General features: G+C 39.0%; 11 protein-coding genes and 1 non-coding gene across 20 annotated transcripts; 3 read left to right on the plus strand and 9 right to left on the minus strand.

Moving 5' to 3' along the window:
• Positions 1–244: 244 nt before the first annotated feature.
• On the minus strand, positions 245–10148 carry si:ch211-157b11.8 (fibrinogen-like protein 1). Of its 2 annotated transcripts, XM_067504645.1 has the most exons (7): positions 10031–10148; positions 5433–5670; positions 4561–4756; positions 4132–4209; positions 3934–4046; positions 3554–3816; positions 245–3082 (listed from the first exon to the last, which is right to left on the minus strand). In XM_067504645.1, the coding sequence occupies exons 1-7, from the start codon at positions 10051–10053 to the stop codon at positions 2740–2742; spliced, it is 1254 nt and encodes a 417-aa protein (XP_067360746.1). In that variant the 5' UTR covers positions 10054–10148; the 3' UTR covers positions 245–2739. The 2 variants fall into 2 exon arrangements, with proteins under 2 accessions (XP_067360746.1, XP_067360745.1); XM_067504644.1 differs by lacking the exon at positions 10031–10148 and having other exon boundaries at positions 5433–8249.
• LOC137127541 (ras-related protein rab7-like) lies at positions 8883–18881 on the plus strand. 2 transcript variants are annotated; one of them, XM_067504646.1, is made up of 6 exons: positions 8883–9253; positions 12875–12938; positions 15539–15665; positions 15785–16003; positions 17269–17397; positions 17540–18881. In XM_067504646.1, exons 2-6 carry the CDS (start codon positions 12886–12888, stop codon positions 17633–17635), a joined length of 624 nt encoding a protein of 207 aa, XP_067360747.1. In that variant the 5' UTR covers positions 8883–9253; positions 12875–12885; the 3' UTR covers positions 17636–18881. The 2 variants fall into 2 exon arrangements, with proteins under 2 accessions (XP_067360747.1, XP_067360748.1); XM_067504647.1 differs by lacking the exon at positions 8883–9253 and adding an exon at positions 12771–12789.
• A 1256-nt stretch (positions 18882–20137) lies between these two features.
• Positions 20138–24327, plus strand: arpc4 (actin related protein 2/3 complex, subunit 4). The gene is made up of 6 exons (XM_067503414.1): positions 20138–20289; positions 21954–22072; positions 22171–22282; positions 22382–22477; positions 23061–23231; positions 23453–24327. The coding sequence occupies exons 1-6, from the start codon at positions 20287–20289 to the stop codon at positions 23456–23458; spliced, it is 507 nt and encodes a 168-aa protein (XP_067359515.1). The 5' UTR covers positions 20138–20286; the 3' UTR covers positions 23459–24327.
• A 59-nt stretch (positions 24328–24386) lies between these two features.
• pfkfb4b (6-phosphofructo-2-kinase/fructose-2,6-biphosphatase 4b) lies at positions 24387–37057 on the minus strand. Of its 3 annotated transcripts, none has more exons than XM_067503408.1 (14): positions 36900–37057; positions 29871–29987; positions 29683–29779; positions 28925–28991; positions 28746–28820; positions 28600–28656; positions 27938–28059; positions 27632–27857; positions 27143–27289; positions 26947–27051; positions 26725–26854; positions 26093–26155; positions 25872–25936; positions 24387–25247 (listed from the first exon to the last, which is right to left on the minus strand). In XM_067503408.1, exons 1-14 carry the CDS (start codon positions 36940–36942, stop codon positions 25188–25190), a joined length of 1374 nt encoding a protein of 457 aa, XP_067359509.1. In that variant the 5' UTR covers positions 36943–37057; the 3' UTR covers positions 24387–25187. The 3 variants fall into 3 exon arrangements, with proteins under 3 accessions (XP_067359509.1, XP_067359507.1, XP_067359508.1); XM_067503406.1 differs by lacking the exon at positions 36900–37057 and adding an exon at positions 30797–31576; XM_067503407.1 differs by lacking the exon at positions 36900–37057 and adding an exon at positions 30797–31557 and having other exon boundaries at positions 27650–27857.
• Positions 37058–38872: 1815 nt separating this feature from the next.
• Positions 38873–46897, minus strand: LOC137127054 (MAP kinase-activated protein kinase 2-like). 3 transcript variants are annotated; one of them, XM_067503410.1, is made up of 12 exons: positions 46173–46897; positions 45087–45226; positions 44054–44118; positions 43903–43979; positions 43681–43807; positions 43412–43487; positions 43157–43281; positions 42313–42398; positions 42157–42237; positions 41858–42056; positions 39269–39415; positions 38873–38964 (listed from the first exon to the last, which is right to left on the minus strand). In XM_067503410.1, the coding sequence occupies exons 1-11, from the start codon at positions 46488–46490 to the stop codon at positions 39315–39317; spliced, it is 1395 nt and encodes a 464-aa protein (XP_067359511.1). In that variant the 5' UTR covers positions 46491–46897; the 3' UTR covers positions 38873–38964; positions 39269–39314. The 3 variants fall into 3 exon arrangements, with proteins under 3 accessions (XP_067359511.1, XP_067359510.1, XP_067359514.1); XM_067503409.1 differs by having other exon boundaries at positions 43903–43982; positions 46173–46896; XM_067503413.1 differs by having other exon boundaries at positions 43903–43982; positions 46227–46894.
• Positions 46898–47506: 609 nt separating this feature from the next.
• uroc1 (urocanate hydratase 1) lies at positions 47507–54327 on the minus strand. Of its 2 annotated transcripts, XM_067503404.1 has the most exons (19): positions 54091–54327; positions 53334–53464; positions 52897–52990; positions 52747–52806; positions 52498–52626; positions 52341–52402; positions 52168–52234; positions 51660–51803; positions 51484–51572; positions 51112–51174; positions 49888–50067; positions 49715–49812; positions 49558–49630; positions 49057–49246; positions 48874–48972; positions 48674–48773; positions 48094–48175; positions 47912–48011; positions 47507–47805 (listed from the first exon to the last, which is right to left on the minus strand). In XM_067503404.1, the coding sequence occupies exons 1-19, from the start codon at positions 54214–54216 to the stop codon at positions 47665–47667; spliced, it is 2028 nt and encodes a 675-aa protein (XP_067359505.1). In that variant the 5' UTR covers positions 54217–54327; the 3' UTR covers positions 47507–47664. The 2 variants fall into 2 exon arrangements, with proteins under 2 accessions (XP_067359505.1, XP_067359506.1); XM_067503405.1 differs by lacking the exon at positions 53334–53464 and having other exon boundaries at positions 54091–54308.
• Positions 54328–55209: 882 nt separating this feature from the next.
• chchd4b (coiled-coil-helix-coiled-coil-helix domain containing 4b) lies at positions 55210–58342 on the minus strand. The gene is made up of 3 exons (XM_067505074.1): positions 57528–58342; positions 56918–57016; positions 55210–56203 (listed from the first exon to the last, which is right to left on the minus strand). The coding sequence occupies exons 1-3, from the start codon at positions 57547–57549 to the stop codon at positions 55848–55850; spliced, it is 477 nt and encodes a 158-aa protein (XP_067361175.1). The 5' UTR covers positions 57550–58342; the 3' UTR covers positions 55210–55847.
• Positions 58343–58811: 469 nt separating this feature from the next.
• On the minus strand, positions 58812–64251 carry sec61a1a (SEC61 translocon subunit alpha 1a). The gene is made up of 12 exons (XM_067505073.1): positions 64116–64251; positions 63401–63468; positions 63236–63301; positions 62496–62574; positions 62280–62411; positions 62075–62184; positions 61373–61526; positions 61087–61247; positions 60755–60952; positions 60374–60565; positions 60208–60284; positions 58812–59914 (listed from the first exon to the last, which is right to left on the minus strand). The coding sequence occupies exons 1-12, from the start codon at positions 64120–64122 to the stop codon at positions 59728–59730; spliced, it is 1431 nt and encodes a 476-aa protein (XP_067361174.1). The 5' UTR covers positions 64123–64251; the 3' UTR covers positions 58812–59727.
• Positions 64252–68979: 4728 nt separating this feature from the next.
• Positions 68980–75096, plus strand: LOC137128098 (uncharacterized). Of its 2 annotated transcripts, none has more exons than XM_067505799.1 (4): positions 68980–69782; positions 70542–70695; positions 73931–74233; positions 74711–75096. In XM_067505799.1, exons 1-4 carry the CDS (start codon positions 69354–69356, stop codon positions 74752–74754), a joined length of 930 nt encoding a protein of 309 aa, XP_067361900.1. In that variant the 5' UTR covers positions 68980–69353; the 3' UTR covers positions 74755–75096. The 2 variants fall into 2 exon arrangements, with proteins under 2 accessions (XP_067361900.1, XP_067361899.1); XM_067505798.1 differs by having other exon boundaries at positions 68984–69782; positions 74659–75096.
• A 7828-nt stretch (positions 75097–82924) lies between these two features.
• LOC137127627 (inositol hexakisphosphate kinase 2-like) lies at positions 82925–88347 on the minus strand. Its single transcript, XM_067504868.1, has 5 exons — positions 87756–88347; positions 85263–85494; positions 84994–85169; positions 84685–84860; positions 82925–84599 (listed from the first exon to the last, which is right to left on the minus strand). The coding sequence occupies exons 1-5, from the start codon at positions 87967–87969 to the stop codon at positions 83976–83978; spliced, it is 1422 nt and encodes a 473-aa protein (XP_067360969.1). The 5' UTR covers positions 87970–88347; the 3' UTR covers positions 82925–83975.
• Positions 88348–111279: 22932 nt separating this feature from the next.
• Positions 111280–111352, minus strand: trnaf-gaa (transfer RNA phenylalanine (anticodon GAA)). Its single transcript has one exon. It is a non-coding gene; the product is annotated as a tRNA-Phe (tRNA).
• A 1773-nt stretch (positions 111353–113125) lies between these two features.
• LOC137128146 (G-protein coupled receptor 22-like) lies at positions 113126–129579 on the minus strand. Its single transcript, XM_067505936.1, has 2 exons — positions 129155–129579; positions 113126–117119 (listed from the first exon to the last, which is right to left on the minus strand). Exon 2 carries the CDS (start codon positions 116992–116994, stop codon positions 115303–115305), a length of 1692 nt encoding a protein of 563 aa, XP_067362037.1. The 5' UTR covers positions 116995–117119; positions 129155–129579; the 3' UTR covers positions 113126–115302.
• Positions 129580–141581: the final 12002 nt, after the last annotated feature.

Below are 141581 nucleotides of genomic sequence, written 5' to 3' on the forward strand. Positions count from 1 at the left end.
CAGGATACTGTGGTGACACAACCCTGGGCCACTGTTCCTCCCTTGTCAACAAGACTGATGGATCAAGAGAGGAGGAGAGGAGAGAAGAAGAGGCCAGGAGAACTGATTGATTTTTAAAGTAACCGTGGCGTGAATTATGTGCAAAATTTGAAAAAGATTTCAAAATTTTTTAAATGAGAATGTATATATAGGAAAGACAATGAAGATGAATAGAACGTGGCAATACAAATTACATTCTTTTTTAATCAGTGGTAACATCGAGTATGTGTTTTTAGTTATTAAGCTTCGTCTAAGGTTTTATTAAAGAGCACATTTTAAAAATCTTTGTAAAACTATATAAACCAGGATATAACAGGATATATGCCTAAATTGTCTAAATTAATACAGTGCTTATATTAGCAGTTACAGCTAAAATAAAGCTTTTCTCAGTTACTCTGATATGAAAGGGTCCCACCAGGGGGCAGAACCTGGAGTTTTTCACCAACAGTTTTCTGTGGTAGCACAACAAAACACACATGCAAGTGCACACACGCAAAATCAGAGTGAAAGCTGATATGTTAATGTCCTATATGGGTGATTGATTTTGATTACTTATTATCTACCTGCTGTGTGTGTCTGTGTGTGTGTGTGTGGGAGGGGGGGGGGGGGGGGGGTGTAAGACAGAGAAAATGACAGAAGGGGCTTGTGATGGTTGCATAACAATAATTACAGCGGCATGATCAAAATGTCTTTAGTAGAAGCCATTTTATGTCTAATGTGCACTTATTTTAATGAAGTCAAGCACATCACACATCTCCCAATCTCCTGAAAGTCTCTTGTGCGTGTGCACATTAATAAAGGTACTATATTATTGTGTATATAGGTGGTTTATGCGTATGTGGTCAGGAAATTGCCCATATTTTCTCTGTTTACAGATCAGAGTTTCTTGAGCCCCCTCAGGCTGTCGGCCTCTTAACTGGTTAATTTTTAGACACTCAGCTTTGTTGGAAAGCCTGACAGCTCATCGTGAACACTGCTAAAATAAGTGCAGCCATTTACACAAACACACACACACTCACACACACATGCACACACATACAAACACATATGCTCTTGCTTGCTCACACACCAATTCTAAACTCCCAAAAAGCCTTTGTGCGTATAACCAGAGACAGAGCCGTCTGTCTGACGCCAACTAGAAAAAGCAGGTGAAGCTGAGGGTATGTTTCTGTGTGTGTGTGTGTGTGTGTGTGTGTGTGTGTGTGTGTGTGTGTGTACGTGTGTTTGTGTGTGTATTTGACCTCATAGTATTGGCCAGAGGTCGGTTTTGGAGTTGGAGTATGACGATAGGATAAACCTCCCAATGCTCAGCAATCAGTGTGTCAGGCTTGCATGAGCAAGACGAGGGGAGAAGAATGACTTCTCGAAAACAGGGTTTCTCTCTGTTTACTGACAAGCCATTAGCTTTGGGTTAGACTCTATAATAACAACAGAATTGGAGACAGAATTTGTATTTTTAAAAACCTATGAGCTCTATGCCACATGACATGACATAGCAAGGCAGTTTGAACTTGAGAAACTGTGTAACACCCAATTGTTAGCACCTCTCTGTGCAAGGACTTGATGACTTTTGACTTTCCTAGACGTTTTCTCTCAAGACATCACCTGACTTCAAATAAATGTGAGTTGTTGCAGTCAGTTCGAGTTTTAATGGGTCACAATGCTTAAGCAGGTAGCAGCGCAGAATTACTTTCAGAGAGTTAACCCATGCATGATGACTGATACTAAAAGTTAGATTTAAATTTCATCTTTCTCATGTTGTATTGGCATGTTTCATTCCATGGTAAACCCTCCTACAGGAAATGTGTGGAACTAATAACCATTCTCTAGGTAACTTAATCTAAATATGCAAAATATTGTTAATTTTAGGTCAGATCAACTTGAAATGATAAATTGAATGAGTTTACTCAACTCAGTAAATGAAGTTTTACTGAACAAAACTAGCAGACTTCCCATCATGCATTGTTTGAGTTTAGAAATTCTTCATGATAACCATGTTGAGCTTATCATCATGATTAAGGTTAGTGTTCAATTTTATCCCCACCCACAGACACAGTTGTCTTTCTACTGATTTCTGCACAAAATGAAATTCTTCTTGTCAGCAAGGAGATCTGACTTTCTATAAAATGTAAAATAATAAGTGAATAATATATGAATATATGTTTTTGACTGACCATTTGACCATATGACTGACTAGCTGAGTTGAGTTTTTTCCCCATGTACAAAACTCAAACTGGCATTGAACTAATTATTAAACGTTTACAAGGAACCATATGAACTTTTGTTTCCAAGTCTAAAAAACTTTAAATGACTTTCAGTGTACACTAAAATCATCCTTCATATGTAAACAATTATGATATATAATCCTTGGCATACATCCTAGTATTTACCTAAATACCACATGCTTCGATGTGTAAATTTGTCAGTCACTTATGTAACTAGTATTTTCTGTATAAATGTTTATGATTCACTGTTATGGAGTCACAGTATAAAAACAAGAAGGCTCATGAAGAAGAAAAGCATAATGTACTATTGATTTTAGCTACCAGCTGCCATGTCTATGTAACTGTGATCTGTGATGAATAGAGTGGTGTCTATACAGTTACTTAAAAAGCAAACTTGTTTTTCATCTATGACTGAAATGATTAATACAGTTAGTTGCAATGCAGAATATTTTCCATTGAGAAATTCCATGATAATCTAGGATGTCCCAACAAAGTCCCTTGGTCTTGTCTTCATCTCCACTCTCTTGAATGAATAGCGTTCTCCAGTCCGTCCATCTGTCAGGATGTACCATGTCCCCCAGTATATACCGTTAGTCACTCCACTATAGCGCCCTCTGTAGTATCGTCCATTCAGGTTAGCTGCCAGGCAGGCATCAAACCACCAGCCTGCACCGTAGTACTGACCACAGTTTCCAGTTGCATAGCGGTCATGATCTCGGTCCGCAGTGGTGAATGGTCTGCCATCGTGGTTGTAACGTTTGCTGTAACTCAAGGCATTACCTGCATCACCAGAGTACTCCCGTGCCATCAGGCGATACCTGGAGAATGATAGAAACCACATATGACACATTTGTAAATGTTGTTTGTGACTCTTTATGTGTCCACGGGGAAACCAAGTGGCTACACATACCAATAAATCCTCTGACCTCTCTAGTATAAAACCAAGATTGAACAGAACAATGTGTCTGTGTAATGTTTTAAAAAAATTATTTTTCTCCTTTAGGTTCCTAGATGCAGTTGTTATTTACTAAATTGATGTTAAAATCTTCAAAAGTCAGTATCTGTCCACTTCATGGCACTTCTGTTTTTAAATTTGATAGCATACAGTCAGAAATATGTGATTTCACACATTCCTGTGAACCTATCTAAGTTTAGGAACATTACATTTGCTTGTGTTGCCATCACTTTCTTCAAGAAATTTGATTGTTGCATTTTAGTCATTTAGTGAATGTTTCAGGGGCCTAAACTTAATTCCACCCACCTAGCTACTGCAGAAAATGTGTCTTTACCTCTGAGCCTCTGAGGCTACTTTGAAGTTGTTGTAGATAGCGTAGCGTCTCTGTTGGTGCCAGTCTTCCAGTTCGATACGAAGTTGGTGTTGGCCAGTGAAGGTAAGAGCATACAGCGCTGCATTCCCCAGCCAGTGCTCTCCCTGTGGACTGCCAAACCCTTCCCGGTATTCCTGCCATGTTCTGTTGAAGTCCAGTGAACCATCCTGTCGATTCTGAATCACCGTCCACCCACCACCGGCTGTCTCCATGTCACATTTAGCCTGAATAAAAACAAATACTATGACATCATAATGCCTAGATAGCATAAACATCTCTAAAAGAATGAATAATATGGGGGTCTGTCTGTGTGTTTTATGTATTTGGTGAATCTGAGATACCTCCAGTGCTGGTCTCTGCATGTCAGGCTGGATAGTGTAGATGCCATTCTCTTTGATTCCAAGTCTGAAAATCTCTGCACAGTCCTGAGGATGGAACCTCTCCAAAGGGGCAACTGACAACCACACACATTACCTTTTTTTTTTTTCAACTTCTTATTTAAAAACACTGCATCATTTGATCCCTCCTAATACCCTTACCTGTGGGTGGGTATTGCGTGATGCTCTTCAGGAAAAGCAGCAGGTCTTTTTCCCCTTCTCGTCCCACTGCTGCAAGCTCTGTCAGTCCAGAAAAAAAGATTAAGTTATCATTGACAGATCACACTGTTGTCAGGGTCTGAAAATAGAAGCTTTGTTTTTTACTGCACAGAGAGGTTCCAGATTATGTGATAAGCTTTTAAAGCTTCTACACATCATGGGTTATATAGTATGTGTGTCTGTGTGTGCATATACAAAGTTTTTCTCATCCTATGGAGCTCACAGTTAAATTCCTATGCACTCACCTATGACCGACGCTTAGCAGGCTCCATTGAGGTTCTGTTTACTATGTGTGGGGGAGTGACTATGCTGGCATTTGTGTGTGTGTGTCTGAGTGTTGCAGAGCAGAGGATATAAATGTGTACTACTCACCCAGTCGTTTGGCCATCGCCCCAAGGGCCTGGCTGTGACAGTGGAGGTCACACTCTGTCAGCACAGCTGCCATCAGTGACAGAATGGCCCCTAGAGGGTTGCTCTCCTGACCCCCTTGACTCCAGGAGCCCCCTGTTTCCTGGAGAGAGCGCATACAGTGCTGCAGCCGAACAAGACGTTCTCTGACACCGCCAGTCTGCAAAGACAATGCACATAGGTTCTTTTTGACAAGATATTGTGTTAGACGGAAAGTAAGCAATCAATCACTGTCTAAACAACAACAGCAAGAAACACACATTTCACAAACATTTCTCACAACATTCTCATAACATTTTAAATTCATCTAGTAAAATGTTACTGATGTGACCGAGTGAAACTGTGCCATTTTTTAAGCAATGACAGTGTTTATGTTGCTCTCCATAATCATGCATTATTTATTTCGGACGTCTGACGTCTCATCAATAAACAAGGCAAATGAAAACCTTACAGCTCTGTGGCATATTTTGTGTCACTCTCAACCTGTCTCTTACACTTACATCAGCCATATTAGTCAACACCTGTTGCTGCATGAGCTCAGCACAACCATATGATGAGAACATTTTTAAAGTAGACCTAATTTTATCCCTTGTTTGATTGCTGACTGTTATGCTGTATTGGCTGTTATGTTGTGCCAAGTTTAGTGTGCCAACTGTCCCTGTGTTGGATAGGAGACTGGACAGTTTTATTGTGTATGTGAATGGTTAGCTCTGCTTCAACTTGTCAAACAGTGTTTTAGAACTGCTCCCTTTTTATGTGTCGGAAAAATAACTTGTTTAAAGTTGTATTATCCTCATGAATAGTATTGCATGCGAGCTGTGAGTCATGTCACTTACCTTATCATTCCTGTGCTCCATCCTCAGAGGAGTGTCTGAGATGGCAGGAAGTGAAACCCCCATTCTGCATACTGTTGTCCCACTGTGACCTTCACAGGCCCCAGAACCAACTCCAGCTCCCGTCCCAAGCGGGATGGGTGCAGCCACCAGACTGTCCCTGCACGGTGGGTGAGGGCAGGCAAGGGATACATCTGCGAACAGTACCACTCCCAGATACAGAGACAGCAAAGGAAGCATACTGAGAGAACCAAAATTGTAAATCATAGGAAAATACAAGCTTGTCCTTAACTTTGTTTAAACTCTTAAGTAGTGGTCCAGCCTCCTTTCTCTGAGCTGTAAGTCGTTTGTCCTTATCTACAAAGTTTGACTTCACTTATCTTTAAAACTCAATAAATGCTTCTACAGGTAGAATTGCTTGCTGAGCTGTCCTGTTTGTTTGGATTTTTTTTCATCTGTCTTGTTTGCTACTGTGTGTTCTTCTTTCAATTTCTTCTTCTTTTTTCCTTGTTCACCTCATGCCGCGTCCTGCTCTTTCTCCTGCTCCCTATAGCAGTGAGATTGCCCTCACACAGACCCACCCCCTTAAACACACACACACTCACACACATGCTCACATAGTCTGCGCAACCTGTCCATCTGCTAATCTCATATCATTCTCTGTCTTACACCCACACACAACCAAACACAGACACATGCATAGTAGCAGAAAATAACTAAGTACATTTACGTAAGTACTGTATTTAAGTAGCTTCCAATTTTAAGGTATTCCTACTTTGTAATTAAATGTTTTGCTTTACTGGTACTTGAATGATTGATTGATTATCACATTAAAGTAATGCTTCAATAATTTCTATCCAATTATAACAGATTTATAAAAGCTTTTTGAGTTAATGCTGTTCTACTCTTTCTTTTGAATACGGTGCTGTTTGTAACATAGTATTTCTAACCTGTGGTAAAGCTACTCTTACTTAAGTTAATACTTAAGCTGTGAAGCGTTTGCCTGCCCCAGTGACTATACCTCCTGTGTTTTAATAATAGGGAAGGGTTTTCTATGTCTCTGTACACGTTCTGCACACACTTTCAATATCCACATTGATCTGCAGATTGTATAGTATGTAACAACATTTATAGAGGTGAAAATGCAGCAGATTCTTTGTGTATATGTAGCTCCTTCGCTTCTGTGTACCATTTTCTCATTCACATCCTTTTGTACCGCAGTGTTTGTTTATAAACTGAGTTCCAAAGAAGCCATAAAGACTCTACAATCAATAGGTGCAGGAATTCCTCCTTAAACACCAGAGTCATCTCAGTCATCAGGGCTCTGCAGAGGCATACTCCCACTAATTAGGGAACACATATAGATCCACATACACATGACCACAGAGTAGAACTAAATGAATCTGAGATCAATGTTAACCATAAAACCTTAAAATATAAAACCATAACATTTAATCATGTTTCATATGTAATCATACAATGAAGATATAAAACACAATCAATATCATGCACACCATGATAAAACAACAAGATATAAAATATGTGATAATTATAAGCAATTGGTACAATTCCGTACATTTCTGGAATAGTGTGCCAAATTAAGATATTGTTACCTGACGAACTTGGATCAGCAGTAACAGGCAGAAACTAATTAACTTTCTGTGTCTTACCAGAACTATCTTTAAAAGAATAAGATGTCATATCAGATCTCATATTAGTCTATTTATATATTTCTTTCTTTTCAATGTCATTCTAGGATGTTTCAGGAACAGCCAGCAGTCCTTCAAGTTTCACAGAAGCAGATAATCCACCTATTGGATCTTTTCACCTTCTATCAACATCACAGAATGCTATGTCGCTCTATGAATGTCGAGCATAACGTAAAGAGTTGTGTCTGGGAAGGCCAGAGCAGGTGGTACATAATTTGTAAGCTTATATAATTATAAGCGGACACTGTCCTCTAGTGGTGGATCATCAGCCTTTTTGTCAGCAGTTCAGTCACGATGGACCTTCACTAAAATGTTTAATGTCCTTTGGTGACAAGGTTTTAAAAGGGTAAACGTTAAGGCAAAGGTCCAAAGGTCACATGACCAACCAACTAGTACTTCTTGCCGAACATACTGATTGATGGCTACTGTGGAACTTTGTTTATTTCCAGTATGTGCTGTTTTATCATTTTAATCCACAGTAAAATGTTATACTTTTTACTCCATTATATTTACTTAACAAGTTTCAACCAGTGTACTAGTTTCAGATAAAGATCAGACATCAGGTTTAGCTGTCTTTGCAGGTTCAGCTGTCGTGTCACAGTGTCACAGTAATTTCCTGCCCCAGAATCAAAATATGTTTGACAGCACAGAATCATCCAGCAGAACCCGATGCCTGATCTTTATCTAAAACGTAACTAGTAGCTACACTTGTTCAATCAATGTAGAGAAATAAAAAGTCAAGTTTTTCCTAAAAAAGTATTTTAAAAAAACATACTGAAAATAATGAATGCACAAAGTTCCACAGTTTTACGCCCTTCCTGTCGCAACCCTCCCATTTTATCCGGGTTTTTTATTTATTTATTTATTTTATGCAGAACAATTTACAAACATGAAGCCATAACAGCATTACATCTAGGGCACAATGGAAGGATTAATATGTGATAACTCAATTCAGATAAGGTGGAGAAAAGGCAGTATATATAACTTATGGTAAATGTAAACCAACATAGAAAACAAATATAAGTTAATACTGGATAAAAGAATATAATGATAAATAAATACAATAAAAAAAAGAAAAAAGAAAAAAAATGTAAGTTTTATGTGCAAATAGGGCTTTGCAAGTCGCTAAAAACTCATCATAAATTAACCAGCCCACCCCCCCTCGGTCGGATCATTGTCCGCATGATCCACAAGGCCCCCCTAATCATCAATATTATCAACATTTACAGCTAACTATGCACAGCAGAAACAGATGACCAATACAGATACTGGTTGGTCATGTGACATGACATCGTGACTTCTGTACTTTCAATTCTTAGAAACTAGAAACAATTTCAAAAGTCCTTAAACGTCTTTCAGCCAGAAGCTCGCAAGGGTCATGACAACGCAAGAAGCGAGAGTAAGACACATCAGACAAGGGCCCAACATGAAACCAATATGAAAACTATTCCAGTAGCACTACTATTACTACTCTATTAACGGACCAAACACTTATATGCTGATAAGGATCGTGATAAATGATTCAAAGCGTCCCAAAGAACAAGAAAAAGAAAAGAGGATATATGCCTTGGATTAGATTAGACATCAGATTTTCTTTGTAATAGAATGTCTTTGTTACAATCTGTAAAGTTCTCCAAAAGCAAAGCTGATTGTGTCTCAAATCTGTGGCAAATCTGAAATAAACACGTCACAAATGGGCTGGTGTTATTAGTTGGCTGCGTCTGACGTATGGACGCAGTCGTTGGTTTGTGGGAGGAAGTGAAAGGGGGAAAAGAGAAGCTGAGGGTAGTACACTGCAGATAGCTCACTGGCAGGCAATCCTTCAAGCAAAGTACCAAATTTACACACCAGTTATAGTTAATCTGGCTCATCAATTTAGACACCGTTTTGTTAATATTTACGCAAAGGTTAACATATTTTTCTAAGAAGTTTCAATTGAAACGAGACACTGCCAAATTAACGCTATCTAACCAGTTGTGTGCCAGCGAGCTAGGTAGCTAACGTAACGCCTAGTTAACCACTAACGCTAGCTGTCCTGGACAATAACAGCTAGTTAGCTCGCAGCCAGATCTGACACGTCAAGAAGACTCCGCTCCTCTGTGCTTCAAGTTCAAAGTAAGTCTGAGAAGATAACAGTCTGTTAATATATATACGATAATGCTGTTTGAGCTCATCTTGGGCTCACTGTCCTATTAACGCTTACGCTGTAACAGCAAATGGTGGAGCAATGTTTTTCGAGAAGCTGGTTGGCAATAACAAGGCCGGCCTGTGGCTCATCTGGATCGCCTCCAACGAGGAAGGAGAACCGGGCAAACGAAGAAAGCGTCAATAAAACATACCCCCGTCGCACTATCAAATGTGTTGATATCGAGTTCTCTTTTGCTTTAATTTTCGTTTTGTATTGATGCACATAGCGAGGAGGGGTGTGGGGTATACGTATTTTACCTAAAACTAGCTGAATATTCCCAGGTGTTTAATTCAATGATGTGTCTTGGTGATTTGTTTTATTCATGCTCACAAACTTTTACACGTCTCCTCTCTCCTGTCAGCAGCGTTTGCTGTGTCGCAGTGTTGCTAGGCACACTGGCTTATCCTGTGCTCTACTTTGCGAAAATGTTTTTGTTTCGGTTGTGACTCACATGCCACGCGCATACACGTCGTTGTGTTTACTGGCATTCAGACATAAATGCCTTGTGTTTCTTAATATTTAAATTCATATGTTGTCAGACGTTGGCATCTTTTTCCCATGTTCATTTGCTTCTTCGTTTTTAAAAGTCACACTTTTTAAATAGTATTCAGAGACAGATCTCTTCCTGTTCTGTGATTTAGTTTTGAATGATTAATATTTGCAACAATGATAGTGGTAAAAGTCGCTAAAAATGTATGGCTCACCTTAAAGACCTGCCTGGTAGCATCCCAGGCTGTGCAGTGCTGGTCCGAGCCCGGTAGAAATTGCGTCAGGAAGGGCATCCGGTGTAAAAACTGTGCCAAATCAACATGCGAACAATGATCCGCTGTGGCGACCCTGTACTCACGGGAAAAGCCGAAAGGACAAAAAATAAATAAAAGTCTGGATCAGTTCTACTTGGAGATTTACTTCTGTACCATGAGTTTGCATAAATTGATAGATTCTTGGGAGATAGATTTAAAGTACAGTTTATGTCTGTGCCAGCTTGTCCTGATTAATATGCCTGAAAATGTTTACACAGTCTGTAAAATACACTGCTCAGTCTCATTTTACATACAGAGTGTACTTTCCTGTTTCTACTGCTGAAATCACATATTTGGAAAGCACATGGAAAGCAACCTTTTTTGTCCAAAAAACGTGTCTTCTCATTTTACAGAGTTGTTAAATACAATAACAAGCTTACAGCAGCACAAATACTACTAGATGTGTAACTGTAAAAGGAAATAATCTTTGTTTTACAATATTAGTAAAAGTATTATTTTCAACTTACTGGTGTACTTACTTGACTTTTTTTTTTTTTTTTTGATACACTTGGTCCTAGGGAGTATCAGTTTATCAGATGAGAAGTTGTTATTTGGGAAACACAAAAAGTCTGGATGTGGATCAAGCATTGAGAAACCTCTGAACTCAACCTCCAAATCTATATATAGTTTTGTTTGTTTGTTTGTTTCTCTCAGTACATATCATAGATGATCTGTGAAATCCAAATGCAATGGTGGGAAACATTTCCCAATATAACTTAATGAAGAGTTAGAGTCACATTCCTTATATTGGCATAATACAAATTTTTTCCAGTTTTCATTACTTCATGATGTAAATAATGTTCATAGATATATAGTATACTGATCAGTGGAATAATAAAAAAAACATGTAAGCTGGTGTGGGTTAAGATGACTTTAAATTTTTATCATTGTCATTTATTTTATTTATAAACTTCACTAAATAATTTGAAGCGACTTTTCATGATAGTTGTTTCCTTTGTATGAAAATATATTTTTAAGCCACAATTTTACATAAAACTATTAGAACTATGATAATCAATAAATTATTGCTTCTCAGCAGCTGAAAAGCATTTTAATGCTGGTACTCTGCAGTAGTATGTGGGAAGTGAATATTCTAAAGGTAAGTGATGCAATAAACATTTTCACAATTATATAAGCTGTTGCAAACAGCAAGAAATTGACCAAACCACCAGCACTTTTTGTTAACACAAAGCAGCGGTTAACATATCAGCCAAAACACACCAAATTAATCTATGCTGATACCAGTAGTAGTTACACTGCTATATAGTTTTATTGCTGCATAAGATCAGGCTGTCAAATTGGTGAGGGACTTCTACAAAATTTCATATCAAACATCCTCACAGAGACCATTGTTGGTATTTAGGGATCAATGTCTAAACCACTGCTGCTTGTCAAAGTTAAATATGTGAGCTGTGTCTTCTATATTCATGTGACTGCAGTCTGATCATACCTAGACAGCAGTGATGTGCAGTTGCTCATCGTTCTGTCAGCTAAACTATGCTTCACATGCAGTCACTGAGTGCTGTGCTCTTTCCTTTTAGGAGGAATGCAGGTGTACTTTCCAGTAATTGTGTTTTATCACCTTAGTCATGGAATTTTGTTTATTTGTTATTCAGTTTAAATATACACTACATATCAAACAACTGAATGCAACAGGAATTCTGTTGTATTATGACATTTTATCAAAAAGCTTTTTGGGGTGGCAGACTGAAATGTCTAGTACTTTGTACATGATCTAAGCTGTCATTCATGATGAGCTGATGGTAAGTGGTTATGATTTCTTTTAAGCTGTCTAACAGGTTATTGTGCTTCACTGTTAAAAATTTAATGCACAGTAATTATTTGTGCCTTGCCTTAAGTCTTCAAATCTTCAAAATAGTCAGTATTGAGAGGACTCTGCACAAAAGGCTACAAGTTTTTCTTCTTGTCAGTAGCTCAGGTTGTGCCTTGGCACAGATAATTGTGTGAACAAAGATAAAGTAGCCTCTTGTAAAATCAAGGTTTATATTAGTCTTCTTGGCCTATTTGTACATTGATATCATTTGACAGATAACAGATACATAGGTGCTTTTTTTTACTTGCCTAGGAATGATCTGATTTAGTGCAGTATTTTTATGATGTCATATTATATCTTGGGAAAACTGCATTTTTAATGGTGTCCAAATGTATCACTTTAGCTACATGTGGACAGTATATTTTTTCGCCTACCTGTTTGATGGTAAATAACTTTTTTTTTTTTTTTCTCATGCAGCGTCCCCTGGCCCATGTTGAAAATACTAATGAAAATGCAGATGATGTTTGTTGTCCTGTGTTATGTTTAGTAATAGTGTTAAGAGATCCGCCCAAGGTGGTGTTTGCATGTGGGTTCAGTGACACTCTCAGCTGAAAATGTGTCACTTGGTTTGCACCAGTAGTAAGGAGGAGTAGTCATTCCTCTGAGGTAACTTCCTGTGGTGTGAGAGAGAAGGAATGATGTGTTCCTCGTGATTTGCCCAACAGCTTAGAAAGCACATGACTGAAACAAATGTTAGTTAAATCTGGTTGGTCCAGGGACGCAAGACTATATACAAATCTTTAGACGTATGTTTTTTGAGTGACTTGTCAGGATAAAAAAGGTTTACTGTTATGTTGGTTTTATGTCCCTGAGCAATAGAAAACTGGTAATTGGACTGTGGCTTGCAATGACAAATTTCGAAGTTGCCTGTATTTACTGAACTTTTAAAAATTGTTGCCCTCTTTCTGCAGCTAAGGAGAAAATGACATCCAGGAAGAAAGTGCTTCTGAAAGTAATCATCCTGGGAGATTCTGGGTGAGTCACAGTATTTGTATTTCACATCAAACTCTGCAACTAATAGGAATGTAATTAGTCACATGTTTTAAGAATACTTTGTTAGAAAAAACTAAATGCCAACGTGTGACTTTCGTTTTTAGCAGACTGCAGAATAATATTTTTTAATCAGTTAGCGTTAGTGCTGGTTTCTTTTTGGAAGGACTAACACCATTTGCTGTCTCCAGGCAGAGTTGGTGCTCTATAGAGCAGTCTCCAGCTGCTCTATACAACTGCAGCTCTGCTGTTTTTCATTACGTATTATACAATATTCAGTGCATCACTGGGGTATTTTTATACTTTTACACTTAGGTAAAGACTATTTAAAGAAATCTAATCAAAGGGAAGTTGACAAAAACAAATAAAGCTAGTCATATTACCTTTAGTTATATGGAAATTTCATCTTCCTCTCATTTGTCTTTGTACATGAGCTCAAGTAACGGTGTGTCTGCACTGAAATCAAGCGATTAGACAGTTATTGTTTTATGTACAATTTTTATTTCATCTAGGACGGATGGTGGTTTCCTAAATTTGCTATTCTATCAAACTAGGGTAACGTGGTCACTTTACTTTCTTTAGATTATCAGATTTGAAAGTAAAGGTTTCAGTTAACAACTGGTGCCACATTGTCCAATCCATTCATATTTTATATCAGTTTCATTTATGTATATTTTTTGCACATTGCAGACAGTTATAGATTGCAAAAATTTAAACAATGTGAAACTCTGCCTGCACTGCAGTAAACGTGTAAAACAAAGGAGTTATTGGGAAAAGGTAGATTGCCTGGGCTCAAAGGTAATGAAATAGGTGCATTGGTGCTTAGAGACATTTTTCTTACAGAAGAGGAAAACGAGACAATCGTCAAAATCAGGCTGAAGAGCAGAATCGATATTGGCCTTAGTATTAGTATAATCCTATCAATTCTAATCTATATGGGGAAGCATTGTAGGTTCGAAATCTGTCTGTTTTAAGCAATAGTCCGGTGCACAGATGACACTAAAACAGGACCTACTAGTTGTAATCATTCTTCTGGTCATACTTGCCCAGAGGTGATGGGGGCATTGGCAGTGTGAGTTTATTAAATCAAGTGGATATCTTCTAAAGTGACAGTATTTGTAGGGAAAGATTTACTTATTGTGTTTCCCTGGATACTTTTTTATCTGTTGAGTTGTACTGGAAGGAAAGTAGCAAAAAGATGCATATTTGCAAACTTTTTGCACTGAGGTGGGGCTGCTAATGTCAGCCACAATCACTAATGTAGGAAGCATATCGTGAAGTCTGTATTACCTGGAGGAACAAACACAGCCCACTGCCTGTTCCAGTGTTTATATATGCACATCACTTGGATAGTTGTGAATCCATTCTATAAGGTAATTTTGGTTTTAAGCTGCTGATTTCTACTTGTTATAGCAATGATTTGTGTCGATGAGTTAGTCTGTGCTGTGGAGGCAACCAAAATGTTTGTCTCATTAAAACATCATGCAGGTTATATGTATGTTTGTGTTGCTTTATGGATAACAGTTTACTACCTAGCTAAACCAGGTACTTATACTACTATAATACCTAAGTAGTTGTTGTTTTGACACTTCTGAAAGTTAAAGAACAAATCCAGGTGTATTTCCACTACACACTGACCCCATTTCAAGTAGTAAACCAAGACCAATGCAAACAAATGTATTAACATTAACATTAGGTCTAGGTAGCAAAACTAATGTAGAGTTTAGGTACCTAGTTTACACAGGTAGCTAACTGTTATCTATAAAACAAACACATAGATAACCTGCATAAACTATTTATAAGACAAACCTTTTGTCTCCACAGCACAGACTAACCCATGGAAGCAAATAGTTGCTCTTAAAAATCTTATCACCCACTTAATTCCAAATTTTGAAATGTAATACACGTGCTGAAATGAAAACACAGCAGAATTTAACATTTGAATTTATATTGAGAAATATAATTTCTGCATTTTGGCCCACACAGCATGTGTAATTAACTCTTTCTCTAGCCGAGCTAGGTGAGAGCATCTGATCCTTTAGAAGACTGAGCCAACGGACTTCCTGTTGGCTTCTATACATGTGGGATCAAATATAACCATGCAGCTCTTCTAGATTTTCCAAGTTTTACTACACAGAAGGGCTCAAATCCTGACAATAAAAAAAATTATTTAATGTTTGATTTTTTTTTTTTATACTTGTGTATGTATGCAGTTTTACAGCTATACAACCCCGTTTTTTTCCAGTGATTTTTGTGTGGTTGGTTCCTCTGGGCTTTTAGACTGGACTCTTATTTTTTGGACCTGCATTGAGCTTACCGAAGTAAATCAACTTGAATATAAACTTTAGCTTAAATCAATCAGATTTTCATTGATCTTTAATGTTTCTTGGTTGAATTTACGTTTGGCCCTTTGGATATCATATTGCTGTCCGATCGATTCAAAATGCTTTAAGTGGAACAAAGTGTAAATGGGGTCCTGATTACATTACGGCTCTGTATGGATATAGGTAATTTAACCACTTTATACTCCATACTAGCTCCCAGCTTTACAGTATGTGTTTTTCTGTTTATTTTTTCTTCCTCAGTGTTGGAAAGACCTCCCTCATGAACCAGTATGTAAACAAGAAGTTTAGTAACCAGTACAAAGCTACAATAGGAGCAGACTTTCTGACCAAGGAGGTGATGGTGGACGACCGACTGGTTACAATGCAGGTGTGAAAGTACAATGTTGTTTAGAGCTTCTTTTTTCTAGATCTTTGCGGGGGTGTTAATGGTTTGCTTTTTTTCTAAGGCTGGTTTACCAAACATTTTTTTTTCTTTTGGTTGCCTAGATCTGGGACACAGCTGGTCAGGAGAGGTTCCAGTCATTGGGTGTTGCATTCTACCGTGGAGCTGACTGCTGTGTGCTGGTGTTTGATGTGACTGCACCCAATACCTTTAAGACGCTCGACAGCTGGAGGGATGAGTTCCTGATCCAGGCCAGTCCTCGAGATCCAGAGAATTTCCCCTTTGTGGTGCTAGGGAACAAGATTGACTTGGAGAACAGACAGGTTGGTGTGACTGGGAAATTCATGTTAAACTCATTTTAAATCCCATTTTCACATCCTGCATTCCAAAGCGTCCAGATGTCAGCCTTCAAAAACGTACATTTTTATCACCTTCTTGGCTAGCACAAGACTCATATTTCATATTAAAGCTAATAAAAGGTAATGTTGCTCACACTCTGTGCTAAAAACAAATTAGTTACAATGTTTGGTGTGGCCACAGCCAACAAATCTTCAGGATGACTTCCTAGAAGAATGAAGCAAAGTACAATACATTTGTCCTTGGTTTACATTACAACATTACAAAGCTGTCAGTAGTGGGTTGTTTCTCTCACCTAATGTGTACAAACTTAGCAGCCATACAGCACACGTTTTACGTTGGAACATCATTGAACCTTTGTGGACATGCATTTCAGTGCTTCAAGCCCTTAAGGGCATGACACACCTAAAGATTTATTTATGGTCCCTTTATTTTATATTAAATCTATGCAGAGGTTATTGTTTTACAAATTTATACTGTTATGTTTGTGTGTCTCTGTTAGACTTCACCAATCACACTTGTTTTGGTGTGCAACGCTGCAACATGTAGTTGATTTCTGAAGAGGTGCTTGTCTGTGAAATGTCATAGGGGTTGGCATGGGGGTCTGAAGCTACGCAGTTCTATGCCTGAAATAGCCTTTCAGCTTTCTACAAATTGGCATCGACCATTGAGAATCCAATGTTGGTCAACCACTGGTGTATAATTCAAGCTTAAGCCAATTTGAAAAATGAGTAAAAGCAAGACCAACTGCTGCATCGGCTTACCTAACAATTGGCACCTCAGCACACTCCTAAGACCACAGCCTGTGGACATGGCATATAAGCACATTCTGTGCTTGCGTGAAATAAGAGGAAGACCTTGGACTATTTCTAACTACGTCTAAGTTAAGATATGTCTGAAAATAAGTTGCAAATTTGCAGGTGTTATTAATATGCTGTGCTGAATCAGCTAAAAAGCCACCAACAGGGGTCAGTCTAGTGCAGACTGTGTGGGACACACAGCTAAAATCTGGGTTCTCACAGATTAGAACATTAGAACTAGGCTCTCTTACTATCATGCATTATTATACGCTGTGTTGACCTTATGTTTACGACTTATAATGATGCTACAAAAATATGAAAATTAATGTTTAGTTTTAAATTGCTGTTATTATAAAAATATTATTTTATTGAGCACACATTACAAAGTATACTCACCATATTGATCAATTTCTTTCTTTTTATACCCGCAGGTAACTACCAAAAGGGCGCAGGCTTGGTGTCAGAGTAAGAACAACATACCCTACTTTGAGACCAGTGCCAAAGAAGCCATTAATGTAGAGCAGGCGTTCCAGACTATTGCACGTAATGCCCTGAAACAAGTGAGTTGGAGTTGCTTGAAATGAAAGATGCACAGCTTTGCACCAAGCATGTTTTGGTGCAATAAAGTATTAGTTAAATGTCCAATTTTTTGTTTCACTTGTTCCTTCATTGGTTATTTGTTGTTTCTTGGATGTGTCACAGGAGACAGAGGTGGAGTTGTATAATGAATTCCCAGAGCCCATAAAACTGGATAGGAATGACAGAGCTAAACCGTCAGCTGAAAGCTGCAGCTGCTAAAGGACAACTTGGACCATCTTCTCTCCTGGCTTTCTGAAACGCCTTGTCACTCGTTACATCACCTGCACCTCACTCCCAGGGAAAAGACTTCCCTACTGGTCTTCCACCTTCACGCCATATTTCATTCCATTGACACAACCTTATAAAGTACATTGCACATGGATGTATTCTCCCCCCACTGATTACACAAATTAATACACTAGTGTACTTTCATAAAATACGCTGACAAATCCAGTGCCCAAAGATCACATGAAAGAAGACTGATACCCCTTCTGGCTTTCACAGTTCCTGACTTAATAGTGAATGATCTTCTGTCCTGCCCACCTTTTAGTCTGACTGTGTCACAGACGGGGAAGATGGAGCCATGTTCAAAAAGAGAATAAGGAGCTCTTGATGGACTGGCTGATGCTCTGTAATGTGAGACAACATTGATTTACATCAGCATCCCAAGTATCTTATTCTCTCTTTTTGTTTCAGTTGCTTTTTGTTGCCTACAGGTCAAGAGGTAATTTTTTTTTAATTTGTTGATGTTATTTCTCAAGCCATTCTGGAAAAAAACATTTTTTTTTGGTGCACTTTTTTGTTAATGCCTTGTAATGCTATAGAGGGATTAATGGTTTTGGGACAGTGTCCGCTACTACATGTCTTTTGGTATTCTTAAAATTATACCAATTGGCTCAAAATCAGATATGCCCTGAGAATTAGTTGAACACTTCAGTGATTATATTGCCTTTTCCCCTCAAGGTTGTGTGTGTTTAAACCCCCACACTGCAAATGAAATGTTCATAAGTAGGCATTAACTAAAAGCTGATGACGTGTAAAACATGGATTAATTCTTTGATATATTAATATTTGCCTTTAATGTAACATTACTTGTACTGATTGATACTATTACTGCTGTATGTGTTATGTACTTCATCAAACATCTGTCAAAGCTATAGAATTACAGTATGCGTCATTACACAGCACACACCTGTCTTCTGTCATGTCTTTGTTATTGCTGTCCTCCCTATCTGCTTTGTAGCTCAGGTTGGCTAGTACTTAATATTTTTAACAGATTGTGTATTATGGTGTATAGATGGCAAAAGGTCGAAGGATTGAACTGAAATGGATATTCTGTCTTTCCATGTAAAGAAAAGATCCAACTTTTGCCCTGGTATTACTCCTTCTCCCAGAAAAATTACTGCAATGCCAATGATGTTATCAAAGAAAATTGAGACATCAAACAATAAAAATCTTGAATATATCAGTCGTCTAGAGTTATGTCTCTGAATCAGTTTTATTTTATTGCATTCAGATGGCTTTCGTGTAAGATCTAATTATTTTAATGCCATTTGTACTTTTTGTTTTAAGTACTTTTTTTTTTTTTAAGTCTGAGTTTCAATGTTTAAAAACACGGACAGGTTTAATTTGGCTGATTTACCTTCCTCACTGTATAACTGTACAGAGTGCATAATCGACAAATCCTTACATCTGCTGTTAGGAAAGCATTGCTTACACATTTGACTCAAATTTGGTGACCTCAGCAAAGACTGTTCAAACTCTGTAAGACACAAATTGATAATATGGATACTGCAATAGTATTGCTCCACCTACCTGGAATTTTAAATGTCAGATCAGCTAGAACAATTTAAACAGCTGTGTTGTCATAAAAAAGTGTTACCAATAACAATGGCTACATGTTTTGTGAGCCAATATTAATGCTAGAGTACCTTGAAACCAAAGTAGCTGAAATGGTAGCAGCTATCGTTCACAAATCATTTACATCTGTGCATTGGCATCACAGTGTCTCCTGACCAATACACTGAGCTTCTACAGCCTCAACCATTAAAACAGCTACAGAATATTTTGAAGGTTGCTATAAAGATGAACAGTTTTCACACACTTGGACTTGTGTTGTGAATACCAAATCAATGGACAGACCTAGAGAGAAACTGAAAAGAACAGAGCCATCTTTCTTTTTCTATGATATAATTACACCTTTGGTGTAAATAACAATTGAATACAATTGTGTACACAGCCATGACCATAGCAAGAATGTTATGTATGACCAGAGATTTTTTTTTTCTGACAATTCAGTCAAACACACCTGTAGATTTTGTCTCTGTTTTATTTCCCAGGACTGGCACTCTTGAAAGTTGTAATTTGGTTCATGGTGGAGCATATTAAATCTCTTTAAATTTTAGTTATTTTACAATATCTGCAAAGATAAATTAAAATTTATTTTTTTTTGAAAAGGCAAAAAGACTTTTTTCATCAACATAATACATATGCACACTGAGCTGCTACAAATGTTAGTTCATCAGAATTTAAAGTTACTTAAAAAAAAAAAAAATTTCTCGATCATTTCTGTGACCTCTAATGATAAAAAAGACTTTGTACTAGCTGAGTGTGCATTGTTTTTAGCATTAGCATTAAGCTTGCATCCCCTTACATTCAGTTTCAGTGTAAAGGGATGCAAATCCTAAACCAGCATAATAACAATAAGAGGATGGAGACTTTTGCACCCATCTTTATGTGTAAGTTCATCTACTACGGCGGTTGCTTTACATTAGCCACAGCTTGGAGGCAGAGCCGAGTTCTGGTACGTTCACGGAAAAGCTCTGACATATCGAGCTACTTCCGCCTATAGCCTCTGCTGACACTGAGAAATGGTAAGAGAATTCAAACATATTTCCTTAAAACAAGACAGAGTTTGACAGTTACACACATCACTCCACTTCGATTTGAAATTGTTGCTCCTGGTATAACACTGCTTCCATTCGTTATGGTGGAGCTCGCGTTTTCCTTTGGTTTTACTTGATCTTGCCAAGGAGGTAGTGAGCTAACAGGCTAATGTTAGCTGGTCGGGTTTCTAGCTAAAAAAGAACATAAACCAAGTGATAAAATCTTGCGTGATTCCTTCGTCATAGCACATAGAACCCAAGATATAATGTTAAAGTAATGACGTGTGATGAAGGACGTTAAATACGATGATACTGGTGAGTGTAATAATGAGAAACTCAGTGATGGGGTGTTGTTGCTCCCCTTTGGGTTGTGTTGTCCTTCAGTTCTAAAATGTGCGCTAAAGTATTATTTGTTTGTTGCTGGGTTTCATGACACAGTTGCAAATAGGTTCACCTCTTAATGGTGTGGGCTGCATCATGTACTAAAATGCCCCTTCATTGTATTTACACGGCACAGAGTAAAAGAAATATTTGGATCCCATAAATCTGGTTATTCTGGAGATGTGATCTCTACAGAGTATGTTTTTCAGGAATGGACTTGCAAGGTTCTCCCTGCTTAACTGTAATGGGATTAGTTTCTCTGAATCAACTCACACATCATGTTGTATGTGGCACTTCTGGAATGTATAGTTTTAACCGGAACTCACTGCATTCCAGTTCTTACCCAAAAGAGACTGCAAGCATCGTCATGGCAATGCTTTAATCGTTTATTGGTAAATATTAAACCCAACACACACACAGCGAAGTTCCTGTGCAGCTGACCGGACCATCAGAACAGTTGTATTGGTTGTTTTGTTTGGGATCAATCAAATTCCTAACTGCGAGCTAAACTGGCAAATGTAGTAGGACAAATATAATTTCTAATGTTCTTTGATGTTATCTTTTTGCATCTGTCTAAGTAAGCTTATTTATACCTTATTTCAAAATCTTAGAAAAGATCCAAGATTACAAATGCACAAGACTGTAGACATAAGTATATCACCCTGGACCTACTCAATAGTGATCGCACATCCAGCCATTTATCCTCATCCTATTTAAAATTAATTAGGTGGCCAAAATATTAGAACCAAGTCTTCTTATAATGTACTCCAGTACAACCCCACTACCCAGTTTGACTTCAGTTATAAATGTAAATACTCAGTTAAATATAATTGAATATAAATATAAATTTCTATTATTTTATTCCCTTTACTCTATTATACTTAAAATTTATATATATATATATATATATATATATTTTTTTTTTTTTTTTTTTTTTCTTTGCTATTTTAATTATTAAGCACTTTGGTCAGTCTTTTTTTTTTTTTAGAGCTCTATAAATGAAGTTGGCTTGATTTGGCATGTTTATAAACACATAGTAGAATTAACATCTTTCTGACAAGTTTCAACCTAAAAACTGAGAAATTATATCCTTGTAAAAGTAGAAAATTATGGCAGAGTGAATTGGATTGCATGAAATTGCACAGTTGGCCATAGTGTTTTGCTGATCGGTGCATATGTTGTCATAATGTTGTTAAGTAAAGTAAACCTGTAGATTCAGATTCACTCTTCTTCAGGAATAATTCTCACCTAACCCCATTTCTCCTTCTCAGACGGCAACTTTGCGTCCATATCTGAATGCAGTGCGTGCCACTTTGCAGGCCGCCCTCTGTCTAGAGAATTTCTCCTCACAAGTGGTGGAGAGACATAACAAGCCAGAGGTGGAAGTACGGTGAGTGTGTCACTACATGTTCGAGTTCCACTTGGGAGCAAATGAAACCATGAAATTGGAGTTAAATCCAAATTATGTGTATTTCTGCCCTCTCTCAGGAGTAGTAAAGAGTTGCTTCTCCAGCCTGTAATCATCAGCCGTAATGAAAAGGAGAAGGTTCTGATCGAAGGCTCCATCAACTCTGTCAGAATTAGCATAGCTGTGAAGCAGGTCAGGTCATGTCCACAATATATGAATAAATAAATAGTATCAGTTGGTTAATGTAATGGATGTAAGAACTGTTACTGTTACTTTCTGTTGCTGCTGCAGGCAGATGAGATTGAGAAGATTCTGTGCCATAAGTTTATGCGATTCATGATGATGAGAGCAGAGAACTTCTTCATCCTGAGGAGGAAACCAGTAGAGGTGAGTTCCTATTAAAAATGGTTTAGTCACATTTACTTAGTACACAAAACGTGGTCAGATAAACAATTTCGTGTCCTGTAAAAGCTGAAAAAGAACAAAAATGACATTTTGTTACATGCCCTTTGATAAAAAACAAACAAAAGAATTATAACAAATAATTTGAGCTCTCGAATGACCCATGATGTTCCAGTTGGTGGAGAGAATTGAAATAAAATAGTGGGCTATTAACTAAGAGTCATTGATGATAATGCCATTTTGTCTGCGATCCATGGAATGCTTTAGATTAGTTGTTCTCAACCCTGGACCTTAAAAACCCCTGCTCCAACTAACCTTCTGCTTATTTTCCAAATAACCCTTCACTGCCCCACTGCTGATCACCTTGATTAGGTTTAGGGTCAGCAGTGGGTAGTGCAAGTTTTTTTGGAAAATAAGCAGAGCAGGGGTCCTTGAGGACCAGGATTGAGAACCACTGTTCTAGAAAATGATTTGTTGCAAATAATAGCAGCTTTTGTTATTATTGAAAGTTTAGAATAAAGAGCTTAAACTGTACAGCATTGTTATCACTCTTGTCATCCATTTTCAGGGCTATGACATCAGTTTTCTCATCACCAACTTCCACACAGAGCAGATGTACAAACATAAGCTGGTTGACTTTGTCATTCATTTCATGGAAGAAATAGACAAGGAGATCAGTGAAATGAAGCTGTCTGTCAATGCCAGAGCTCGTATTGTTGCCGAAGAGTTTCTCAAAAATGTGAGTTACAGTATTTCAATATATTTTAATTATTTCTTGTTTTTGTTATTAGTCATTATTTTGTTTGTAATTTTGTTATTTGTAATGTAGTTTTGTAATTACTAAAATCGGTTTTAATGCTAGTTATGAGTTACTATGGTTTTATTGTTAAGATAAAAATGTACAGTGCATTTTACTTTCACTGTCTTAGCTTTTTTGTTTGTTTTTTTTTACTTTTGCAGTTTTGAGACAAAAAACAAAGGGAAACATTCTTTTTCACAACCTTTGCCACCACTGTGGAGCACTGAAACACCGTCAATCAGTCAAGAGAAGAGGAAAAATAGAAGATGTACCATAACGTTTTTAGGCAATGTGGTTTTGCCCTTTAACCTTAAACTGCCCTTGTGCTCAAAAATATTGAGTTTTGTAAATCATAAATATTTATGAGAGATACATTTCTGTCTTTAGAAAATTAGATGTTAAGCAGGCCCTTAAAATATATATTTGTAACCAATATTAATGAGCACAGGGCAATATGGATTTTTTTTTGTTGAGAATTTTAGTGTTTTTTTATATATCTATATAGACACCCACTGGCCACTTTATTAGGTACACCTGTACAAGTTAATGCAATCCAATACAGCAGCTCTGCCATGAATTTTACTTTTCCAATGTATAATTTCTCAGTTTTGAGTTGAAATAGTCATAAAGGTGATAATTCTACTGAGGTCATAGTGGGTGGTGAAGTTGTACTGGAGGTGGTTCTAAGGTTTTGGCCACGCAATTTACAATTAATGACAATTAACTCCAGTACGACTCCACCACCCACTATGATCTCAATAGAGAGCATTATCACCTGACAGTTTTAACTTAAAAAATGAGAAATGACATTGTAAAATATGAATTCAGGACAGAGCTGCTGTATTGGATTGCATGAGATTGTATAGGTTGACCTAATAAAGTTGCCAGCAAATGTGTATATAGATATACATTTTACATACACAAACTTCTTTTTGCTAGATAAACTATGAGGCAATCAATTTGTGCATATTGTTACCCTATTATCGATGGAATTATTGATATATACTTTCTGTAAGTAAAGATAATTAAAACATTATCCTTTGTATTTTAGTGTTTTTCTTAAAATCATTTGTAATTCAACACACAAACATCAGCTCTTTGTATTCCCCCAAACTTTGAAGGTTTATTAAGATTTTGACAGCCCAAAGTTAAACAAGGCATTTAGATCATTTTCTATATATATATATATATATATATATATATATATCTATATATATAACACAAATTGTACAGTATCCAAAAAAATACATAATATATTACATGTTCATTCACACAAAAAACTGACAAACACAAATCTTTACTTTATACCCCCATTTGTTTAAGCCATTCAGTGCCTTTAGGTGTCATTGACTGAAGGGCTCTCATAGAATTTCACTATATCTTTGGAATACTTTGGAGTAATGCTGAATATAATGATTGAAAAAAAATATATAACAAAGAAAGAAAATAAACTAAAAAAATATTAATTTTTGTCCTTTAAAAGATTCACTGAATAGTAAGGGATTGAAGAATTTACTGTAACTGACATCTGTTTTTGAGTTGTGTTACGATACGTTTTTCATATGAAGTAGACAATGTATACATTTATGGTTACAGTAGACAACCATAAACTGATCTTAGGGCACATTATCAATGTAACAATAACAGTAGACCCGTATATAAGAACTATTGCCATTTGCTTTAGGTTTCTGTCATAGTACAGCAACTTTCATACCACAGAACAGATGTATAAAATGAAATGCATTTAGTAAAAGTGCTTTTACAATTGGAGTTGAGTCTTATTTCTCCATATCAGTGAAAAAGCTGCCATGGTGGGTAGCTTAACAGTGCCTTTCCTATAATGTTGTTCAGAGGTCCTAAGAGAAAGGTGGATGAGGTACAGAAAGTGCTGAAGATTTAAAAGTGAGCTGGAACTGTCTGCAGTGCATCTTCTGTGCTGCGCTGCACATTCACATTCTGTAATAAGAGGAGAAGAAAGGCTGGAGTTATAGTTTAATCCTACATTACTTATGACATTTACCCATTTAGAACCTGAGGGTGTGATTAAGATCTTTAACTAATACAAGGATATGTAAAAAACATTTTTTAAAAAAGGCTACTGAAGACATTACAGCACCAAACAACTTTCTAATTGATAAATCATAATGGCAATTTTTTATATTAGAAGGCAAGATATGTATAGTTTTATAGTTAAAAAAACAATTTACACACATGCGCGCACACACACACGCACACACACACACGCGAAAGTCAGTCATTGCTGAGAGCAGGGGAGGTAGGAGTGCCAGTCATAAGTCACAGCTGTCTTGGTTGCTGTCAAGCATCACTCGTACGATCTCTGTGCAATAAGCACAAAAAGGACTGATCAGCACTGACTGCTAGGCCTGTTTCAGGAGGAGCATGCAGACAGACACAGATGGCATGATACAAATTTACACATCCATGAATCCAATATTATCTGGGTTGTTTATTGAGTTGTAGAGTCACATCCAACTGGCCAAGAGAATAATCTCTGAACTGGAATGAAGTTTTAAATTATGCTGAAAGATGTTTCTGTGTTCTCTCACATGCAGTACCTACCTCAGGTTTGTCTCTGTGTGTGTTTACGGCATCCACACCTAAATAGACAGACTCCACTTTACATCCTGAAGCAAACAAGACAAAGACCACTTGCAGTTACTAAGTGAAGGTTTTAACGGGATACTACATAAAAATAGGAATACATTTCTGGGGAACCTAATGTAATATATTAATGGTGATAGTTAACATACTGGGAATATTTGAAGACTGACATAACTCACCATAAGCAACGGGGGTCAGCTTCAACATTGTGTGCAAAGGGCACTTAAGATAAGGCAACTCATCTGTGGTGGCAGAACAGAAGATGTTTTATGACTTTTTGGAAGTTTCGGGGTAAGACCTTAAAACATATTTTCATTTAATGCTGCACATGAAGCCCCACATTCTTGATTAAATTTACTGTATCAAGTTAATCAATGAATTTAAATATGCACTGATGTATCAGCAAAACATCAGAAAGATGTTGATTCACTTAAAGGTTTTCCTATATTGCCTACAGTAACGGTTCAGTCAAACTTTCTCTATGTGTTTGCACTTTCTGCACGTGTTTGTATCCATGATGTAAATTTTGTCATCTCCGCAGTCCCAGAAGGTCAGGATGAACTCTGCACGCAGGGCTAAAATGTGTCTGCACGGACTGTATGCAGCCCTTGTGCACCCACCGAGTGCACAAGTGAAACACTTACAACTAAAAAGGGGCACTTCTTCTCACTGTTGTAGTCTATAGAGCCTTTGCACTGAGCATGAATACAATAAGATTGTATTATGAACAGAAACGTGCATGTCTTTAGTGTGGGCACGGATCCTTCAGAGAGCAAGCAGCTATTAGGAACCAAACATAAGTCCTTCATACATGCACTCTTGTCCAGGAAATATGCCAGAAGACAGCGCATGACAGCCTGGTGACAAATGACCAGAATGTTCTCCTGTCTCTCCAGCTCCATTATCACAGGCTCCAGTCGCTGCACCAAGTCTTCATATGACTAAGAAACAATAATAAACACACTTTTAAAGACAGACCCTATTAACCCCTAAAAACATAATAATAATACATTTAAAAGAGTCATGTTCTCACCTCTCCTTTAGGATAGCGGTAGCGATACTTGTCCTGGTCTCTCAGTGCAAACTCCAGAGGGTAATGCTCTTGGATTTCCTCATACATCATTTCCTCACACACACCCTTTGTAAAGAGGGAAGAGAATGTGTTTAGTTTGAGTAGACAAGTGCTCAAATATTGCCATATTACTACTGATAAACAAAAATCCACATACAGCGTCAATTTCATTAAGAGCCTTCCACTGTTCGTATGGCACTCCTAGGCACTCTGCTGTCTGGATTGTTCTTTTCATCTGGCTGGTCCACACCTTCAGATCTTTTATTTTCTGATCCTGGATAAATTTCCTCAGATGTTTGGCAAACTACAAGGTAAGAGAAATAAGTGATAATAATAATTGTTAATTTAGTGATCCCTCTGGGGAAACTGTTGTTGCATAGCTGCACACAGATGAGCATGCTACTAAAGGGGTTTCAGTGTTTGTCCAAATAAACTTAAGCACCAGCAGGACCTTGCAACTGAAACACTAACCCAGGGATTTATCGGCTTTTGCTCGACCAACTGAACTACATGAGCTCAGTCTAGAAAAAAAACTGGATATTTACTACACTAACAAATTCACCCCAAAAGAAAACTAAAAAAATAACCAAAGTGAATTCTCTTTAAACATATTCACACAACTTGTTTTGTCATTGTACCGACTCACCACATACACAAAACACACCTCTTTGCCTCTGCCAGATAGGCCAGAGTCTCCTCCAATGCGTCCCTTTATGTTTAGATCACTCTCACCGTGGCGACACAGGTAGATCGAGCGTGGTGTAATATGGATGTTCATCAGGTAGTAGACGATTCGGCTCTGGATGTGGTCGAGAACACGGTTCACCAGGTAGCGACGGCCCACGTCTATAATCTTGATGTAGGACAGATCCCTAGAGCAAGGCGGTCAGTTAGCAATGTGTGATTTGAACATGTTGATTTAATCTATCCTGTAATTTGTGTTTATTCTCACCTGTCCAGAACCTCATCCAAAGACTGGTAGGAGGACTCGTAACACTTGATTCTCTTCATGAAGTCTTCCATGGCCTCCTCTGTGTTGCAGTGAATGTAGTCCGGGCTGCCCAACTTAACTTGCTACAAGAGCGGAAACCGAGAGAGGATGTGAGCAGTGAAAAAAGGAAGTTACCCTGTCTGAGACTGGGGTGGCCCTTTTCACATTACATCTGTCTGAAGTAGAGCTGCACACGAAATGCTCTCCCAAAACAGCCGAGCCCCAGATTTTTGTTTTACACCAGTTTACCTGGTTCAAAGGTATACTGCTTCTGGATTTGAAAACAAACCAGTGTGGAAGCACCTAAATGCTAAGACTTTACACTTTAACAAATTTCAATAAAATGTTGCAGGAACAATTCTGTAATGTTTTTGTTAACGAATAACATCAACTACGCAACTCAGTGCAAAGACTGGTGGCAGCTAGCCTGACTATGCCCAATATTAAATAATCCACTCTGCAGCTGGTACTCTCAAGAAAAGAACTAGAAGAGACTATTCCCATACTGATTGAAATATCCCTTAAACATACAGTATGTTAGGATAAGTGAATTTGTTTTACATGTGTTACTTGTGGGAACAAATATGGATATTAAAAAATAAAATACAAAACACATAGCTCACCACTATATTTTGTGCTATCACTTCAGCATCATCACACACAGATTCCACAAAAAATACCTGCATTGACAAGACAAAATAGTAAACTTTAAGACAGCAAGGGAAAAAGGCTGGCTGAAATTGATAAAACTCAGCATTAGACAACATGCCTTAAAACCATTCTGTTCGGCAAACTTGACAATGGTTCCTCTTCTTTCTCTTGTTGTATTTGTCGCATCAAAGACCTTAAAAAGCCAAATAAAAAACACTTCTTATGCAGCCCTCACATGTTCTTATTTACTGTGTAATTATTTGTTAGCAGATCTCAAATACACGTTCAAGGACTCACCGCCACCTGCCCTCCTTCGACTCTCAGGTACTGCCGGACATCATTAAGTGCTGCCATTGCACAATGGCTGTATAAAGACAGCAGGCAAAGTTAGTTTATAACAGTACAGGACATGCTTGATATAATGATTTAGAAAACTGACAATGATCAAACACTTGGGCTACAGGTTCTATAAGGCTGCACAACAGGCTCACTGCAAAAAGCAGAGATTCACTGATGACAGGACATAAAGCAAAACATAAAAATAACTAAAATTTAACTAGTCTCATGAGACCAATGAACTTCCAGGCAAAAGTTGGATAATCCAATTTATTTGATGGCATTTTAAACATTTTCTCAAAATCTAAAAGCATATTTCCTATTCACGAAGCCTACAGGTCAGGTTGGATCGTGTTGCCCCTCGAGTTTTGGATCATTCCACTTTTGTGAAAGTAAACATGTAAGCGAGTGTCTAAAATTCCACTTATTGCATTAAAGATAACATGTACGCAGTACTTTGGATAGTATTTTAATACATAACCTGAAAGAAACTCTTAAATCTTAAAATGGTGGACAAAAGTACACATATTTCTTTTAGCTAATTAGCACCTATAAATACACTTTATTCATTTCTTAATTAGTGCTAGAATTTGTCTGATTTTGTCATCTGATTAAATTTAGTCTGTACGGAATTTAGTCATGTACCTACAACCCTGCACAATAAGTGGACCTTCTGCATATTTTGGGCTGACACCTCAAAAAAATAAGTGCCGACTCACCGTCGGATTTTCAAGCCTTCTTCATTATCTGGACGGAAAAACTCAAAGGACTTGTAGATCTTTAGACATTCCCTCCGATACTGGCCCACGTTAAACTCTGTTACAAAGAAATATTGTATGTTTACTGCATAGCTGGTTTTTACCATGAAGTAAATATCTCTGTATGTTTTAGGAAGTGCAGCTGCTACCTTTAGTTGGCACACCTATCCAGTTTAAATAGCGAGTGAGCTTCTTTGAAATGTAAGTCTTCCCTCGGGCTGGAAGTCCTACTGTTACAATGAGGGTCGGGCAGTTGGTCATACAAACTGAAAAACAAGGGAGAGACAGAGAAGCACAAGTTTTATTAATCTAAATCGCTTCACTCGCAGCTCATTTGCTAAGCATGACTTGTCAACATTGTTCCATCCAGAGAGAATATAATTCAACATATTTGGTTTTTAGCAACTTTATTCCAGCCTTCCTTTTCTCAACAGCGTTGTTGCACCTCAGCTGACCACTACGTTAAAGAATGTGGCACACAAAAGCATTAACAGCATTTTTAGATTCTGCAACCATAAATAACTTCTCCTATTTTCTGTTAATGTTTATTGATAAACTTTTCATGTCTTTTCTAAAAATGTTTCAAACTCCTGCCTATACAACAAGAAATAAATTTAACTCTAAGCACAGGTGTCCCTACTGTTCTCCCTCTATTCTCTGAAACACTCCTCATGTCACTTCTATGATGAAAAATTTTGGACCTGGTCTAAAGTGACCCTTGCAAATACACAACTCGATTCGATATAAGTCTGAAGAAGACAGTGTGGTGGCTCACTGAATTCAATAAAATGTGGGTACAAAGATCCCCCCCACACACACACCAGAAAAAAAAGAAAAGAAAAAAATGTACCTCTATGCGGCTGATAGGCTGCTGGGGTAAAAAAGTAAGCCAGACAAGCTGAGCATGATGCAACACTAAGAAGCATTAAACACTAGACTATTTATTAACGTGCACCATATCAAAAGACACACCTTAAAATAAAAAACGCATTAATAGGGTATTTAAATACATAGAATATACGCAGATGTCCACAGCACTTCCCAGTCACATCCTTTGCGGCCAGCTGCATCTTACCCCGTCTCTGGGCGATGTGTCCGTTTTTAAACGGCATCCAGATCTTCCTGAGCGGGTTCTGGGTTAGCTCCCGCGGGGATGTCTCCATCTTAAGCTCTTCGTTGTCCAACATCCTGAATGTTGGATCTCTAACGTTTGCTTTCTTAACAACAACCTGAGCTGGAGGGCTCTCTCGCTGACTGTGTTTGTCAGCAGGCTGCAGTGGGGTGGATGTCAAATATGAGCTGAGAAACAGCAGTTACCGTAAAAACTGGAGAATGAGCGCAACACAAACGGAGGTGGAAAAACATAAAGCTCCGCACAGGCTGTACTGTACTTTATTAATGGTGCTTTAGACAATTTCATCTAGTTGCGTCAATAAATGTTGTCAGTCATTTGTGAGTGAGAATTACACATTTTAAGTCTCTTCCTTCTGTTATTAGGCCAAAGTGCAATGGCCAGAAATGCAAGGAAAACTGCTCAAGACAGATCTGTTTAGACATGCCTTAGAGTAGGGGGGTGAGGGATGATTTTTTCCTGCCGGTTTTATATTTAGCTTTATTTTTTTTTTTTTTCTTATTTGTTGTGAATAACTTTGTGACATTCGATCTAGAGAGGTGGTGTATAAAACTGTACTCATCACCAGATTGACAGATTGATTCAAAAGATTTTTTTTTTTTCCAAATTATCCTAAATCAAAGTATATACCGGGTTTGCGAGAATAAAATTTAAATGTGAATATTTGATGTTGAAACTGTTAAATTCAGAAAGAAAAAAAATTCTCTCAATTCATATAAACCTATTAAAACTATAGAATTATTCCCTAAATTATATTCCAGTGAGGGGGGATTTTCATTAGTTCAATTTGTTGTTCTTTTGAAAGTCTTCAACTGCTTTACATTTTACTGAACGTTCTTTGCTTTGCTATGGGCAAACATAGTTCCTTGAAACTTTTCACAAACAATTCCAGTCCATGCAGTGGGTTCAAGGTCTTTTTTCTAAGAAAACATCGTTCGTAATATTACCGTAATGACGCGTGGCTGAACAGGTGAAACGAAGAAAGCAGATGTTGGAAGGAAAACAAGTGCCGAGCTGTGCAAATGCAGCACTCATGGGCAGTGAATGCAGCTGAACCCTCAACCAATCAGAGAAGAGCTCAAAGTCCGGGCAGCCAATAGGAAAGGAGAAACTGGGATACTGCTGACAGTTGGGCTCTCAGATAAACATCAACGTTAAAATCTACTGAGCTTCAAGTTTTACACGACCCAGTCACGGGCCCCTCATCCCCCACGGCCACACATTCATTTTGTAGCAAAAGTCATCAACAATTTTAAGATCAAATACTCACGTACAGAGCACCTAGGATTACAATCAGTCACTATTGCAGCTGCTTGCATTATTGATTTATTTACATAAGCTAACTATTTCAGAACCAGGGTAAACAACAGAACACAACTCAATGTCAATATAAAATGTGATATTATTATAAAAACATAACTTTAGCAAATGTAACAAGAATCAAAATTCTATCAGAATTACAATTAGTCTATCTCCAAACAAGAGTGTATGGAAAAGTGCTGAGTTAAGCAGAGACACAAATGAAAAATAGGTATATTTCTATACTGCACTAATACTAACTGTCTATATACAAATAAGTCATGTTCATGTATGAAACACATGGGGTCTGCACTATTCTCTTCTCACGTGTCCGCAGTATAGTTCCCCTATCGGTGCGTGAGTGTGTATGTGATTGTGAGTGAGAATGGGTGAATGAGAAGCAGTGTAAAGTGCTTTGAGTGCCATTAGTTAGAAAAGCGCTATATAAGTGCAGAGCATTTACCATTTGACGTAGTGTCAACATTATCACACCAGGTGGCGCTCTAAGCTAATTCTTTTAGCAGCGCAGTTAGTTTTTCCTCAGTTTCTAACATGTGTTTAACAAAACCGGGATCTACTTGACCTACATCTTCTTCTGAGCGCAGACGTCTTCTGTGTGTGTTGTGTTGTTTGAAGGAAATATTTGCCTTTGTTGCATGTTTTTATTGTTTTGTTAGAGCATTTTGCTAATAAAATGTGCAACTTTGGGCAGTGAACTTCTGTTTCAGCCTGGGTTTTAAGTGTTTTCAAATTAATTACAAGCAAATTAGGAAAACAACATATGTTAAAGAGGAAACTTACTTCATTCAGAGTCTGATAGCAGCTCTGTTTGGAATTCAGTATCAACTGTGAAAGTTCAGAGAGGCAGAGGTCTGAGGGTATGGCCTGCTGAGTGCAGTCAGCATGTCAGCAGGACTAATCCCATCAGCAAGACACCTCAGCGCTTTTGATAAAAGTCTCAGTCTCAGTCTCAGTCTCAGTCTCAGTCACACACACACACACACACACACACACACCTTTCACATCTATACAGGTTAGTTTCATCTAGTGAGTTTCTCTCAGTCCTCTTTGTCAATGCTGTTTTTAATTTTGACTCTCTTCCTCTAGATATTTAACTATTTAGCTTTTGTTGACCAATGCAATCAATAGCGATGTGCAGGATTATTCATTAATTCTGTGTAATCAAATACTTGATATAAAAAATTCAATTTTTTTTGTGTAATTTTTTTCTTGACATCATAGAGAAGTGGAACTAGTGTTAAGATAACATCTTCCCAAACAGAGTGCATGGGCAGGTAGGAGATATGTCAGCAGCAGGCTCCTCAAAACAAAACTAACTGTGGGGCTATTTCACTTAGCTGGACAACAAAACTGAGCGCTCACAATGCGGGATGAAGTGATTTTTCCAAGGTTGTAGCAACAGGATTTAATCAACTTTAAATGCCTTGATTAATAGAGCTCAAAAATAATTACCAAGAAATGAATTTCTGTTATTATTTTCCTACTCACATATCAAAAATTAAGGCACCTATGAGGTGATAAAGATCATTTGACAATCATGGCAGGGATCTAGACACTTATGGCCATAGACAGTAGTTCATCATTCTGTGGTCTGTCCTCTGCTTTAACTTGCTGATTTGTACTGAGACACTTTATAGTCATTGAATTCAATTCAACAAAACTTTGCAGTGCAAACACTAAATCTAGATACAGAGGAAACATTACCAAACAAAACAACATTGGCGTTAACATGCAACCAAGAGAACACTTATAAATGTAAATAAAATGTAAACACTGCAGAATATGTAGATAAATAGTGCATAATTGCATAGATGTTAATATGGCATTTATTTGTAGATAAGCATGTATGCATACTACACATAAAATGTGTGTAATCACTGGCCACTTTATTAGGTACACCTGTACGATATTATGCATTCAATACAATACAAACTGAGCACTGAAGGAGGTGGCCCAAAAATTAGAACCCCCTCTTCGTGTAATGGACTCCAGTACAACTGCACTAAACACTTTGACCTCAATAATAAACAGAGAGTATAATTTAAATTTAAGACAGTTTCATCTTAAAAACTGAGAAAATTAGACCATTGTAAAAGTAGAATTCATGGTAGAGCTGCTGTTGGATTAGCTGCTTGGATTGGATTAGATTGTCCTGATGTACCTAATAAAGTGGCCAGTAAGTGTATACTGTAAGGTTCAGAAAATGCAGAAAGTGAGGAGGGAAATTGCACTTAATTAATGTTCAGGGTGGATGTAGTTCAAGGCAGTCCTGCACAGACCACAGGGTCAGTGGTTTGATGTCCAGTTCCTCCTGGCTACATGTCTTAGTGCCCTTGAGCAAGACACCGAACCCTAAGTTGCTTCAGGCAGGTCAGGTGAGCACCTTGCATGGCAGCCACTGCCATCACTATGTGAGTGTGGGTGAATGGGTGAATAAGTGAATGAGAAGCAACATTGTAAAGCACTTTGGATAAAAGTGCTATACAAGTGAACATTTATCATTTAGCATTAATTTGTACTTTGTGTAATACAGAACTATTCTGTAGGTTTCGATTATACATGAGGAAATAAGCACAGGTTGTTTCATATAAGCCAGAACAAAAACATTTTACATCATCAGATTGCACATGAATTTCACCATAAACATATAAAATAACAGCCCTGACTTTGACTTCCCTCAAATGCAAAGCAACTGTCTGGAATTAGCAGCCCTACAGTTACTGCATAGATGCATTACAGCAGTACATGTAGGCAACAGCTCTGCCTGAAGTCTATAATGAGATTCAGAGTGAGCGGGTGAACTTTCCCCTAGATAGAGAGCAGACACAGGGAGGGAGGGCAGTGCAGAGAGAGAGCGAGGGAGTCTGAAAAAGGAGAAGGAGGGACTGATTTATTGTGAATATTAAGAATAGGGATTTGACAGAGGTAAAAAAAAAAAGGCTATTGATTATAACAGACACATTGATAGAAGGGTATAGAAAATAAAGATTTACCACTTCAAGCAATGATTGAGGCTGCCTTTCAGGTATTAAGACTAGAATGCATGAAGGGATATCATCTTTGTTTTCGGTTTTAAGCATGTGAGCTGTGTGTACAGTCTAGATAAAAAAACTAACTTCTTGCTTTTTAAACTGTCTCAATTTGCATATCAACAGTAACCGTTACCGCAATTCAAAACAGATAAAATACATGTAGATGTGTTTTCACTCGGAAAATAAGCAGACATGTATGACATTTTCTAGTATGTTTTTCCTGTTTTTCTGCCCAGCCCCACCTCTCTGTGTAGGCAGACACGCAGCCAGCCAGCAAACCAACAAAGCTTGAGCTCTGTTCATCCCTCATACATCTGCCACAACAGCTTGCTCTGCAGACATTTAAGCCACTGTTACCAAATTTGTACGTGGAACCCTGAGGATCCAAAGTCTACCGCAAACCCTCCAACACAACATTCTTCAAGATAACAGCACAGCATAATTATTTCTTATGAAGAACATACATAATGTTGGACAGACCCTACCCAAGGCTACATTAGTAATAGAGTTATATAATGGTCTATCCTCATAATAACTGAGTCACTGGAACATGCAAGCATTTTTTTCAAAACCCATTTGCATGCACATAGTGCTTTTAAGAATTCAAAATATTGATTATGCAACCTGAAAAACAGCATGCAGACATACACCGATCAGACATAACATTATTACCACCTGTGCAGTTTAATGCAATCCAATACAGTTGCTCTGTAACCTCATCCATTTTAAACAGGGTGACCAAAACATCAAAACCACCTCTTCTTATAATCCACGCCAGTATGACTTTACTAACCACTTTGACCTCGTTACTAAACACATAGTAGAATTACCATCTTTCTGACAGTTTTAACCTAAAAACTGAGAAATTATAACCTTGTAAAAATAGAATTCATGACAGAGCCACTGTTGTGGATTGCATTAAATTGCATAGGTGGTCATAATGTTATACCTGATTAGTATAAACGCACAGACGTTCAGACTCTGATCGCTCTCAGACACAAGCTTGAACAGGATGCATGTCTGATGTCAATCAGTCCAATGCACCACTGCACATACTACAACAGGTGTGTGCATTGCATGTGTAACTTGGGTTAGTATCTCTATACTTATACAGTGTTCAAAAGAATCTAAAAACGTGTCATGAGGAGCCTAAGAGAAAAACAAAGGCTAAAAAGATAAAGTAAATTTCTAATTAAAATGGGTTAGGAGGTCAGGATGATTCCTCAAACATTGTTAGTCAGATACTATCTATATTCCCATCCTGGTCTGTTTAGGGGTCTTTGACAAAACAGTATAATAAATGACAGGATGTTTAGACGTGAAAACACAGTCTGTGTTTACATCCTCTGGATTCAACAATCTTAACTCTATCAGCCAGTTAGCTTTGCGGCTAGCTAACAAGCAGTTGCAGTCGTGCTAATCAGCTGATTACAAGATTCCCGATTCCCAAGTGCATCTCTGGTCTTTGTAAAGTAGAAAAATATTTATTTGCCGCACGAAAAAGACAGTCTTTCGCAAATATCACGGCAATGTGTGGATGTCCGGGACTGTCAGCTCTGAAGCATGCGTACGTGACACAGACTTGTTTACCTCAACCGCCTACTAGCCCAGCTTCTCTGTAGCGCTCACTGTCGACTTACAAGACGGCCACAAACCATAAAAAAAGAACCGCAGGGAACAAGTGTGCACTGTACCTTGCGTGTCCTGCGTACTTCTCGGGGGACAGGAGCCCCTCATGGTCCCCGTATGACTTGCCTTTCTTCCCAGCGTGGCGAAGAACGTGAGCGTCTTCAGCAGCTCAGGCAGCAATGAATGGGGCGAGAGGCGCGTTCATTATCACCGCTGTAGGCACGCGCTCACGTGCACGGCCACATTTCATTGTTTAGATGTGCACGTGGATCTGCATCTGTACATCTACCCATGTAAAAGGTTGTGTTGACAATCTTTGAGTAGTAGTAGTAGTAGTAGTAACATGCAAATTGAGCCCGTTGAGCTCCAAATGTCCACAAGTCTCAAGTTTATATTGTTTCAGTTGTTTGTTTTTAATAATTTCATTAAATGCATGTGTTGTTAAACAAATTGAATAATTTTACTTAAAAACTTATGTATTGATGTGCTACTTGCTACTTTAAGTAAGATTCCAGTTGTGGTGGGACATTTATTTTACAGGGTGTCATATGGGCATATGGGCCTATGGGGCATCACAGCATTGGTTTTATGAGAATCAAAGACAAACAGCAGCAACTCAGATACATCACAAATCTTTATTGATATCTCAAAGGTGCAGTGTTAGTATGCAGCTATGTTGCATTTCCATCTGCACCTCCGTTATGCTGGAGCAGGTCCTTCTGTCTGAATACTTCTTTTAATGCAGAAAGGATGAAGTCATCTCTTTCTGCAGATGCTGAAGACCCCAACTGATACCACACAGAAAAGTTAAGGTCCTTCACATTACACAGCGTGATGCAAATTGATATTTTAAAAGGGAAACATGTTTTATCCACTTACTTGTTTAAAACTTGCACTCTTTCTGATTTTGTCTGTATCAGCTAGAACAGGAGAAATGGGGGAAGCACTCTGGTCCATTGTGTCTGTGCCCTCTGGTGTCTGCTGGGAGGTAATGCTACGTTTGATGGAGGGGACTGGTGGCAAAGCCCCTTTCTTCAATGCAACGGAGAAGGATGCCCCAACAGTTCTTGGTAATGTCTGAGAGGCTGAGGCTTTCAAATATGCCAAAAAGTGACGTTAAATGATTTTGTATTGCTTTTCAAATATTTACTTTTGAAATTTAAAAAAGTTTTAAAAAGCTAAACGGAGGAAACACAGACAAGATTTTTTTTAGGTACCTCTGTTGCTCAACTCTGTTTGCACAGCTTTTATTCCTCCAAATGTGTTGATGATGCAGTCAACAGCCTCTGCAATGTTTTTGTCTTTCAGATCTTGCTCGGTGAGTCTTGCCCGCATCAATAGCCTCCTCATGGCAGGATCCAGATCCTTAAACTTCACAAAGTAGATACAGCCCAGAATTAGACTGATCAAAGGTAAATTATAGTATGTTGTGTTGTGATGTAAATTTCATTTTGTGAAAGTATTTGTTTGATTCGGTGTTTCGGGTGCATGTTTTAACTCACTGAACTGTTGGCTGATGTAACTGGGGTTAAAGCTACATTAAGTAAGACCTGCTCCTCACTCAAGTTGTCCCCTGGTTTCATTCTTCAGAGAACAGAAACAAACATAAATCACCACTTTTATACTCCTTCCACTGATAATGTGCTGAAATTGCTCTTACCCTGCATTAGGTTGCTCACTGGTTGTCATTATGTCAATCATCTTTTCTGCAAATGGATGGAGTAAATGGAAAGAGCAGTGGTGAAACATAGTAGTACATTTATCCTATGGTCTGCTTTCAGAGTGTGTTGATACTGTGTGTATTAACACACACTTCTACGTGTGTTAATGACTCATCACGACTCATCATAGGAGTCATTTGTTGTTATTCTCACCTTGGTTTATTTGGACAGCCTTTACTTCAAAATGAAATTCCTCTGCCTCTGCCTCATTTGCAAAATTTAAGCCTACCTGGTGGCCCTATGCAAACACAGTAAAACCACTTGAAACCAACAATTTCTCAGTTTAACGTGTTGCATAAGCTGATACTTGAGGGCCACTCACATCTGCATGGAAAGTGTGGAAAAATGGGCGAGTTGCAGTGTATTGGAAAGGGATGTACAGCTCCTGCTCCCACAGTAACTTGGCAGGCTGGATTTAAGGACAGATAAGAGATAGGTAAAAGGGAAGGAAGCAAGGTAGGGGTTATTAGACAGCTGTTATAAGCATAACAAAATGTGAGAGGAAAAAAGGCACACCCATCAAGATAAAACTCTCTATTGTTGTTAAAGGAAACTTCAAATGAAAGGAAACACTGAAGCATTCTCAATGAGCTCGTACACGCAAATTAAAGTGCAGAAGACAACATGAGCTGTCATTCTGTAGAGGGAAGCGGTACATGTTACAGCATGTCAGTGGGTGGAGCCTTTCCAGTCACTTCTGCAGTTCCTCTTACCTTCACACAGTAGAGACGTAGGAAGTAGGAGTGAACGGACTCATCCTCAATAAGACACATCACGCCACAGCTCAAACAACTCCATCCTAGCCTGCCACCCTCGATCTCTTTGGCCTCTAATAACTGTGCTACTGTAGTTTTGATCAGCTGAAATACACCGGTAGTAGTAAAATTCAAAACAACAAAATGGAAATACAATAATAATAAGTTATCTGTGTACATGTGTCAGAGAGTATGGACTACAGAAGAGCATGTGTCCTTTGTCAGATAAAATTTTGAACCTGTCTTGGCTCGTGCAGGAATAAAAGTCTTTGAAGTCCCAAAGATTTTCTTAATGAACTTTGTGATTCAGTCAGCGTAAGTAAATTTTATCTTTTCATGATCATTTTTTGGCCTTTGGTATTCTGTGCCTAAAGTTTTTCTCATAAAAATTTAAATTTTCAATGCCTGAGATTCAGATTTCAAAAGTTATTTTCTTTCTAATTACATAGTTTGTGACTCAGAGCAACCTCTGAGACTCTGGGTTAGTTTCAGAGGACTACATATCAGAGAGGCTCCTCTTCAGAGAAACCAGTGACCTATTTTCAGTGGCTGATGATAGTCTCGTGTGAGCATTAGGAGATCAAACCATTTTGTATAACATCATTAAAGAAACAAGGTTGACGTCAGGGCAGGTTGAGGTCCTACCTTTCAACTGGTTGTACTCACAGAGAAATCAGCCTTGCCCCAAGTGCAAGTAGTTTTAAGTAGATGTAATTTTTGTTTGGTACACTTTGTTAAATAGTCAACGAAGACACTTTATTGACACTCACAGAATATCTGCAGTAGACAACTCTCTGTAGTCCAAAAACTCTCTGTAGTAACAAAACAAAACTCTCTGTAGTAACAAAACAAGGAAAAGAATATATTACAGGACAAAAAAATACTCTTCGCTACATATACACTGCAAACAACTTCCACTAATTTTTGATTGACTGATTGTAGACTGAAACTATGTTAATATCATGCATATGTTCAACAGATGAAAATTCAATCACTTCCACATTTACATTTACATTTACATTTACATTTAGTCATTTAGCAGACGCTTTTATCCAAAGCGACTTACAAGCAACTTCCACTTTTTGTCCATGGTGTTCCATTAACTCTTAAAGGTTCAAATGTTTGTACATACAGAATAAGCAGAGGTAAATTGTGTTTATTTGGTTTATGTCACAGATGAACTGAACTCACCTTACACCAAGGTTCGAGCACAGAGAAGAGGACACCTTTCTCACGGATCGTCAGGAGATCGCTCATTACTTGAGCTCCAGATAGCACACTAAAAGCCATCACATCCCTTGTTTTCCCTTCTACATTGAACCAACTCAGCCTAAATATACTCAGCCCTGACCTTAACTCTAACTGGTTTGATTAGGAATATTTTCAGTACAGCGGGTGAGCATGCAAATTTATTTGAATTATGGTACACTGCAGCCATAGGTAACCAAATCAAGAACTGTGTGTAGTGAACAGTCAGTGGAACAAACATAATGATGACAAGGAGACATTTGTTAACCACATGTATTCATGGATACAGTAATAAATGGATGTTGTTAAAAGTACCACATCACATGTTTGAAAATACATTTGAGTATTTGTAGGGTATTTCACAAGTAAAAATAGCCTGTAAAAAAAGCGTTGTTTCAAGTTTAGATCACATATAGTTTGTCCTGTCACTGTTCTTCCGCAATATGAAACTACAACCAGTGGTATAAAATCACTACCAAGTATTTACTCCACTTTACTTGAATATTTCTATTTTAGACTGCTTCAAGTTTGCTACATTCTAAAGAGAAAAATGTAGAGTATTTACTATTACTATTGTGATTCATATTTGACATAGAAATCATAGGACCTTTCAAAAATGACATCTGTAATCTGCTGTAAGCGTCTACAGATAATGAATAAAGCAATGAAACCTTAATATGTCAGTTATAGTTCAATAATATACGATGATGTAACTCTGGCAAGAGCGAGTTTGTTGGCTAAGCTAAAGAGTTTCAAAGGTACAGTTTGCTTATACTACTGCGTTTTTTTATCTCAGAGGAAGAAATTTCAAGTGAGCGGAAATATCTTGTTGGGTTAATAAATCTCACAGTGCAAAGAGCATGTGAACACCTTAATCTTTCATAGTTTTCATGTCCTCTGATTGTCCAAGTTACAATGCCCACATACATAACCATCACAAACGGCCCCATACATAATTTATTAGACAGACGGAATCTTGCCCAATAAATAAATGTTATGACTTCCACATACACATTCCACATTCTTTTTTCCTTTGTTAACAGCAACCCATTTCTCTTACTGCATTCAACTTCCTCTGTTATTTTCAGCAAATTGACAAAGACTTACAAGATAAAGATTATATTTTCAAAAGTTTTTTTTTCATATGTACAAAAGTTGCACACACTTGTAAAACATAAAAAACGAATTTTATTTAAAATGATGTACAGCAATACAAAAAAGAGGAAGTAAACTACAATAGAGAATGGGAAAATGTGGCTCACTCTGGTTTGTGCTACGTTTGTTGAATTAATTATTTACCATGTTCTTCAGAAAAAGTAACTTCTCTGTGACTGGTACACACCACTCCTCCATCAGCTTCCCCTCTGCTACCAGCTTCTCCAGGCATGGGCCGTTTTCGTCTCTTATTGAGCAGAGCGTTGTTGGATGTGTCCAAATCTTTAATTTTAACCTGATCGTAGTCCACTCGCATGGTGGCCAAGGCACTGGTCATTTCCTCCTGTTGGAAGATGGAGAAAGTTTGTGCAGTAAATTCAATATTTTACCACCACCTGGTGGTCACATACTAAAAGAAAGTAATTTGATCGAAAGAATCTTACCTTGACATCGTCCCACAGCTCCTTGTCCTCTGTCAAAACTCGAGACGTGTGAAGGGGTGTTGGAGGAACCACCATAGATTGCTGCAGTATCGAACGCATGAACAGTCAGGACAGTAACGGGTGCAGAGTAGCAAGGTTTACATTGTTTTAACTTACACTAATCCAGGGATGGTTCATGAACTGTCCAATGGTCATCCTCTCACTGGGGTCTGTTTTCAGTAACTGAATGATGAGCTGTTTGGCTGCAGAGGATATTAAACACAATTGAACAAGCATAATGTGCATCTAAAATAAAACACTATGTATGTCAGAGATGCAAAAACTTTTTCCCTTCCAAAAGCTCCAAAAGATTTTGTGGTCCCAGAATTTTTTCTGTGTGCCAGTGTAAAAGAAGATACTGTAAGAATAAACAAATGTCCCACAATTTAGCATAAGACAATCTTCAGTAATCTATAACTATCAGTTCAATAAATGTATTGGTGATAGCAGTTGGCTTTCTTATGTACATCTTATCTACATCAAAAATTTGCATCTACTCTAACATGTACTCTGCCATGAATAGTTTGTTTGATAAATCCAACCTTAGCATGAGTAAACGTGCTTAATATATCTTCAGACTTTGTGGAGATAGTTTTCCACAATAGTAGCACATGGTTGGGTTATCACAGCATGCCATGACTAAATATTAAATGTTCCTAATTCCACCCTGAGATAGACTGGCGACCTGTCCAAGATGTACCCCACCACTCGATTCCAGTCCTCCCGTGACCCTAAACAGAATAAGCTATTACAGATAATGTTTGGATGTTCCTCTTTCCATTCAAAAATTACATGTAAAGGTCTCTTTAGTTCAAGAAGCACACATTTATTCACAGCTTTCCTTCTGTTTACCCTTTCACAAAGTGTGAGCTAAATGGACACTTAAATGACTTGTTCACAAAACAGCCTCAATTTGATTTATTTTTGCTGTGACCAATACATTTTTTATCCAAAGTCTGACCTTCCTCAGAAACATCAGCCCACTCAGGGTTTGGGAACTCATATTGACCCAGCCTGATCCGCTGCTTCATCCCTGGGGAAATGGCCTGACCTGTGTTTGAGTAGAATGGAGGAAACCCACACAGACTAGAAAACAGAAGTAAACACTATGTTAGTTCAGTATGTTCTTTGACAAATGAATATACAGTATAACAGAGTAGCTGTGTACAAACATTTTAGTAGGTTGAAACAGTTAATAGACACACATGGTACTCACAGAATATACATGATTACACCCAGAGACCACATGTCACATGATTTGTCATATTTCTCTGGCCCAAGTACTTCTGGGGCTGAGTGCACAAACAGATACAGTAATACCAACATGGAATATGAAATCCACATTCACACAACAACAGATTATATGTTGACACACATAATGAATGACAGCAACCATACCCCAAAACTGTAATAGCTCGTATATAATACTGGCACAAATGCTCTGGCTTTACTAAAACTCCCAATCACATAACAGCAAACACTCACCGACGTAATATGGAGTGTAACAGGGAGTTTGGAGAGAATTGTGCAGTGTTGTCTCCTTAGCAAAGCCAAAGTCAGTCAGTTTTAGTGTGGCATTACTCTCCTTGGTGGTGTAGAGCAGGTTTTCAGGCTGTTGTGGAAACATTCAGAGAATTCAGACTGTGCATTTAGCCTGAAATGTATTCCTATGTTCTATCTAAGGACTTATTATGACAGAAGTAGTACCTTCACATCTCTGTGAGCAATATCCATGTGGTGGAGGTACTCGATGGCTGTGCCGATGTCGTGCATGATCTCTGATGCTTCTGATGGCAACAGATTACATAAATGTAACAGCACAGGACACAATATAGAAACTTAAACTGTTCCACCTCACCTCTCTCTGTGAAGGCCTGGTCCCCTCTGGCCTGAATGCGACTGAACAGCTCTCCTCCCTCCATACTGTGTGAAAATTAACAAAGAGATCAGAACTGCGACAGCAAGGGAACTCTTGGCAAATGACCACAGTTAGCCTCTGAAATTACAATTTTATAACAAAGCAAATCATTATGCCTCAGCATTTACTGCTGTCCAGTCTTCTGAACCACAACATACTTAGATAATGATGTATAACTCCACCAGAAAACAAAATTTACATCATACCATTGTGATTTTACACCACAAAGTTCATGCAAACATAGACATTTGTTTGGTTAAGATGTAAAACAGAGTATAATATTACAATTTCACTGAATTGGTGACTTGGGCTACACTACATGGGCTCAGAATTTGTTCATGTCTAAATGGTCTTCCCTCTGTGAACACTTCCCCACATGGCAATATTCCCAAGTTGTGTTTCATAACACATGACCTATTCATGCCTTGCACGAGTGATCCAGTTACAAGGGCACAGAGATAAATACAGATATAACACAAAACATAATACAATGATCATACACTGGTTACCAGTCATTCGACATTTAGTACAGGCTGCTGTGTGGAGGAAGAAAACTAGCTTATTCTGAATCTATATTGACCATAAAACAATGAAAAATATAAAAATATAACTATCTTGGCCATATTTATTCTCCTTACATGTCTAAAATCGAATGCAAGCTCAAAATAAAATTCCAATGACTAGTGGACACTGAAGTCTTTTTAAGTCCACTCTAATGCCAGGAAAAAAACCAATTTCCGCTGGATCTAGAAACAATACAGACTTTTCTAAATACAATATATAAGTTTTGAACCTGGACAGAATTGTAATAGTTGTACTATTATACACATATGAAGTGTAAACAGGATTTATGTCTTCCTTTTGTTTTTTGTTTTTTTACATAAAAAAACTATTTTGTTAAATCTGCTATTTGCTTCCCTTAATGGGCCTAAAATAAGTGAACAACAAACAATACAGTGCTGGTTATGCTCACCACTCCATTATAATAAGGATACATTTCTTCCCCTGGTGCATGTTCTCGTATAGATTGAGTATGCGGACGATGTGGGGGCCTCCAGACACTCGCCAGTGCAGCTCAACCTCACGTCTGGCTTTAGGAGTGTCATACAGAATCTGCAGAGTCACAATCAGACCACAACAAAGGCAAATGTTAATGAAGTTGTTCTTTTTTTAAATGAATCATTTCGCAGCTGCACCTGATATGATATTTGATCACAGGATTGTCCAGGGAAGACAAGCTTCATTATTTATTTGTTTTATTTTTTGTTGTTGTCCATCTTCGTCAGAAATCAATAAAGGCACACATGACCCTGGGAGTGTAAAGCACTGTTAGTGGCCACTTTTAAGGCAATCTACAGATATGTGACTATTTCATGACTACTTTTAGCAAAATACTACTTTTTAAAGAAAAAACAGCTGCAGCAATTCTATTTGGTCAGGCATGCGGACCCCAGCTCAAATCCTTGTCGACATTAAACGGTATTTTGAGCACTAGAGGAGGAAGAAGGCTGAGATATAAATGTTTATGGGCGCTTTTCTTCGACAACTCAATGTACAAATCGCAGCACTAAGACTCATAAAAGACATGATTCATTACACAGATGGAGCTATGGGACATTTGTACTCATTCCAAAGAAAACTAGTGGAGGCACTCATGGGGCTGCTGTTGCTGTTTACTTTTGAGTGTTTGCTGCAAACAGCTTTTAACAACACATTCCTTCAAGAGCTGCCCTCTAAGTTCCATGTAAATGTGTAATAAAAAAGAGTCAATAAATAGTAAAAAAAAAAAAAGTTTTACTTCTGCTGAATGTCATGGGCACGGATGCTTGTGTAAACTTTAACTAGAAGAGCAGCTCTTTGTCTACACATACATTATCACAGTGTGAAAAACAAATTGTTGATGGGATATTCCATCTGTAATAAGTAAAACAAATATTACATGTTACATAAATAGTAGGAATCCTACAGGATAAGGAAAAATCACCAAATGTCTACCATTGAACAGCAGGGAACACAAAGACGCAAATGATTGAAGGGTTCTGTTTTGCATTTCACTTACAGCAGCCTTCCGAGGACTGGTTGGATCACACACGATAAAGAAACACACACACACCTTGAGGGCACATTTCTCTCCTGTCTTCTTACAATAGCATTCCAGCACTTTGCCATTAATGCCCAGGCCGAGCACCTGGGCTGTGATTTTGTAGTCATCCGTCACTGCATTTCTTCTGAACTCAGCTTTAGAGTAAGCGGGTGGCTGGAGGTCAGCGAGGCCGCTGCCCAAGCTGCTCCCCAAGCTGTTGGAGTCACTGTGGTGCGCGGTCCCGTGCTGCGCAATAATTGGATTTCCCGACTGTTCCGCCTGGTTATGATGCATTCTTTTTTATAAGAAGCCGACAGTGGTGCCGAGCAAATGTCACCAATGTCTGCCACAGAAAATCCCCTGTGTTAATCTAGTTCATCCGCGTATGCCCAGTGGACTTTCTAACTTCCCGACGGAACATCTCGACCCACTTAAAAACTGATTAGGAAAAAAATCGTAGGTTTAATCTGGAGAACTCCTTTGGTTTGCAGGAAATGGCGGAGGTCTGAAATCGGAAGTTAAAATGGCATAAGGAAGGGGAAAAGACGCCAGCTAAACAGTGGTGTTCAATGTAAATACGTTCCATGGGCGGACAAAAAGGGCTAAAACATCTGGTTCCCCTGCCTGGTCCTCATGTAGTTTATCAGCCTCTTCCTGCAGGGTACACCAGCGTCCCCAGCTCCCTTACGTCAGCGCGAAGCTTCTTAAATTCATTCACCATAGAGTTTTCTTAAAGGTACATTCACGCAAAAATTTGAGAGCAAGAGGTATAGTTATGACCAGATATTGCATTGTTCAGCATCAAGTGTGCAAAACTGTAGCTTAATTCAGGTTTGTATTTACTTTCTCTCAGCATCCTTCTTCCTCCTGATGAAAGCACTGCTCACATCAGTGCCAGTAAATGTCATTTATAGCCACCAAGCAAGCAATCAAGATGGCAAGAAAGATCTTGACATTGTAAGGGTTCACCAAAGGAAATGACAGCACTACCAGGGCACACAGTCTGACATCATCACTGTGATTCTGGTTTTGGGGGTCTCCCTTCTCGGTCATCATTTCAAACCATGTGAAAACAGACAAAGTGTAACAAACTAATGTTGAGGAGTTGTATCAATAATATGTCTCTGACTGCTTGGCCAGCTGCTTTTCAATCACTAAAAACTTAACCTTGCAACATTTAGCCTTAGTTCTTGGTTAGGTATTAGAAGACCCCACTTTCTCTACAGTGTGAGGCAAAGGTTAACAATTTTCTAACTATTCACTTTTTGATTAACTAACTTTTTGTAGATTCTAAACACAAATGAGTCATATAAGTTTTAGTTTCAGTTTATTTGTGAGCACACAAAAAATAATATAGTCCCGCATATTGAGTTTATACAACATCATGAAACTGAGTGTACTGTAATTTAAGCTATAGGTTTTTTGCTTTGTGGCTGTAGCTTGTTGGTAATCTGTGCTAAAACACTGGCTAGCCCTGCAGGGCATGGTCCAGCACTTGCTCATCCTGTACAAGAAAGGGCATGGTCACACGCAGCTGCTTGTGCTCCTCCATGGTCTGCTGGATGGTCTCATAGGCCTTTGAGTTTCCAGCCCAGCAGCGACGAGCCACCTAGAGCACACAAAAACATAAGGGTTAGTGCCAGTCAGTAAACATCTGTGATTTGAGCATTTTCTGTTGTAAATAAATTATGCTGCTACTTATTCTACATTCTCACCCCATTGGAGACATCCCAGCTGAGCATCAGACTGGCACGCTTTGCTGCCTCCTTTGATCCATCCAATAGCAAACCAAACCCTCCATTCATTACTTCGCCCCTATTGGTCATGAAAGTTAAATCACAGTTTGTAATAGGAGATTAGATACATCACTGTTTACTAAATATCAAGCAAGCCTTACCAGCCAACACCACCACCATTATGCAGGGCTACCCATGTAGCTCCCCTGAAGGCATCACCGACAAAGTTCTGAACTGCCATGTCTGTAAGAAGAAGACAGTGTAAGCTTTCACTCTGACTGTGATTTATATGTAACCACATTTATGACTGGGTGGCAAAGCTGAAACTCTCAATACTGGGTAATTTTATGTTAGTTGTATGTAATAAGGATTATGTGTGGACTGTAGGGTAGTTCCTTATGTTTGCTAATTAAATTATTAGTCACAAAGTCTCCAGAGTTTCCGGTTTTAAGACCACAAGTGCCATTTAAAAAAAAAAAATAAAAATCATTATCATCGTCCCTGACATTACAGTGTCTTCCTGCTCTGTATTGTCTGAGTATTTTATTTTCTACTGAAATACAAAACCCACCAAACCTACTAGTAAGTGCCCAAATGTTGTTCCTTTTATTCAGTCAATTTTAATAATTCTTTTATTATTAATTTTATCAGTGGGACATTCAAAATTTGCTTACATGTAATATATTACAAGTTTAAAACAATTAAACAAGGCATCTGTTGCTTTTTCCAAATTGCCTATACCTGCACAAAAGGCAGATCCATCGTACACATTAGAGGTTTCTCTGAAGGGGCTGTCTGTGCCACTAACATCATGATGGTCTCTGCTAATAACCACTGGAGCCTAATAATCAATAGAGACAACAAAAGACATTAACTGATTCTTCATAGTAAACTTGATATGTTGCAACCTCCAGTAGACATGAAATAATGTTCTTTCTTACTGAAACTCTTCCCTCAGCAATAGCCTGGTTGATTGCCAATGCAATGCAGACTCTTCCTTTCTGGTCAGAATAGAGAATTCTGGCCTGGGATCCCACAACCTACACAGAGGAAGCCATTGTTGTTAGCTTTTTAATCAATGTGGTTTGCACATAGGAGCATTAGCTGTCCAGAACGTTTCTGACCATTTGGTGTTTTCCAGCCTCTCTGATCCAGCGGATGTTGTCATTGTACTGCTGTCTGATACGATTGGTAACACTAGCACCAATGTCCTCCAAGACAGTGGCAGCAATGTCGTCCGTTACAGCGAGATCCTGCGGGTCACCAGATGTGCAAACCCAGCGAAATGGGCCAAAGCCCAAAGAAAAAATGTCTCTGCGGTAAAGCAAATGCAATATTCATTCAAAGAAGTTCATTGTTCCATCTGTTTACTACCTAACCAGATATTCTTAAGTCAAAGATCATTAATAAAGTTTTTTCTTGCTGCCTGATGAGAAATGTCTGACATGATCAGAAAGCTCTTTAATAAGGTAGTTATAAAAAACTGATTCAACATTATGTTTTCAAACTTTGAACAATGAACTTTCACAATCAGTTATAACAATATATTAGTTACTTAAGGCCAGTAAGTAACATTGTTTACCTCAATATCCATGTTACATTAAAAAAAGAGAAAAATGTCTCACCCCATAATGTGCTGGACATAGGATGGGTACCGAAATTCTGTTGCTCCTCCACCAACCTTTTCTACGTCTGCTCCTAAAAGACAATAAACACTCATTTTTGTTATGACATGAATTGAACGATAATGATCACATGTTCTGTGTTTGTGTGTTAAATTACCAGCTCTTTTGGCCTCCAGGAGAAATGCATTGCCATAGTCCCAGAAGAACATGCCTGCATCAGACAGCTTGTTGATGGCATTTATGTGTCGTTGGAGGCTGTCAGAGTATATTAAACACTTGTTTTTACAGACTAATACACCAATACATTGCAGACTATTTCTATTAATTTACCTTTCTTGGACCATGTCATGGAAACGGTTTGAATCAGTCGACATAAGTTGGTTTGCCTGGCGGAAGCTGAGCTGGACTGGGCAATAGCCTCCATTGTATGGGTTGTGAAGGGATGTTTGGTCTGATCCCAGATCCACTAGGAGCTCCCCTGTCCTCTCATACTCAACCACCAGCCTCTCCCTGGTTAGACAGAGTAGTGGAACAAAGATTTCAGGAACAAACAAGTAAAAAAAAAAATCAATTAATTCAAATTCAACTTTAATTATATAGCGCCAGTTCACAAAAAATTCATCTCAAGGCAATTTACAGAATAAAGTATATAAAGACATAAGGAGAAAACCCAACAAATTCCCCTTGAGCAAGCCCCTAGGCAACAGTGGAGAGGAAAAATGGAAGAAACCTCCAGCAGAACCTGGCTCAGGGTGGGCGGCCATCTGCCTTGACCAGTTGGGGTGAGTGGAAAGTGGAGAGAGAAAAGAAAAGAACAACAAAAAGCAACAAAACTCAGGACCAGTAGCTGCGCACTGGAAAATGCACAGATCCAAAGCAGAAGAATCCTGCAGAATGGGACAGAGAGAGGGAGACATAGAAGAACAAAGACAACTATAGGGATAAAAGACACAAAGTTAATGTTATATGGTAGTGACAAATACATGTGGGGTGACAGGATAGGAGAGAGGGAAGAGGGGAGGAAAGAAGCTCAGTGCATCGTGGGGGTAGGGTCCCCCAGCAGTCCAAGCCTATAGCAGCATGATTAAAACTAACTACAAGCTTTATCAAAGAGGAAGGTTTTATGTGTAGACTTAAAATTAGAGAGGGTTTCTGCTTCCTACATCTGAACTGGGACCTGGTTCCACAGGAGAAAAGCTTGATGACTAAAAGCTCGGCCTCCGATTCTACCTTAGGAAATCCTGGGAACCACAAGTAGGCCTGCATTCTGAGATCAAAGTGGTCTACTGGGATATATAGTACTATGAGCTTGACCGTTTAGAGCTGGGAAGCCAATGGAGAGAAGCTAGTGAAGGTGAAATATGATCTCTCTTGCTAATTCTAGTACACATTCTTTTTGCAGCATTTTGGATTGATTGCAGTCTTTTTAGGGAGTTACCGCGGCATCCCGAAAGTAATAAATTACAGTAGTCCAAGCTAGAAGGTAACTAAAAGGTAACTCTTTTGGAGTAGCTGCAGGCCTGTATCATGTTTGTGCAGCATAAAGTCACTCACCACAAATCTACAACGTTGCCAAGGTAACCCAGACTGAGGGGAATCTTGGAACTCTTGGCCTCTCTGTAAAACATAAAAATATTAATATGACTAGGTTATATATAAGGATGCAATTTTGCAATCAAAACAATGAACAGTAAAACTCTTCAAATTCTGTCAGGAAGTTACTGCATCTGACACACAAGTACTTTGGAAGGAAATTTATTGTTTAACTTGAGTGTGGCATTACGTCTTGTACTTATATAAAGAAAGTGAATATGTATTCTTAGGATAAGCTGCCAGCTAATGCAACAAAGTCCAAAATTTGAATAGAACTGAACATGAAGTGTAATAAGGTGGAAAAGTAACATGTAAGTAGCAACTATCAGTTACCTGATACGTTTTATGCAGTGTTCAATGCTGCTGGTGACCTCCATCAACCAGCCCTGATCATGTCTCTTTCTAAGCGGAGCCTCATCCACCTACACAGATAAAAAACTCAGGTCATCTGAGCCTCCTAAAATGTTGCTCAGCATTCAGGATCTTCAAATGACTAAATGTCAGCTGACCTCTGCGATCACGCCAACACAGCCGGCAATGACAGCAGCTTTAGCCTGAGCTCCACTCATGCCCCCCAGACCAGAGGTCACAAAGACACGTCCCTTTAAGTCACTGGAGCCCAGGTACCTCCGACCAGCATTGAGCAAAGTCAGCTACACAAAAAAACACAAAAGAACAGATATATTAAATTGTGCATGCTAACTGCTGATGATCAAAAGCAAGATTTGGGATTGCATTATAAAATAAAAAGCGACTACTTTAAATCCCTCATCACAGGCCCTATTTTTATCTCATACCTATAGCGTATGAGAAGTGGTATTTTCCCATCTCACATATTTTCAATTTTTTATACTTAAAATCTGTTTGTTATCCTCTTATGAAAGAGTAATCTTTAGACTCCCAAGGGTGGTTCTGATTCCCTGGTAGAAAACCAATTTTTTTTTTTTAAAGCAATCCATAATTAGCATGAGAAAATACTGGATGTTGTGTGTACTTTAATATTTAATTTTCACAAACCGTGGTGCCGTGAACAATCCCTTGGGGCCCAATGTAGCAGTAGCTGCCTGCTGTCATTTGACCGTACCTGTAGTGCAAAACAAAAGTACATCCTAAATTAAGCTGTCATTACTCTACCTAATAACAAATAACCAACCCAAAACCGACAAGTAAAAAGCTGTTTATAAACTTACATTGTTACGCCAAGAGCAAACAACTTTTCATACTGCTCTCTAGAGGAATAGTTTGGAATAACCTGAGTGATGCAAAGAAATGTGAATATTTCAGTACACTGGGATGCACATGGCCTTAAAATGTATTTTTGGTTATTATTGTGAGTTGTGCAGTTACCATCCCATTGGTGATGATGGCACGAGGTGAAGAAGGCAGGCTGGGGAATAAGCCCAGAGGATGTCCACTGTACAGGACCAGAGTTTGTTGCTCTGTCATCTGACTTAGGTATTGCATCACCAGACGGAACTGTGCTCACACAACGACACACGAATAAACCACCAGTGTTTTTTTGGCATCTTTTAGATGCCATATACAGGCATCATCAGAAGAATATAAAAGATGAACAAAAGGCAACTCATGCTGTACCTGGGCCCAGTTACTAAACACCTGTCCATTTCCACCGTAGGTCACAAGCTCCTGGGGAAACTGCAGGATAAAAAATAACATATATTAAAGAGGAGAGAAAACTTTCTGTTTATTATACATAATTTTGCTTAATTAATTCAAGAAACTCACCTGAGCAACTGCTGGGTCCAGGTTGTTCATGATCATTAACATTATAGATGCTGCTTGACGTGTGTGGCATGGGTACTGATCTATAGGGTACGCTCTGAGGGAAAGAGGAGGAAACACTCATCAGTGTTTTAAGCAAGTATATGTGAACAAGAATAGTTGGCCACCTGTTTTATTTACAGAATGATACACCACTCTTACCAAACACCAGACTAATAACAACAAAAAACCTGAGTGTAGTGAAATGAACATATGCATGTTTTACTGATTTTAGTTTCCATTTGTAACTGTAACATTTTATTTTTGTGTGAATATGAAAGGTTTGGTGTACATTTTATGCAGCAAAGACTCTCATTAAAGCCCTGCTGACAGTAAAATCAGCAGGGTGATAAAGTTGGCTGATATAATAAATGGATGTATCCCATCATCATTAGCCTCACTTCATGCGCATCGTGGGGCAGAAGCGGTACATGTAGATGTGCCCATACTGACGCAGCTCTTGAGCAAATTCAGGTGCAAGTGTTGAGTGGTGGGCGGGAGGGAAGTAACGCAGGGCATTTCTCAGCGCCAACTGGAGGGAAGACACATTTACAATAGTTTAGTGATCACTGCAAATCAGTGTTTTGGTAAGTTTCAGTAACAGATCACGAGATGTTTTACTATTTTGTTCTTCCTAATCTCCTGTAAGTGGTTTAGCTATTCTTGCATCTTTCTTAATTATTGACTGAAAAACCTTTGCTCTGAGTTTGGGAAATCCATTTACTTAGAGAATAATCATTTTAAGGGCAGCCAATGAAGCAATTGGTTGCAGTTGTGATGCAATAGCACAGTGTACACAGCATGGCATAATGCCTACCTTTATCCTTTAATAGATAGTGATTTGACAGTTTGTACTGCTGCCAAACTAATGTATGTCCATACCATTATACCCAATGTCTTCATCGTAGAGTTCTTTCAGTTATAATGACAAAGGCATCTATACTTTAATGATTACACAGTCATGTTACATAATGAAATGTAGTCATAATATATGTTGTGTGTTTTAGGAGTGTAGATGTCCATTCCGAGGTCTGCTGTCTCTATAAAGTAAAAGGCACGGGTACGGCTTTACGCTCAAAAACATTCTTAAAATATCTGTATTGGATTATTGATTTACAACATTGTGAATGCACAGAAATTTCTACTACATTTGCTCACCCGCTCCTCCTCTGCTGTGAAATTGGGTGTCCGAATAGGTGCATGTGGCACACCGGGGTCTCTTCCTCTGTTAGGTGGTAAAAAATCTAGGGGTAAACCGCTGCATATTTCCTTTAGATTAGACATCCTGCTAAGTATTATCTGTCACACACTTGGGCAGAGACCTGAAGACACAGATCAGGCTGGTGCATGAAGGCAGTTGTCACCCTCACTGATATGATCCTCCTTGGAGAAACTGTATTTGTGAAAGTTGCAGGGCGATCACTCGGTCTTATTTTTGATTGGCTTTTGCCACTTACAATCCACCAATGGTACGCCAAAAAATAAAATGGGTGTTTGGTAATTATTGATCCCTGGGACTGTTTGAAGTGGCACATGCTTCAGTGGACAAACACGGCCACGGACGTCTGACCCTTGGCGGTTAAAATGTGGTCTAGTGAGTACACTTTCAGACCAATTATTGAAGTAGCTAAAGAATAAGAGATGACTTATAGAAAACTATCATCCTAGAAAGTCCAACAATAACATAATCAATCTAAAGCCTGTTATAAAATGTGGCACTGACAACTTAGTCGATTTGTATGAGCAAAGGACTAGTTTTTATAGAACAGGAAGACTCATCTGCGTCAGCCTTAACAGATCCAATGATTGGTAATTTTTTGTGTAAAAATTAAAAAAGGTTAATTTGTTATTAATTTTTTCGCAGTGATTTAATAAATATGTTTATTGTGAAATAAAGGTATATTTATGGTTTCCTGTAACTATTTAATGAACACTTTACATCTATTTATGAAGTTTCTACATTCACAGCACAAACATCTGACACACATGGGAGTACATGATGAATAACACATCCAAAGTGGTGTAGTGTGATCTTTAGAGAATCTGTATTGTACTTAAGTCAACAGATCAGGTAAAGGAAGTAACAGTATTCAGTTAGGTTTATGTAAATTGTTTATGGTCAACACAAAATTGACTTCTCCTTGCTGCCCAGGAGATTTAATTATACATTTGCTCTTGTGAAGGTAAACTTGCAATACTGTGACTTCACTATCAGGTCTTAGCATGATCAGGCATATACGATGGAAGAGGTTAAAAACAATAAAATCTTAAGACCCATGGCGGTATCATACATGTTTTAATTAAAAACCTTTCAACAATGTTCACTTTCAGTCACTTCTATCAGTCCTGTGTTGAGTAAAAATCATTCAGTTGAGGTAAGTTTGGTGGTACATTTGCAGACAAAGCAGTTCAACTCATTTACAATTTTATAATATTCTTCAATACAATCTTCACTTCTCTGTGAAGATATCAGTAACAATAGTAATAAAATGTTGTATGACACATTGTGTATATGTGAAATTATACAGGTCCTTAATCATATGAAAATAGCACAGCTACTGTATAAAACACTGTGCAGTACTGTACAGTTTTATTTTCATGGTAGATAAAACAGTGTGGGCAGGTAGAACTGCTGATCCTGAAGCAAGTCAGTAAGTTTAAAGAAAAAAAAAACACACACTCTTCGAATCTCATTATGATCCTCTCGTTGGTCCAAATGTTATTTATTATTGTATTGATTATTGTTTATTTTATTTTTTTTTTAATTTCTAATTTGTCTCTTATTCCTATATGGAGCTCAGCTTGGTAGCTACTGTAAATAGAGCACAGATTCTGAAACACCTTTGAGGTTATCAAAACATAATTTCAGTTGGACTTTAAAGCCTTGTAGCCAATATTGCCATTGAGGCTGAGTATTAACTTTCTGCAGAGCTCTCTGTGATGGGTGTTGTGGTATTAGAGTCTTGCTCAGTCATAGATGTGAAGTTTGCACCTGATGTTTCTGCAGATGCAGAGTCTTGTGAGGTCTGGTCGGTTTCTGGTGATTGCTTTTGTTGCACCTTTTCATCTTCTTGTGGGTAAAGCTCTGGGTAACGCTGCATACACTCTTGCATGGCACTGAACTGCTCCAGGCAGTCAGAGCCCTTCACTTCCTCTTTACTATAATGGAAACAGGAGAAGGCCTCCTTAAATTCAGTCCCACAGGGACCACTGGCCATTCCACCCAGGCAGGGGCAGTTCCAGTTGACCTCCCCACTTGGAAGGATCAAACCTAGGATGAGAGAAAGGGTTTAGGTAGCATACTAAACTTGAGTTTTAAGACCCCAGCAAAATAAAGCCTGTTTCAGACATGAACTCTAGAGAATGTCAGAAGGATCAGATTCGCTTTCAGACATGTAGCCAACATCGGGAGATAGCCCGTGCAAGAAACGTTCTCACTTGTGTAGAAATACTCCGTGTAATCGGGCAAGGAGTGGTGATTGGGCACTTCAAGCAAGGGGCATGACATGATGTAAAAACAAAGCTGCGGAAGTGACAGTGTTTTGCTTTGATATCTGGTTGTATACCACAGAATCTTGTGCAGTTCCTTGTATTTGTTTGATGATTTCCAAGTCTGCCCTTACTGACAGAAGTTCAAAAATTTCCTGTTCCTTCCAGTTCAACATTGTTGTGTTCGTATGAATGAGTTTTTCACCTTTGGGTGTTTCTATTGCCTGGTTTTGCGGCAGTCAAAGGAAATTGATGTCACCAATATGTCCACTCACGGTGAATTCTTCAGATTATTACCTGCTCTATTCGCAAATTAGCTAAATTGGAGACAATCCGGACTTTCTACCAGGGAGCTGGTTGGGTAAAATCTGAGTAATGTCAGGGCTAACAGACTTGGGTGTTTGCGTTCACACATACACCTCCTCCAGATAAAGTCTGGATAATGTCTGAATTCCAGTGCATGTCTGAAAGGAGTGTGAGTTTCATGGCTCCTTACCTCGTTCCTCATAGGGGTCATTGGGATCTTCCTCTATAAGCTCAGCACTGCTGGGGGTTGCATGATCCTCTTTGGTGACAAAGATGATTCGGTCTTTACCTGTTGTGTAAAACAAAAAAAGGGTGGTAATTCTGGTGTAATAGATAAGGGCTTTGATAAAAGGTTTTCAGATAACTGTTTTTGTTGGTAAAATATTTAAATAAATAGGAACCAAACATAATAACAAACTGAGTAAAATTGTACTTCAGTGCAGTACAGTTCCCTTCCATCATCGGACCAATAAACTAATTACCTTGGTTATCAAGATGTTTGACTGAACTCTGACATTTTATGAAGAACTTCCAGGTGAATCACAGTGAGATGAAATGTACCGTTACAGCATTACACGCCGTACTGTAACCGCTGGTGCTTAGAGTTAGCAAGGAAACAGTCACGCTCCCTCATGATACCACACGCACACATCTTAAAAGTCCTAATTGCTACTCAACAAGATCCACGGAAATACATTTCGAGTAACTAAATAAAACTCCCACACACATTTTTCATTCGTAACGTTAAACTTCAGTGTTAGTTTTCCAGATAAGTTAGCCGATTAGCGCGACAGCGTTACCTTCCTCTCTGACTGAGCTCATGTCTTCACAATGGAAAAGATCAAACTCCTGTGTTCGACTTGGTGAAACAGCTGGATAAGAAAACAGGATGACTCTTACTCAAACAAAACACAAAATATAAAAATGTGAGCTGTATTGACATCAGTGAGCCTGTTCACATCTATCCCTGAGGAACACAGCGTGGAGCCTCCTGCCTTTAGATTATCTTCTTCTCGGCCTCTGAAAGTCTGGAGCCTTAGACGTGCTTGGCTGCCCCCTGCAGTTTCATGCCCAAAACATTTCATGTCAAAGTCTTCACAAAATAGCATAAATGTTTATATAGGAAAAGCATATAATCCTTTGGTATTACTTTCTAATAACTCACTCTTTAACGAGATGTATTAATAGTTAAAGGTTGGTCTTAGTAATGGTTGCTTTTAATATTAATGCATCCCCTTTAAGCTTTAAGAGCTAGTCCTGTTCAGGGTCGCAGGGGGCTGGAGCCTATCCCAACTGTCCTTATGCAAAAGACAAGGTACACCCTGGACAGGTCGCCAGTCTCTCTCAAATCCAACGCAGACAGACAAGTCTAATTAACCTAACATGCATGCCTTTGGAGAAAACTAGAGGTACCTGGAGGAAACTCACACCAGCACAGGGAGAACATGCAAACTCCACATTGACTACACATCCACTATTCCAGTGGTTAGGAACCAGGGACCTTCTAGCTTTAAGGCAGCAGTTGTAACCACTCCATCACTGCGCCAACACATAAACAATGAAAATTATTTTGTACTGAACAGCTGGGGTATCACCCAAATCAAATTGCAAAAGTGAAAATAATATGTATAAAATAATGCCCATATTGTATGCTCCAACATAAAGTTGATCCATCAGCGTTACAGCACCAGAATAATAGAGGAAAAGAAAACCCCAAACACTTCCCAGGGTCTTATTTGCCTGAAGCTATAAAAAAGATAAAGAACTTTAGACAATTAACTGTTTTATTCATTTTCATTTTTAGTGCCAATTCAAAACTAAAATCATATCAATTGAGACAAATACTCCCTTTAGTGTGAGAAAAGCTGAACCAGGCTCTGGGTGGATGGCCATCTCCCCTGACTGGTTGGCATGAGTGGAGAAAGTAATCAAAGATCAGCACAAAAACATTAGGTAGTTTGCATAATAGTCAATACATCAAAATGTGTTTGCTAATTGCACCAACTGCAATATCTTAATAGTGACAAAAATATGAAGTATACCTGTGTAAAGTCAGAGACAGTCAGTCTCAATCAAGCAAAATATTTCCCCACAAACATTTATTGAGAGTGTTTTTCTAAAAGTTTGTTCTGAAATTGATTTATTTTTACATATTCGAATAATTTTACACTTAAAGAGATAAATTCAAAATTATTTATTGCATGGCCTATGTACAGAAAATCAGAATTTGTTGAGATGGAAAAGTTGATTAAAGGGCATACGTTTAGAGCAGACAATTAACAAACAAAATGAATTTTAACAAGTTGGTAACAAGAATGAATGTGAGTTAATACTGCAGCTCCCTGGACATGCCATACAAAAAACAACAACAACAAAAACCCAGTGATGATCCTTTTTTTTCCCCAAAGGGTACATCAGATGATGGTTCACTAAAATAAGATGAGGAATTTAATTTGACAGGCAGAACCCAATGTGAGTTCCACATCCTCTTCTTTCAGGACAATGTTCAATGAAATCTAGAACACAGGAAAATATATACAGTACTTGACTCAGAGTCTGACAGTTCTGTTTCTGGTCCACACCTTCAACTGATTGGCAGGTATACAAAAAAATAAAGTTGGAAGCAAAACATAAAGACAACACCAAGCAGATGGCCAAATGCTTGTATGCAGACATGAGGCAGCTGACCACCAGCTTCCAAGATGAGTATGTCTGCATAGTGAAGAACTTGTCAATCTGAAAATAAACGACTGAACTCCCCCGTGACTAGTCATTTGTCAGTTAGGAAATCTGATGAAGTACAATAGAAATGTTCGCCTTGGTCTTACTTTGGACGATACATGGAGGGAGCAACAAGCTGTGCAGCCCTACCACTTCACAATGTCCCATTTCAGCTGAAAGTCCTCAAACATCCAGAACATAGAGAGTTGATGAGGCAGGGGCTTCACAAAGATGTTAAATAAATGGAGGGTGGTGATCCTAGAAGCTGGAAAGATTTTTCTAAAAGAGCAGGGCTCCCATGCTGCCTACTTCACTCTGTTCTTTCACAAAAATCTCAAAGTACTGGTAGATGATGGTCACAGCCAGCAGGATACCGGTTCCAGAGCCAATGGCCCCAAGAAAGTCGGCCATTACTGACAAACCACCAATACAAAGACCACCAAAGGCAGCAGCTGTAGGAATGTACCTAGAACACAAAGCGTAAAAAAAGAATTATTGTTAATTAGAGAGTTTAATTATTTAATTAGTTACTATAGTTAGTTACAATGCAGCAAGTAGCTAGGAGGATGCATCATGACTATGTAGTACTGATTTTACATTTGGTAGCTATTGCTGGCTTTTTTGCTGAGTTTGATGAGAACATTGTTACAGTACATCTTGAGTAACTCTATCCCATGCAGTGATATTAAAATTTAGTAGTAGTCAGTAGGTAGTAAGTAAATAATACATTTAGATAAAGTGTAATGTAAATGATTGTACCTGTTGAGTTCATGGACCATTGAGGTTTCTCTGTGTCCCCTCATTACCATCTGCTGCTCTTTCAGCTGTTTGGCCACCTGAATGATGGAGAGGAAAGGAACTCTAAAGGACTTTCTGCTAGAAATAAACCATTAACAAAACCTGTTTAAATGAAGATACAACTTACATCTTTAGCAGAGGAGCCCGAGACTTCAATCCAAGTTTTGGAGAAGAAGGCACATGATCCAAGCATGAAGACAATGTAGATAACTGCATGGATTGGGTCTTCTAGAACAGAACCAAATGACTCTGGTGGGGAGAGGTAGTAACAGAGTCCACCAACTGGATAGGCACGGGCTGGACCACCTGACGATGTGTCCTACGCACAGGGGAAAGAATGCATGCTTCAGTGGGATGTAGAACAGGAAAACAATTTCACTAAAGCCCAAATAATATCCAAAGTCAATATATGGTATGACTCTCCCTTTAAGCATTTATTGAGACTTGTTTCTTCAAATGAAATAAAAGCTCAACCTATGCGAAAATCTTAGGTTACATTTATACTTACAGACCAAGTTCCAAGCAGATTAACCAGGAAATTGCCACTGAAGCGGGTGGAAAGCATCTGGGAAATAACATACAAGTTGGAGACCAAGGCAGACTGCAGGATGATGGGAATATTGGAGGTGTAGAAAAGCTTGATAGGGTAAGTGTTGTACTGGCCACGGTAACGAGCAGACTTGATGGGCAGATCCACTCTGAATCCCTGTTAGAAGAAGTGAATGTGTGAGACCAATTGTGAACATTTCAGACAGTTTTTTCCCCACTTTTTACAATCCTTTCAGATTTAGAACTTAAACAGTTGAAAGAAAGGCTTTCAAAGAAAGAAAAGATGCTCACCTGAAAGTATATCACTACAGCAAAGACAAATACTGTGGCAATGAGGTTCATGAGGTTAGGAAGGTTCTGTCTGTAGAAGGCCTCTCTCAGAGCACGGACTTTGTCTGTCCGTGTGGCCAGCAGATGAAAAAGAGCAATGATTGCTCCCTCAAATTCTGTGCCTAAAATAACAACAAACTTATTGGCACGCTTTGGAGGAATGCAGAAAAGCAACACAATCCAATACATTTACCATTGTGTCTTTTACATATTCCAGAAATAATTTGTGTTATTATTATTATTTTACCTCTTCCTGTGTTCACAGTTGTGGGGCTAAAGGCTTTCCAGACAATTGTTTCACAGATGTTGGTGGCAATGAAAAGTGAAATTCCTGAACCGAGACCATAGCCCTTCTGGAGCAACTCGTCCAACAGCAGCACGATCAATCCAGCTACGAACAGCTGTGGATGACCACATTGGATCCAGTGAGCTGGTTAAGCACTGAGGCACTCACATGAACATAATTCTCAGACATTAATTCACATTTCCTAGGACAGTCAGAGCTCTTCATTCTGACCTTTTCTTTTAAAAGCTGAACCTAATAAGTATATGTATGCACTTCAAGCCCACTGGATCTTATTTTACTTTTAATGTAAAATTAACTAACTTAGAAACCAGCTGGTTTAAACCAAATGATTATTGTTGATTCTGATTAACAATTATGCCTTTTATAACATAAAAAGACATTTCTCTGACATACACTGAAATGACCCCATGCTCTTAGTAAAGTATCAGTGAGAACTGACTTAGTATTGTGCCCTTTGTTTCAAGAATAATTACAGTATTGATAATGAGTACTTTAAAAGTCCATAATCCTGTATTGGATATGCCTGTGATCTTAAACTGACATCTGCGAAACTTAACAGCAGTCATAATTTATATCTATTTGTTTTATTATAATGGGTCTTAACGTCATAATATTCATACTTTAAAAACAATCTGTTCTCACCTGAATGATGATGAGCAGACAGATTCCGGCACCCATCTCAGAGGGATCTCCATACATGCCAGTCATCACGTATACAATGGCCTGGCCAATGGTGATGATCATTCCAAACACTAAAAATAATTACCAGGGGTTATAGAAGCTACGGACATAAGTGTACATTTTAACCAAGAGTTTGCAAACCACCAGCTGATGAGAATTTACTTACATTTCTGAGCTCCATTAAAAAGAGCCCTGTCCTTTGGTGTGTCACCAACTTCAATTATCTTAGCTCCAGCCAGAAGCTGCATTATCAGACCTGAGGTGACAATAGGTGAGATACCCAGCTCCATTAGGGTTCCTGAAAGGAGAAGATATTCAAGTTAGGACATGCCAGCTGGGGACTAGACGTGAAATTATTCCTAATTATTGCTGAGTCAAATACCTCTGTTTGAAGCCAGAATTACTCTCATCCAGTAAAACGGATCTGCAGAGTCTGAAGACATGATGCCAAACAGGGGGATCTGGAGAAGAATTGATCAAAGTGTGTGATGTTATTTCAGTTATGCATTTAATTTAATTTATTAAAAATCAAATCAAGAAAATAAAAAAATATGTCTGCAAATCTTGTTTTAAGGCTTTCATTTAAAAAATATGATAAGAGTCTTTGTGTAAATACCAACTTTTCATAGCAACACTATGTGTAAATACATTCTGAATAGACCTCTACATATACCAATATACACTGTAGGTGCCTTAGTAAGTTTTGACTGATCTGTTGAAAAAGCAGCAGATTATAAGTCAATGCATTTTTCACAGATTTAATCAAGTTGAAAGCACCAAACATTTTCTAATTGCTTGTGTTTGTATGATTCTGAATGGATTTCTTTGAGATGTTGGCTTATAACAGGAATAGACACAGACATTTGAGACATAACTTACTAGCGATGGTCAGTAGTTAAATAAAACCAAAAGAATTGATATGTTAGCATACAACAGAAATATATAAGCTGTCATATTTTTATATAAGACCAAAGTGATATTACATAAATAAAAACTGTGAGTCTGTGGTGTAATGACAGTGCAACATATTATAAATAGTAAATCATCAAATATTTTATTCCCATTCACAGTATTTACTTACAATACTCAATTGAATTAACCACAAATAATACCAACACTTACCTGGCAACACACCAGGAAGATGAAGAGAGTGATGGCAGTCCATAATACCTTTTCTCTGAACTGGATCTGTTGGTCAAGTATATTTAGAATTCAGCAACTTAGTAGTTTAACAACTGTCAGCTAAAGCACAACCAACATATAGTTTATATATTGCCAGATACACACCTTTCTTTCAGGTTTTTGAATCTCTGGCAGGACTGCACAGAATGGCTTTATCACCTCCAAGAATTTGACTGAAAACAAGCAAATGTGAGTGTTTAAGAGAGGACGCTGGACATAACTGATGGGGATCAGCCGGACGTGGCAGTGAATGGGGGGCGGACTCAAGACAGATTTGCATTTACAATAACCAAAACCAAAGTGATTTCCTGAAGAATAAAGCAGCGTTTATTACGGTGTTTCCTGACATTTTGCTAGACATTCACATTAATGTTATACGTTTTGTGCTGCCATTAGGAGGGTGATTTAAGACCGACAGGCTCAGGATTACGCCGGTTGTGTTATGCGTCGTCATCACTACACTCAGTGCCTTTGAATGAGTGGCTAACAAGTTAGCTAACAAGATATTCTCAGCCAAAAAAACCCACCGTGGCGCTTCTGATATCTCACTAGGAGCAAAAAAATCAGCTTGGATAAAAAAACACCTAAGTAATAAACTGTAACAAAAAACCTCCGATCAGAAAAAGCTTATATCAGTACAAAAGAAACTGCCAACCTGCTACTTAGCTAGGAGTTAACCGCCTGCTATCAATGCCAGCGTCTGTACCGTTAGCTAACTAAGGTGATAAAAAAAAAAAACCTTAAAAATACATTTTGGATCTTGTTACACATTCTCTAGCTATTAGTCTCGAAACAAATCAAGTGTCGAAGTAATACTCACTGCCCATGATGTCCAAACAGTCCACCTATCTGTTCCTTCAGTGTGTAAATCTGACCAGACTCCGGCTAACTACTGAACCACAGGGAGGAGAAACTTAGAGACACGTCACCGAAGCGTTTAGAGAAACACACACACGTCATCAAATACTACTATTACTACTAGTAGATGTAGGCTACTAACCAGACTGTATATGAAGAAGCTGGTAAAGTGGAGCATATTTTATTACCACGTTAAAACTACGAGAAAAATAATAAATTATTTTTTTCTATATAATTCACAAAGACAATCTGCCTCTGCAAAGCAACTAGCCTAATTACAGCCGGGAAATGAAGGTATAGTGGAGTAAAACAGTATTTGCCTTTGGCCTGTAGTGGAGCAAAAGTAAGTGTAACAAAACGAAAGTATTTCAGTAAAATATAAGTACTTCTAAACTGTAGGCTACTTTAGTAGAGTACTTGTGTAGGCTACATGTATTTGGTTGCAATTAGTTTTTTTTTTTTACTTAGGTTAAGTAAAAGATGAAATAGTATCTATCTACCCATCCATCCATCCATCCATCCATTTATCCATCCATCCATTTATCCATCCATTCATTTATCCATCCATCCAGTATTTAAACTATTTAAAACTTATATATATTAGGTAAAAAGCACAGGAATATCTGTAGCCATATGGATCAAAGTAAACGTATTTAAGTACCGTATACCCCCCAGCAAAATTAACCTCTTCTGAGGCCTGGCAAGAATGTTCCAGCCATGGTACAGTGAAGTTCTATACACCTGAACTGATTCGTTAATTAATAGCCTAATTAATTAATTGGGCTTTGAATGACAGAAATAAAAAACAGGCAATAAATTGAAACCTTAGTGCATTATGGATGAATTCTTATTATTAAATCCAATTGAACTGATATACAGTAAATCACATGGACAAAACAACGGAAACATCTGAAAAACTGAATACAACACTCCTATGTCCTAAAAAGATTGTGAAGTTGAATCTTTACATATAAAGGAACTTGAACAACAGCTGAACATTATAATGTACACAAGGGAAGGATTTATTTTGAAGGTTATTATCCATTAGACAATATCAGTTCTATGTCTGTGTACCTAATAAAACTGCCCAAAGTCTGCATGTAGTAGATGTTTAATGTATACTGTCTGAGTGTTCTAGGATCAACAGCTATTTACTATTTGACTATTCCTCACAGCATGGATATACACATATCTCCACCAGAGAGCAGCATTAGCCTGAAAAACATTTAGTTCAGCAGGTTGTAAAGACATTTTGAGACAAAGCTGCTTTTTCTCTTTTCATTCTCTAGCCTACATGTCTTAAATGAGAAACTTGAACTTAAAATGTGTTTTGTGTAAACAGCCAAATGACCAACAAACTATTCAGCTGTGATCTGAATAAGGAAAACCAAGACTGTATCACGACTGATTGTGTATCCACTTTTGTCAAGGTGTTAGATCAATCTTCAGTATTTAGGCATAAATGTCTATAAGTAGTATTTTATGGCTAACATGAATGAAATCGATCAGTACACAGTGCAGCAGAGAAAGATTTCAGTCTTTCAGAGCGCTCTCTGATAACAAAGAGCCCATAGTGTTGAGGCACAAAGAAAAAGATAAGAGAAGCACTACTCCAACAGAATAAAGCCTTATCTCAGGTTATGTTGTTCAATAACACTGGCTTTCATCCTCAGCATCCTCAAGATGCAGTGTGTACTAAACAGTGTGAAATTAACTCACCTGCTGTATTGTTTGCATGGGTTGGTTAAAGGTATAGTACAACAAAATGTATGACTGACTTGAACAGTAGTGGATATACTCAAAAACTGTACTTATATAAAAGTTCAAATAAACTAACAATAATGCACTCTAGGAAATGTATAAGTACACGCTGAAATTTCTAATTGAGTAAAAGTAAATAAGTACATAATTCTTATTTTAAACAAATTAAAGTAAAAGTATTTCACTATATTTCTTTTTTATCTGTGGACCAATTCTGCTTCATGTTTGGGAAACATTAACTAATTAATGGTAATAAACATAAATGATGGGTTGAAACTAATTAACTATATGGGGTTTTATTTCTAAACTACTCATGTTGAGTGAAAAGAAGAGTTAGTCAACGCTGAGTTCAAGTTCAGGAAGCCAAAAGGAATAATTACTGAATACCAGATCAATTTGAATACTGCTAATATGTCAAATAAGTCTTTTAAATAAGAAGGAAAAACTGACATTATGCCTTTCTCTCAATTGTATTAAAAAATATAAAAAGCGTTTTATATAATTTGTAAATTGACGTAATTGTACCGCAACATTGATTAGAAATATAATAAAGTAAAAAGTATAGATGTTTGCTCGAAACAGTAATGGAGTATAAGTCAAACTAGCCATAATTAAATCTACAAGTAAACTACAGATATGTGAAAAATGTACAGTAACAAAGTACTTGTACTTCATTACTTTCCACCACTGGACTTGAATGAGCCAGTCAAACATTTTTCTAAGAATGCATATGTTTTTCACATTCTTTCTGGCCTCGATAGTTTACCCTCCTCTGATGTAAGAGAGGAGTGTTTTGCTTTCTTATTTGTCTCGTCCTAGACCTGAACAGAAGTCAAAAACAGGTCACTCACGAGACACAATCCCAATATCCACAGTATCCTGCATTCACCTGTAATTCTGATTTCTACATGTTTACCCACGTGCCTGTAAAGCAGATTATCACTGGCACCTGGCAATGAGGGGAATCCTGTTGGGGAGGTAAAAACAGAGGAATATCAGGGATTTTATAAAAGCCACATCCTGGTCTATACATTAACAGGATAATGCTTCTTCCTCTGCAACGTCACACTTCCTGTGGCTCTTGGAGGAGAGATGGGAGACGGGGATACACTGAGAGAAAAAAGTGGGTGGGAGTAAAGAGTCACAAGATCACCATGAGTTTGAGAAGTGTGAGAAGTGTGAGTCATTTCAGCTGTCCTTTCCGCTGCGCTTCTGGGACAATCAACAGTACAATGTTATATTTAGTTAAAACTGTCTGACACACAGCACACAACTGACATCACTGCCCCTATGTCAACATTACTCCCTCAGCCCCATTCGGTTATATATTTTCTTATCCTATGATTATTTGCATTATACATTGTACGTTATTATATAATTATAAAATATTTTGAGTTGGTGGCTTCCTAGAGACCAACACCCCTCACTGCTGTGCTTTAGAGGGTCCTCCCTGTGGTCACCAGCTGTTCTGATCTCCTGCTGGTTTATTTCACTGTGATTGTCATTCAGTACTACTTACTAGAGGTCACAGGTTAAGGTTGGTTTGTTGTAACTGCTGAATTTAATTGTCCCCATAATCCACTGGAGTGATCCATCAGACAGAGGTTTTCACTTAAACACAAATACAAAACTTATTGTGGAGCTATAGAAAAGGTCAGCAGATTGTGAGGGAAATTTTAAAATCTAGGTAACACTGTTTCACTGTTTCACACTTTTGGCAGACCCAGTATCAAACTTGCTTACACTAGTGCCTCCTCACCTTTTGCTCCCCAGCAAGACATCGTGTCTCTGGCCACACAAAGAAGTGTGTTAGTTAGACATCAACTATAAAACTACCTACACCTGAAAATTTGCTTCCCAGAAGGGAGCCCACGGGAACCAGCACAAATCATCAATCTCAAGGACTTAAAAGACAATGAAGACAAAAGGACAAAGTAACATGAGCATGCTAATTAAGACTCCTGACCACATTGTATGAAGGTTGATTTGCATTGACTCATCCCTTTGTTCTTTGTGTGAACCCAGCTGTTGAGTTGTATGTATAAAAGGCTGAACAACCTACACATCTTGGTCAATCAGATTGGCCCACTCTAAAGTGTAGCTCTGTTCTGCTCTGCATGTTTCTCTATTTTGCTGATTAAATTCACCGTTATCATTCAGTTGTAAGTTGCCTTTTTGCCTCCTAACTTACCTTACAGTTTTTGCCACGACAGAATTGGTGTCAGAAGTGGGATTGGATGCGTGGTCTGGACTCCGATGGACGAACAGTAGCAGTGCATAAGTAAGAGCTTCTCCCCTATGGTTGAGAAGCTCTTCTCCTGAGGAGCCCAGCCGCCGATCCAATCCAGGAGCGATACGTACAGTAATACGGCGGTGAAACAGCAACAGAGAAAAACGCAAGCAGACCACAACTTGGTAAGAGAGCTCTATAAAACTCACTACTGGTTGGGTATTTGACAAGATGTTGTCTTAGTTGAACCGTTGTGCTATTGACTACTGTTGTATGCAGCGCAGTAAACTCTGAGTCGCACAAGGAAAGGTAGCACTAGGGAATGGCAACTAGAGGAATGGGTTTAGTACTGGGTACTAGAAGAGAAATAACCGCCTGGCCTGGGCACAGTCTGCCAACTGATTTGTCACCATTATGTGAAGACATGTCAAAAAATATAAGGGTAGTTGTAATCAATTGACTGAATGGTGGGAATTGGGGTTTCCTAAAGAGGGTAGTCTAAGTAGCAGACAGTTAGCCCAGTTAAAATATAAACTTGAAAAGAAAGAAAGGGAGATCGCATCACAAGTCCTTGTCCAAATGAAGTAAAAGAAAGAATAAGGTGTTCCAACCTGACTGGAAGGCATTTAGTATGTGGAAGGATGAGGGAGGGAGGGTAGAATGTTTAGACGACAGAATAAATAAAATGAATAAATGAACATGAAAGGCCAAAACAGAAAGAACCAGAAAATGTAGTTTATAGACCAAAAGATTGTTCTGACACTGAACCTCTGTATCCTGTATTGTCTGAGTTTCACAGGGATCCAGATCTGGACTCTGCTCCTCCACTGCCTCCCCCACTATACCAGAGCCAAACAGCACAGCAGGGGGAAATCCAAGCCAGCCCTCCCCCATCAGAAAATGCAGCAGCCACACAAAGAGCACAAAGGGGCAACACCTCTGAGTCATCACTCCTGGAGCCCAGCCCTGGAAGTGTGAAAGGACACTCCATGCACACCAGATCAAAAGGACAGAACTTTCCCCCCATTCTTAAAGAAAACAGATAGGAGATGGTATGCATGTCCTGACTTTTCCTATGATTGAGGTGGGAGGAGTTCATGGCCCCCACTTGTTTTCCGCCCCTGGACAGAATTGGACATTAAGGAAGCAATTGAGAAAGTCACTCACCCAAAAAGAATTGCTAACAAGTGGGGAGAGGACTTCCAGAACATGGTGCAGGACTACAAACCAACCTTTCAGGACCTGGAGCGCCTGTTGAAGCGACAGCTGGGATGTGATTTTCACAAGGTCAGACACTTGTTTACCAACTCCAATCTCAGGCTTCGTCTGAAGCAGCAAGACTGGGAACATGAGGACAATGCTTTATACAGGAACGCTGTAACACTACTGGTGCAGGGTGTGCAAGCAAAGTTTCCACTTAAGCAAGACATGAGTGTGATCAGTGCCATACAGCAGGAACCAAATGAGTCTGTGGGAGCATTTCTCGCACGGTTAACTGAGGCATATGACATACACAGTGGTCATGTTCCACCAGAAGATGGACTGAGAAGGAACCCCATGAGTTCCTATGAGGCCCATGAGCAGGGGGAGCAGATGCTGGATCAGGTGACACCTATACATGAGCAGACAGCAGATCAGGTGAAGCGCACCCTCACATTCACCCACACAAAGACAAAACCCAGATATGATCTGCATAATTTTACAATGTATAGTCATTCTGATAAGTACAAGATATTCCCAGAGATTTGCCTTTTTGTTGAAAATCATGAAGTGACCTTCTTAGTTGATTCGGGAGCTACAAGCTCTGTTCTGAAGACTGGCTCATTACCAAGTCCTCCCAAATTGAGTGGTAGATCATGTCTTACAATAGGTGCTAGTGGAAAACCTGTTTAAGAGATTTGCTCTGCTCCTCTCAAATGCAGTTTGGGGAAACAGACCATCAAACACTCATTCATAGTGCCACAAAACTGTCCAGTTAATCTATTAGGGAGAGATTTGATGTGTCAATTTGGAATAGTACTTTGTTCAACACTTGATGGAATCAAAGTCTTAAAACAGGGAGATGAAGAATATCCATCACAGCTCAATCAGATGATTAACATCCACTCACAATATGCATATAAATGGCAACTTGTTGACAACACGCCTGTTGCAAAGCAGCTTACAGATTTTGCACACACACACAGCTCACAAGTGGAAACATTCCAACATCATACGACACTATACTGCACAGCACACGTAAATGAAGGACCATAAAGTGAATATGAAAGTCAGTGGTATGTTGAATATGACAGTCAGTGGTATGTTGAAAATGGGGAATCGGAAGTGATATGTTTGACAAATGTGTATTGGACAAGGACTGCTGCGGTTGCCTCTGTCTCACTCTCCTCTAAACAGGAAGTACTATTTAAGGGGGACACTCCACATATCCCATTGGCTAAACCTTCTGACTGGAGTTGGCAAGAACTGGGCCCATGGTTGCAGAGCCGGCTGCTCCTCGAGGATTTCCAACCAACAGCATCAGGTCCTAGGAAGGAATACAGCAGGAAGGGTGATTTACATTGTACACAATTTAAATCAATTGTGCAAGCTTTTAGAACAGTTGAGCTCATTGATGGCCATGACACCGCACAGGCTGCAGCCTATACCATCACAGAAAGTAGTTTACCACCAGAGCTTGAGCAAATTCCAAAATCTCTCTGGGCAGCCCATAAATATGATGTAGGTCTTATGAGAGATGCAGAACCTCTGACAGTACATCCAAAATCAGAGTACAGGCCATGTCAGAAGCAATATCCATTAAAGCAGGAAGCCATCGATGACATAAGGCCTGTGTTCAATTCTCTGCTAAAAGCCGGTGTAATAATTTCATGTAACAATTCCCCAGTGCGCACTCCCATATTCCCTGTTAAAAAAATTAGAGACCAAGGTCAACCAACTGAGTGGCGCTTTGTGCAAGATTTGCAGGCAGTGACGCAGCCGTTCACCCCCGGGCGCCAGAAGTAAGTAATCCCCAAACCCTTTTGTCTCTGGTACCACCTAATTCAACTTACTTTTCAGTAATAGATCTGGCCAATGCCTTCTTCTCTGTCCCTGTACACAAGGACAGCCAGTACTGGTTTGCTTTTTCATTTGAAGGGAAGGTTTATACTTGGACTCGTTGTCCTCAGGGATATTCTGAAAGTCCAGGTTACTTTCATCAAGCTCTCAACAGAAACCTCCAAGATCTTAATTTGCCGGCCGGCTCAGCGATCTTACAGTATGTAGATGATCTGCTGATTTGTAGTCCAACTGAAGACGCATGCAAAATTGATACGGTGCACCTTTTAAAACATCTTGCAGATAATGGCCATAAAATAAGTCTTACAAGAATGCAATTTGTGCAGCAAAAAGTGATATATCTGGGCCATTTGATCACCCCAGAGGGCAAAACACTGTCACCAAAACAAATTCTTGCAATTCAAAATATTCCTAAGCCTTTTACAAAAAAACAGATGATGAGTTTCCTTGGCATGACATCATTCTGCAGACAGTGGATCCCAAATTACTCTTTGCGCGAAGCTTCCCTGTCTGCTATGGTGCATGGTAAACAACTTTCTGCACGTGATAAAATTAAATGGACTATTGAAGGAGAAAAAGCGTTTAGTGATCTTAAGGCAGCACTCACTGTCGCTCCCACTTTGGGTCTGCCTAATCCTAACATGCCTTTTACTCAATTTGTTGATCAAAAAGACAGTTACATGACCTCTGTGTTATGCCAATCTCACGGGGGTAAACTGCGGCCTGTTGCTTATTTTTCATCAAAGCTGGATCCAGTATCAGCAGGTCTTCCCCTCTGTCTGAGAGCAGTTGCTGCAGCAAAAAAAGCTGTTTTGGCATCACGTGACTTGGTTGGCTATTCTGATTTGATACTTATGGTTCAGCACGCTGTTACACACATATAACACACACAGAAAACTGCACATCTGTCAACTCAGTGTTGGTTAAGATACCACACTGTATTGCTGGAAATGCCTAAAATCACTGTGAAAAGATGTAATGTGTTGAATCCTGCTACTCTTCTTCCTACAGTAGAGGATGGAGATCCTCATAACTGCACAGAGGTTCTGGAAACCATATGTACTCCCAGACCTTATCTCACAGACACACCAATCTTGAATGCTGATTTAGAGTTATTTGTTGATGGGTCTGCTTCCTGAGATGTCAAAACGGGTAGAAACCTAGTTGGATTTGCTGTTGTCACCATACACTACCCTCTCACCTGTCTGCTCAGGCAGCTGAGCTGATAGCCCTTACGGAAGCTTGTAAATTGGCTGAAGGAAAAACTGGCAATATTTACGCATTTGGTGTTGTCCATGATTTTGGTTGTCTCTGGAGACAAAGGGGTTTTATGACATCAGCCGGAACACCCATTGCACACCACACTCTGGTTGCAGCACTTTTAAATGCAATCCTGTTGCCTAAACAAATATCAGTAATAAAATGTGATGCTCATACTAACAAAACAGATCCAATTTCTACAGGAAATTCATCAGCAGATGCCGCAGCAAAAGCAGCAGCCAGGACGGGACAAATGTTTCACCTAACTCTGCTTTCTCTTCTACAGGAACTCAACCCACAGGCTGACCTGTCAACCATGCAGTCATTGGCAAGCATATCTGAAAAAACTCTATGGAGAAAATCAGATGCAACACTACAAAATGGAGTATGGCTTGGCCCAGATGATAAACCTTGCTTACCTTAGGCTTATTTCCATTTGTATGCAAAATTAGCTCATGGTAAAGATCATGCTTGCAAGGGGGGGATGTGTGCATATGTCAACACTCACCGGTACACCAGGGGTTTTTCAACATATGCAGCTGAATACTGTAGAAAATGTTTAATCTTTGCCGCAAACAATCCCTCTGGTGCCATTAAAATGCCATTGCAAGGTCACCCCCCACCCAATGGGCCTTTTGAACATTGGATGATTGACTTCATTGAATTGTCACCATGCCAAAACAAAAGATATTGCTTGACCATGGTTTGCATGTTTAGCAAGTGGGTAGAGGTTTTCCCTTCTTCCAAACAGGATGCATCGACAGTGGTAAAAGCCCTAATAAAAGACATCATTGTTCGCTGGGGTATTCCAAAAAAGATCAGTAGCGACAATGGTCCTGGGTTTGCCAACAAAGTGTTGAAGGATTTGTCAAATTATTTTGGATTTGAATTCAAATATCATTGTTCTTATCACCCTCAGAGTGCAGGTGCAATAGAGCGACAAAATGGCATCGTCAAGACAAAACTAACAAAATGCTGTGAAGAAACAGTTGAAGCATTACCATTGGTACTGTTCTATAGGGGCGACTGTGGCGCAGGAAGGTAGAGTGGTTGTCCACCAATCTCACAGTTGTTGGTTCAATCACCGGCTCCTCCGTTCACATGTCGAAGTGTTCTTGAGCAAGACACTGAACCCCAACTTAGTTGCTCCTGGTGAGTGTTGGCCAGCTGCATAGCAGCTCCCCCATCGGTGTATGAATGTGTGTGATTGTTTGTGTGAATGGGTAAATAAAAAGCAGTGTAAAGCGCTTTGAGTGCCAATAGGTAGAAAAGCGCTATATAAGTGCAGACCATTTACCATTTATATGTGTACGAGAGTAAGAACAACACATGGGTTAAGTCCATTTGAGATTATATTTGGAAAACATATTGTATAGGGCTTAATTCCATCAAACAAAGTCTGATGACTGGGCATCATGAAGACATGATGCTGGATTACTGTGCAAAACTTTCTGCCTCTCTCTCAGTCCTTTGTCCCCAGGTGAAAGCAGCCCTGTCCACCCCTGCAGACACCAACCTCCACAATCTCAAACCAGGTGACTGGGTGCTCATCAAGGACCACCGGAGGAAACACTGGAGGCAGAGACGTTTCACAGGACCACATCAAGTACTGCTGACTTCCAGTACAGCAGTGAAAGTAGAGGGACACGCCACGTGGGTCCACGCCAGCCACTGCAAGAAGATCCCCACACCTGGAGCAGAAAAGGAACTACACCCAGAAGAACACCAACTAGACATGGAAACAACCGCCGTGGAAGACGACCAGCAAGGTACAGACAGTGTCGTTATAGGCATTACTGCCCTAACCCTGTGTGGGTGTTGCCTTATTCCGTGTGCATGCGGACTAATAAAGCGTGCAATTGACCATTCCTCCTCACACCAAATGACTATACAAAGTATTCCTTTACTTAGAGACAGTGCTTCCCTTGAGTCCTTTCACATCCCCAACTGGGAACCTACCTTTTAAAGAAACTGATAGCATTGAGTTAAATTGATTTGGGCCTAATCTGGGAACATAATGATGGAATGTTTTGAAAATCTTTGCGAATTAACATTTCTAATGAACTGTCCCTACAGTTGCTCAGCCTTAATAAATCCTGATCATATAATTATCATAAAATGATAAAAGGGGGGATGTGTGAGGGAAATTTCAAAATCTAGGTAACACTGTTTCACTGTTTCACACTTTTGGCAGACCCAGTATCAAACCTGCTTACACCAGTGCCTCCTCACCTTTTGCTCCCCAGCAAGACATCCTGTCTCTGGCCACACAAAGAAGTGTGTTAATTAGATATCAACTATAAAACTACCTACACCTGAACATTTGCTTCCCAGAAGGGAGCCCACGGGAACCAGCACAAATCATCAATCTCAAGGACTTAAAAGACAATGAAGACAAAAGGACAAAGTAACATGAACTTGCTAATTAAGACTCCTGACCACATTGTATGAAGGTTGATTTGCATTGACTCATCCCTTTGTTCTTTGTGTGAACCCAGCTGTTGAGGTGTATGTATAAAAGGCTGAACAACCTAGACATCTTGGTCAATCAGATTGGCCCACTCTAAAGTGTAGCTCTGATCTGCTCTGCATGTTTCTCTATTTTGCTGATTAAATTCACCGTTATCATTCAGTTGTAAGTTGCCTTTTTGCCTCCTAACTTGCCTTACAGTTTTTGCCACGACACAGATCACCAAAAAATAGTGGGTCATAAAGTCTGGGGCAAGGTTATAATACTTAATCACCAAGAATGATAAATGGAAAATGATAAAGGAAAATGTATAGAAGCACTTTGCACAGACATACCAGGTGCATCCAAAGTGTTTTAATGACATATTTAGGAAACTGATGTTCATCTGTGGCTATTAATAAAGGGTGCTTATTGCTTTACAAATCTCTGTTTAATGTTTTATTTAGTTGACACATGGCTATCAGCTCGAACCAGTTCTCCGTCAGTGTTCTTTATTGCTGTTCCACTGGATCCCTATGTTGGTAGCAAATGTGTGGTTGTGGTAAAAATTTAAAGTAACCCAGCCAGTAGTTGCAAAAGTAGTTTAAGTCAAGACCAAAGTTACTGACAAACCGGCCTTATCCTCTGAGCAGCTTTGCTTGTTTTTAAAGTGTAAAGTACCATTTGCCCTACTCAGTTTTGAGAGAGTTGAATCTGAAGAGGCTACACAAATTAATAAATAAAGTTGAATGCACGCTTTGTGTGTAATGCACCTTTATATTCCGAAGGAGTGGAGTTTTGAGTTGTTTTTGCTTTTGTTGTCCTGTTAATCCCACTATAACAGCTGTGCTCAGTGCAAGTTTCTTATGTAACGTGATAACCTTGATATGTATACACTGAACATAAATACAACCACAACTGTCAAACGAGGTAGCACTTGTTATTTTCATAATCAATTGGAAAGTGTCTGAAAAGACCAGTTGTTTGTTGATGATCATGATGTTGATCGGTACAATATTTAGAATGTGCCAATAGCCATCTTTCTTGCATAAGTTAACAGCCATCAGACCAGACAATTAACAGACAAACACAAATTTATTTGTATAGAATACAAAAATATTCTACCAAAACCAGAACAAATTGCTGAAAGATTCCTTCATGGGAAAATGAAAGCATCATGACATGAAACCTTTGTCAGTGATCGCTGCTCCAATCTTTATTGAATAATTAAAAGGTTCCTTGTGACATCAATGTGCTGTAAATGAGTAGGAGTGTACTGCAAAGGGACTTTTCATTGAAACATCCTGCCTATATCTCCTCCACCCACATGTATACACTATCATATAAGTCATCTAGGGGGAAGGCAATCCATGTGTAGGGGGATTAATGCAGTCATGTTTAAGCCAGTAGAAAACCAAAACAATCAGGACAATGTTGTGTACCTGACAAATCACATAATAATATGCCAAGAATTTGCTACCCTTGACTGGACAATAGAGGCTTAATCCAGATTATTCCACACTACAAACTGTATACTCATAACTCTCTCAACCAGGCATGTCCTGTCTGGGTTATTTTAAGCACACATACTCACTACAGCAGAAGATCGCCAGTAGCTGATTCCTTATATTGGTCATTTAACCCAGTGGGTAACATCTGATAAATCAATCTGGAATCAAGTTGGAATAAAGTCAGCCTTGTTCACTGCAGAGTGGCAGTCCCACAGGGCAAGAGAAAAAAAGGCTGGTGACAATGTGGTCCGTGTGAGGGTGCACAGGTAAGAAAAATCTTCTAGTAGGGCACCATGTCCTGCGTCTGCGGAGTAGAACAGGGATCTGCTGAAAACACATGGTAAAACAAAGAAACTGGCTTTCCAGAGTAGAAAAGCCTTACGGTAAGGCAAAGTGAAGAAACAGAAGAAGTAAACGAAGTCAGAAATAAAGTGTATATTCATGTTCAGTATTTCACCAGGTAAAGCTCTAATGGACTTTGTGAAATTAAAATTAATTAATATTGACATTATTGATTAATAATTGGGCCACAGATGGCAGGATCAAAGTCACAAATACTGCGCAGCTGGGCTGTTTCAATAGAAACCTAAAGTGACATACAGGCATTTAGAAATACTGTTCGAGAATGGAACGGGCCTGAATGCTCGCTGCCTATTGTGATATATATTGGGACTGTGAGAAAACTGCATATAACAGTAAAACATACCTGATTTATTAATAATTAAAATAACTGTTAGTTGTACCATTAATAAAGATGTACTGATTTTCAATGGCATTTATTTTTATCTATAGTACCACAGTTTTATTGCAAAGTTTTATTAGTCAAAGTTTTAATCAAAATGCTAATTTATGTAATATCTTTTGAAACAAATTATGTTCCAGTGCACTCCTGTTGAGTTCAGAGATTCTCAGAATCTTTGCCAGTGAGTAGTGGCTTTGTTCTTGTGTTTGTCTGACCCACTACTGAGATACTCTGTGTTTATTTATTCTTTAATTTTTCTCCCAGCTGTTTAAATATGTAAAACAGTCAATGTGGTGTTCAAAAGTCAAAAGACCCTTGTGAATTTGGTGGTACAAATAAACTTTTAGAACAGCTGTTGACATCATGACACATCTGATTGCAGCTGGGGAGAAATAAGACACCACTGGGGTCATATAAAGCCAGCTCTTACCCAGTTCTGTCCAGGCGACCTCATCTATTCTGCCCTGTCTCTGTGTATACAACCTCAACATCCACTGTTCTTGATCTTCTGCACTACATGGGATTTGATAAAACGTAAGTGAAATATCACGTTGTGCTAATTTGGTCTACATTAGGTCAACCTATCCATGTTTCCCATGATCTTTGACCCTATCATTCAGAAAAACTGCTTATGCAGATACAAAGCTCACTTAGTGAAAATTTGGGCTTTTTTGACAAACCTCTAGGTTACATTAAGACCAGTTAATTTATTACAGGTGCAAAAAGGTAGAACTGTGATACAACCAGCCTGACATTAAAAAGGGTCAACAGGTGTAATAATCCACATGAGTGGGTGTGCATAACTATCTGATTAATCACTTTACCAGAGTTCAAGAAGGGTTGTAAGCAGATTAACCCCTTCACCTGTATCCAGGTATCAGATTCACTTCCTCTTGAAAACACCTGCTTTTGTTGGGACAGTCATTTTTACATTTTCTTTTATGATGTTCCCTATGTGTGAAATAAAAAAATTGTTTCTACAGTTAACGTTGTTTAAGTTACATTGGCACAAGAGCAGCTGTGGAGGTATGAAAACACAAAACATGTAATTACATAATTTACATATAATTACATTTAATTACATGTATGTTGGGATCAGTCATCAATAGCTTTTATGAGACTGTGGTCATCTAAAGAAATCCAGGTTTGGTCAAACCACATTTCTGATGGAGTTCTTTAAAAACTGTTATTGTTCCATTAGGTTAAACCTTTTTTCATATAGCACCAGTCTGTTTCCTAATTTTTGGGTTGTTTCATGGTGGCATTCAGTTATTTGTTGTTTCTACAGGTAGAGGTTTGTAATTTTTTTTACAGCCCATTATCTTTCAAAGCTATGTGTCCTGTATTTTAATAGGAAGAATTTCTTATTTCACAAAAACCGAAAAAACAACTAGCCACTGTTTCTCACTATGATAAAGAAAATATTACCACATTAGCAGGCTATGCTACTGTCATGGGTTAAAAGCAGACAGTATAAGTTATTGTTTTAAAAGGCCACCTAGTCTCTAGGAATTTAATTTTCTTTTACTTCTAATAAAAGTTAAGCCTCACCTTATGTGAGGCATGTGTGCTTTTTTGTGGAAAAGTGATGTAGCATTCTACTTACTTAGCACACAGCCAGTGTTTCCATGTGCCCTTATTTTGACACAAGAGAGGTGATTAGACTGGAAACAAATGTCAACAATGTGCTTTCTTTCTTTTACGTTAAAATGCAGGCAGGAGTGGACCTATGGGTATCAAATAGCAGCAGCTGCCCCTTTAATTTCCCCCCGTTTAATAATATCCTTTTTCACTGGTGAGTTTCTTTAACCAGAAATTTTTATCTTTTTCAGGATGAGAAAATGACTGTATAAGAAACCACTTAAGGCCACCAACACAAGACCCTTCAGCACAATCAGGCAATCAGATAAGAAATGACATAACCTTTAAATTGTGCTGACTGTCAAACCATGTGCTCAGACACTTCCATCTTTATTCAAATACATAAACCCATGCATTTGTACTTCTGCATATCTGAAAAGATTGGTGTATTCATGTGTTATCATTAAGTAAGATTTAAAACACCAGATTTAAAAACACTTACCATTACACGATCAAGTAACATCAATTTTTTGGTTAATCTTTTTTGGAATATTATATATTTATTATACATATTATATCATATGTACATATGTATATGTATATATGTACATATATATGTAGATAAACTGTTGCCATAGTGATGTATAATTGTTTTTAAAAAATGATCCAGTCACCAAGGCAACTGTCAATGTCCCACGCCAGCACACCTACACACATGAAACAGAGACACAATGCAGAAACAAGTTCAGTCATCAAATACATGGAACACACAAAGGAATAAAGGAATCAAGTGTATGGTTGTCTTTCTGAAAGCTTCGTTGTTAAATCCAAATGAACATGTTTGACTCGATGCCATAATAGAGCAAAGCATATTCTGCAAATTCTGCTTTTCAGATTTAGTCACCAGATGAGCAGGAAATGTTCAGTTATTTTTAGATCTGAAAAGACAAAATGATAATCCCTCTCATCTCGTGCCTCATGCTACCATCTCTTCAAGAACGGCTTGTCTCTCTCATCCCATCCCTTTGAAGACATTCATCTTGTTTTCCCATAACAAATATAGGGTCATAAAGCATCATAAATATGAAAAGAATATCTTGTTTTTAAGTATCCAGTATAAAACCATAACTGGATTTGACATCACTGAATGCACCCAGTCCCCAAAACAACAAACAATTACAAATGTCTGCAATACTTTACTTCAGTTGTCCTGTGTGATATGCATTGTCAGGAATTGAGCAGATAAACACAGGATGCAGAAATTAAATTTTAAAAAAGGGTGGGTTTTTATTTTCCCAAAATGCAAAATATTCAAAGAATTTTAATTACTAAGAAAATTGGGCCCTTAAAGAGGTCAACAATGTAAAATACTACAAATTGAAGTACAACACAAGTTCTAACCATGAACACAATCAGAACTAACCTAACCTTAGAGACACTCAAGGGGTAACATATTGGTTGGCCAAACCAGTAAGAGACACAAGGGGTAGGCATTACTGTGACTAGACAAATTACAAACACATACTAGAGAGACAGTTCCATATTTCATTCCTGCATTTCTTCATATACAAAAGCAATACCAAAATAATGTAACGAACAAAGTTCTGGAGTAACTATAAAACTTAAAGATATACTTCCCCCCTATTTTGCTCCACGTATTCAACTGGGCATTTGGTGCAATTTGGGCCGTTTGGGTTCCTCAGTCAAATCTTTAATTTATATGACCAACATCCCTGGACTAGCATAATAGTAGCTCCAGATAAAGAGAAATTAAGTTAATACTGCTTAATTAAAATTACTTTAAGTACTGACAATACAAAATGAATCAAATGTGCATGCTACATTGACCAATTGCATATGTCAAAAAAATGAACCTAATACTTAAATCAAATGTCCTACTTTCCTTTAATTATGAGAACTTATAAACTTATTAGTGGCCAAGGCTGCGGCCATCATATGCATGAATATTTTTATATCTGAATGATAAACTGTGGGCATGTGGGTCAGCCTGTTCTAGCCATTTGTAATTGGACCGTGGCAGTGGTGATGATATGTGTTTGTGGCAGCAGAGTGTCTACGTGATGATTCAGAAGGTCTGCAGTCGCCAGTCACACCAGTGGGTTTCATTTCACAAAAATAAACTCTAAAACTAGGAAACCCTAAAATCATCAACATGCTGTCACTCACCTCTATGAAAAAGCAAAAATGTATCTTCATTAGCTTATACTAAATTCTTTATTATGCAATCCACACATTTTCCCACATCATTACACTTTCAATGGCTGCAAGCAGTTATGTGCTACTGTATCTTTTCAATTATTAGAACTTTATGTTGCAAAACACTCCATCCTTCTTATAGAAAGATGCGCCAAGCTGAAAGTGATGTTGCCTTCTAGGCATATTTTCCACACAGCCAGTGTTTCCATGGACTTTCTGGTAGAGGAAAGCTGATTAGGCTGACTACATAGCTGGTGGTTTCCTTCTTTCTTTTACTATGAAGTGCATGCAGTATTACAAACACATACTAGTCATTTTACGTAGCTAATACAGAGCTTGAACAGTATGTAGCTAGTGGCTAAAGCCTTCTAATACTTCCTGCTTAGTGCAACAGCTCTATTGCAAGTTTTTCATGTTTGAAGTGTATAATCTGAGCCATTTGCAGTGCAGATAAATTACCGATGTCACCACTGAATGGAAACTGTGCCAAAAACCTCAACTAAACTGCTTAATAATGAACTCTGTAACTATGATGACGCATAAAGTGTGAGGTTTGCAATGCTTGTATTTGTGTTGTCTCAAGCGAAAGCAGAACAAAGGAAAACTCCCAAAGTCTGTTCTTTTGGAATAGGCTTTCCTATGGTTATATTAGTCTAAAACATGTTAACGACACTTAAATGAAGTAAACAGCACCAGGTGTTGGTGTCAACATGATCACTTTTTATTTCAATTAACTCTATTTGACAATCTTTAGCTTTATATTAGCTATATTTCTCAGCCAATCTGACACAGTTGTTTCAAAGCGATTCAAACTTAACCCCAAACATAAAATAATATCTACATACGCTTACCTAGTACAAGTATCCCTTATCACAAGTAACCAAATGGTAATTAAAAAAGGTGTATAAAAAGGTTACAATAAAAAATGATATTGGTGCTAAGTATACATCGAACAATGAAATTGGTTCTTTAGTTGTCAACTTGGTTTTAAATCAGAAAGTTAGACTATTATTTTGGTGATATAATGTTTTTAAAGGGGTTATACCAACAATATTAACATGTGCCTCTAAAGTCAACTTAGGTATAATTTGTCAAACATTTGTTCTGTGTTTATTATCCATTAACTGACTAAAGTATGACTCATCTTTCCACAGCTTCCGTTTGTTACAGCAACATTCTACATCTGCATTTGCCAGTGTCAGCAACCTGCTCATATTTCATTTCTCTTAATCGAATTCACTACTTCCTGTCCAGTGAATGCATTTGATTTACAAACACAAACATAGGTGTACTACTACTGTGTGTAGTACTGTGAGTACACTCATTGATGGGGTCTCTTACCCCATCACGGTTACAGTGCTAATTGAAAAGCACCATACACTTTCACAATTACAATCTCTTGTAACAGAATAGCATAAACATGAAATAAATTTGACTTTTTACATTTGCATTTTCACACTATACTCCTAGGTCAGGATTTAAGACAAAATTCAGGCTACCAACTACTGACAATCCTCTGCTATACAACTCATGACTAGCAAAGGCCTCACCTGCCAGCATGACAACGACCTAATAAACGTGAAAAAACAAAACAACAAACAATGTGGCCTTTGAGCAGAAAGATTAAGTCTATTTCCATTATCTATAAAACGTGACAGAATATGAACAACATAAAAAAAAGTCCAGATCTAGCTTGCAGAGAAATTTTGATGGGTTGTTGTAATTTAGGCAAAACAAGCCTCTATGAAGTATTAAATGAGACTGATAACCTTTTAAAAATTTGCTGCCATGTTGTTACTAAAAGGTTGTAAAGCAAAATGTATAAATTATGATAGAGAAATTGTTGTTATTGGACTCTGATTTCAGGCTGAGACAAAAAAACAACAATTCAAACTTGTCCTCAGTGTTTATCTATCTAAGCCTGAACACACACACACACACAAAGAAATAAACACAATGGTTTTTAACACAAATTAATGCCTTTATTTTCCAAGACACTTAACACACAGGTATACAAGAGCAGTATCAGCTCCTGGAATAACAAAATAAATCAAAGTTGATAACATTTACAGTGGCATATGGAATGTACTTGTTTCCATAAAAAAAATTCCTCTCAAATAAATAGTTTCTATATAGTCTTTGTAGCTAGTGTTTTTATCAATATATTCTCTTTGATTAAAGTCAAAGCTTTAGGAATGAAGAGGAGAACAGACAGAATCAAAAACAGTGACAAACAAGGATAGTATCCCCCTTTGCAATCCCATTTTTAAAAAGTCTTCTGGTTACAGGCAAACAAAATTTCAGAGAAAACAACTGTCCCTTCTTTTAGCCCTAAATAATGGAGTTCTTCCACCTAAAAGTGTAAATCTGAGTGCCCAGTGGACACAGAATATTACAAGGGTCCTAACAGACACCGATAAAGACAAAATTTCCTTTTCAGAAGCTTCATTTGTAAACACGAGGGGCTTCAACGAGGCTGCTGACCCAGCCAGGGTCAGTTTATACAGGAAACTTCCCCTCTAATAATGTGCTGTGCTGTAGGGGACCGCCGCCCAAACTTCAGCCACAAAACTTATCACAGGTAAAGCACCACGTCATTCTCCTAGGATCACACTTGAGCTCCAATTCTGTAGCTTTGTTTCTCTCTCAGAGAGAATTTAATAAAGAAACTTGCTGTACTAGAGAAGGAGTCGGGGATGAGTCCTAGGATGCTACAAGAGTCCATGTGTTTGGTGACAAACCTCCTTCTCATTTGATTTTCTACCATCTATAACATAAAACGGAGCAGTCTCAGAAAGACAAAAGTGCAAGTGAAGGCACAAGCAGCCCTGTCCTCTGGCAAGTAAGGGAGAGCGAACAACCACTCTGGCTCTCCCCTGACCCTGGAGTGGCTGAGGCTCCCTCCAAGCAGAGGCGGGTCAGACCCTCATGTGTAAGGACTTTGCACCGTGGAGTTGCAGGGTTTCTCCTGCTATGTTTGAAATTCAGACAACATTGGCTCCATTGCCGCTTCAGTCAGTGCTGTGATCCTCAAGCTGGGAGATAATCGTGATAAGGTTCTGGAGGCCAAAGATGAAACCACTGTCCTGTCCTTCATGCACAACACTATCTTCTCCATAGTGCCGACAGGTGGTGTGAGCAAAGTCAATCATGCGCACATCCACCATGAGGCTGCTGGCATCTCCGGTGCAGTGGGATGAGCGACTGCTGCCACTGTTTCCACCTCCTCCAGCCACACTTCCGCTGCCACCAGCGGAAGAAGTACAAGGGAAACCAAAAGCACCTTCTTCCTCCTCCTCCTCGACTTCTTCATCCTCCTCCTCCTCCTCCTCATCTGATGGCTCATCCTCATCACCCTCCTCCCCCCCACGGTGTCTAGGTCTGGTCGGAGTCCTGGGAGGGTCTCCATCATAAATGATGAGCAGGGAGCTTGAGTAGAATCTGTAGGACTCACAGGCCTCCAGAGCAGCTTGCATTTCCCGGAGTCTGCGCAGCACTGGGGAGAGTAGCTCACGACGCAGGCGACGCCCGTTGTGGAAGAACTGGTACAGGGCCTCCTTGAAGCCTGCAAGGGTCAGCTTACGGCCATGGTACTTATTCATGAACATCAGCTGGCCGGAGTCTGACTGGTACACCTGCAAAGGGCACGCAGAAACATGAGCACTGCTCATCTCACATACTGCACGAAACCACTACAAAAGAACTGCATCTCTACTGTACCTGCATCCCACAAAGTCGCACTCCAATAGAGGCAGATGTGCTCTGTTGACACTTGCGAATCTGATTGGCTTTCTTCTCCTCTGATGCATCATCCCCATGTTGGCGAGTCCCCATCTTCAAGTCTAAGACACATGGTACTGCGTATCGCCATGTCAAGTTCTCCAAAAGAATAAACTCTGTGAAAGTGGTCAAGGATCATACAATAACAAAAAACAAACTATAAGGCAACACAGTGTATATCTGCTTTAATATTTTATTAATTAAGAACAATCCCTTTATTAATGTGCATTTCACTGTTTAAAAGGATACTATATTGGTTACGGTGCTTGGCATTTTCCTTCATCCTTTGCAAGTGCTGCTGGTGACATTTGAGACTCCATGGATTGTGTTTGATCTGTGGAACCACGTTGCCTTTCTCCAGGCTGAAGCAGAGAACCTCCGCCTGCTGCTGCTGCTGTTGCAGCTGCACATCATCACGATTATAACTGCACAGGTGACAACACAGAAAAATGTCAGTTCTTATTTAATGAAATGTCTTGTTTAAGAAAGAATTTCAATGCAAAGACAAGTGTCCTCACCTTATGATCTTGTCTTCTTTACGACTGTGCCGAGCTCTCTCTTTGCTGTAGTTGTCGTTTTCCAGAAGCAAAGTTGACTGCTTCTTGTTGCTCCACTTCAACATCTTGCTCTTGGGCTCACAGTCTGCTGAGGGATCCTTGTTTTCTAGGTCTCCTGATTCGCTGTGGAGGGGGTAGGCGATGAGGCACAGGTTTCCTTCCTCATCCTCTTCAAAACTGACTGACACTACACCTGAGGGTGGGTGAGGAAAGTAGTACTTCATTAGTACTTTATTGTAATTTGCCTAAAAAATATTCTAGGAGAATCCTTATTAAATATAGTCTCAAAACTTAACACATCTCTTCAAAGATTAACATATACATGTGTGTGTATATATATATATATATATATATATATATATATATATATATATATATATATATATATATATATATATATATATATATATATATATATATATATATATATATATATATATATATGTGTGTGTGTGTACACACACACACACATATACATATAGGCATCTCCCACCATTGTCATATGCCGACATGAATAAAACACACATAAAATATAAATGACAGACACAAGTGACAAAAGCAAAACAATATCAGTAATGTCAAAAGCAATAAATCGGAAAAAAGAAGACAATTAAAAATACCACACAAGACTGAAATGAGTCATGTTGAGCAGGCCCTTTATTAAATTGTCAAACAGGCTAATAATCAAGACACAATATTACATGAAGCAGGGTTTCAAAGTCCCAGCAATGACATGAAAAATAAAGCACAGCACTTTTATTAAAACAACAAAACAAGGCACAGTTCAGGCTCACAGAACCACAAATATCCTGTATTATAGTATTCAAGTATTTTATTCATAATAAACACAATTTCAAAAACCCAAACACAAATTAGGCTAACAGGTGTTTCTAGAATCATTATCATTATGAGGTGATCCACAAACAGGTACACAGCAGACTCCCCCCACCCACCCCTAGCCCCTAGTTAGAGTCCCTACAAGGGCCCTTTTATTTCAGGGTGGGGGAGGTGGAGTACTGAGAATAAACACCACAGCTGCAGTGGCTGATACAGATAAAACACAGACAGGAAAGAGAAATGTGGTTGTGACAAATATGAGACACTAAGCAGCATAGAAATCGACAGTGTTTGAATCAGTACATGATATGTGATACACTTTGGATTGAGACGTATACATATTACAGCCATGGAGTAACAATCAACACATTTACTGTTTAAGCAGCCTGATCACAAGAATATATGTGGAAGTATTTACGTGTTTTAAATGGCTGCTCTGAGGAGTCAGTATTTCTTCCGCAGTCTTATGTCATGTGCACTGACATCACCATCCTGCAGGAAGCCAAGCCAAGTCGGGCCGGATGGACTGTGCTGTCGGCTCAGAGCTGCACTGTCATCACATCACCACAGCCAGTGTGGAAACCTCTGAGTCACACTGACTTGTTTCACTCCTAAAGTACTTATAAAATGTACAGCAACTACGGGTTTTACAGCCCAATTAGCACAATGTGACCATAACAGGAGGGGTTTCCATATACACACCATTGTGACAGCCATAAAGTAGAGCTACACCACTGAGGTGTCCCTTAACCTAATTTTGTTTATTTCTTAATCTCAAAGCTAAAGCTGGCAAACCTATACCGTCAAAGTATAAAAAGTCAGCTTGACAACTTCTCAACTTTCTATGTGTGAAAGACACGTGACCCTGTCACTGTTGAGGAGAATTCGAAGGTCCCAGAACTTCTCTACTATCAGCTCTCTAACTCCCACTCCTCGTCCTAGATCTTTTTATAGTCCCATGCTGCATCGCAGAGGATTCAGATACCAAACATGTGCCTTACTTTCGTCACAAGGCCGCATTAGGATGTCTGTATCTGCATGTAGTGAGTCTCATTGTCTGTTGCTGAAACCGTGGAACTGGATGCATCCAGGAAACAGAAAGGTTCCATTGAACGCATCCATATATATGAAAATGTGCATCTGATATCCTCCCCTGGTGATAGGTCCCATTTATTTTATCCTGGTAGAACTCTCTTGATCTGAAACCATACCCTTCCTAAAAGCACCTTTAAGACCTTTGGCTACTCATCATCCTGGCAGGAACCCAGGTGGTCTACTTCAAACATCCCTCTCATGCAAGAGGGTCAGATTCAGATTTAAAAAAATCGACTCTTGCGCCAACTACTCCAACACCAATGGTACTTTACAGAAGTCATAATGTGGGGACACAGAAAGGTTAACTGCATCTATCTATCAACAGATGCAATTATAATTAAATTAAATTATATTATTCTGTAGTCATGCCCTTTAGCAGTAAGAGGTATATCGTAAAGTACAAGCACAGCACAAACACTAAAGGAAAGAAACAAAGGACTAATTCTGGTCACGCAAACACCATCACGCAGGCTCTGTTCTGACAGACTCCATCTTCCCTCACATTTGGGATGGAGGTCTTACCTTTGTACTGAGGGGTGAACTTTCTCATCTCTGGGGGGAGGTTCTTGTAGAATTGGTGCTCCCGTGGAATGAGGGGCTTACAGATAGTTTGTTCCCCAAATCGCAGCACACAGGAGTGGCCTCCCACCTGGTGCACGAAGGGCTCAAGCATCACTCCTTTTCCGGGGAAAGGAGTCCCGTCCGCCTGCATGAGGACTTCCAGAGCGGGACTCATCCTCACTCCGCATCGGATAACCGAGCTCGGGGGACCCACGTCGCACGGGAGGCAAGAAGCTCGGCCGCTCGTTTGGCTCCCTATCCTTGGGCACTTTTCTGTTGGCTCGCACGGGGGCGCTGTTTGTCGCCTACTCGAGCGAAACGCCGAAAAACAAAAGAGCTAAACAGGAAGGACAGAGCCAGAGACAAAGCCCTTTATTCCCTGTCCTTATCGAAGGAGAAAATATAAAGCTCTTCCGCAGGGCTGACTATTCCCCGTGTGGATACGTATAATAAAATGCTATTTATACAGCTATAAAAGCTGCTTTACACAGTTATAAGCAACATAAATTTGCGTGATCCTCCTTCGCTGGCTGTTACCGAAAATAAAGCTTGGACTGATCTTCTGGGCAGAAAAACAGCACAAGTCCCGCCCCTCTCCACAAGCAGCCAATCACAGAGAAGCAGCTGTCGCTGGGAGGAGACAAGGCACCTAGGAGAGGATCAAGCAAACAAAGAGGAAGGAGAGAAAACGGGGGGGAGGGGAGAACAGGAAAAATACTAGACAGAAGAACACAACAGTGAAGGCATTTTTTTAAAAATTTACTTGCAAGCTTAATCGTTCTTGTTAATTTGGATACAGGTTGCAGGTTGCTTGTTTTAGATTCCTCTTGCCTTTTTTTAAAAAAAAGATGCATGACAAATATCAAGTCTGAATTTATGTGCTACTTGTGGAGACACACTAGCTGTATTTTATGTGATTGGTGTCAATCAGAAAACATGGTTCAGAAGCCATTTAAGAAGATACATGTGGTCTCACGTGTCTAAAAGGCAAGTGTAGATGCTATTTCAGCAGATAAGTCAGAGAGAGATGGCTGTGTGAAGATTACAAATACTGTGCAATGCCAATTTACATTAGCCATCAAATTGGGTTAAATTACCTCGACCAATAAAATCTAAGGTTTGGCTTCAATATTAACGTAAACACTTTTTAGTCAGGCACTGAACAAAGATGTTGCATAAAGTTGTTTTATGACCAGTAATAGAGATTCATTATAAAGCACAAAAGACTGCATTAGTGAGACAGTATTTCTGCAAGCACTGGTGAAAAATGTCATATCATCCAAGAAACCCACTGGAAAAAAGAAATATGATAGTGATGCCGTTATCTACTGTACTGTATTACTTCAAGGTGATTTCATAAAGCATATGCCAAACTATTTCCTATACTAATGGAATATGCCACATGATTTTTTTTTGGCCACATGATTTTTGTGTTGATGTGCTGTCATTGGCCACAACAAATAACTGGCAGCAAGGCTGATTAGCCATACATATTCAGCTATGTATTTTCATTTTCATGACTCACCTGATGCTAAGAGATGTTACAATGATTTTTATGTGGCTATGAGGTAGGAATATATACATCCCTACATATATCATGGCTGCAAAACATTTCTGCCTTGCAGTAATTGAGATTATTTGATCGCAGTGACAGTGTGAGCCAAATGTCTAAACCGGATCAAATTTAGAAATGTGAGTATGCTGCTTTTACTTTCTTTACTGTGTTGTTTCTTTCCATTAAAATGTACAACACACAAAATGTAGCTTTGTTTTACCATTTTCCTATCTTCACAATGCATCAACTCTGTCTCAGGAAACAACATCCTTTTCCAACATTACAGACACCACAGGGGTAAATAACTGAATTCCTCGCTGTGGCTATAAATACACTCCTGATAGCAGCATTTTAGCATTCTTTTAAGTTTTGTTGAAAGCAAGTACAGTGCAAGACATTGTAAGATAACATTGTAATAATCATACTGAAACATTTTTCTGTGGTGTAAAGCCATATGGGTATTATTGTTTGTATTAAAGAACAGAATGTCAGGACATTGGTGAATAATGTCAGTTAAAAAGCTGTATCAGTGAAGGGGACTTTAAGTCAGAAATGCAGGTTAGTAGGTAAGACGGAACTAAACTGTGCAAGCTTCACATTGTGGGGCAATGGCACGGTGTAAAGTAAAGGATACGTGCCCACCTATCAAATTTTAGATATACTGCAAAGGTCAAACTGGCAGTTTTCTCTTCAGTGTCCATCGACCTAATGAGTCTGAGTGCTGTGCCAGACCAAACAAAGCCGAGGTACTGTAGGTAAGCTCAGGTCACTGGATGGTCATGGTCTAATCACGGACTAATCTGTGATGTTCCAGTTCTGCACTGAGATTACAAAGGGAAGGAAAGTATCCCAGACTTAGACCGGAAGGGGATTAAATGATCAGCACTTTTTCCATTGGTTCTGTGGTAGGTACTCCCTGGTGGTCTGGTGTGAAGTGTGTCTAAGAACAAAATTAAAAATAAAGTATATGTGTACAACAATATGTGTGACTGTGGGTGTATACGGTACATACATGATGGACTTCACAGACCTTCTGATCCCATGATCACACAACAAAAATTTATTTATGCCAGTTCTTTTTGTGAAAGAGAACCCTAGCACTATTGTCTGAGCATGTAAACATTTTCTTGTGTAAATGCAAATGTTTAGAATGGGCCTCAACAGTGTGGTCAAGCAGGAATCTGTATGTTTTGGGAGTTTCTCTCACATATAAAGACCAGAAATACTAGAGGGGTGGTGATAATGTCTGTGACATGAAATGTCTGACATGCAGTGAGGAGGAAAGTGAATTCTCTCAAAACAGTATAGTTTAAGACAGCCCTATACTATCTATAAAACAGAAATAAAATGTAATTTTTCGAAAATTATTCCACAAATTCATTTTAATTCATGGTTCAATGATGTAAAACAAAGTGTGTGTTTATGTACAGGAATGGTCTTCTTTCTTGTCTTGTCACCCTGGCCTCACTGAAACATCAGTGTTACTGTATGTCAGCATGGCACGGCTTCCCCTCTCATGTCACGGGTCTGGGCTCATGGACAATGGGTCCAGGCTGTGTCACAGGGACCTGAATCCAGCTATGAAACAAAGCAGTGATGCAATCTACGATAACCTCCTCCGTGAACAGGGAATAATGTGTAGCAAATGCATCTTGCCTGCTTTTGTTCTACTACATTGGCTACTTGACTACTGTAGGCAGTGCGACCTATAGTGTGACCCATCTCGCACTGCCTTTTTACCCCCATGAGCTTAGCAGCCAGTCTAACCTATCACTCATATCACTGCACTTTATTTGGATGGATTTTTGTGAATATTATATGGCGTCACTTGAAAATATAACTTTTACTTCATGGACTGCTAGGTCCAACTACTAGACTTCTAATTGGCTATTATTGAAGCAGTAAAACGTGAGAAAGTGAAGGGTTTGAAAGCTCACTCCACCTTCGAAGAAACTGAGTACTGTGAGGCAAGGAGTACTTTCAAATTCCTTTGTGGGGGAAACTACAGCAGCATTATTCTTCCAACATGACCAACCCACTTTCCAGTAGATCATAAAAAAAACCTCCCCCTCATTCCCTGACACGTGAGGAAGTGAAACTTTGTCTAGTATGTCATATTGCCAAATAAGGGGATAAGCCCATATGCTCCTTCATGTGTGTTGATAGTAAAACCCAGTGCCAGGTCAATGCCCCCATTACACATTCCCCACATGCTGTATCATTTCTCATGCCTTCCCTTTTATTTACAAAACGTGTCATCTGATCACCAAGCACCAATTGCATGATAATAAAAATATGATTAAAGAACCTGTTTCTTATCTGTTTTACATGTCCTCATATCAACAGGTATACGGTGCAAAAACACGAATCATAACAACTTAGTTGTTTTTGAAAATTGGTTTTACAGTTTCCTTATCTTCTGAATTTACAGTAAATAAGGGTCAGTCTCCTAAACAAGGCAGGAAAAGACAGCCCATTACACTACAAATAAATCTGTTTATCAGTCAGCGACATTCATGAAGGATTTTTAGTGTAGTAATGAGGATATTTGGTTGTCTAGTAAATACAATCATAAAACATGAAGCATTGCAATAAATAGTAACAGATAATCACCGTTTCCCCTATTGGTGAACATCGTGCTCATATTGAAACCCAGTGCTTGGCAATTAATCCCTAAATATTTAATCATCAATGTTCACCAGAAGCTAACTATTAATAAATTATTTACACAAGTAATGGTTATTAAGAGTAAAAAAAAAAACTTAAAAGATTGATATTTTGGACGGTTTGTGTAAAAATAGGCCAAGGTCCTTGAGACTATTTTTTTTGTCCTTTCGGCTTGTCCCGTGAGTTTAGGGTCACCTGAAATGTTGATTTGGCACAGTTCTTACATGAAATGCCCTTCCTGACACAACCCTCCCCAATTTCTACCGGGTTTGGACCGGAACTGCACAGCTGGGGATGGGAATGGGCAGTTAGGGGATCAGTATCTTGCCCAGGGACACTTTAACATATATAGCTGGGACCGGGGGTCAAAGCACTGACCCTGTGGTCCATGGACGACTGCCTCAACAACTGAGCTACAGTGCATCTAAAACTGTGAATTTTATAGCTGTCATAGGGCTTTGGTAGTTGTTCCAACTTCAGTGGTGACTGGGCTTAGAAAGCCACTGAGCAACCTCACAAGTTTGCTTTTAGATTCTTGAAGTTCGTTGACACATTCCTCTAGTGCATTCCTGAATCTGCACGTTGTCAAACTGTAGCACATGCTTCTTCGCTGCCACGTGCTACTATGGCTAGCGGGGAAAAGCTATTGGCCTAACCCGGTACCTATAAACCCACTTCCTTCAGGGACAATCTGACATGCTTTAATGTAAGCTCGGCTAAACTGAAGCAAGCTGGGGAATCTATAGCTTAGCATGTACATATGAGTGAAAGGTCATAGTACCAACACAAGCTACACTTGGAGGCAGGAAAGCCCCTCACAGTGATATAGTCCCCAGATGCCTTGACACCAGATGACTGCAGTGTTTAAAATCAGTGCAACAACAACATGTTATTGGCCAGACATGTTCAGGCTGTCAGCTCAGGTTCAAGGTGTGGGCTCTGAGGATATCTATTTGTATACAGTCACATTTTAAGATGAGAAATGATTGAGTCAGTGCCACAGGTTATGCTTCAGTCCAATGTGCAGGCCTTTACTCACATGTTTGTACTGTTTATAACGAATCGTGTATAACTGCAGTTTCTACACCCAGTGGATGTGTGCTAGTTCAGCAGTAGCACATCACCATGGGAACAGTCTCATGAGGACAGTGTGCATGTAAGCAGTGTGGGAAGATATATTAAAGGTTTACTAGACTGTAGTAAGCTAGTCAAAGATGAGTATTGTACTTGTTTGGAAAAGTAGGAGTAACATTTCCAGGCAGAAGTGTATTTAAACAATAATATTCATGCTGGATTTCAGTGTTTTCTTTTTCACTGTTTCACTTTTTCTTTCTTGTTTCCTAATGGAACAGTCTCCCTCTGGAGGTTAGAGCATTTTAAATCTCTTCTTATACATAAATATACGACATATATATTTTGTAAATTTTACTTTACAAAAATATTTAAATTTAAATTTAACATTATTTAATTTAGCTTTTTATTTTTAATAACTGACATTGCATGGTGATAGTTTTTGTATCATGTTTTTTTTTTATTATATTATTTATGCCCTGGTTGACATACCATACAAAATATAACCAAGAATTTGATGCTAAAATGGGGATTTATTTAATTTTGGAAACATGGTCTAAAACATGCCAGTGTGTCAAAAAAAGAAACTTCACTTTTTCATCCACTGTTTATTAACAGCCAATGAATCAGGTAATGATAACCACTCAGTTTCTTAAATACCTTATTAAATAAGTGTGGATGTCCCCGTTTTGTCACGACAAGTGGGAATGTGTATGTTTTAGGAGCTTCCAGATGTTTGCCTTCATTTAGACATCATCTGCTTGTTAATTGTGAGGAACACCCATTCAAGTGTTGTGGGGGTTCTCGTCCACCCCACTAATGATAACTTCTGCCACACTAAGACTATTCATTCTACAAATGCTTGGTAAACGGACACACGTCACACGAGCAGTCTTCTTGCTCTGCAGAACTGAAACGCTGTCCATTCTTTTAACCTCTTTCTGGTATTTTAGTTTTATACTCTAAAAGGTTTTACTTTCTGTCAATTGTATTTAAATACTTTTATACTTGGTATAGTGTATTTATTTCATTTTAATTCAGTTTATACATTTTTAAAACTTTGTTTCATTTTTTGTATCAGTTTCAGCTTTAATAAGCTTGGTTTATGTGTATGCATATACAGCACATATGTATGTGTGTGTAAAGATACACAGTATGGGAAATAGATTGAATTGTATTTTTATGCAAATATTTTGTTTCTGTATAGTACTTTGTTACCCTGGTTTATAACAGTGCTATATAAATAAAGTTATATAAATAAATAAAGTATACTTCTGCAGGTAGTTACTGCTTTCTCTAACTTACCCCTGGCTTTTAATGGATAACTGAAGAAGATTTCATTCAAAGTACCTTCTTACCAATAGTCCTTGTAATGTGACTCTGCACTGTACCAAAGATCCAAATAGCTATAAGCACCTTCACTACTTAGGAACAAGTCATACATACGTACACAGGGGGGCACACAAGTAGAGGTATACATCCAAGGTAGATTTAAACTCAAAATCCAATCATGTGTCAATAAATCAACACAAGGCCAACTATAAGCAATGTGCAATAACAAGTATGCTTCCTATAGGAGGGATTAACATCTTGACCTTTCAGTACGAGCACTGTAGTAGAGTCCTTATGGTTCTCAGCTCAGTCAACACTGTGAAACAGGCTGATGCAGAACAAATCAACAGACTACATTTGGTTGTATGCTGATGAAGTAATACTAAATAATTTGTTTTCATGAGGTGGAACTTGCACAGTGGTGAGTTTAAACCAGATTTGAATTTAGTCCAGCACTGACAGAATGCATGCGGTGACTGTAGAGTCCTCCATGCCTCAAAACGTAGTGGGTGGGGAAGGAAACAAAACAAACTTTTTAACCTCATGGCCTACATCAAGTTTTTTTTTCATGTAAAAACCTGGAGTTAACAAAGAAGCATAAACAGTCTCCTTTGATCTAAACTTCACAAGTCTAGCCTCATAAATAGAGTATGTGGGGCTCATTGCAAAACTGAATGGGCTTGTGGTGGAACAGATGAGTTGAAATTATATTATTGGAGTTTTTAACTAATAGAGTCTGTGGAGTTTGTGCAGCTCTGTTTTTCTCCCTGCAGCTCACTATATATTAACAAGTTCCATATGACCCAAGTATGCAGAGAGTGAGCAAGACACACACAAAAAGCTGATTTATATAAACAAAACCACTCCTTCAGCTCCCCACATTTTACATAAGATGTCACATGTTGCCTAGGACTGCCAAAATCAAGTTACCATAAAACTCTGATTTTCATGTACACGCACAAAATATATGTTCTTTCTAAACCCAGACTCATGCACACTAAAGGTTCAGCCCAAAACAAACAGAGCAGGGAGTCATTTACCATTCCAGGACTTCCAAGAAACATAAGTTCATCAGGTCACATGGAAGTACTCATGGTTAAAACATGGTTAAAAGTCAGGCAGTGACCTATTCCCTAGTTTCTGCGTTGTGCTGTGGCTTAGCTCCTGAACATTTATATCCATATATCCCTAATTTCCTATTCTTCTTTTTAATTCTACAGACAACATGTAGGATTAATTTGTGTTAAAAGTGGTTAAATTGTTGAGTGCAGCCTGCAATCTGGAACACATAGATTATTATCCCTGCAAAAGTGATTAATAGAACATAAAGTGCTCTTTTTGTTTTTGTAATTATTATTCCATCTCTTTTTGTCCTGGAGATTGATAATAAAAAAAATCTCTACATTTGTGTCCAGTGGTTTCACTGTCAAGTACACTATGGTGTGCAGCAGTTTTCTTTTTCCAGGAAAATGAAGTAAACATCTTCTGCTGAAAGTCAGAATTTAGACTCCTCCTCACTTGGCAAGCCACAGAGAGCATGTTTTCAGTCTGCAAATGTGGGGGCTTTTGGAGTTTCCTCACATGTGGCATGTGAGTTTGTGTGTGTGTGTCTGTGTCTGTGTCTGTGTATGTGTGTGTATGTTTGCCTGCACCGTGTATTACTCACAACGTGTGAGTTGAGAGGACAATGCCTTCCCTGTGGGGACCAGATGCTGGTCTGCATAAAAAAATCATTGATTTTTAGATAGATGACTTGGTTTGGGTAAGGTTAGGTTTAGGCGGAAGTTAGGTTTGCCCTGTCATGTATTTGCATACATGTGTTTATGAGAAAAGCAGCCTGTTTGAGAGAGAGAAAGTGGTGAATGTAGCTCCTGTGTGCTCCCTCTGTATTATGTAACAGTCCCGTGTATCCACGCTGACTGTTTAGTGGTGGTGGCCCTGCACATAGAAAGTGGGAGTGCAAAGGTCAGTGTCAACATACTGTGAGATAACTATCACAAAGTTAGTCTTTGACAGAGTCACAATCAAAAAATGTCCCCAAGTACTGTACGTGCTGTCCTAGTCATATTGCCCTGATTATCTGCTGCAGTGAACTATTTTGAAGTGATGTTTATTTTGAAGCACATCTGCAAATACCTGGTTAATAAGTCAAGTAAGGTGATTAATGCTACTAAAGCATTTCAGAGTGTTGGAATTGACAGTTAGTTATTTGGATATATTTCTCTCTGCAACCAGGATAGTATGCTCTGTATTCTTGCATGGGACATTGTGATATCCTTATTGAACTACTTTTGTCATGCACTGTTTGTGCAGTCTGGTGGGCTCTTGAATTTAATCTCATAAAAGGGAAACCCCTTATCTTTACCAACGCGACAAACTATCAATACGTCATCACCGTATAAATTATTTCACACTAGGTTAGTATTGATTGTGCTGCTGCATTCACTTACTGTTCTAGAAAGTCAAATATTCATTAAAATACAATGAGACAGGCAAATGTGCAGGGCCTAGAGTTGTGTTCACAGCTTGTAGCATATGTTGTATATCTCCTGCCATGTGCAGTCACAGTTCCTTGAGGTTTCTGGTGTGACTTAGAGGAAGAGAGAGAACAGGGTTCATATATTTATAGGGCTGCTGAAAGGAAATAGTTATAGTGCAGAGTTCTGAGAGCTTTAATGTATGCTCCAAACTTACTTTAGAATTGTTATTGAGATAAAGTGTGTAGATGTGATGCAGAGCTGCATCTTTGATAGTTTCAAATTAGGTTTGTAAGGTATGGTAGTAAATATAATCAGGGGTTTGACTCCCTGTAATATAACTCCCATTGCACCACTTTGTTTAGAAGGCATCTAAAAGATGCAGTGCCATACAGATATACATAGGTAACATCTATATCTGTAATGAACTTATGCTTTGATACCAGCCTGTGCATCTCTGAAAATGGTGGACAGACTGAAACAGGAACTAAGATTGGCTGTGGAGGTCAATTGGGTTCTGCTAATCAGTTACTGTATGTTTTGGAACTGGTCTACACACTAACCTAAGGTCAGACTTCAGTCTCTGAGTTGAGCCAGCTAAAAATATCAAACATTACAAATAAACAATAAACCTGAAAATCACACTTTATATCTTCAGTGTCTTTCTGCAGCACCATAACAAAAATGTGTTCATTTCCCTAAAGAAACTTTAGGGAAAGTTTGTTGTCCTTTTGGCTTATCCCATCAGTTCAGGGTCACCACAGCGGCTTGGCACAGTTTTTATGCTGGATGCCCTTTCTTACGCAACGCTCCCCAATTTGTAACAGGCTTGGACCAGCACTGCACAGGTGGGGATGGGAATGGGCTGTCAGGGGTTCAGTGTCTTGCCCATATAGCCGGGACCAGGGATTGAACCACTGACCCTGTGGGTGACTGCCTTACCAACTGAGCTACAGCTGCCCCCAGCCTAAAGAAACTTCAGGGAAAGAACGAAGCAAATTTTCAGCATAAGTCACTCCTTGCTAATTAAATTGGGACTTCAGAACTTAGGACCTAACATCATTATAAATAGAAGTGACAAAAGACATGCACTGAAAGTAATGAACACTATAACAAGCACTATCGGCACACATGTCTTTTATTCACGTGTCATAATCCTCCTTCATTTTCCGAACCTCTTGTCAGTCCATTTGCGAACTGTGTGATGTTGATCAATAACACTAGTTGTTTTAAATCAATCTGTGTGGACCAGATTGCTAGGGCAGGGTGATTGAACTGTAACGCTGTGACGTCTGTTGTGTATAACTTGCTGTGTGTGTGTTTCAATGTGAGAGTGATCCCTAGTAAAACTGAGTTACTTTCACTTTGAAAACAGAATTATTATTATGAATATAAATGATCAAAATAATTGGCATGATGCATTATTATGTATTTCAAATAGGTATTTGAGGCGTTTTGTATTTAAACAGGCACGAGAAAGTAATGGTGAAATTATCAAGTTAGTGCAATGCTTTTCTGCTTATTCTCGGAGCATATGGCAGTGAATGCACCTTTCTGCAAACGGTTTGTGACCAACAAGCGACATCTGTTCATCCTTCCATCTTTCGCTCTGTCTAAATATCCATTCCCCTATCTGTTCAATTTCAGAATAGCAATCACTCTTTTCTCTTCACACACATGTACTTTGCTTCGATTATTTTATTCCATGTATTTGTGTTTCCTCTAAATGTTGTTATCTTCATTATGTCCCAGTATGCTGCAAAGATAACATTTAAAAATAAAACAACCTTTCCTCAGTTTTGCCATGTAATGATTTCCTATTGCTATTTGCATTTGAGTTTGTTCATCATTACAGATCTTACACCTCCTTCTGTCTCATTTATCTCACATTGCTCACTTACAGTATTTGCATCATTTAAAGTGCTAATGTGTTTCTCTTTCCATAATATATTGAAAAACTCAATGACACAATATGCTTTTCGAGAATATTTTCATCTCTTCCCTCAACCATCCCACCTGCTTATCTCTTTCTCATTCTCTCTCTGTCTCTGTTTTGACCCCTCTTTTTGCTGCAGTGTGGAATTTTCCAAGCACATTGAGTGTTGCAGTGCTGGTACTCTGAGTGATGGCATAAAGGAAGGTTAAAAGGAGGAGAAGGGGAAGAGAAAGGAGGAGAGATGAATAGTGAACATTAATACACATCACTAAGAAAGAAAAAAAAATGAGGTATTGTGATGAAGGTTGTACCATCTCATCTTCCAACATAAATTCCATGGAAAAATACCAGGCAGACAAAGTTATTAAGGTAACAGTAATGGGAAGATCCCGAAATGCATAAGAGGAGGAATTGTTTGTGGCACTTTTTTAGTACTGAATCATTTATAAATAATCATAACTTGTATTTCCATTATTTAAAGCACTAGTATTTTAAGTGTTGCTGAGCCTTTATGATATCAATATATGCAGTATATAGATGCAAAACTAGCCTGAAGTAGTCTATTTACAATTGTAGTGTTTGTTATAGCAACTTTGTCTCATGCGTGACTGTAGCTTCTCTCAGTTTAAACATTTGCAAAAGTAAGGAGTCTCTGAGGACCTGTATAAAAAAGACTGTGCCCAGAAATGTCATGGTGCTTTTCAGTAAGTACAAGAAATATGGCCATTTGGAGATTAGTTAAGTAACATTAGCACAAGTTGAGGATTTGAGATACTACTTATCTCATAGTCTCCCAATGAACAAATGGTTCCCAGCAGTTAATGTGACAAATTTCCCTACAGGAAAAAGAGTCATGTCGCAGTCAGACACTGCAACGTTTCTGGTGTTAAAACAGGAGGAGGTGATTGGAAACGTGTTAAAGACATTCTGTGACTGAGAAAACCCTGCAGCAGTGGGTTTCTCTGGCACAGTGGTAATGGCTGTGGTTGAGGTCATTTATTGTTTAAATGGCTGAGTAATGACGTTGAAGATGGTAGTAAGGAAGGGAGATTAGAGGTGTGTGTGTCTATTACTACACTGTAGATCACAGTACTGCGTCATCAGTGGTGTAAACTTACTGCCCACGTTAGATGCACCTGTACAATCTAATGCAATCCAATGCAGCAGCTCTGCTACAAATTCTACTTTTAAAAGGTTATAATTTCTCAGGTTTTAAGTTGAAATTGTCAGAAAGGTGATAATTCTGTTAAATGTTTATTATTGAGGTCATAGTTGGTGGTCAGAGTTGTACTGGTCTGCATAATATTATGAGGTTGTTCTAATGTTTTTGCCACCCAAATTGAAATGACTGAGGGTGGCTAAAACCTTAGAACTACTATAATATAACTACACAATGGCCACATGACTTAAATGTCACTTTCAATTTGTAATTTGATTTAGTGCAATTACTTCTTCTACAAATGCTGTTATGCTTGTAGTGACCTGATAAAGATAGTAATTGTGTGTTATAAACTCAACAAGGCTGTAAAGATGGATTAGTGTCAGGCACCCAGTCTCAGTATCTGCCTCGACGACAGGTTCCCGACAACCTCTGAAGTCTCAATTTGCCCATTGTTAGTGACCATCTTTTGTGTTAATTACAGAAATTATTCCAGGCATTTAATCAAAATCCCCTTTCAAAGAAATCCATGGACTTTAGGAGAAGGAAAATGAAAGTGCAAAATACTAAAATGTTTTAGGACTCATTCTTGTAGCACTGTATATGGTGGGGGCAATTGCTACAGCCTTAAGGGCAAAGTCAAAACAAAAGCCTACAGTCACCAAAACTCCCAAGTGATTGAGAGACAGCGTCCATAAGAAAGCCAACAAAGGCAGTAGTGAACTGACCGTCTTGGGGATTGAACATGAATACAGAACCTTGTGATGAGTATAGACAAGAAGGGGTTTAAATACAAGCTAGAAACAAGGTGCAGGAGAAGATGGGCGTGGTCAGGAGAGATAGCAGGGTATGCAGTTCGGGAAGTGCAGGATCTGAAAACCCACAGAGGAGAACATGGCGAAAACAAGGAAGTTTGACAATGTCAAAATAAAAGCACGAACATGAAGAAATTATTATTACATTTGTGTCAACTTTGTTTTTCTGTTGGAACAAAGCCTGTTTTAGGTGTACCTACACAGTTGAAAGTGAGTATATGTGTACATTGGACATGCTGCTGAACTGTAACTACAACTAACAGATTTCCTCTATGGCAAAACATAAGCAATATGGATAGATATGACAAAAGCACAACTACAACTTGAATGTATCACATACAATTATTGAATCTGGAATACTCTTTAACGTGGTCTCTTATGAAAAAAATGATTTTATGACTTATTTTTTGCTGCCATAAAAAGGAAGTGTTTAAATTGACTGGTATAAAATAAAACTGCTAAAAGTGCAGTCACTTGGCACCCAATCTGGCTTGTAAATCTACCCGGTAATGGGGCTAGAAGTTGGTATGTTGGCCAAGACTGTAGATGACTAAAGCAGCTGGGATGACAAAACTTTAACTGACAAGGTTTGATGTATACAAGTAGGTGTATACAAGTAATACTTGTATACAAGTAATATATGTGTCTATTATGTTATATATAATAACAATCACTAACAATAATGTACATGTAAGCTAGTCTTCATTGAAACCCTTGATCATTTGTTGTTGTCTTTTTGTCACTTTCTGGTGCCAAAGGAAACTAGACCCACTGAGCTTCAGCGATAGGTGGGGCTTTTGGGAATCCTGGGGGCTGGAGAGCTGGGCCAGACTAGGCCACCACCATGAGTATCAGTCATCTGTTCTAGTTTGCACAAGCTCAGGGACACTGTCACATCAACCTAAAGTAATGACAAGGACAGTTTAGAAAGGCTTTAGTTAGGTTGCCTGCGTATATGAAGATACTAAATAGTACATTTGTAACAAGGAATAAATAAAGAATCTTTACATTAGACACTAATTTAAACTTATACCACCCCGTTTCTTATATGAAAAAGAAGTGAATTATTTCCTCTGACCATCTACTGTATGTAGGAATGTGTCCAGATCTCGGGCCTATGTTCTGTAGTTTCAGGCTGTCTGACTGAATTTATCCCATGGAATAATCTCGGGGTTGCATAACCCTGACCCTACGGCCCACTATCGTAGCTACGAGCCCTAAATCCCAGAGATCAAAAAAGCGATCAGACAAAAGCAGGACAGAAAGAACAATAACGAGACAGAATGAAATAGTAGGGACAGTGAATGTAATGCTGCTTGATGGGAAGGCAACAATGGGCATTTGGCCCCCTCCTCTGAGAACACAGACTGGAACACTGTGGCAGCAGATGCAGGGCACTGCCAGAGGGGAGATTGGCTTACACTGTGAAAACAAATGTCAACACAAACTCCCAGTGAACAACGTGTCCATTTGCCTTGTGCTGTGAGGAACACAAAGGAGACAAGGCTTAAGCAAATGAGTCAAGTGAAGGTTTTTTTATGCCATCAGGAAAAGCACTGGTATGAGATAATGATATTTTAATTAATTTTAATTTAATTAATCTGCATTTTTTCACCTGTTTTCCCCGATGGAGCATTTAGTTTCAGACAGAACCTCGACCAAAAAAAAAGAGACCTAGGAACTGAGACAGGCCTCTCTTGGTGTAAAAGGAACAATGGGGACATTTTCTTAGGTTTTGCAACATGAAAGGAGGAATAGTGACATTCATAAATGGTACTAAAAACAGCACAGGTCTCCGTGAGAGAAAGAGGTAAATTACACCCTGACAGCGGATGAGAAGCTACATTTGCTCTTTACGAGAGTGGCTTAAATATAGTCAGGGAGGAATGGGGAATTGAGACAGCATCCAAAACCAAAATAAAAGTTTGCTAATTTTCTTTTTACATCTGTTGGAACATTTTCCAACCTTACTCCACAGAATGATATTTAATATCCTATGTATGCAAGCTTAAAAATACACGTACACTTGGGGGGGGACACTTGGAATGGCCTCTTGAGGGCCTATTGTAGATGTAAGAAATTGCCTTTGTTCAGTAATGTCTAGTTTGCATAATATCTGCAACAATATTATGGTTGTAATCATTTAGGCAAAGATACACACAGAAAAACAGCACACGGGCAGCTGGTAGTGTGGCCTGTTTTCACAATTTAGGGACCAGAACATGCTACTATGTGCAGACTGTCTGCAAGCTGTGCTCCAATTTGTGCAGACATTGTTGTTGCTCCCCAACACTGTAGTGGGCACTGTGGACCAGTCTACAAGAACCCAGGAAGGCCGTTGTAAAAGAAGAAAGCAGATGTAGTTGAACCTGGCAGTTCTATGATGATGTATAAAAAATAAAATAAAATAAAATCCCTATGGCACTTTATTGTGTAGAATGTTTTCTGGGTCCAACTTATTTTTATGTTCTCTTGGTCTTTAAAATTCATATGTGACAATGTGATCATCTGTGCATTTTGTAAGAAAGCAGAACTGTTTGGCTCAGGGTTCCCATGGACTTTTATCAACAGGAAGCTGTGCAAATTTAAATTTTGATAGGAAGTGCAAGGTATGCTAAACAGCCACATAACTGCATAATTATTGTGTACGTTTACAGGTGCTTGTGCGTGTTTGCAAAGCTGGTTGTGATAAGCATGCAGTCAGCTGAAAGACAAGCTCAAACACAAGGGCCTTTCAATGTGCTACTGAAATTACCAAACTTCATTCAAAACCACAACACCTACACCTTTTTGATGGAGGTGGTGCTAGATCCAACAATTCTTGCAACTTCTCATAATTGAGTTTCAAACCCCCTCTTCATACTATGATTGTCCAGATATGTGGAGGTGAGCTGGGTTTGAACTTGTCATAGCAGCTAATTCCAAAGATTCTGTCTACATAAGATGGTGAAAAATGAGATACTTTAACCAGCCAGTGTCAACACCATTCTCCTACTTGGTTTAGTCACAGTAAGGCACTTAAGACACTTCATATGTGTTGCAAATGTTGAGTTCTAATTATAAATCTGACAAACTCAAATAAAAGCAAGACAATGTCTATATGAGTGCATCTATGAAGTGTTGAAACTCCTGTATTTGTGTGTGTGTGTGTGTGTGTGTGTGTGTGTGTGTGTGTGTGTGTGTGTGTGTGTGTGTGTGTGTGTGTGTGTGTGTGTGTTTGTGCATGACCAACCTTAAATCAGCCATTTATCTTCTGTGGCGAGCTGGTGTGTCAGCTGAGCTCAGATGACCTGGAACACATCCAATCATCAGAACAAGAAAACGTAAGCACAAGTGCAGAGTCAGTCACACCGTTAACGTGTGAACCACAGAGACTTCATGATCTATCATGCAAAGTGATCTATGTCTGCACATTAGAGCTGTGCAGCTCCTAGCAAAACTTTTGACAGACACCACTAAATCTTTACAGATTCTGGGTTGAGAAAAAAGAACAATTCATAGAGCTGCTGAGTAATATTCTACAAGACAATATGAGAGATTTGTTTAAAGCCATAGTGATGTGTAAGACATTTAAAACTGCCTAATGTGAACATGCCTGAATATAAGAATTCCAAAATGGGCCTAAATCAATAGTTAGATTAAAAAATATAAAATTATAGTAGCATACACAAACAAAAGCTAAAAATCCCTCACATTCCACACGTGGTCTACATCCAGTTTGTGACCCTTATTGTTATTAAGGTAAACACTTTTATTTCAGGTATGTACCCACACAGGAGTAAAACGAATTTCTTCTGTGCTGGTTTTAGTCAAGGACAACAATTATATTTGTGCTTCTGAGTGAGCTTGCACATTAGAAACTTCATCAGTGGAAGGGGATGCAATATGAAGAATTCTTATTGTAGTTTTAAAAAGAGTTTTAACGTTGCACTGGGTATGTAAGGCAATTCACACACTACTGTCAGACAATTATTAAAATTTAAGTTCTCTTAGCACTGTCTTAGGGTGTGCATATAAAATTCTGTTACTTTGGAATACAATGATACATATATACATCATACATTCTCATGCAATGTGGTGTGGCAATCCCACAATTGTAATTCCGACCATCACATCAAATCAAACAAAGAAAGGAGGTTAGGGTTTAGTCTGCAACGCCTTACATGCCATTTCAAAATAAGGGGCTACAAACTTTTGGATCCAACTGTATATCATGAAGAGAATGAGCTAAGAATGTATTTACTGAAAAAAACATCAGAGTGTAAGTGCAATATAAGATGTTAGAAAAAGTATATAATAAAAGTATAAAAGTATATATAATAAACCATTTTTGCTAAAACTATTATATGTAGTATATTGTTTCTCTCTGCCCATGTAACGCAATCATACAAAATCACAATACATACATCACAAAGGCTTTGCTGACTGGTAACAGGAGTGGCGTAGGTGTTATATGATAGCGTGTCTCCGTGTCCTAACCCCGTCACATTGTGTGCAGAGATGTAGTCATCTTACACCAGTCAACCTCTAATCTGAGATGACTCAGTGGATTCAGCAAGCCACTTAACACTGCAGAGCCCCTCACACAATCAATATGCCAGTGCACTACTATGTCGCTGTGCATCGGTGAGAGAGAATGAGTTCATAGCGATAATTATACCAACCCACTGGACTCCCCTTGACGCTCCCAAGAGACATGGTACGAATAGAGTAAAATGAGCTCATCTGAACCTGACCCCTGCTTTGTTTTAATACGTGCGAAAGACGAGATGAAATAAGGTTATGGCAGTTATCCTGATAATTAGAGTATCACTGCTGTCAATAAAGAGGGCAGGGGAAGCTCTAATCCACTGTGAAAATGTTCACAGAGTCAAATGGAGCAGGAATTTCTCTAAATGGAGCAGATGTGTTCCCATCTTAATAACAGAAGTATAACTAACAATGTCTGCCAGAGACTGAAACTTTTGAGAAAGATTTGGACTCAATAACATTATGTATTACTGTCTGCTGCACCACTGTTGTCAAAGTCTTTTTGGCAATGTTCGGCAAACATACAGAAACTGAGCTATAAGCCATCTCTCTCCTTCGTCCCCTGGCTCTGGAAGATGTCTGATCTGTGTAAACAGCCCGCAGGTCCAATGAATACATGACATCAGGTCTACATAAACACACAGAGGGAGGATAATCATTGGTAGGCTTGCAGTGAGTAGTTGCTTCACATGGTGTTTATAAAATCTCATATCTGCTGAGCTGACAATCCTAACACACTTATTGTCACCTGGTAAAGGCACTAGCAAATGCTGGCAGTGAGTCCCTGCTGGCCACAGGTGTTTAACAGATGACCCCCCCTGTCTCTGTGATTCCCTGAAGCATCAGAGTTTGAGTATTATCAGGCTTTAACTGGCCCAGGTTACCTATCATCAGAGGACTTAAAGGAATCATCAACAGTTTATCTTTGTTCTGTCAAATGATATGCAACACTGTCAGGGCTTTGAGAATAATTTTCTTTTTGCTGGAGTCAGTGCTGACTAAGTCTTTCTCTGGCTGCCTCACAAAGATGTGTATGTGCATCCTGAAAGCACCTGTTTGTGTGTCCACCAACAGGACATAGCTATATGAGGAGCAGCAGCAGCCCCTGACACAACATCCCAGCCAGCCCTCTTTTGGGTCTCATTACCATTTCTATAAATAAATACTTTCAAACTAACTATTCAATGGGAATTCTTACGCTCATATTGAAAGCCTCATACTGAAAGTCCTCCTCCTCCAATGCCTTTCACTGTGGCGTGTGTCTCACTAGATCACATTACACTGCAGTCTAACAACTTGGAAAAGACAAAAAAAAAAAAAAACTAGAAAAAGGAGATGAGAGGATAAATATACATGACCATAGAGCACATTTGGAGAGAGAAGCCATTAAAATAATGTGTCCCAAAGCACACTTCTGTATTTGTGTGACAGAAGCTGACAGGAGATCAGTTGCTAGATATGCTGGCTAGCATTAAAAAAAAAGGTTCACACTAAATGTCTTGGCATCATCTCAGTTTTCAGTAGGTGTTTCAGCTCATGGCTGTGCTCTCTGCAGGGTGTGGTGTGTACATTATACTCTTAAAAGAATACTTAAGAAATATAAACCTTTTCTAGACTACAAAAATTCAACCAACATTCCAAAAGACAAATGCTCCAAATTCTTAAGGTTTAGGAGGGATTCTGTCGATATGGTTGCGAGCTGCACGTTAGGGGTACACTTGCTGTGACTCCCCCATGAAGGTTGCCGGCACTTTAATTCACATAATGTTCGACTGCCCAGCCCACTCTTGTCTCACTTGTGAAGGGAGCTCGCTTCTCAGCTATTGCTTCTCTGATCTATATACAACTCTCACCCCCTTACCATTTCTGTGAATATCTTCTTCTTAACACTGACCTTAATCACACGCCCTTTCTTAGTTGATAAACTTATTTTAGTAGTTGTAATTACTTTTTCATGTCAAACTTCAGTTTCCCCAGTTTGGTGATCTTTCATACTGGTTGTATTGTAAAGGTTGTTTGTATGTTATGTCTGTTCTTTATGTTTTAAATGTAAAACATGAATAAATATTTTATCATAAAAAGAAGAACGGGGCCTGCAGTGATTGTGTACACAGGACATAACTGCAGGTTTCACTTCATTGTTTGTTGCTGAGAGGAAACACTTGAGCTAATCTGTAATTGCAATCCTGAATGCTCTGAACTTCCTTCTGGTTTCCACTACTATTATATGCTTAGAAATTCTGGCATGTTTCCAAAGACACAGGTCTTACATCCAAGCAAGTGGAAGGGAAAGCGAAATGAAACAGGAAAGTTGACTGTGATTTGTCACTGACATTTAGCCTACTAAAGTCATGAAGAAGGGATTTCCATTTGAGGATCGAACTGGGTGGGTGCTTGGAAAAGGTGCCCAAAAAAGCACTTAGGGCATTAAAGAAGAGAAGAGAACCAGTTCAAAGAATGTGAAGAAAAATGAGGGAGATGGACGAAAAGAAACACTAAAAGCAGGGTCCATGGTCTAGAAGAGGCAGCAGCTGGCAGAGACGAAATGACAGATGGGGGGAAAACGACAGTCATCGCTAACACAATACCAACTGAGATCCTATCAGAGCACTACAGCAAGTGTAAAGGGTATGTCTCAGCACAAGTGACCTATGGCCATTTGGTGTTGTATAGACAGTAACTGTGTTTTGTTCAACGTATCCTCAACGGCCGCTGCATGACAAGCCCCAATGTGGAAGAGGGAGAGCAAGCAGGCCGCTGCTATCTATTGGAGACACCAAGAAGGGCGACAAAGACCTGCTGCGTACCCAGCACCCACCTTCAGGAACAGCTTCCTTTCCTTACATCACACAGCAAAGCCAAAACACATCTGACAGTCTCAGCCACGATTTTACAAGACTGAGAGAAGATCTCCAAAGAGTTTATCTGGTCACTTATTACACAACAATAGAAAAATCTGAAGTGTCTCTAAAATTAGATGCAATTGAGAGTACAATAAAAACAGGTGAGTAATTTCCCAACAGACAAAAAAGAAGTTATACCACATTCATGCTTGTCTTATTGTAACCAAATTTGGAATTCACAGATAAAGAAATGCTACAAGCCTGGTTAGATAAGCTCATTAGGCAGACATTCTGTTGTTGATAATGGCGATTTTGCATTTGTGGTATCATGACACAGTAGCTGACTGGGACATGTGGAACTAAAACAGGTAGAGAGGACTTATTCTTTCCTGACATCAGGGAATCAGACTAGTCTTTGTGTGCTTGGCATCAACTCAGAGACAGCTCAAAGCAGCTTTAGTTTGTGCTTGATGAGAGCACATTTCAGAGCAACTATATATCTCTGTGTGACTTTTTGTGACCACGTCTCACTTTCTGTGACTTCAGTTCATATGTTACTCTGAGATGCCATTCATTCTGTTCCTGCACCAACAGCAATGTAGCTCAGTTAAGTATACTGAGAATTACAGAAGGATAATTTGAGATCTGAAAAGAGGAAGTGCACTAGGGAGTGGGCTGGGTAAATACAGGAAGTGGGTCTAATCTGAGTGTCTGCACAGCAAAACAAAGTGCTCATCCTGTCCTTACTGTACAATGCAGACATACAAACATAGCTGCTGAGTGTGAGAAATCTTAATTTTTTTAATGTCTTAAAGCTACAGCATGAACCTTATCCAAAAGATTTTCACAGAGACATGTAATATTATTTGTCTTATTTTGGAGACAACCCCCCCCGACCCCCACCCCCCCACCCCCCCACCCACCCACACACACACACACACACACACACACACACACACACACACCACACCACACCACCCAAACCAGAGTAACAGAACAATACAGGCAAAGAAACATGCATATCACCTTTGGTTTTAGAGCAAGGCTTGCTTGTTTAACCAGTCAGGGAAGGCCAAACACTGTGCGTCACCTGTATGAGACAGTTTCAGTTGTATGAAGCTGTGGTTTTGCAACTGTCCTTTAATATAAACTTAAAGTAAAACTACTAAGTAAAAACTACAGTATTTGTTATTATCCTCCACAGTCACACTGACACATTAACTAAGATACCTGCATGAAGTATCTTAAAAAGCTCCACATGACCAAAAAGGGTCAAAATAAATGTGAAGTATTTAAGTTGTGACGAGTAATATCTGAATCATAAATTCAGATACAACTGAGCTGCAACAGTATCTTTGCATCATTAATCCCACAAAGGATTTGTAAGATAAATTTTGGACTAAACCCAGTTGACACATTTACCAGAGATCAGACCACATTACCTCATACAAAATAATTCAACAATGGAATAATTCAGCATCACAATAAAACAAAACACGAATGTTGTTCCAAAATGTTCACATTTTGCTCAGCTGCCCAAGAAAATTACATCTCAGTTTGGGATATCTGACTTTTAAATAACATTACAATTATATGTTTAGTAATACACTCAGATTAAAAAAGCTTAATATACAGTCCAAAAAAAAGTTCACACACTGTCGGCTTTAAAACACACACACACACACACACACACACACACACACACACACACACACACACACACACACACACACACACACACACACGCACACACGCACACACACACTCACACACACACACACACACACACACACAAACATGTAATGTTCAGAGTGCACTGGGTTTAGTCTTTCTTAGAGAAGGTATGTAAAAAAATAAAGGAGTGGCGTCTTACTGTTACAGGCAAGGAAACTGGTCTGGGAAGAACTGGGAAATAAAGATAAATAAATAGAGACAGGAAAACTTTCCTGTGTTCGAAGGTTAGAATACACAGACACACAGTGGCAGACATTACAGGAGGTCCTACAAGAGCCCTGCATTAAATTTCAGATAAGCTCCAAATAAAGGACAAACTATTAGTGGTCCAGTATATGCTGAACATTAAAATGCTTAAATATTAAAATTCATAGACTGTGCTAATTTCTTGGAAATATTTTGTGACATTAAGTTAAGTATCCTACTCAATATTACGTATGTGTCTAGCGTTTCATCCGTAATGAAAAACATAACATTTTGGTTTGGGATACAGCTACAACTCTGCTTTAACGATCACTATTTGTGTGACATGAAGTTTACAGAGGACCTGCCAGCAGACTTTGACAAGGACCCAATGGTCAATGATTTATTGGGTAAGAGCGCCCCCTGCTGACCATTCGCATGAATAGTTTGTCACATCAACTGACCTTGGTCAGAAACGTTTCATTATCTTTGCTTGTTTGATTGTTTTAATAAGTGACATTCATCAGTGCTTTGAATACTGTAAATGTTTTTAGTTGTAGGTCAATTGGCGTTTACTAAACACAGAAAACTAGTATTTAACTGCATGAACGTATTAAACTATTAGAGTATGTAGTCGCATGCTTAAGGCACTTTTACTACTCTATGAGCTTTACTTATTGTCAGAGAACAGATAAAAACATCTAACCACTGAAACACCCCTGTGAAAACGTGGATATGCTCCTAATATGATCTCATAAATGGCTTATATAAGACTATTGTCTTATGCTGGATCTTTACATCTTCAGATCTGTTTTATATATAGTCATGAATTGAACATTTTTTTTATCGTCTCTCAAATAAAGTCGAAATCATAACATAACATGTCTTAATCAAGATATGAAATGTCCACTGTTTATCTGTAACTTCACAACGTGAGTTAAATAACATCAAATACTGCTTATATTACATATATTGACCACCCAGATGTATATGTGCTATGGAGGTAGACTTCCACTGTTGTTAGATTTAGTAAGTGAGCTGTAGTGAATCTTCTTATGTTCCAGAAAACGTCCTTCTGCTTGTAAAACGATGGTAAAAGTATTGGTAACATATGTACTAGCCAGACAACAAGGTTGTTTTAAAGGCGAGAGAGAAGCGGGGGAAAAAATGGAAACTCCTCCGCTGCCGAAACCCGGGATCGAACCAGGGACCTTTAGATCTTCAGTCTAACGCTCTCCCAACTGAGCTATTTCGGCACATGTGTGAGTGTTGGCTAAACAGACTTTATATACACAGGACGTCTGTGTATTTCTATGTGTATATACTGTGTTGTTATTTTCTCCTCGGACCTAACGCTAATCGATCCCTTACTACTGAAAGTAACTGAAATAACTAAACAGCATCTCAATACATTACATTAAAGTTCGGAAAGTCACGTTTGTGTATGAATTTTCTGGCTTTAAAGAATGAGCGATACGAAAAAGAAACTTTACCATTATTGGTAAGGTGTTGTGCAGTGCAGATGGAGAATCATGTACAAAAACAAACTCGGGAATTTCACTGTCTTCGGCTGTGGAGTTGTACTACCATTTGAACACAAGGTGGCGACATCGGCGACCACAACGCTGGTTGACTCACGGTATCAGAGCTCTGTGCTTTTTGACAACAACTTTAAAATTACTTACAATTTCTTCACAATGTAGGATAACAAATACTGGTTTAATTAATACCTACATGCATTGTATTTTACAATATTACATAGCATAGTCTTACATTTTTGTAATAGATGTAAGGTTACCATATATAATTTGAACCTTTGTGGTGTGAAACCCAAATGTAAACACATTTTCACAGCATGTGAGACAAGGACAATCTAGTTCTGCACCATAGGTAGAAACACTGCAGGTTACTATTATCACTCTTAACTTTTTTTTACTAAATTCTTTTTATCTTTTCTCTTTGAGTTCTGCAGTGATGCAGTGCTGTCCCTTTCTTACTCATACGCTGTCCCGATGCCAGTATATATGCCTCCTTTCTGTCTCTCTATCACTCTCTCACGTTTTTGTTCATCTGTCATCCCCCCAAGGTGACTTTCGTTTCTCCACAGACACTGCAGTTGTTCCTTGCTTTGTTCTGGATTGGAAGGCCTGAGTGTGGATAAGAGATGAGAGAGATTCAGACGGTGGAATAAAAGAGAATGGGAACCAGGGGAGGGAAAGGGGGTGTGAAAGAGGGGGGCACTGATGAGATTACTGAGCAGGATAGAGGAATGTACAGTATTGATTCACTGCACAAACCAGTAAGACACCAAGCACATGCCACATACACAGAACACGTGTTTGTTCTGGTAAAATGGAAAAGGAATTGTAAACATCAAGAGATTGAGCTGCCTTAACAGATGTTTACCTGACTAACAAGTTTTGTCTTCATTAGTATTGTGATTAGCACAGTCGTCACATCACAGTGAGACAGAGTGAGGGTTCAACACAGTCAGCACTAAATACTGCAAGTATCTGGGACGGAGTTTCTAAATTTAGGAATCAGAGATACAGAGAGAGGAAACAAGAGATGTAGAAAGGCAGGGGCAGCTGGAAAAAAGAGAGATTTAACAGTAAGGTGCATAGAATGAGATATGGAGTCTTCCCAGCAGGATTAATCCAGGCAGTTCCCTGTTAAAAAATTGGATGTGTCCCTGCAAATGTTACAGAAGACTAGTGACATAACCTTCTTTTAAATAAGGCACAAAATTGGCATATTCTGATTATTTCTGCAGTACTGTATTTCCCCCGTGAAATTTTTGCAAAAATTATTAGGGGTAATTATAGACGTATTCTTTGAAAGCCATTTGGATTATTTGGTTAAAAAACAATGGGCAATTTCTTCTCCATTCTTCTATGTGGGTGCATCTACACAGGCATCAGTCACATATAAACACTATATTGTGGCTTTAAATAGTGAGCATTGAAACAGATTTTCCTTACAAAACATTGATGAAATCCAACAACCAATACATTGAGCACACAGTGAACTGATACATCAGTAGATCACCTTTTTAATGTTGTTCTGTTCTATACAATAACACATGATATAAATTTTATACAATACTAATATTTTTCTATACACATGGTCATAAATATACAGTACAGTGTACACAGATACAGTATTAACATAAATACGCTTACATGTATCTTCTCTTGACAGTAACTCTCCAGTTCATTCACCAGAGTTCATCACAATGGCTCATTTTCTATCTGGCAGATGATTGTGACCAAAAAAAAACTTTTTTGTGTGTGTTTTGTTTTGTTTTTTGACTAAAGCCCAAAACAAACACTTCAATATTTAAATCCCTGAAAAAAATTACATAATACACAAGAATTATTTTCTTCTGCCTGGATCACAAATAGTGTAAAAGAGGGGTGGATGAAGGAGAAGACAGCCCAAAGCCCAAGGAGCTTGTCAAGACTTGAGTCCATATAAAGTTTAATTTCTACTCTATCTACTTCCTGACATAAAACTTTGCTTATTGAAACACCCATAATACATACCCATAACAGCGGATTGAGGGCTGCTTTATTGTTTTGTCTACAAATGAGACTTGAAGCCCTGAGGAAAAGGAGAGATACAGATATAGTGTAACATGTCCAGGACTTGATCCAGAAGCTGGCAGAGATTTGTTTGCCTCTGCAGTCATTAAAAGTGCTGTCCAAAAGCAGTCACTGTGATCCAGAGCAACAACAGCTACTGTAACACTGACAATGTCCCATTTCAGTGATTGTTTTCCATGCTCTGCTTTTTTTTAGAATAGATCCTAGTTAACCTGCACTGACTACAGAAATAGTTTTAATGAAGTTTTCACAAAATATTGCCCTTTGATTCCCACTTTACTAGTAAAGTGATATACTTTCAGTAATATTACAGTGGCCTGTCATATACACATAATTACAGTTTCTCCATATAATTTGCTTTCCTGTTATGCCTACTGGGCTCTTGCTGTAAATCAGAACATTAGGTCCCCTTCTTTTTTTTTTCCTCTGATGAGCATAAATAGAAAATGAAGTTCTGTGTTCACATCCTAGGGGTCATTGCTTTGCGCATGATTTATTGCACATAATCATGAAAACACACACACAAACACAAACACACACAGACACACACACACACACACACTTGTTTATTAATTTACAAAACTATACACATTGCACATGCACACACTCTAACACACATTTGCACACATACAAACATACAAACACAATCGTACAAATACCCTTGCTGACGTTGTTATATCCATTAAATTGTATTTTCTTTAAAAACAACAACAAAAAAAGACCATGCCTTTCTGGTTTAATTTGTCCACATTCTACAATAAGGTGCTGGAAATAAAATCTAAATAATTTTTTGCAGTTTTCTGGTAGTTTCATGAGAGCCTGTAAACTTTTAATTTCAATGCTTGCAATTACCTGTCATTTACTATAACGCTGCAAACACTTTCACTGTGATATATTGTTGTAAACATACAGCAGGTCATTCAGCACCATCAGGATATATTAATTACTCAATTAAGGCATGTAAAACAAGGAAAAGAAAAAGAAATATAGATATCCTTCAGTATTTTTTCTCACTGAGAATATCTGTGCAGGTAGATATTTGTGTGCTTTCACAGACAGTGACTAAATAGAGATCAGTCTGCTCTAAGTGCATGTGTGTATATGTGTCTTTCTGTATGCTTGTTTATTTCTCTGTGGATACATACATGCACATGCAAGTTCAAACTGCACGCGGGAACAGTAATGTATGCATTTGCTGTTATCTGACCTTACTCTACATATGGGGTACAAAGTGATGCTTTCACTAGCCATGGCTAAGGTGTTATTGTAATGCTTGACCAGTAGTGGAGACATAGTGGCCACCTAGTCAGTCAGGATGTGGACTAATGAGGGTCTGTGTAAGGAGCAGAAAGCTGGCTCAGGATTCGGGAGCTCAGTATTCATCTGTCTGCATGGAACCAGAGGTCATGGATTCATTCTGACCTGTGTAAACTAACTGCTTCTCATTTTTCTCGAATGGATACACACATAGCACACAAGCAAACTGGTAAGATACATACAATTCTTCAAATTCACACACACACACACACACACACACACACACACACACACACACACACACACACAACCATACAATAACATGTGGCTGCCAAACGCCAGCCTCATTCCCTCACTGCCTCTGTGAGACATCGATCTGTCCCATCACTGGCCTCCATCCGTGGTTTGCGACTCTTTCTCTGGCCTCCCCCCTCCACCCAGGAATTATGTATAACGGTCCCTCCACTGGGTGCTGGATCCACTTGCAGAAGAGACACTACCCTTTTCTTGACACGTGTTTTGAGGGCACGACGAAGTTTTTGCCTAGTGAAAGCGTAGAGCAGAGGATGAAAGATAGTGGTTCCATAAGCCATCGCCAAGAAGCAGAGGCGGAGACGCACCAGGCTGTCGCTGGGACCCAGACACAGGATCAAAACATTGACTGCAGACAGAGGGGCCCAACAGCCCAGGAAGGTGGAAATGATGATTAGGGACATTTTTAAGACGTGGCGTTGACGTTCTCTGCGGTCCCTGTGCCTGCGCACTGCCCGCCTCAATGCAATGATGGCTGAAACAGAGGCTTGGACACCCATAGAGGATGCAGGCAGTGGTGAGGTGGCATGTGTATTATGTGTTGAGAGTGAAGCTGGAGTTGGAGAAGCAGGGGTGGCTGGCGTGGTTGCAATGGGAGTGGTGGCCGCAGTGCTGACAGTAGTGACTGTCGCTCCACTGTCAGACATCGCTTGAGGCATGGAGGAGAGTGGCGGTGGGGATGTTGGTGTAGGTGTCGGAGAGGGGATAAGCAGAGGATGGGCGAGCTTCTGGTTCTGGTTAGAGGACACCACCTCTGTAGGCAGACTAAGGTCCTTCCTTCTCTGCCTCCTGCAACGTATTCTGCATGTGGACTCCTTTGCACGTTTACCCCTCATCATGTGGGAGCCAATACGGATGTTGAGGGCCTGGAGGATCCTTGAGTAGGTGAACAACATGACAGCAACTGCGATGAAAAAGCAGGGTACTTGGAGTAACAAGTGATAATACATAGCCATTCCTGTGTAATACCCCTGCCCTCCAACACACAGTAGTGTCCTGTTCTGCCATACTGGAGGCAGGTGGTGTGAAACAGAATAGGGGTGGGTGGATGGTAATAAAGAAGGAGAGAGGGAGGAAAAAACAGGGGTTAGTCCAGTAGTGAGCTCAGAGTGATTGTTTTGCCTTTCTGCCTCCTCATCGTCACCATCCTCCTCCCTTGAAGAGAAGAAGTCCCCCTCAAGGAAGGGCAGGAAGAAGACAGCCAGAGACACAGCCCACACTGCTGACAAGAGCAGTGCAGCACGCCGTGGGGTCAGCAGACGACTGGCTGGACGCACTGAGATGTCGTATCGGTCCAAACTGATCACCAGCACATTTACTGCTGTGGCCACACTGGTGAACGTGACACAGGCCTCATGGAAACAGCACAGCGTGGCCAGGTTGCCAACACCGCTTCCATTAGCTGGTAGCAGGATCACAGCCACAGTTAGGGGCAGACATAGAACACAGACCAGTATGTCCAGCACATGGAGGTTGACCGTGACCAGGTTGCTGACCGAATCCACTAGATTGGACTGAGCACAGTAGAGTACAAGTACAGTCAGGTTGCTGCTGAAGCCCAACACCAGCTCCAGCATCAGCACAGTGGTCAAAGACACCTGGAAGCCCAGAGGGTAGGGAGTGCTCCATCCCTCCTCCACACCCACCTCACCCCCTCCATCTAGCAGGCCTACCCCCTGACCATCACTGGTCTCCAGGAGGTCACGATAGCCTTCGGTCTCCATTGAGGCCACAGCAGTTCTTCACACATAGCCACAGAGGCTTCCACACCAGACCATGCTCTGTCTCTCCTTGCCTTTAGTCTCAAATGTGCCAGAAATGAGGATGTTAGCCAGATCTGTGGTTGACTCTATGAAAAAACAGGAAAGAGAATTAAGATATAGGCAGAGAAAGATCAAGCAGTTTAGCAGTCCTGTCTCATATTTACTAAAAAAAAAAAAAAAATGCTGTACAACAAGTACAAATCAATTTGTCAGATTTCACAAGGGAGGCAAAGCTAGGAGCTGACACAGTGAGGTGAAAGTAATCTTGCCAGTTGATTGGAGTCAAGGGGTGCAGTTCAATCTGTTGCTGATGACCCATGATGTCTCACTAGGTTCAGACAGTTAGACAAAATGCTTGATGTAGATAACGATTGAGGAGGGAGGAATTAGATGAGGTTGGATTTCTCTTGGGGGGGCATTTGCAGGTATAAGTACATTGTGCAGTGGCTCAGCAGATGATCCTATAAAAGGCTACAAGCAGATGATGATTTATTCCCTGATTATGCATACATATCGTGGAAGGCTGAATTCTCTTGAAAGATGTAACTGTGCTTCTCATGAGCAGACTTTTGTGGATGTTTGATTTTTTTCTTACACATCATAAATTATATAGGTCAGAAATGGGTAATTTCGGGGATAAACTAAACACACAGGCATCAATCACACCTGTACTGTTAAGATGGCAGTGACATACTACATCTTCTCTCAGGAAATATATACCATAATATCAGTACTTGTTCCTCCATGACTGACAACTCACTTTGTGAAGACAATGAAAACCTATACAAATTCACTAAATACCAAGATAAAATCCTCTTAAATCCTTTGTTTTGATTTTTTCACAACCACTTAAGTGTCAGCTTTTACCTTGAAGCAGAGAGGTAACTGGGACATTGGTGGACTGGTAGAGAGACTGCATTGCATGTAAACATCACAGGCACCCGACTGAGGGTGGCAGCAGTTAATCGTTCTCAGAGGGGGATGTAATGAAGACGAATAGATCAATGATCCACAAACAGTGGCACATAAAAATGCTATCAGCAAAAGACCAGCTCCTCTGGCAACCTCTCTCCACACGCTATCTTTCTCCTCGGCTCTCCTGCATCCCTAGCATCTCCTTCTACTATTCTCTTCTCAGTTTAGTAGCTGAGACAGACTACTTTGCATGTAAAGCATGTTATTTGTGGCTGGCTGGATGGTCTCTCTTGCTTGGAGAGAAATCACATGAAGTGTACGAGTAAGAGAGTAGATAGATGTCTTTGTAAAGTATGATCCATAACTGTTGCCTGACCGAGTGAAGAAAGCTACAAGTGTGTCCTTACCGGCCTCAATGACCCCAACCTGTTATTTTGGGTCAACCTTTCGTCTTCCACAACTTTTGCTCTCACCATGTCATTTGCCCTTTTCCCCTTGTTTTATTTTATGTGGAAAGGACCTGCAGGGAGGACTGGATTCAATGTGGAACAGTGGTTTATCTTAATCCACTAATGGGTTCCATGGGGTTTGCAGTTTTGCTGGAACATTGATTGAAAGCATCATCGATCTGCCAATTTAACAGGCCTGAGGCAAGGGAGCACACAAACACCCTCACTATCTCATTCTCTTGCAAGTACCTGTGGTCTCATTTTGAGCTCTGCATTAAATAATTGTGATAGTTGTGAGTGGATTTGTTCTATTAATTCCTTTTACCACCAGCTGCAGTTAAAGGACTGGTTTTATTCAATTACTTAAACAGAATTCATAGTATCATCAAGTACAAAGGTAATGATATAACAGTGTCAGTGATTTCACTGACATAGTGAAAATATATCTGTCTAGATCCACCATGTGTTATGGACATGGGTGACAATTTGGTTGGGCACATCCTTGTAATTTAATCAAAATCTATTGTTTTTATCATGGTAGACAACACGATGCTACAGATGATCATGAAGTTATATGAAGTTCACGTTATAGACTGCATTGTTTCAACAGTATCTTCAAGCTCACAGAAACATCACAGTAAATTAATGTCAGGAAAACAACTGTGTGTTTGATAACATATGAACAGAGCTAAATAAACAGCTCTGCATGTATAAGGAATTATATAACATATAATACAAATACATTTGATAACAAAAACATATTCAATTTTCGACAAGGGTAAAATTATCCATGCTATTCTGCAGCCACTAATTTGATCAGTATCTTCAAATGTTAGGTCATCATCCATTTCCCCTATTAGTCATGCTAATAATTAGATATTGATGATTGGCATAGTTAGTGCTAACGAGCAAATGAGCAAACTGAACAATAAGAGAAGTTTATGCTGTTCGATAACTGAACAAAACAATAATCTACAGTCAGTCTTTTGATAATGGATAGTACTATGATAACAAGGTAAATAATACAAATGACTACAGATATTAAAGAAGTAAACATCTGTGTCAGCATGTTGTTTGAGGGCAAGACAAGACTGTCCTGTATTTTTGTTTTTACAGGAAGAGAGGGAAGAAGAACATTTGCATGTTAGACAAGGTGTTAAACTGTGTATAGCATTTCTAATGATCACCAGTGCTTGTTTCTTTCAGCATGAATTGTGGCTTCTGTGTATTTTCTATTTAATTTTTGGATGTCATATAAAAGATGTGGCCCTTGTGACTAAAAAACAAGCATCAAAGAAGTCCATGCCAGAGCAGTGCACTGATTCTTAATGAAATGTACAGTTTTATGCATGTTACAGCTAACCAGAATGTATGTATTTGTGTGTTTGTATGCACATTATAATTTGTAAAACAATTTTCCCCAAAAACAAAAAAACAGGGATTAACGTTGGCACTAGATTAAATTCCAATCCAGTCCCTGACAGACAGAAGGGAAATAGGCACAGGCACAATTATTTTAGAAAATAGCCTGAACAAATAGACATTTTTGACATATTTAGTTAATCTAAAAAAAAACTTTTCCTAGACCTAACTTGGTTTTAGTAAACCCCCCCCCTCAGTTATCAATCAACAGCTTGATTTACAATCACCTACCGAAAGCTAAATAATAAGGCTGTATTGAAAACAAGATGTTGCATCTCAAGGGGTTTATCCTAATATAATTACAAAATTCCTACTACTGTATGAAATTAAATGGGTAATCATCAAGATTTGTTTGGCTTTGCAGATGTTTCCATCAAATCTAGTGTCTCAGTTACTCACTGTAGCTTCAGTGCTTTTCTCCAAAACAACATCAACAACAACAAAGTGACAGTGTCATAGACGGCACAACTTCCTGGACCCTGCTGTCAGGGTTATTATAGGTGTTGGGTAGGAGATGACAGGCTGTCAAGACCCTTTTCACAACATCACCAGTTGAATGCTGAAGCAGATTTTGTTGTCAAAGTGACACTTTCTTTCTGACATTTTGTTCCCTCTTGCCAGCTCGCACACACTTTTCACACATACTGTAACCTATCCATGCTTTTAATTTTATTCTCCTGATGCTGCTTGCCAGTGGCTAAATTACTTCTGTCCAACAAAATGATCGAATGCAGGAATGCTTTGGCCCAGAGCATCTAAAACAAATCACATCGATAATATGACACACATAACTATATTGGGAGGGCATGTCAGGAGACGTGGGTGGGTGGGTTGCGGGGGGGAGGTGTTGCTATTTCCGCATGAAAGTGATGTAAACATGATCTGCTTTTTACATGGGTATTTAAACTAGAAAAAGAGCCTAATTGAAAAAGTGAGGCAAAAGATAACATTTATAATAATATTTATTGTGTAAAATCTTAAATATTGGGATTTGTGAACTTGAGTAACTGTTACGACCTCCTTTTGCAGTATGAACTTCAACTTAACATTTTTGGCCAACTCGGGTGAAGTGTCTGCTATAGGTCATCCCACAGCACTTTTGTAGGATTAAGGTCGTGACTATACTCTTCAGAATCCTATTTTTTAATGGACCATTTCAAAACATTAGCTCTGCTTTAAGCATTCATTGGTAGATTGACTTGTATGCTTATCATCGTCTTACTGAATGATCCGCTATCTGTTGAGTGTCAGTTCATGGCTGGATACCTAGACGTTATCCTGTAGAATAACTCCGAATTCAGAGCCTTATCAACAATGGCAAGTAGTCTTGGTTCAGAGGAACACCACATTTCACAGATGGGATGGGAATCTCACTGGAATGCATTGTTTGGTCATTGCCAAACAAACTGTAATGCCTCTTATTCAAGCCAGAAAGTTCTACTTTGGTCTCATCTGCTCACAGAACATTCTTCCAAAAGTCTTCTGGCTTTTCCCCATGGCTTTAAACAAAGTATAGACTGGCAGCAATGTTCTTTTTAGGCATAGTGACTTCTTTCTTGCAATTCTGCCATGAACAATATTGTTGCTTGACCACCCTTCCTTATGATCATACATTACATGTCTTACTTTTTGTGTGATCCTAGCTGGTCAAAACTTCTAGGGAGGGTGACAATGCTGATATCCATTTGTAGACCGCCTGTCTGACACTCGACTGGAGAAGTCCAAATTGCTTAGAAGTTTTTTGGTAACCCTTTACAATTTGGTGTCTATTTTTGCCACACAAAAATATTTAAGACTCTGGGCTTATTTTTATCTAGTTTTAGCACTTATCTTCTGAAAATATTAGGAAAATTTAAACTGAAAATCAAGTTCCAGTCTTTCTCTGGTTGCAGCCCATCATTGCAGGGACAACTGAAACAGACAGTACAACTATCCAAGAATATGCTTAAACAGAGCAGGTGGAGCATGTAGCTGGCACTAATATCACTGATATCAGTGATATTAGTGATATCAGTGATATTAGTGATATTAGTCTCCCTAACTTCAAAAAATAACTGTAACAATCAACATATGGCACAGCAGCTCAGGCGATGCCAAAAGTTATTATAACAGCCACAAGTCTCTGTCCACTGTGTTAAACATTATTATTACTACTGCTCACTGTGAAAACAATATTTTTTGTTTAATTTCAACACAACAATCTTTGTTGTACCTCTTTTCAGAACAAGAAATAAAAAAACTGATTCTCAAAAACACCTTAACCAATAAATATACTATATTATTATATACGATGTATAAAATATGATCATGTCATTTGAGTAAGTTTCTCTCCTTTAAGGGGTAGAGAAACACCTATTTTACAAAGAGACATATCAGATTACAGAGGAACAGAATTTCCAGGCAGATGCACCAGACAAAAAAAATTCTACACACATTTCCAGACAATTCTGAAATGAGGCAGAAAGACTACATTAAATCCGGCCCTTAGTGTTATGACTATCCATCTTGTTGCTGGGTACCAGAGTCTCAATCTGCAGTGGTCGAAAATGCTGATCCTCTACTGGCCCTGAGGGAACACTCCCATTCTCACCTCACTGCTCGGCAGTCTAGAAATTACAATGTGGTTGATACACCTGAGCTTGCTAGTTATTTAAATGTAATCACCGCTCGTGCCCTCTAACTTTATGCATTCACTTTGCATATTTCTGAGGGTGTAGCAACTTTCTGTGGAAGACAGTGGCTGCAAGTAGAAAACATTATCAAGATCATCCACATATTTTAATTTATGTTAGACAATTTCAATTTATTTAATTGAGTCAGTGCAGTTTGTTTCTGTATGCAACACATTTATTTATGATTGCATAAATGTGTTAGTTGAAAGTTAGATACAATAGGTGAAATAGGTTGAACAGGAAGGAGGACAGACAGATATGCAGCTCAGATTTGATTCCATAAGCTGACATCTTGTCCATCTAAAAGCATTGTTAAGTAACACATGCCTCCCTTCAGGAGAATTGAGTAAGCTCCACAATGCATTGCTTTGAGGTATTCTAGCTGGTCTGTCCTCTAACCAGTTCTTATTTTTTATTCTGTGTACCTGCTACTGCTGTTTATATTCAGCAGTTGGAAATGATCCAGCTCCTTTGTGAGTCTCAGTTGAAATTTGAGGGCTGTTTACATGAGGATAACAACTATATCCAAGGTAGGTGGGTACAACTTTCCAAAAATGAGATTGGGAAAAAAAACTATCGGGTGTTGAGCAGTGTCTGGTTGTTCAGATAACAGAAAAACACATTTACAAGAGAGCACTGTATCTGACTACAGATGTGCAAAGATGGCATTGGAGCTGTTTTGTATTCTAGTTTATGTAGACTACTATCCACAGAGAACTAGCTTCGTGATTCTTCTTTGATGGACTTTTCATTCAACTGTAAATGTCAGTACAAAATGGTTAGACTAGAAAGAAGCTTTTGCTCTTTTAGTCTATGGGACTGACACGAAAAGTTGACATTTAGGGAAGAAAGGGAAAGAGAAGAGAGAGACAGCAAACAAGGGAATTGAAAGAGAAAAGAGGGAAAGGACAGAAAGCAAACAGGATGATGGTGCATGCAGCACACTGACTCATGGCTGTCTTAGGTATTCCCAAAGTCCGAAGTGAGACGATCGATCAAAGGCTCAATTTTCCCACTCAATTCACCCGGCAGCGCTAACAGACAGCAGCTACCAGCTGGAAAGCAGCATTACTGGCAGGCTTCCAGCAAATCAGCCTGGACAAGGTAACGACACACCCTGCTCATTGAGACCAACATCCCAAACTGTCCGCTTCTGATTAGAATAACTTTAGCATATTCAGGGGAAATGCGCACAACACACTGCACACTGTACATTTACTACAAGCGTGGTATTACAGGCAACAATTCTACTCGTTACATGAAACCAAGCAACTCTTATCACAGTAAAATTTCAAAATGGGTCATCACAAGTCCTGCAAAGCATGCTGAAAACACACAAGCACACCATGCAGTCCACAATGCATTGCTACCACCCACCCACACACCCACCCACTGCCAGCCCATGTCTTTGTACACACTCCCTGCTCGTATACTCTTTGCAGATACAGCTTAAGATGGATTGGTATCTGAGGTGAATGACATCCCGTCTGCTTAAGAAAATATTGAAACCCCACTAAACTTGTGCAAAACACAAGTTAGGGAGCAATAGATGGAGGCAACAGGAGGTAAGGTAAAAATGGGAGGTAATTGCAGTAAGGCAGTGATGGATGGAAGGAAGGCTTAGGGGTGTGCAGATGGTTGCTGAGCTGTGTGCTCGCTGGAGGGGAATGTTTGTTCCCTGCTCACTACCTCTATCCATCTCTTTTTTGAATATTCCCAGTTGCACTGCCTCACTTCCCTCTTCACTATCCATCTTACAGCCAGCACATGGCTCTCAGCTTTTGCACAATACATATCTTCTTGTAATCCCCCCAGATCACCTGGACTGACTATTCTGTGATTCTGAATATTAAACTAATGTTTCATACTGCAACATTGCACGTGGCCTCTCATAGTGCTGTCACATCAGGGACCTTGTGATGTATACAGAAAAAAGGCTCATATGTCCGGTCAGTTTATATCCCACATTTCTGAAAGGCTGCAACCAGAATATCAATAAGGAAGTTATAGTAGACAGTTTAATTATCACAGCCTTTAATCTATAGGACCTCTGCATAAAAAGGCCTGGTCTCTACAGTTCTGGTGCATAGAGTATAAGGCAACATTTCCACCTGACAGCATGTTCGATGGCTTCCATTTGGCTCCACCATTCATTAAAAACACTCCCCAGTGTCCTATACCCCAAGCCTGTAATTTTGCCATTACACGTGCCACTCATCAATAAGCACCAATCAGGGCTGCCATGCAATCACAGTTCTTTAAAACAAGAAGAAATCTACATCAAGTGTGAAAGCTGGCAAAACGGGGGGAAAAAAGCCTGAGTCACAGTGAAGTCTGTTACGTAAATTAGAGCTTTAGAAGGATGTTCACTGGCCGACTAAAAAGAATGGCAATGATTAGTTATAATGATGGTAAAACAATCAAACATGACAAAATAAAGAGCTGAAAAGACATTCATTATATTTTTATTATATCGCTAATTACTCTTACAACCAGTTTGTACTGTGAAGTGATTGTCAGTGATTAGCAATATCTCCCTCCATCTTTGCACTTCCACAACACTAATCATAGTGAGTTATTAGATTGTTCGAATGTAGCCGTACTAACAATGTAGCCCATGTGCTGCGACCACCTGTGTCAATTTGTGCTACGTTTTGAGTGCTGTGAATGAATAAGTCACCTGCGCAAGGTCCAAAGCAGCAATGATAACACATCTAGTTTACCACTTATTTAGCAAGAAAAAGCTTACACCTACAGTATAAGCCTGAATCATGTACACACACTAATAATACCCTTTAAAAATAATCCGAAATGGTAGAGGACTTTTACTTTATTCAAATTCTTTTACAATTAAAGAGGTATTTTACAGGTCTTACACATGGAGTTAAATTTGTCAAAGCAAGCACTACACACCCTATTTTGGGTTGACTCATGATGATTGCTCCATAGCTATAGTAATTAAAAACTCAATGGTGACCTTTGAAAAGACATTCCAGTGAAATAATAACCCTATCCCAGCAGAGCATGCAGTTAAATGGTTAATTTTGCACTTTTGTAGCTCAACTTCGATTTGAATTTAATCTAACCTTTCTTCAGAAGGTCAGTTCATTTAGAGAATTTCCCTATGCAACAAAATATCACGTTTGAAATGTGAAACAGACTCACGCTTAATGTACATGGACAATTGGGCTTTAGAAGTGGAGAGCAAATACAAAGATCAGAAAACAATGAAAAAAGGAAACAAGATTTGAAGTCAATGGAGTAAGAGCAAAGGATTAAGTGGAACTGATGGGGTACCATCTATGCCAGGTTAAAAAGATTAAGCTATTTCACTCCAGAAGGCAATTAGAGCTCAATTAATGCCATTTATCTCCTGGAGACAGGAGGCCAGGCCAAGAGGAAAGAGCATCACTGCAGGCATCTGTACTATCACACTATATTGACAGACAGAGGTTTAACTCACGGGAGGGGAACACAAATTGGTTTCATAGGAAAACTGTTAAGATGCAAATATATTCCAAATGCTTGTAGCACATGTGGCAGCAGCATTTAAAGATAAATGTAACAATATTACAAAACAACATACCTTAATATACACAAATATGTAAAAGCAAATGTATGGCTGTACAGGCCCTCAAAATTCCAGCATACAGTATATATATGTTTTCTCTCTTCCATTTTGTTTCTTTCAGTCACTTCTCTCTTCTGTTGATTTATTGTTCCAGGTCATCTCTCTATTTGCTCTTCATGTTTTCCTTTCTCTCTATTATCCTCTTGTATTTGTCCTATCTAGTGCTGAGATCTGCTTCACCCCTCTGTTTCCATGCACTCACGCACTTCACGAAACATTGTTATTTACTATCTTAGACTAGGGAATTAATGCAGTTTGGTTTTAATTTCGCATGGTGGATATGATTGCATGTTGGCAAGAAGGATGAGCAATCAAAATATCTGCATGTCAGGCAGGTAATAGTGTTTATTATCTTGGGTTATTTCCTGTTAATATACCTGCTCAGGGGATTTTTTTTTTTTGCATTGTAATGATTGTAGGAAAGAAGTGAGCATTGTTCTGCCCATTGCTCAAAAGTAGCAACATGGCTTGTGGTTAACAAGGCTGTTAAAAAGTTCTTCCTCTGCCCTTAAATCTATATAAAAAACAAACAAACAAACCAAAAAAAAGTACTTTTCTGCTCTTTCTTGCAATTGCATCTCGTGAAATGTGAACACTTTTTTGATAGGACTTTGCTTTGATGTTTTCTCCTTGACTTAGATTCTTGCTTGCCTTGTAACTCACTTGTAAGTCTCTTTGGATAAAAGTGTCTGCTAAATGACTACGTAATGTAAATGTAAATGTAAATGTAAAAAGGATTGATGCTCAATCAATGTGGTTTAACCAAGAAACTATAAAGGTAAAAACAGTTTAAATTCATTAGAGTGTGTTGTGTGCGGTTATTACAGCAGTAAGTTTCATTATTTCAACCACAGTTAACTACAACATTCAACATCTTTTTTGCTTACAAAACAAAATTATGGATACATTGTTATGTATTCAACTGTATGATGTATTTTAAACTAATAGTGTTGCATACCGAGCTGTTAAACACATTAATTCCCTCAAAATGCATCTGAATAAATAATGTGGCTCTGCTGTTTTTCATACTGTAAACACATTAAGTTTAAAAGCCACCCACACCTAGACTCTGTCCACCTCCTCTTAAGGGCTGTTATATAAAAGTTAAATAAGATTTTTTAAAACAAAGCATCAGATCAGAGGCACAATGCTCCTTTAAATGCTGAACTGAAACAAAATATGACAGCTTCCCCCAACTACTGCAGCATCTAGCTGGAGAGTGACGTGTGGTGAATTTTTCCCCACCAGCAGCATCAAAGCTTATCTATAAATATAGGCACAGGCGAAAACACACAACGACCCATATGCAAGCAAACACACAAGCTACCACTATGAGAGAAATTGGAAATGGGAATATGTTAAGACGATTTTCCCTTCGGGATTTGCAGCAGGGTTTCTAGATGGGAAAGAGAGCGAAACACAGCTCTCAAACATACCCACATGTGCACAAACGCACACACGCCACAAGCAGGAAACCACTGAAAAGGTGGGATGTAACCCACTCTTCTTAATCTTCTGCATGTTCATTCAGAAAAGTTTCTTTACAGGTCACTTCAGCATTTCTAATACACTGCGTACAACATATTTTAAGAATAGGTAAATAAATGCAGTTATAGGGAAAACAATAACACAGAGAAGACAATCAGCAAAAAAAATTACAAACTTTTTAAAAAATAAAACATGGTTGTAAGGTATTGGTGATTACATATTATACACTGTAATATTTTTCTCACTATAACTGGTAACAAATGCAAGGTTACCTCCTCAAGATTACGGTATTCCTTTATTTAGAGAGTATTCCTATGCTGCCAGTTGTTGACAAATTACATAACCTCACTTACTAAGCAACAACCCTGCCATGGTAAACAGTATTAGGCCAGTTCAGTAAAGGGAGACTTCATTTTGGGACATAGATGGTTTTACAAGTGAATAGAATTTAGAAATTATGCAAAAGTGGTAATGCAATTATGTGAGGAAATGACAATAGGTGTAGCACGGGAACAAAGTGGGGACGCAACATAAAGTAAGCAAACAGAAATTAATATTGCATGTCTATCTTTAACAGAGACTACATGTCTTATCGTGCGAATAGTCCAACCAACAAGAGAGCAGTGAAGAAACAGCGCTGGATTACAAAAATGGAACGGTAGTAGGCTATATGTAGACTTTAAAACAATGAATAGAATATAAAAAAGCTTTACTGATACCGTGACAATAATCATAACTCAGATTACAAAATTGCATCTTTCTAATGAATGTAAGTGCATGCAGAGAAGTCCTCATAAATAATATTACTCATAAAGGAATCGATTTTTTATGTGTTTATAACAGATTCACATTAACTAGTCATGTGCACAGAATAAGTTTAGAGTCTAATAAGTCTGATTATAAGAAAATTGTCAAAACATTATTTGGTAAAATGAGCAATTTGCTTCTAATGATCAAACGGCCACCTTCACCTCAAGCGTGGCGCATCCATGTGACTGAATCGTACCAACACTCGCTGTGGGACCCTGGAAATGGCAACATGAGGGATCAAAAACATGAAAGGCTCTGCGGAGCAAAACAAAACATTTATTTTCAAAATCTCAATTTTTTGATTTCCTCTTTAGGAGGATACACGTGTTGTGTGTCTGTTACAAATTAAAGCCAAGGTCTGGAGCTGCTGAAGGAATTTGTGCCACACATCATTCACTTCGTGTCCGAAGATGCAAACAAGCCATTAAAATCAGCTGGTGACAAGTCTCGAGGCTGTTTTCTGGCGTGTCATAAGTGCTTGTCTGAATATAGGGTGACTTGTTATTGTCGCCTGTAGTCCAGAAGCAAAGCAGACTTAGACTGGCTTGTCCCTCCACTGGACAGCCTACCATTTGTTTCATTTTGCTCTAGATATGAATCCATTTGAAAGCCAAGATGCAGTTTTATACCGACATACTGATAAAAATAAATAAATAAATCATGATGACACAGAAGGTATTTACTTGAAATGCAAAAACGAGTAGAGAAGTGAGGTTGCCGAGTGTTGAACTTACCAGTTTAGTGAGGGGGAATTCCCTTTACATCCTACTGCAGGGGTTGGTGCTCTGCGCTATCTCCAGCACTGGACCCCGATTCACTCCAGCGCTCTCCAGGACAGCCGGCTGTCAGCCGAAAACGTGACCAGAATGATTTGCTCCCGTTTTGTCATAAATATTACAGCGGGGGTGGGGGAGACCCTCCACGGCTGCAGATAGTCTACAGAGCGGAGCATAGGCTGATGTCCGCATTTAAATCAGGTACCATCACAATGTTTTGGCGTTTTTCTTTTCTTTCCCTACTCAGCAAGGCGCGCAACACCTGTCCGCTTTCACGCAGCGGACTGCTACAGTATCTCACACATGGTCCGGCCAAATGCATGATTATGCGCTAACCGCTCACTGGAGCGCAGTCGCTTCATCCCAGCGACCAATACGGTGATCTGTAAGCGTAGCGGGGATGGAGGGGGGAGGGGGTGGAGAGTTTTTATTTATTTATTTATTGGCTGGAAGGGGGAGGAGACAGGGATGCGGGAGGAAGAGTGTGTGTTTGTCTGTGTATGTGTGTGTGTTTGCGCGTGTGATGGGTAGCCTTCCACAAGGACGACCTGAGATTCCTCAAGGATGAACGCTCCTTTGTAGTGATTCTATGAGATTTCCCTATTACCTGCGCGAGCCCCCTCTCCTCCTCTCAAAAACACATTACACACACTTCACCTCATCTCCCTGAAAGGAAAAGTCACTGGATTCAGGGTTGACTTGATAATCTCCCCCTCTGTGGAGGAGGCTTTTGTAAATGCTTTGATGCACACTCAGGGCTCACAGTGTCGGTAGCATGAGTGCCTGCCCTGCCCATGTCAGACTCTAAATTTCCATGTGGTGATTTGATGTCTAGTAGAGGATGAGTTGACCAGATTCCAGAGTTCCAGACATATTTCACCTGTAATTATGATCTCGGGGTAAGGGGCATCCTTGAGCTGTGTGCAGAGAACAAGGTCACTGACTGTTGAAATTTGACCTTGGGCACACAATAAATATAAGGCCCCTGTCAGTGCAGTTCCCACATTGATTCACAGATGGCATAAGAAAAAGTGTGTAGAGGGAAACACCCAGGTGCAATGTGTGCTAAAATCAAAAGAAATTCACTTTTTGGCTTCATATTTCTGTTTTCCCAAAAGAATCCGTCAGAAAATGACTCATATCCAGCTTCCAAGGGAATGCAATGCAGTTTTTATGCATTTTATAAATATACCAACAATTTTCGGAGTGGTGATTGTTCCAATATTAAAATGCTTTGGCAGCAGGATCTGGGAGAATATGAACAGCAAGTGGTTAAGAAACTGAAATTTGGACAGCAAACAATAATCTTTCCCGGTTTCATTTGTACACTGGATTTTGCCATGCCATGTTGTCAACATCATATTACACTAATATTTGGTCATGTGGAAGATACTATGAAGTGAGTATACACCCAACAGGAGCTAATTGGGGTCTGCTGTGTTGCCTAAGGAAACTTTAGCACATAGACAGGACGAGTCTTGAATAAAACTGTGATTAGTGCATGACCCACTTGACCTCCTGAGCCACAATCTAGATTTTAGCTGTACAATGACACAGTACTGTACGGCCTTTCCACAGCTAATATAAACACAAATGACAAAAGCAAAAACCCTTGTATGCAAAATTTAATGTCTCTAAAACCTAATGCAATCAGTATAAATCCTCCATCCATTTTGCCTCCTCTCTGCTCTTCCGCTGAGTATCAATTTGTTGTTTCATGTGTGTGGAACAAATAAAAGTCTAAGTATTTAGATTTTAGGAGAAGGTAACAGTGGAACTTTGTGTGCTCCTTCTCAGATTGTCAGGTTGTTATCAGGTTGTTTTCAGACTCAGACCTGTTTTGGCACTTTAGCCCCCACCACTCCCACCCTTGCCATCAACATATTTTCGCTGTTGCCCACCTATGTGCTTTCACTGTGCCACACATTTAACAAGACATCAAGACCCCCTGTGAGCCTGCAGCAACCGCTTTTTTTTTTAACCAAATATGAAATTCACTATGAAAAGTGAATTGCCCTTGCTACCAACCTGCATCCCGTGAAAACAGTCACATACAAATGCAAAGCTAGCCAGTGATAAGGAGCATCTGCCAAACACCCACATACCATATGCCTGTGTCCCTTAGCCAAGGAAAAATAAAGAAAAACATCTAAAGAGGCACACAAAATACTAGAAATCAAATAAAAACATGCATAATGGTGACAGAAAGCCACATAATCAGAAGTTGGAAGTTTGGTCCACATTGTAATGTGGAATGATGAGGTAGACCAGCCCCATTGTAGCTGCACTGAGAAAAGCTATGGTCTGCTTCATGAACATGGCACGAGATGCTTGCAAGTTTTTTTTCAGTCTGTACAAATAAATCTCTCCCTAAAAGATTCCAGGATGTTGTTTAAATCCTGCCGAAACATTTCCCTAAAGGCATCAAGAAACCATCAGATCAGGTTTCTCCCTAAGGCTTCTTGTTTTTTTATGAGATAGTTAATGTAAACAGTCTGTGGCCATGTTTCCAGATGTATAAATGAAACATTTATCAGAGTGATATGGGTATTGGTTTGTGTATACTGTGACCTCTGTTATGTGAGTGAGTGAATTTGTCCTACTGTACTGTGTGACAGCAGGCCTGGCAGTAAGGGGGTCTGTGTCTCTGCCTGTCAAAGACTTCAGCAACACCACTGGCAACCTTTTCCAAAAGTCAAGTCCTGGGGCTCAGCCTGGCACCAGCCCCACTTGCTGTTCAAGTGAGAGAGTGCGAAGTCAGGTCATGTTTAAGTTACCACACATAAACTCACTAATGCATATGTCTGACCATGCACATGTAGCATGTTAATTTTTAATTAGATCATACTTGCAGGCAGCACAGTGGTGAAGTGCTTAGTGCTGCCACCTCACAGACGAAGGTCACATCCCCGGAAGTCTGTGGCCTCTCCCTGTGTTTGCTTGGGTTTCCTTCTAAAGACATGCATGTTAGATTACTTGGTGACTTTATTCTTCTTCTTTTCCTTTCAGCTGTTCCCTTTCAGGGTTCGCCACAGCGAATCATGTGCCTCCATCTAACCCTGTCCTCTGCATCCTCTTCTCTCACACCAACTAACTTCATGTTCTCTCTCACTACATCCATGAATCTCCTCTTTGGTGTTCCTCTAGACCTCCTGCCTGGCAGCTCCAACCTCAGCAACTTTCTACGGATATATTCACAGTGTCTCCAAAACATCTAACATGAGCTGTCTCTCTGTCTCTCTCCTCATTCCTGATCCTGTCCATCCTCGTCACTCCCAAAGAGAACCTCAACATCTTAAGCTCTGCTACCTCCAGCTCTGCCTCCTGTCTTTTCTTCAGTGCCACTGTCTCTAAGCTGTACAGCATCTCTGGTCTCACCACCGTCTTGAACACCTTTCCTTTCATTCTCGCTGATACTTTTTTATCATACAACACACCTGACACTTTTCTCCACCCGTTCCAACCTGCTTGCACACACCTCTCACCTCTTTTCCATACTCTCCGTTGCTCTGAACGGTTGACCCTAAGTACTTAAAGTCCTGCACCTTCTTCACCTCTGATCCCTGTAACCTCACCATTCCCCCTGGGTCCCTCTCATTGACACACATGTATTCCGTCTAACTGCGGCTTCGCTTCATTCCTCTGTTTTCCAGAGTAGAGCTCCATCTCTCTAGATTTTCCTCCACCTGCTCCCTGCTCTCACTACAAATCACAATGTCATCCGCAAACATCATAGTCCATGGAGGTTCCTGTCTGACCTCATCTGTCAGCCTGTCCATCACCAGAGCAAACAAGAAGGGGCTCAGAGCCGATCCTTGATGCAGACACACCTCCACCTTGAACTCCTCTGTCCCACCTACAGCAAACCTCAGCACTGTCTTACAGCTCTTATACATGTCCTGCACCACTCTAACATACTTCTCTACCAATCCAGACTTCCTCATACAATACCAGATCTCCTCTCACTGCACCCTGTCATACGCTTTCTCTAAATCTACGAAGACACAATGCAACTCCCTATGACCTTCTCTGTACTTCTCCATCAGGATCCTCAAAGCAAATACTGCATCTGTTGTTCTCTTTCTAGGCATGAAACCATATTGCTGCTCTCAAATGCTCCCCTTTGCCCTTAGCCTAGCTTTCACTACATTTTCCCACAACTGCATTGTGTGGCTCATCAACTTTATTCCTCTGTAGTTGCCACAGCTCTGCACATCTCCCTTGTTCTCGATCCAGTATGGAAGTCATTGTCATGAATCGCATTTTTAATTTGGCATGTGATTTACGTCGGATGCCCTTCCTGACACAACCCTCTGCATTTATCCAGATTTGGGACTGACACAAGAAGAAACTGGCTTGTGCCCCCTTGCGGTTTTGCCTGTGGGTTTAAAGTGAGTGTGAATGGTTCTCTGTCTGTGCATGTCCCTCTGTTTTGGCCCTGAGATAGACTGGTGACAACCTCTCAATCCACCCCCCCACCTGACTCTTCACAGGATGGGTGGTTACAGACAATGGATGGATGGTCTGGTTATATCATACTTGCATTAAATGGCAGAAAGCACTTAAAAGTCAAAAGCTGTTTACATAGGTCAGACAGGATCAGTAACAGAGCATTCACATATATGGATACAAAAGCCTGAGTCAGTGAAATTCGCCCAGTTGCTGTCAATAAAAAGCCAGCTATGCAACAGAGTACAGGCAAAACATATACATTTCAGATAGAGTTTGGCAAGAGAAAGTCCAAATTGACTGTTACCACCCTACTGACACAAGAAAACTAAAAACTGCTGAAACTAATCCGTCATTAATGGAATTAGCTGCAACTGTGATCTTCCTAATTTAATTAGTGAAAAAGATAGTGAATTGAGAATCAAAAATTGTTTTGAACAAGCTGCTACAGAAAAGAAAAGGGCTGTGTGTTCCATCCCAAGGAGATGGGGTCAGTAAATCAACCAGTTGGTCCCCATGCTATTTTTATTTTCAATTCTAAAACCAAAAAACTTTGTTTGAAAGCGTCTACCTATCCTTGGTTTCTCATCCAAAATGCATGGAATTTTTATTTTAAAACAACTACCTCTATTTTCTAAAGTCTGAAAACAGAATCATTTTAAGCACCTACATGATGTTTAATATAAATTGAGAATATGAATTGAATATGTTTAAGCACTGATTTACTTGTAGAGACAGATAAGGCTGCCCTTGACAGGAATATGAAGTGGACGGGTCCCTAAAGGTGAACTTATTCCAGTCATAAACAGAAAGATGGTCAGCTGGAGTGTCCCATAAAATAGATGTGGTGGAAATTAAAATGTCACAATGCCTCACCATGTCACCCCCTGACTCAGCTATGCTTCCCACTTCAAAGTTTGACACTTTGATTAACAAGGGAAGAGAATATTAAAGTTCAAACTGTGTGAACTGCATGGATGAGATATAAGTTTGGACAATGATGATGTAAGAAAATATACACAATTTAATGCAATCCAATACTGTGGCTCTGTCACAAATTCTACTTTTACAATGCTGTAATTTCTTTTAAATAAAGTGGGCAAAACATTAGAACCATCTTATTAAAATGCACTCCAGTGCCACTACATTACTCACTTTTACATAAAAAATAAACTCACTATTCTGAGAGCAAAAACTGAGAAATTATAACATGGCAAAGCCACTTTATTGGATTGCATTAAACGGCACAATGACCTAAATGACAGAATGACCTTTAGATGAGGTTTAGGGGAGGCAAAAGCTGACCCAGGGAGATGGGACAGAAAGAGAGAATTATGGGTGAGGTGGAGTGCAAAAGACTGATAAAGTGAGATGGGGAGAGAGAAAGAAAATGAGTGAAAGGGACAACAAAGAATGAAGATCTGCAGAGCCTTTGATGTTGGATCAGACTCCAGCCAATTACAATCCTGCATTATAAATGAGATGTCTGGCAGCAAAACTTGGTATGAGGAGAAAAAACTTTACATTTTACCAGCATGAAGAAGGGGAAGCAGAGCACATAGAGAAAACTCACTAAATGCCACCTCTGAAGTGTATTTTTATAAGGTTTTTGTGACCTGCCTAAGAAGAGGATAGAATGACAGCTTGATTTAACCTCTCATTAGTCTGACTAGGAAGTAACCCTGAACCTGCACAGTAGGTCTAATATTGACTGTGTCACCACAACCGTGACACCCACTGTGACTGGCCAATAACCTTTAGCATTTGGTGGTGATGCTACTTTTCCTGATGCTGTATACCCACTGTGGGTCTACTAGCTGCTGCTTTTCAAACAAGTCTAATGGGCTGTGAAATTAGTTTTATCTCTGCACACACTATGCCTACAGGACAATTTTGGACTATCAAGTCTCACTAAAGGCGGGTTTGGAAAATGCATTTTCACTCAAAATTACATACAATGCAACCATTACAAAAATGCTCAAATCCACAATTTACATATGCACACTTCAGTTAGGAAAGAACATATTTGACCAGCATGTAGATGATGCAATAACAGAGGAATGTCGGTTTTTATTTGATTGGATGATATTTTTGTCTAGTATGCACAAATGGGCACAGGTGTCTGCATGACTACCCATTCACCTGTGCTCCTGCAGTCAAATTCAGTCAAGACTTTTCTGGTTTGATTGAACCACAAAGGGACTGTGTGATGGATGGAAGATGAGGCGTGCACTGACCTGTCACTTTAACCCACCACACCCACTGACCCCCCCGCTTCCACTTCCAACCCCTTTTCTTTCTGATCCCTGCAGGCTGCACTCCCTGGGTGGCCTCTGACATCCATAGCACTGTCTCAAGCTCAGCCCTCCTGTTTTGCATCCACACATACACCCTGTCACTTGCACCCACCCACACTCTGCCTCACTTGACTTCTCTGGCACAGCAACAGCAGGTCCTTCTGCACCTCACCTGCATGGATACTTGACAATTCTTGTGGTCATCATCCCTTAAAGATTTTAAGACCAACAACTAGTACTGCAAACTGCTATGTGTATATTTTTACACCAGAGCCTCGGGGTGCCATTGGATTCAGAGTGAAGATATTACTTGAAGCCTGTCAGAGATAATATGTTGAATAAGAGAGATGGACCACTGGAGCCCAGTAATCCAAACTGATACATCCTCTCAGACAGCTTCCATACATCCATCTACAGAGACAAGGAGGAAATAATTTCTCTCCTCTCTGTCCTCTTCCATCTCCACTGAATGACAATTTCCTGCATCAGGGTCATCCCCAGGGAAATTTCTATTTTAAAGTCAAGTTGTTGCAACGTGGCAATGTTAAGATAAAAGAGGCCTCACTATTGACAAAAAGTTAATGAATTAGTGGGCAGTCACTTAGGAAACCAGGGAGGTCACATGAGGCCGGTGAGGGAGCATAGACTGGAAAAGTAATTCAGGTAATGATCCCATGGGTTTTGAAGCAAAAGCACAGTTGAAGTCACTTGGGAATGCATAGCTAAAATTAGGATTGTGGTATTTCCAAACCTTTATCTCAGATTCACATAGAATCAAAAGACATTTCAAAGCTAAAAATAAATGTTACTTATGCAAAATAAAAAAAACTTAAAATGTGAACTGAAGGTTGCAGCAGGATCTCACTGACAAGGACATCTGGCAGCACAGGCTAGTGGCTAAGTGGGGTCAAAGGTCAACAGACTGCACTAAACACCACTTCTTTGAGTTGTGGTGTTAGAGTATCATCCTTGCGGTAAAGTACTGCTACTCATTACTAACAGTTTTGTGAAAGTGTTTGAGCTAATTACTAATGTTTTCGACCTAAAGTGCTAACACCGATAGTTGTTACTGTGATGATTTACAAGTATGTTTATTATGGGTTAACCAACTGTCTGAAACTGTACAAAAAAGTGGTCTCTCCTCTTTTACTTGAGTAAAAAAATTAGTAGAGATTGATTTAGGCCTAAACTTGCACTTTTACTTGAATATTGAGATTGTGTATTTAGCTGTGTTTAGGTGAGTTTAGCTGCAGACTGCTCAGAGTGGCCGTTGTTAAGCTCAGAATTTAGCAGTAAATTCTCCTCAATATGTCTTCTGTATTTCCATGTTAGTAATGTGACTTTGTGATATAATGGATGAAGTAAAGGAACTGCATGTAAGTACTTCATTGGTTACATACTGTAGCACAATGCACTCAACAGACAATACAGCAAACCACTGTGCCACAATAACAATATCCTTTATGGCTTATTGAGTCTGTCCTGACTGTAGGGTGCTAACTGTATAATGGCCCATATTCTGTTTCTATCCAGCAGACAATGAATTCTGCACAGAAATCAATACAGCCCTCCCATGCATCAATCTGCCACCTAAAAGAACACAAGGCAGAAAAAAAGAGTTAACTAGCCACTTTAGATGAGTGATATCACTTTTCTCATCTAAATCTTGTGATTCCATTATAAGCTAGAGCCAATTTTATTAACATGGGCATTTCAGTGGGTTTTGAGGTTTTATTTTTATCTGTTGTTGTATTTACACCTACTTTACTTCTGCCTTTGTAAATATGAACAGTAAGCTTTGTGAGTGCGTGTCCATGTTTCTGTTTTTAATTGTTTCTGGTATTTGTCTGGTGCCTCAAATGTCTGTGTGTACTATGGTTGTCTTCTCCTACTGCAAAACAAATCTACCCACAGCTATAAATAAAGTAACCTAACCTAATTTCTTAGTAGTTTTTGTAAAAGACATTTACTTTTTAACTTTTCAAAGGAAAGAACCTCTTTCCATCAAACATAAACTGTACATTAGGAACACTTCATGCTTCTGACTGAAATAAAACTTATCATCAGAGGGGTCATTCTGCACAGACAAACCATGGACACCTAGGTCCACCATGTTGCTTTGCTTGCACTGCACCATGCAATCAAGTGTACACCAGTGTGCAATGGTTGTGGGTCATAATAATTCCAATAAGTTGGAAATGCTGTACAGGATCCTTATTGCCATCTCCCCCGTTCTTCCAGTAACTAACAATTTCCACCACTTTTTGCTTCCTAGTCAGCTGCAAAATTACAGATTACAGATTTGCTTACAGTCAGAAGAGAGAAGTGGATTGCTGATGGGGAAAAAGATTGAAGTAGAGAGGCAAAAGATAGGAGGAAGAGAGTAATGGATAGGGAGAGCTGAGAAACTAAAAAATCTCAGGCTAGTAGTTTGAGCATAGACTGAAGTGGAGCATAGGCTGCTGAATGACATGAGGAGAGATGAAAAATGGCATATGCTAATTTAGGGGTTCCCATAAGAGCCTTTTAATAATGTTCAGGCATTGTGACACTCAGGTGGCCATTGCTCATCACTGTCATAATAAAGAGAATATGCTAATAACCGAGTCACCTGCTGGAGGAAAAAATAAACAAAGTAAACAAGACCAATGCTGACCTTAAAGTCAAACACATATGAGGCTAACAAAGATAGGAGGGTGTGTAAAACCATTTTCAATTGAAGCTGCTTTGTGTGAAAGTGCTCAGCTTGGCCAGGATCGCAGAGAGGTTAACCAAAATGCTTAGATCAATACACAAAAAAAATGCTTAGACTGGCACAATTTCGAGTTCTTAAGTGAAAGACTTACAGGACACAAAGAGCTTCTGCCTCTACACTTACAAACTTGAGGAGATAAAGAAGATAAAAGTTGTGGTTAAAGCATCGGGGGAATCTCCTTGAAACGGCCAACACAGGCTTTATTGAAATACTGCAGTGCATAATTTTTAAAACCTTTTTCTTACACACGTGTATCGATAATCCAGATAACTCACACTTAAAAGGTTCGGCTTGATGAAAAATATAAGCAAAGAAGTAGGATAGAAATAAAGATATAAGGGATAAGGATCATATGCTAATATGGCTGAAAGGGTAAAAGTGAGATTGAACACATTTCTAGCATGTTTCATTGCTATAGCAACAGCCTTTGTACTTGCGGAGGGAAGTGGGTGGCAGAAAAAAAAGGGCAAGAGTGAGAGTGAGAGAAGTGATGGAGCGAGAGAGAGACTTTGGCTTGCTCCTCTCTCTTGGCGAGGTTCTACCAATCCAGTTCTCTGCCAACCACAGGACCCTGGGGCTTTAAACAGGCAAGGTCACTGAAGAGAAAAAATGAACAACTCCTGAACGGGTTTCTGCATGCTGCACATCCAGGAAAAAGACGATTAGGAGCAGTTCTAGCTCACACAGACAGAGGGAGCCCCCATTGTATTCACAGGATGTGATTGTATGATTGTTCTGCACAAGAGCAGCTACAATACGTACAATGCCAGCAGAAGATCCACGATGGCTTGGAAATACCCTTGAAAGTCACAAATAAAAAAGGGGGATTTGAACTATTATCCCTCTTTTAGACTGCTGAAATTTCAGTTTTAGATGAAGAACAATATACCATATCTGAACATTTAAATAATTCAGATACTGTATAAGCTACTTAAATACAATTTCACAACATGGGTAACATTTTCATGCCAGCACTACTGATATTATATTTACAATAACATTAATATAACGTAGTGCATAAATGCAGATAATTGCACAATTACTGCATGTTAAATTACAGTTCAATTGTATCAAGCATTCACACAAACATTAACACCGGTTTGAAGGACAAATTAATGTCACATTGTGAGTGTGAGTTTGTAAGTACAGTATGTTTGTATTTATAGAGACAGCACTTCCAGGGTTCCTGCAAGTATCAGAGTGAATATCATATTAGTTAAGGTTGTTAAAGCTGCCGTTATTTATGGAGACCGCTGTTGGTCATTTTACGTACAGACACACACACACACACACACACACACACAGGCTATCCTCACATATGCTTCTAACACTTACAAGACGGCTTTGGTGCTTTGTGTTCAGCTGACTGGTCATAGCTGCTGAAATCAGTGATGGCTGCTATTTTATTGCGATATATGAAATGTATTTCTGACACATGAAGCTTGTCAAAATATGCATGTATGCTAGGTTGCGTATACACACACATACACAGAAACATACACCCTGATATCGCACAACAAGAGTCGAACAGACTGAGGGCCAAGCAGGCGGCAGAGAGTGTGAGAAATGTGTAACAGGCTGAATTGTTGTTCCATGTTATGTTAGAAATAACAGTTTGCATTAGCATTTACAAGAATGTCCCCTATTTTTATCGTCAACACTGAAGTATGGACAATATGGGGTTTATGTGCCGATTGAGTCATAAAAATAGTCCATTACGCAATTCGACTTGGATGATGAAGGGCTCGTCACAGGTAACAGAGATAGCAGCTTCTCATTGTAGTGTCACTGGGTGCTGATGCTTTGAAATTTAAAAGTAATTAAGTGCATTTCATACCAAAACACAATACATGAGTATAAGAGACATTTTCTGATTCACTACCCACATACAGTGTCCTGTGCTGCGTGGGCTGTGCACATACTTTTGTTTGAGGACTAGGTTTTACTTGCATTTTATGTAATATTGTTCTTCAGTCACTGTTACTAGTTGCAGAATAAAAGTTGGAACATAAAATTTGATCAATGTTAAAGTTACAGTGTAGAATTTTATTAACAACTTAGCCTTGACATTTATGCTGCCTACATTTAAAACAATGTAAAATGTGTACTGTATGATGTAAAATATAATTCTGCACAATGTTTTATTTTGTCATATTTTATTTACATATTTTTTACGTTTAGTTCTATAAAACATTGATTACAAGACTTTGTACTGAAATGGTTTGGTGCCATCATACTTTTCAGAACTAGAATAGACCCTTTACTGTTACAAGACAAAGTATCTGCAGACAAAGCAAAGTTTGGTTTTGGATGTTTGATTGTTCTGCACATTATAATGATCTAATCCTCATCCAAATGTTTGTATAAATTAGAACTGTGACAAGGCCTGGTTACAGGGGCAGCCTTGTTCTAAAATCTACTGGACACCCCAGAATATTTGTGGTTTTCTCTCAGCATGTCCACATATATCTGACCACACAGTGTGCTTAGCATGTTGGGTATGTATTTTTTTTTATTTATCTGTCTAAACTGCAAAGTTTAAAAACTAAACTAACTGAAAAAAAAATGGCTCTGATGCTATTGTCTAACCAAGTTTAACTAAAATTATAGTTCTGGGTGTCTAAATATTGGAAGTTTAGTGGACTTGATGTCCAGCGCGCACATTGGCCTGTCTTTGTCCATTGCCTGGGCAATTTGATCACCTGTTATCTTAGCATCTACAATCACAGTCAGCCTCATCAGCTTTTCCTTGCCATAGTGTACGTAATTTGGTAAAGCTGTCACACATCCTGTGCCAATACATGCAACTCTACAGCAAAATAGGGTGCTGACTACGATAACATCTAAAATTAAATCAGGTAGAGGAGGAAGACAAGGTGTCGAC

This window comes from Channa argus, chromosome 5 (genome assembly GCF_033026475.1).
Source record: "Channa argus isolate prfri chromosome 5, Channa argus male v1.0, whole genome shotgun sequence".
NCBI lineage: Eukaryota > Metazoa > Chordata > Actinopteri > Anabantiformes > Channidae > Channa > Channa argus.

Coding starts and splice junctions, on each gene's coding strand:
- si:ch211-157b11.8 (XM_067504644.1), bottom strand. CDS start 5,696: ATGATTTACAATTTTGGTTCTCTCAGTATGCTTCCTTTGCTGTCTCTG. Junction 4,210..4,560: donor GGCGATGGCCAAACGACTGG/GTGAGTAGTACA, acceptor CTGGACTGACAG/AGCTTGCAGCAGTGGGACGA. Junction 3,083..3,553: donor GTAGCCTCAGAGGCTCAGAG/GTAAAGACACAT, acceptor ATCATTCTCCAG/GTATCGCCTGATGGCACGGG.
- LOC137127541 (XM_067504646.1), top strand. CDS start 12,886: ATGACATCCAGGAAGAAAGTGCTTCTGAAAGTAATCATCCTGGGAGAT. Junction 15,666..15,784: donor ACCGACTGGTTACAATGCAG/GTGTGAAAGTAC, acceptor TTGGTTGCCTAG/ATCTGGGACACAGCTGGTCA. Junction 17,398..17,539: donor CACGTAATGCCCTGAAACAA/GTGAGTTGGAGT, acceptor GATGTGTCACAG/GAGACAGAGGTGGAGTTGTA.
- arpc4 (XM_067503414.1), top strand. Junction 22,073..22,170: donor AAGCCAGAGGTGGAAGTACG/GTGAGTGTGTCA, acceptor GCCCTCTCTCAG/GAGTAGTAAAGAGTTGCTTC. Junction 22,478..23,060: donor TGAGGAGGAAACCAGTAGAG/GTGAGTTCCTAT, acceptor ATCCATTTTCAG/GGCTATGACATCAGTTTTCT.
- pfkfb4b (XM_067503406.1), bottom strand. CDS start 30,908: ATGTTGGACAACGAAGAGCTTAAGATGGAGACATCCCCGCGGGAGCTA. Junction 27,858..27,937: donor TTGGATGAGGTTCTGGACAG/GTGAGAATAAAC, acceptor GCCTTGCTCTAG/GGATCTGTCCTACATCAAGA. Junction 27,052..27,142: donor CTCTTAATGAAATTGACGCT/GTATGTGGATTT, acceptor CTCTTTACAAAG/GGTGTGTGTGAGGAAATGAT.
- LOC137127054 (XM_067503409.1), bottom strand. CDS start 46,490: ATGCATCATAACCAGGCGGAACAGTCGGGAAATCCAATTATTGCGCAG. Junction 43,808..43,902: donor TTGCTCACAGAGATGTGAAG/GTACTACTTCTG, acceptor TTTCCACAACAG/CCTGAAAACCTGCTCTACAC. Junction 42,399..43,156: donor GGCTGATGTTTCTGAGGAAG/GTCAGACTTTGG, acceptor TATCCTCTGCAG/CCAAACAGCTCATCATTCAG.
- uroc1 (XM_067503404.1), bottom strand. CDS start 54,216: ATGTCTAATCTAAAGGAAATATGCAGCGGTTTACCCCTAGATTTTTTA. Junction 52,807..52,896: donor TGGACCCAGCAGTTGCTCAG/GTGAGTTTCTTG, acceptor TTTATCCTGCAG/TTTCCCCAGGAGCTTGTGAC. Junction 48,012..48,093: donor AATGGTGGTGGTGTTGGCTG/GTAAGGCTTGCT, acceptor CATGACCAATAG/GGGCGAAGTAATGAATGGAG.
- chchd4b (XM_067505074.1), bottom strand. CDS start 57,549: ATGAGCTCAGTCAGAGAGGAAG. Junction 57,017..57,527: donor GAGCTCAGTCAGAGAGGAAG/GTAACGCTGTCG, acceptor TTTACACAACAG/GTAAAGACCGAATCATCTTT. Junction 56,204..56,917: donor TGACCCCTATGAGGAACGAG/GTAAGGAGCCAT, acceptor CTCTCATCCTAG/GTTTGATCCTTCCAAGTGGG.
- sec61a1a (XM_067505073.1), bottom strand. Junction 63,302..63,400: donor TTCAAAAACCTGAAAGAAAG/GTGTGTATCTGG, acceptor CTTGACCAACAG/ATCCAGTTCAGAGAAAAGGT. Junction 62,185..62,279: donor TTTTAATGGAGCTCAGAAAT/GTAAGTAAATTC, acceptor AATTATTTTTAG/TGTTTGGAATGATCATCACC.
- LOC137128098 (XM_067505798.1), top strand. CDS start 69,354: ATGGTGCAGGACTACAAACCAACCTTTCAGGACCTGGAGCGCCTGTTG. Junction 69,783..70,541: donor ATGAGCAGACAGCAGATCAG/GTGAAGCGCACC, acceptor TCCTCTAAACAG/GAAGTACTATTTAAGGGGGA. Junction 70,696..73,930: donor GAAGGAATACAGCAGGAAGG/GTGATTTACATT, acceptor CCTCTCTCTCAG/TCCTTTGTCCCCAGGTGAAA.
- LOC137127627 (XM_067504868.1), bottom strand. CDS start 87,969: ATGAGTCCCGCTCTGGAAGTCCTCATGCAGGCGGACGGGACTCCTTTC. Junction 85,170..85,262: donor AAAGAAGACAAGATCATAAG/GTGAGGACACTT, acceptor TCACCTGTGCAG/TTATAATCGTGATGATGTGC. Junction 84,600..84,684: donor TGCGACTTTGTGGGATGCAG/GTACAGTAGAGA, acceptor TGCCCTTTGCAG/GTGTACCAGTCAGACTCCGG.
- LOC137128146 (XM_067505936.1), bottom strand. CDS start 116,994: ATGGAGACCGAAGGCTATCGTGACCTCCTGGAGACCAGTGATGGTCAG.